This window comes from Thermobia domestica, chromosome 8 (assembly GCF_964235325.1).
Source record: "Thermobia domestica chromosome 8, izTheDome1.hap1.1, whole genome shotgun sequence".
Classification (NCBI taxonomy): domain Eukaryota; kingdom Metazoa; phylum Arthropoda; class Insecta; order Zygentoma; family Lepismatidae; genus Thermobia; species Thermobia domestica.
In genome coordinates, this window is record NC_137461.1 from 19,873,914 (window position 1) to 19,997,719 (window position 123,806).

Consider the following 123,806-nt stretch of genomic DNA (forward strand, 5'->3'; position numbering starts at 1 on the left):
TCATAGCCCCCCCTTGTGGGCACCCCTGTAATATAGATGCTATTAAACAATTACTGACGGTGAATAATGTAATCAATTATTTTTCTTATCAGTTATCACCAATAATTATTGGTGTTTCACAGTGACGTCCACCATTGAGAGAGTTAGGCCATTTAAAATTACATTGTAACTTGTAATGCCTAAACTGCTACTCAACAAGAGCTGGTATGTTTACAAAATGACGGTTTGTTTCCTTGTTTGAGACAAGTTTGTGCGGGCGAGGTAAAATATTTAGAGCACAGGGGCGCACAATATATAAATACGAATCTGAATTTATGGTACACGAATAAGTATCTTAGTGTAAATTATATTTTTAAAAAGCTCCCATTACTCCTAGTTCACGAACTGATTTATTTAGTATGCAATCAACAGATTGTCAGTTACTTGAAATGCTTTGTTTTAATATTTCCTTATTTGTATTTTTCTTAAAATACGCAGTGGCTATAGTATTAAAACAATATTCAATTATTTAATTATAGTCAAGTTTTGTAAACAGAAATTAAAGTGTTAAAAGAATGTTTTCACTATATTTTTTATTGATTCATGACCCTCATACGTAAAGAGCACGGAAATGGAGATGTTAGATAAGAAATTCTCACAATTATCTGTGTTTTTTTATTTATTTACTAGTTTTTTTTTTTAACAGGATGTGCACGTCTGCTTTCAAGTTTGCCATATGATAATTACACCAGAGTATAAGCCTAGAAATTTTAAAAGAAAAATTAAAAATGTGGGAGAAAGAAAGAGGATAAAAAGACGATAAAGTGAATAATGTATACAAAATGTTGTTTGTCTTATCAATAGAGAAAGTTAACAAATTATTACCCGAGGCTTGCCAACCATACGATAATTTATGTGATATACGATAACTTAAGTCTTAATGATCTATACCAGGGTTTCTTAACCTAGGGGTCGCGACCCGTAGGGGGGTTGCGAGAGTGTTTCATAGAGGTCGCGAAGATAAGCGGAAGAAATAAATCTAATTAGAATCTAATGCCGGAAAAATTTCTAGATATTATTTTGAATTTTGTTCTGATAGGCATATTTTTATTTTTATGCATACTATTAAGAACAGCAACAACAACAACAACAACAACAAAAAAGGTCTACTAAACATTTTCAACAGGTGCACAGTTGTTTAAACTCAATTTAAATGAAAGAGGTGCGATATGAAACTAATGACAACTGCATATTGAAAGAACAGAAAAATACAAATACAACAAAGCATTCATATTGAAAGACAATTAAGATTGAAAGCTAATGAGGTATCTGAGCATGATGTGATTTCGCTAATGCAGGAATGTCCGGTTCAATTTTCGTGACGCACATTATCAAGTCATTTAAAATACTCAATAACTTTTTAAACAATTGTCCAAGTTTTAAAAACCAAAATTAGAAATCACTTTATTGTTTTTATCATATGACCCAAAATTAAGGGAGTTATGAAGTTTTAAAATTTTCAAACGGTCTCCATCTTGAAACAGTATGACGGTTCGGATTCGATATTTGTAATATGAATGAATTATCCAAATTTGGTTTTAATCCATTCGCTTTTAGAGAAGTTACTGTATCCATTACATAGGCCTACAAAAAATAGATTCTACTATTATAAAAATAGATGGATATCGTGAGATCTCCGCAATAGGTATATTAAAAATCCCATAAGCTTGTTACAAACCAGAAATTATAAGGGGAGTCACTGATAAGAGGATGTGATAAAATGGGGTGGTGATAGGAATTATGTTGAGAACCACTGCTATATACAATAATATTCTCGCTATAATAGGTGAGTATACGATAATTTTAGAACGCACACCTTTTTGCAGTTTTTAAATGTGCAAATAAATTATAGATGTGCAGTGAATAATTATATAAAAGACATACACAGGTTTTCAACAGTCATTCCAGCTCAAATAAATCAGTAGTGATTTTGAGAATCGGCAAATGGCAACCCTGCATTCATTCATTAAATTTAAATACGTGTACAAGGGGTGGAAATGTTGTTGTTCAGAGTAGCGTTAATAAGAAGAATAAAGACAAAATGGTGAGAACGGTGACGCCGATTTGGAGTTCGAAATTAAAGATTACTAGATAAGTTTATTATATATTAGTGCTATTATTAGTAGTATTCGACTTGTTTCTATAATTATCACGTGCATAATGAATATAAGCTTTTTTTTTTTTTTTTTGTAATATACGATAATTTTAAACACGAAAATCGGTAATTTTGTTCTCTGAGGTTCGCAACTCTGGATTAAGCTTGTGTAGATTCAGTAACTAACATGTGAGATTAGATTCTTGTCAACAACGCCGATTCTAAAGCCACATTGTTGCACGTTAGAAGAACTTGTAGCTGTCATAAAAAAAATCTTGAAACCCTACCATATTTCACCATGTACACATAGTCTTGAAAGGGTCATAAAACATGTTTTCCATCTTGCAACGAGTTGAACGATGCGCAACTTTCTGGGACGTCTTGCTTGCTACCTGCTATCGCCCTCCCGCTGACATAAAGGAAAAACCAGTTTCGCCGCTTCCGAAACAATGGATTCTTTTGGACAGGGAGGGGAAGTGCGCCAAAGTACACGTTTTTAATGACGAGGTTCACTGTTTGTCCACTAGAGTGCAGTTCTGCATAGGTGGAAATACCTTTCTTGCTTTCAAGAAGTTGTAATATGTACACAGTAAGTAGAAAGATCGGGATGCAAGTTTTTTTTTTTTTTTTTTTAATGACAGCTACAAGATTCATTTAGCGTGACAATGTTGCCTAAGGTCTGAGTAGAGCCTGTCTATCTCAGGTGTGCCCTGGAAAATATGCCAACTATAGTTCTGCCCCACCCGTGCCACCCCCTTACGGAAGAAACCCTCCCTTTTGCTTAGGAAAAAGAAGTGAATGACCTCAGCTGTGTTGCCAATTTGTTAATCAGTCGTTTGGTCTTGACGAGTGAAGATCGCAGGCTACTTAGAATGATTAACAAGACAGAGTACATCCAAGTCCATAAAATAATTCATTGTGGCAACACTGCCGCATAAAACAATTGAAACATCTCGGCCGCAGCAACTTGTCCCTCCTCTTTCGAGGGAGGTACTGCAGAACACACATTGACAGTAGCGCCAGAAGGGGCACAAATCAAATAGAAAGGCTCTAGCACTATTATACTGGAATTGCAAACGCTGAAGAAAGAATGATAGAGGCGCTGCTGTGCTACCCGACCCGACCAGAACACGAAATAAGTGAGTTTTGTCTCAGTGTGAAACTACGGTAGGCCTAGACTTGCAAACTATATGAATTCAATACTCAAACTTGAACATCTATAACTACTTGAATCGAGGAGCAAGATCAAATATAGAAGCAGTCCATATATAAAAAAGCCATTACTTGCAATATCTTTTTTGATTACTTACCTTACCAATTGGCATTACAGCTCAGGGTGAGCTCTGATCTCGTCCACCACATGTCTCCAAAGCTTTTCGATCTGTAACTATTTCTTTCCAGCCTCTTATGTATCACCATCATCCAAGGGCGCCGATCCTGGGGGGCCCGGGCCCGCCCAAAGCTGATGTGGGCCCCCCTATTGTATTTATGAATATACAATATTTGGCATAATTTGAATGCAATTTGTCTTGAAATCCTCATATATATAATGCACCATTTATAATGTCCCAGCTTTATAACAGAGAAACCAAGAGAGAGAGAGGTACGAAACCTTGCACAAAGCAACTACAGGAGGGGGGACATCTATCCATATATTGGGTAACATCACCAGGTGAACAGTGTTGCCAACCCAATATAAAGTTATGATTTTTTAAATGGAATGGCCTAAATTTAATTTCATAATTCGAATCAGCAATGAAAACAAAGACGAAAGAGATGACACTCGCAGATCAGTGTTGCATACTTTTTGAGAAATAACGTTAAATTTAAATGCCTTTAACACACACAAGGATTGAAGTAGAAACTATTTGTGCGCATTAAATGAAATACTGGGAAGAACTCTTTAAAATGACTTCAAGTTTAGAAGGATCAGTTAAACAGTGTTGCCACAACAGAAGAGAGAAAAGTTGAATTTGGAAATAGTGCAATAACTTGGAAAAGGTCCCTAGCACAGTATGGTTTAAAATTCATAGAGCAAATCAGTATGTCATAAGGAGCATTTTCACGTTTATTTGAGATCGATAAGTCAAGTACTAACCGAGATATTCGGTACTTTGTAAAAGCTGAGAATTTTGTGCTACAAGATGGTAACGCTGTTCCAAAATTCCCTTTTATCCCTCTGCGTTGGAGAAATAATAAAGTACTAATCTGTTACACAAGTTATAATCTGTGACATGCCGAAGTAAAGCAAACTATTTACAATAAGGAAACAGAATATTTTTTCTGTTTCATAAATTTCGTAATGTATGTTACGAATAATAGTTTCTTGATAATCATAAATATATTTCTTTAATTTAATTTCTTTCTACTGAAAATAAGTTAGAAAAGATAATAAAACGTAGATATTAATAGTTGTCAAATTTTAATTGAAAATACATAGACTAAGTTATTATAAATGGTAGCAAGATTTTTCAAATCATCCAATGTTTATACGTACTGTCCAATTTTAGGGGAACATACACAACTTATTTTGTATTTCATTCACCACGAAATTAAGTACTAACATTTTTTTAAAGTACAGCACGTAGAAATATGCCATAAAAGCTATAGTGGAACAAACACCAAACAACCTTTGTTCGGTGGCCATTAAAAACAAGAAATGTGTCTGATCAGTTAAGAAATGGAGAACCTGATGGGTCCATGAACGTTTTGATCCGTATTGAACTGACGAGTAAACGAGTACAGTGTAAAGAGAAGAACATGATCAAATCTGTGCTGGATGGCCACAAAAAGCAAGGAAGTATTTAACCAAGTCAGGGCAGGGTGGAACTAGTGGAAATTAAAGGTGTCTATAGGGACCAGGCGCGTTAGCAAAGGTGTAAATGCTTGTAAACAAAATAGTGTAACATACTGTGTAAAGAGTATTCCATAAAACTTCTGCAAATTATATGCGACATTGTATTCCTTAGCGCAGGTAACTTTCAGTATAACGTCCCACGATTATGCCATTTAGGTTAAGGAGGACAATAATACAATAATTAAGGCAAGTAACTGATGATACAAGAATTAATGGGATCAGAATGTGAGAGAAAGCGAGAGTACCCGACAACCCAATGAACACGATGTTATCCAACAAACTTACTGGATCGGAAATCGTATCAGGGACCCCACGCACCAAAGGAAAGCGCTGTACCACCGAGCAACCGTGCCCTCGCAGTTTAACTTTAAGAAGGCATAACCACACAATTTTCCTATTATAATCCAATCAAAATATTTTGCTTTTTGTACAATGCTTTACAGTAATTGAATACACATTTATGATACACTGCAAAATGACATGTCTGAAAAGTGATTATTCTCGAAAAAATACGTACAAACTTCAAATCATTTCATCTATTTGAAGAGAACCAAGTTGGAAACTCACACGAGCTTTTGTCCGTATGGATGAGGCATGTCAGCGACAGTGTGTATGCGCGTAAAGGAAGACAAGGGAGATAAAAAAAGCACCATCCTGTGCTACGTAGTAATTATGATGTAACATGTTCTTGGAGCTTAGGATAAGCAAACGTGGGACTGTATCCGTAGAAAACAAACACGTCACCACGTGAAAGTAAAACCGAAATGTTTATTTCCGCTTTGTCTTGACGCAAACTGTTACAAAGTGAGAGGGTCCAGGTATAAGTACGAGGGTCATTTCAAAAGTCTTGCACACAGCCTATGCACGACCGTTTGAGTCACTTTTAGGTTAGTTGTGGGTCAGAGTTTGGGCTTGACGATTCTTTCTGTGTTTTGTGATTTGCGAAACTGTGTTGAGAAATTCAGTGGTGAACCTGAGGTTGTGTTACACATGATGATAAGCATTCCAATACAAAATCAAAACTCTATGTGGAAAGAATCCAACTGAAATTTACAATACTTTGCGGGAGGTTTGTCGAAATAGTGTAGTGGATCATAGCACTGTATCACGGTGCTCAGTTCGTTTCCGTGAAGGTCGTGTAAGCAATGCGGACATTCCAAGAAGTGAAAGACCATCAACTGCAAGCAAGGATGTTATAAAATAGAGGATCTGCCCATACAACAAAATCGTGAAGGCAAACGTCACAGCTTCGCCACACCTACTCTGCCCACTTTGCAACACTAAGATCACATTGTTTCGAGCCAACAATCATGGCGGAAACGAGAGTAGCCAATCAGACGTGCCGGCTCAGATGATGCTCTTTTTTGTGTGTGTGTGGCTTCATTCAGTTCATACGTTGAAGATATGTATGGGCAGATCCTCTATTTTATAACATTCTTGACTGCAACAGACTACACCCATGAGATTATTGTAAATGGCATTTTGAGAGAGGGTCGACGAAAACATGTAAGAAAATTGCACATGAGGCCAAAATGTTTGTCACTTCACTTTACATAATCATTACTGGGAAGCTGAAGATGAACATGAGATGGGTTCCGCATGATCTGAGTAAAACAGAAAGCTTGTTGCAAAAGATTCCCAGAAAAATTGCTTCAACGTTATCAAACAGAAGGAGAGAAGTTTTTCCAAAGGACTGTTGCAATTGATGAAATCTGGATACGAGAATTTGAACCAGAACTGAAGTTTCAGTCGTCACAATGAAATAGCTCAGACTCTTCACGCCCGAAAAAATTCCCACGGCAACAATCAAACGTTTAACTCACGATGATCTTCGCGTATGATACGAATAAAGAGATGGCTACAATAGAGTGACACAGCGGACGTCTATATCAGGCGTGTACTACAAGCTGTTTCTGCAAAATGTTTTGCTCGCGAAAATTATTGAAAGAAATCCTGACATGCTTGCAGCTGTTGTCCTCATTCTGAACGATAATGCAAGGCCGCATACTGCTCTACAAGTAAGGATGACACTTAACAAGTATGGATGGGAAATACTTCCCTTCCCAATATAGTCCTAATTTGAACTTGACAGACTTTGAGTTTTCCCCCAAATTAAAAGAACCACTCTGTGGAAAACGTTTAGATTCGATTGACGAAGCTTTCAGTGAGGTGACCCGAGTGATCAGACACCTCATCAATGAAGATGCCCTATCCAGAATACAGAATTTGCCAAATGTTGGGAAGCTGTCATAAACAAGTATGGATAAGGTATTGAAGGCCTGTAAAGGTATTTTGTACAATGAATTATTTACTTGCATAGCATCTTTCAGTATGCAGAACTTTTGAAATGACTGTCGTACAATATATTGCAAAAAAATATTCCGAACAGCTGCTAGGACATAATATTATACGTAACGCTACATCTAAACACTAAATGCAAACATTAGAAACTATTGGTACCATAACAAATAACAGTTTATGTGCCACGCTAAATAGCAGTATATGAGTCTAATTTTATAATAATGCTCGTAAAATTTGCGGGTCGCAAACGAACGCAAATAATGCATAAATAATTATAATTGTACCGAGTATCGCAAAAAAAAGGCACACTAACATTTCGTTAACACAATATACTGCAGAATGAAGCCGTATAAAACATTTTAAAACATTCATTAATTACGACCAAGCAGCTGTGTATGTAAGAGAAAACTTGAAGCAGTGATTTTTGTGATATTAATGAACAATTTACAAATTTTTGCGTTTGCTGCAGTATCATAGGAGTTTACCAAATGTATACTAAACTAAGCTAACCAAAGCCAACCTACGTATCCTAACTCATATTTTATGTTCAAGGACAAAAAGAAAGAAAAAGAACACCTAAGTTTTTAGTGAACCCCATCAGCACTAGACTATATTACAAAAGTTAAACATATCGAGTATTGTTGTGCGTGAGCCTGTGTATAGTGCATTACGTCAGTCTTACTACTTCCATTTTGATCAATTTATTTAGCTTTGAATTTATAGTATATATGGTGCTGGTTTACTTTTGGCGCACCAAATTTTGAAAAATTTACAGGTAAAATTCCGTACTTCGCATGAAAAGACCAATTTTCTGCAAGCGATAGAGTTAAATACAAAGTAATACAACTGTATTTTATGTTTACAAGTGTAGGTTACTACAGTTCGAGTCCCTCAAATTGGCGTGTGGCATCAGCCAACAAGCGCGCAGTGCGCTGTTACTATACATTCAGGGAGGAACCTAAACATTCATAATTGTCTACAAATACGAACAAAATTAATTATGAATGATTGCATTCCTCTCTGAAGGCTTAGTAACAGCGCACTGTAAGTTTATTGGTTGATGCCACACGCTAATTCGGTTGACGCCGAGTATAGTGTAAAATCCTTACGAGTACTTTACTACGGATAAAATGAGTGAGTGCATATAAATGATGGTTGTATTAGAAACTATTTTCCACCGGTGCTCTATTTGTGCACAGTGTACAAAAGTTGTATTTTATGTTTACAAGTGGAACGCTATAAGTATGAAATCGTGACAAGTATTATTGAAACTCATATCATTGAAAAAATCCACTCGTTTTCATTATCCTCATTTTTGCATATACCAACCTTCGCTGACGCACCCCTTCTCTAGAGCTCGCGCTCTCCAGCATCTCTATGCCGTGACTCACTTAGGTAGGATTCGTGCTTTTTAGTGGCCTACTAGCACAGGTTGTTTCTTGTTTTTTGCATTGCAGTTTTTATGCATACATCTGGACGACGTATTTACACGCAAATCCTAGAAGAATTTTAATTTTTCATCAAATGATTATGATGGTCCCCTTGAAATTTAACTATGCCAATTGACATGTTTCCATGCCGGCCAGCGCAAATAATTTAGTAAACAATAAGAGGGAATTTGTAAAAGAATTGTAATTTTTTTAACAATTATTTCGAGTGGTGCGTCAAAAGTAAAGGTGCACGAGAAATATTCCTACATATGTGCTAAAAACATTATATCGAGCTTCACATGAAAGGCAGTAGCTCGTTTCAAACTTATTAGTTGAATTGTAACTACACATTCAATAAATGAACTGACAAATACAGAAGATAACGTGCAGTTTGACAAGTTGGTGGCAGTTGACAAGTAGAAATTTAAAAAATACACGAATTTTATAGTACATATAATTATGTATTTCCAGAAAAATGCCTATTTCATTGGGGCATATAGGCTACAATTCATACAGCTAAACTTGCAGAGATTTATAATATGGTAGCAAAATAATAGTAAATAAAAAAAATTCTCAGTTAGGGCCAATGACTTTAAAATTTTAAGTTCCTAAGTGAGAGTTCATACGTACAATGTATACCACACAGAGAAATTTGTTTCGTGACCTAATGGGTAATGTAAGAAACTTTGGGGAATAATTCCTATATGGATTGCGTCAACGCAAAGCAATATTTAATATTTTGTTAGTGATCATCGGCATAGCAGTTATAATGATTCTTACATTTCTTGTATGTACAATTTCTTGAACACTGCATCCGAATGATCCACTTAGACGTGCAAACGAAGGAAGTGAGTAATTATCTTGGTTACATCCACCAGCTACAACACAGCCAAAGAAATTGTGCTGGCAAAACATCCTTTGTATTGCTTCAATTGCAACAAACTGTTACTTATTTCATTCGTTCATGTTTTAAAAAGAAATGATAACAAGTCGGTAATATTTGCAGATAATATTGAATTGTTTCGATATTACTCCCCTAAAGATGCACGAAAATAAATATATTCACTGCACGAAATTGCTATTAGGTGACTCGTAAACGTATTTCTACCACCTTGTTCGAACGTGAATTCGTATTACTAACTCAAGAACAATTTATATCCAAATTACGTTTAATTAGTCCCTTCAAAAACTCAAATGGGTTTAATTTTATTGTATGTCCATTCATTAATGTTTTATCTCGTTTTAATCATTTCTTAACGATTTCTCCAACGCAGAGGGATAAAAGGGAATTTTGGAACAGCGATACCATCTTGTACAGCACAAAATTCTCAGCTTTTACAAAGTACCGAATATCTCGGTTAGTACTTGACTTATCGATCTCAAATAAACGTGAAAATGCTCCTTATGACATACTGATTTGCTCTATGAATTTTAAACCATACTGTGCTAGGGACCTTTTCCAAGTTATTGCACTATTTCCAAATTCAACTTTTCTCTCTTCTGTTGTGGCAACACTGTTTAACTGATCCTTCTAAACTTGAAGTCATTTTAAAGAGTTCTTCCCAGTATTTCATTTAATGCGCACAAATAGTTTCTACTTCAATCCTTGTGTGTGTTAAAGGCATTTAAATTTGACACATGTTTAACGTTATTTCTCAAAAAGTATGCAACACTGATCTGCGAGTGTCATCTCTTTCGTCTTTGTTTTCATTGCTGATTCGAATTATGAAATTAAATTTAGGTCATTCCATTTAAAAAATCATAACTTTATATTGGGTTGGCAACACTGTTCGCCTGGTGATGTTACCCAATATATGGATAGATGTCCCCCTCCTGTAGTTGCTTTGTGCAAAGTTTCGTACCTCTCTCTCTCTTGGTTTCTCTGTTATAAAGCTGGGACATTATAAATGGTGAAAGATAAAGCAAACACACTTGCAGAGGAAAGATGGTAATTTTTTTTATAGAATTCAATATCGAGCTTCAATCTCAATATATCAGTTTGCAATTCCATTGCAACTAGCTCTTTTATTTCTTTATTTTCCTTATACATTGTTAAAAAAAATCAAAACAAAAAATCTTTTCTCCACCTTCAATGTAAGGGAACTTGTTTGTGACAAAGACAAGACTAGCTTTCATATCAAAACTCTGATAACTAACTAAATGGAACAGGTGTTCGCTACTATTCGAGAATTGAGTTCTTGTATTTTGACAACAATCAAGCAATTCGTGCTGGAATTTGTTTAACTATTTGCTTTAGCATTGTCCATGTGAACTTAAACTAATGCGACCTGAACATGATTTATGATTATAGTATTCAAATATGTCAGCTTAATATATTTAACTGCCATTCTTATGATGTCTGTTTCCAAGAAGGAATATTTATTTTAAATTATATAGTTGTGACAAATTTTGCCGCCCCGCTTAAATGCACGTATTGCACTATGGTAGAGCCGGTCCTGGAAGGTGACATATCTTAACAAAAGTAACAAGGTAGAAATAACATAAGTGTTACTACCGCGTAATCCTTCATACAGGAATTATGGCTCACAATATATAACACTCCAATACTATATAGACATTTTTCCAATGTATTTCAAATGACACTGATAGATAACAGATTCTGCCCCTGCAACTTCGACATTCTAATCCAGCGTTTCCCAACCTTTTACAACTTGCGGCACACTACGGGTATAACTTGAATTCTCGCGGCACATCCATACATATAGATATTATTATTATTATTAATTATTATTATTATTTATAAATATGAGATACCGTGATATTTTTTTTTTGTGATTAGGCCCACTGATCTCACAGAGAAGAAAGCTCGATGACTGGTTTTCCTTTGTGGTAAATCATTATGCTCATTTTTCATTCTAATTTAAAAATAGTAAACAATTGCATTGAAATATAGGACTCGGATTTTTGAAAGTCCACTTTCTCTTTCGAAAACTGTATCCAACCTTTCACTAAAAAGGAAGATCACTAAATAACGAACGAATAAACAAATCTCTTGTACTTTTAAAACACAAATGTAGGTAATTTTTACGCATGTTTGCTTTGTTAAAAGGATTGAATGAATAAATATTTTAAAATTTCAAGTTACGAAATAAACTGCAACAACAATGAAGCAATAATGGTCATGACAATGATAACAAATACTTTTCTCAACATTAAAAATGTACAAGAAAGTAACACAGTATGAAACTTTTGTAGATTCATAGTAGAGGTTCATAGTAATGTGAAATACAAATATACATTTTTCACTGTGTCTTGCAATTTGATTTCTATAGAATTAACAATTTTGTTTCGATTTCCTAGCGGCACACCGGTTGGGAAACGCTGTTCTAATCCTTAGTACTGTTCCCGTTCCTCCGCTCGTTATTGCTCACTTCCCGGTAGGTCATAAATCAAATCTTCTCATGCAAGAATATCTAGTTTTTTTTTCTTTTTTCAAAGGGCATTAGGACACGATTTGTATAAACTATGGGTATAATACATAGTGGTATCCACATTCTTTAACTGAGGTGGGAGCAAAAAGGAAAATCGCTATTAAAAATATGCCTTAATAATGCATTAGGGGATATATATATATATATATATATATATATATATATATATATATATATATATATGTATATATATATATATATATATATATATATATATATATATATATGTATATATATATATATATATATATATATATATATATATATATATATATATATATATATATATATATATATATATATATATATATATATATGACTCTTAGAGTGCGAAACTGAGGAATATTAATGCTATATTTGTAGTACATAGTTGCAAATATCAATTAGGTGTAACATGTACCTAAGACTGTAGGTAGCTGAAGTACATACTTAACACATGAATAGCATATGTGCCAAGTGTCTGGTACATAAAAAGTAGCTGGGATACCTAAATGACACAAGCCTAGCACATCTTGTGCTGTTAGGGAATCGCCATATTAAATTTGGTGGAGAATGGTTTAGACATCTCAGAGGAGTATCCGGATAAACGAACTCTAAAGTCGAGTATAAAGAAGCTTCTCTTTGTAAAATTGTGTTCGCAGAACAAAACGAAAAGGCTTCTCCCTATTTCTAATGCTGAAAATTATATTTTCCGTTGTTTATAATGAGAATTTGCGCGCCAAATTCTTTTCCAATGTGAAGTCTATGGGCATCCCGTTTTACGGTAATTATTCCTCAATGGTATGTCTGAACTGGTCATGCGACTCCTTACGACACTTAGCGCGCGATCTCGAATCACCATATCAAATTTCGTTAAGAACGGAAGTCGAGTATAGAGAAGCTTCGCTCCAATAAATCAATTAAGAGGAAAGAAAACCGTGTACCTTCCTATCAACTAGAATTCCATTTGTATTGCTCAAAGCCTTTATGTAAGAAATCAGTATTGAAAATTCATTAAATAGTTCCTATCTCTTTAATTTATTATTGAAAAGTGCATTCTTTAATACACGTGCCTCTTGTAATCTTCGTTTCAAGTCATTGTGCTTATTTTAAGAAAAGGAGAAAGAAAGAAAGAGAGACTCCGCTCTTAAAAGAAGTAAAACAGAAACCGTAGTGTAAAAGTCAATGTCTTGCTTATTAAAACGCAAGACAACATCAACAAATCCACTGAGTCCAATTGTAATAGATTGATAATAATCAGTGAGTTAGTTCGTTACGAGTTATCGAGGTTTTCCGCCAGCACAGCCTGTTTTATAAAACCAGTAGCTGTGGTGATCTCTGCTAGTGTGGGGCGTGGGGTCGAAGAGGACATCTCGGACGGAACACGTAAGAGATTTTACAGTTGTATTTTCCCTTTAAAAAAATAATAGTCATAACAAGGCAGTAGTTTTTAATTGTAAATAGTTTTGTTGTAAGTGCTTATAGTATGGTGATTAGTGTTGTGTATACATACGAAATAGTCAGTTATTTGTAAAATAAATGAAGAACACAGTTTTGTTTGTGATTTTGTTTAGAGAAATGGAATTCTTCGAACTTGCCAAATTTACCAACCGTCTTGAGGTGGATTGAGCATTCTATTACTGTGGTAAAGAAAAGAAGAGCAACTCCATATTAGAAGGAAATATATATATTAGAGAGAGGGGGCTCTTAAAGGACGTCTCATGGGCAACTACTAACATTTTATCGCTACACGTTGAGGGAAGAAAACAAAAAAAAAAAAGAAAAGAAAAAAGAATGATAAAATATGTACTGATTAGCTTAGCTTGTAGTACCAATATGACTTCCCTCAAGACAGCTGTTCATGATGTATACATTTCATTTTTCATTTCATTTCATTTTATTTATCCTCCATTCTGTACAAACTTGGAAATAATTTTCCGATAGTACATGGGATTCGTCATGGTTAGTTGATGCAGTACATATATTACACACATTTGTTAAACATAATTCATACTTTTATACATTACAGTAATTTGAAATATCATTATACCAATACTACAGCATACCTTATACATAAATGAACCTATCTTGTTACTTTGCTACTACTATTTACATTGTGACTATTTAATTGATTATATTCATCTATTGTATAGAAACAATGTGACAATAGGTATTCTTTTAATTTTCTTTTGAATGCAACATTAGACTTGATTACCTTTAATTTGTTTGGTAACTTATTGTATAGCATAATACCAGCATATTTTACTTCCTTTTCGTACATTGCTGTTCTATGGTTTGGTGGATGAAAATTAGTCTTTTTTCTTGTGTTGTATCCATGCACGTCACCGTTTGTTGTGTACTCATTTATATTCGATTTTACAAATTCTATTAAGCAATATATATACAAACATGGTAAAGGTAGTATAGCTAGTTCTTTAAAATATTTCCTACAGGACTCTCGGGGTCCTACACCAGCTAAGATTCGTACAACTCTTTTTTGAAGAACAAAAATATCTCTACTTTTTACAGTGTTTCCCCAAAATATTAATCCATATCTTAATATAGATTCAAATGAGCAGTAATATAATATTTTTGCTGTATTTCGGTTTATAGTATTTTCGATGGTTTGTACGGCAAAACACATTTTTCTTAACCTATTCGCAATTTTTTCTATATGATAATCCCATTTTAAATTTGCTGATATATGTACACCTAAAAATTTTACAGAACTAACTTGTTTTATTTCGGTTTCTCCTATTTTTATACTTCCTTTATCTAGATTGTTGTTTGTTAATTTAAAGCTTATTGACAAGGTTTTTTCTGAATTTACTATTAACTTATTATGATCAAACCAGTTCGTTAGCTGTTTTACGGTGTTTTCTATGTTAGTATTTAATCGTTGATGGTTTTCGCCTGTTATCGCTACACTTGTGTCATCCGCGAATAATGTGGCTTTTGCAAAGTTTAAATTATCCGGGAGATCGTTTATATATATCAAAAACAGTAATGGCCCAAGAATTGATCCTTGTGGTACGCCGCATTTTATTTTATTCATTGTAGATGTGAAAGTAGTTAATTTTGAATTTATCCCATCTACTCTAGTTATTTCCACCACCTGCATTCTATCTGTCAAATATGAATGAAACCAGTTTCTTATTACTCCTCTTATTCCACATTTCTCTATTTTATGTAAAAGTTCTCTATGAGGCACTAAGTAAAACGCTTTTGTAAGGTCTAAAAACTATCCTATGCACTTATTTCTTTTATCTAGTAGTTCGCTTACGTAATTCAGATATTGATAAATAGCGGTTTCCGTTGATTTTCCTTGAATAAATCCATGTTGATCTTTCGAAATTGTTCCAGTACTTTGTAAATACAGTGTAACCTGTTTGTTCATTGCTAATTCTAATATTTTCGCAAATGTTGTGATAAGAGAAATCGGTCTATAGTTACTGATATCCATTTTATCCCCCTTTTTATAAATTGGTTTGACTTTGGTAACTTTTAATTTATCAGGAAATACTCCTGTTTGGAAAGAAAGGTTTATTAAATAGCATAAAACTTCAGCTAGAGAACTGTTTGCAACTTTTTTGATAAGCGCAGGAGGTACTTCATCAATGCCTGCTGACCATTTATTTTTCATTTGATTGATAATTTTTATTACGTCGGTCACATTTACAGGATATATATACATTGAATTTAGATTATTTCTTATGTTAACTTTCCCAAATTGGTTGCTATTTTTGTGTTTGTCATATATTCTACTTAAATTTGTGTAATAAGAATTGAATGTGTCTGAAATCATTTGTGGGTTATGAATTACTTCATCATTGTGTTTTATTTCAGTAATATTTTCTCTTGTTTGATTTATTTTTAGTTCATTATTTACTAATGACCACAACGCTTTGGTCTTATTAGACGAATGCTGTACTATAGTTTCGTTGTGCATTTGTTTTGCTGCTATAATTACACGTTTATATATATTTTTATATTTCTTGTAATATTTTTCGAATGCTTCAGTAGTACTTCCTTCCTTCCTTAACAAGTTTAGTGTTTTCATTTTTTGACTGGAAATTTTAATACCCTGAGTACACCATTGTTTGGAAGCTTTTGTTCGTAAAGTAACACCTACATATGAGTTTGTATATTTTAAATCTATTGATATTTGTAAAGAAACACCTACAAGGTATCCTTACGCGAGTAGAACAGCAACATGATCATGACACAAGAAACAAAGAAAACTTTTCTATTGTAGAACACAGAACAGTATTATATGAAAAAGGATGTAAATACGCGGGTATCATGCTTTACAATAAACTTCCGAAAGAAATAAAAACTCAGGACTCTGTTGCTAAATTTAAAAAAGAACTCCAGAAATATTTATTACAACATTGCTTTTACTCGGTAGAGGAATACATGAACTGCTAAGTAAATAGAAACGTTACAGGATATACAGCAAATCAATGTCATTACTTGCTTTTAGCATTACATATTTGTTGGAGGGTTTCTAAATACACTGCAAGTAATAATTGCTAAGTTTATCTTTAACAATGATGTCATGTAAAATGTATAGTGTAATAAGATGTAAGAAGTAAGGCTTAATTACTAACCTAGTGTATGTAATTTTCACTATTATTGTTTCTTTTACTTCTGTATTCATATATAAATGACGTGTCCGCTTCATATGCATTGTATTACAGTGCTAAATGTATGAAAAAAGGACGAAATAAATACAATACAATACAATACAACAGTCTTATTGGGAAAAGCTATATTGAAATAGTAACTAAAGTTATCAAGAAAAACGTTCCAGGCTTCATTTACGTCATTGTGCAAAAATACTTCTTCCCAATTTTCATCTTTAATTAGCATTTTAAAGTGCATAATATTATTTGTATTGAAATTCCGCCTATATGCGTGTATTTTTTCTTGTTCCCGTTTTAAAGACGTACTTTTATTTATTGGTACATTAATAGTGAAGAGTTGACCGAGATGGTCAGAAAATCCAGTGTTTACTACCCTAGCGTGACTATTTAATATTAAGTCATTAATCAGAAGTTGATCTATTGCTGTTTTGCTATTTTCGGTTATTCTAGTAGGTGTTCGTACGATTGCTTTCAAGCCATACGTTTCTAACATAGCATTAAATTTAAAATCAATCTTTTCAGTTTTCAAAAAATCAACGTTTATATCCCCTATTACTGCTACGTTTTTTCTTCTTTCTTGGTAATATCTAACAATTGTTTCCAGTTTGTTTGTGAATAAGTCTAAGTTACCGTCAGGTGTTCTATATACACATATTATAGCTAAATTTAATTTCAATAATTCTACTATGCTACTTTCAAAATGTTTATCTACATTAAAATTTTCAAATTTAGTATTTTTGTTTGTATCCAAGCCTGCTTTAACCAATATGCACGACCCCCCTCTGTTCATGTAACATCTACATGAATTTGCTAGTAATTTGAAACCTTCTACATGTAGGTACTCTATTTCATTTACCTTGCGCCAGTGTTCAGTTAAGCATATAATATCTACATCACGTAAATCATCTAGCATCGCTATTTCTAACATAAGCCTTTTTTCAGTGTTCCACCCCTGCACATTTTGGTGATAGACTTTTATTGGAATTATGTTTGGTTTGTTTTGTTTGTGCTTATCATCACTAAAAAATCATCTGATAAGTGTCTTGGAAGCTTTTTGTTTCTCATAAGTTTCTGTTGTTTTTCTCCCTTCCCAAAGTTTGCATTTGGGTCGCTTACAACCTTTGCACTTGAATCTTTACTTTTTACATTTGCACTTGAATCGTTACTTATTGCTGATACCTGGATATTTGTATCGGTCATTACTGGCATATTGGTCTGACCATCAGAGATGATTGGGGAATTAATTTCATGCCATGGCAGAGGAATTGGTTGCAGTTTGGTTTTATTTTGTATCATGTCTGCTAGTGTTTTTGCCATTTTTTCTTTACCTATTTTATTTAGGTGAAGCCCATATCTTGTGAAGCAAGATCTCTTTACATCAACGTCAACAAATGTACAGTTTGGGTATAGCTTCACCCACTTCCTGAGTTTGTTATTTACTCTACATATTTCATCATTTACGCAAGAGAAATTGGCTAGATCATGTCTATAAGGTATACCTACTACAATAACGTTCACCCCTTTCACAGATTCTAAAAAATTACACATTTCTTTAAATATCTCACCCGATTCATTTTTTGCTACATCATTAGCTCCAGCCCAAACCACAAGATAATCACATTGTACTAAAGAATGACTTATCCTCAAGATATCTTTTGCCCTTGCACCCGGCTTTATTATACCACATACTTCATAGCCATTACCCAAAATATGTTTGATTTCTGGAGCACAATCACGACTATGGCTATCACCAATTACATTTACCTTGGGACGGTCTGCTGTTTCACTTATAATCGTTCTTTTTACAGTAACACTGCTTGCAGTCTTTCTCAAGAATTGATTACCCTTCTCAGCACTAGACAAATTTGAAAATGTTTCACTTCTGTACTCTTTTACTGGTTCATTTATATGGGCAGGATGTTTTTTCCGCGATGATTGAGAGCTAACTTCAGTCACTTGTTGATTACATTTTACTGACATTTTGTTTTTCTGTCCCAAATCTTCAATGAGTGTTTTCCCAGCTTGTAGATTTTCATTTTCAAGACAGTTCATATATTTATTCATCTCAGATTTCGGTTTGGAAGGGACCTCGGTAAGTAAGTCATATCTATTTCTGGTGCTAACACTGTATGTTATTTTCTTTTCTCCTTTTGCGTTACAGCCAGTTGAATTTTCTACCCTAATTGTTTTCTCATTTGAGAATGAACGATTTGACGTTCCAGTACCGAACTTACTGCGGGAAGTATTTGCCTTGCACTGTACAATCTCGCTCCAACTATGGGGAGAATTTTTTCCACTTGCACTAAGGGAGTTTTCACTTTTGCACCTACATTTATTGTGTGAGTCATTTATGTCATTTTGTATTAGACTTAAGATTGAACGCAATGAGTCTAGTTCTTCTCGTAGTTTTTGCATTTCAGAGAAAATGTCACTCTGTAATAAGTTAACATGCCGATCTTCATTTGTTTTCATATGCACTACGTTGACACCACTATATCTATTTTTGCAATTTTCTTTACTTACGCAGTCACAGTGTTCTGATTGACAGGAGTTCTTGCAGCTACTATAATTAATAAAGCTTTCACAGGCTTCTTTACTATTATTCTTGATGAGTTCCTCATGAAATTCATTTTGTTTCTTAGTGCGATCTCTACAGCCCTTAACACTTGACGCCATTACATTTTTAGTGTATGCTCGAAACAAAGAAAAACAGAACTGACCTACAAAATCTTATTTGACCAAAGTTATGTTAGAGCTCTTGGTTCACAAGCAGGAGAAAAAATGAAATCTTTGGTTTTACGTCCCACGTGTATGCCGATTAGGCTAAAGGAGACGGTGATTATGAGAAATGAATGAATTAGGGGAATGAAGAAAGTGGGAGAACCGCGAGAAAACCCACGAGCACGGTGTTTGTCCACGGCGCGAGCTGGGATCGAAGCAGGAATCCCAAGCAGAGAAGGTGAACACTCTACCACTGAGCCACCGCGCTCCCAACACAAGCAAGAGAGTTGAGGTTCGACGAATCCGGTCGTACTGACTGAGCTTTCTGTGCCAATTTTTCCTCAGTTCTGCCAAACCAATGACGGGCTGGCACCTTTTAACATATCTAGGCCCCGGTTGACTTCTTCTCTATCTGTTGTAATTATGGGGACATGATGGTTCATTGGTAGAGCGCTCACCTCTGCTCGGCCAAGTAAGTTTGTGGTGGACAACATCGTGTTTATGGGTTTTCTTCGGGTACTCCAATTTCCCCCCGCATTCTCATTCCACTAATTCTTCGATCATCATTCACTTGCCCTAATCACCTGTCTCCCTTAATCACGTAAATTTTACAACACACACTCCAGTTGCGCATCGATCACTCAATTTCGTTTTTCAAATACATCAGTATTTTGTGACACTGTTGGCATTTTGCTATGTTATACTATTGGTGTTATTCTACATTTGAATTAAATTCATATATGAGACCCAGATTCCTTTATTACCCTCTGCTGCCACATATCAGACTTCTCGACTGTACGTGCTAGAACGTTCATCTCTGGTGCGTGGGGCCCCGGGTTCGATCCCAGCTCCCGCTATGAACTTTGTGGTGGACAAACACCGTGTGCGTGGATTTCTTCGAGGTTCTCCCGTTTCCTCCCACTTTGTTTATTGTACCATTTCATTCATTTCTCATCACCACCACCTCCTTTAGCCTGCTCGGCATAATCGTGGGACATAAAACTCAAATTTTATTTCTTTTTTCTTTTTTTTTCTTTCTTTCTTTTTTTTTTTTTTTGTCTCCACTGTACATTTTTGGCTCCACCAGTGCTCCACTTCATTTTACTGTCATGTTTAATGATAATAGTGCATTTTAAATCTGTGTACATTTGTATATGATGCTATTTCAAACAAAATACTTCTGTGCTAAGTAGGCAAAACTGCTTGATTTATGGTAACACTGTGGATTTCGATATTGCATTTTATTCTCATTATATTGTGCAACTTTTGTTTTGATTGCTTTAACGGTTTACAAGATTTTTACTTTAAACGTACATAATTTCATGATATATATTTCTTTGGATATTCAAATGTTGAAACCCCATAGGTTCTATCCTTCTGCTCCATAGCACCCTAAATTTTGCTCATTTTTATTTCTCATTATGCCCTATCAGATGTGCTATGTGGCAATCAGATTTTAGCGACAACTTGTGGAACCTTCCCTTGTCAGATGAATAATATTAAATGGTAGAGATGCAAGGGCTCGGAAAAAAACCGGCTTTTTTGAAAAAAAACTCGGTTTTTTCTGCTTCGCTTTTTTGCTTAGGAAATTTTGGGCTTTTTTGAAAATTCTGCTTTAAATTGATAAACCAGATTTTGTTTCGCTTCTCTACAACACAAAAAGTCATTTAATTAGTGGTTGATGCCGATAATAATATAAAACCTCGAAAATAAACCATGAATTTCGAAAAGATATTTCAAACAGTTTTACTTCTCAACATATTTACATTATGAATTCCAAAGGATTAACCAATGTATATAATAAGATTTTTTTTAACCTCCTACATACAAAAGTAAGCAGGGTTGGCAAGAGCCATGGTTGTTTTTGAAAATGCCAAAAACCCGTTTTTTGGGGGGAGTTTAAACTAGGCTTTTTTAGTTTAAACCAGTTTTTTTTGGGTTTAGATATTTTGCTTTATGTATTTATATTACATATTGACAGAAATAAGTTTGTTTCGCCTTGGTGTTATTATGCAACAATGGGGTTATGCTGGAAGAGGTCACATAAGCTTAAAGAAGTCCGGTCAGTAAATTTCTTAAATTGAGAAACTCCCGCCCTAGCCATCGGGAAAATCCCGTCATTACTCTAAATGTAAAACAATTACGGAAAAAATCCTGTTATTGCTTTGCATGTTAAATTTAAAGGTCAACGTATCATAATCAGTACGCTAAAACTGAGGTATTAAATTACAAATTTAGTGCGTACATATCATTGAAAGTACAATCCAAGCTAATGTTGGAAGCTACGTAGGCAATCGATAAATCTTGTCAATTTATATCAGTATATTTAAGCAACCTTGGCTTCTTTATAAAACAACAGGCATTCAGGCATGCAGAAATATACAATTTAGTTTCGTTTCGTATGTTCAGGCTTAACATCCTTACGTAATACCGAGGTTATCAAGGAGAAGACTTTCGCTTAAAGTGACATCCGAACCGCTACTCTGTTTACGCATGAAAGAAGGGTTGTGGTTCGACCGAGAATTGAACATGGGACACCTTGATTAAAAGGTGAAAAGGAAATAAAACTAATGCAGATGGTTTGATGTATAGAAACGTCACCATGAAGTTCACACGATTCGCATTTTTCGTATCTTTTATTTTTTTCGGTTTAAACCAGTTGTTTATTTAAAAAAAGAAGAAAAACAGCTGGTGTAAACCAGCCAACCCTAAAAGTAAATACTTCTTTTAAAAAAATACTCAAATAAGTAGCAAAATTCTATGTAGTATTTTTACTTCAAAATATTCCATACCCTCTTTTTGGAACAAAATAAAATTAAAATAAAACATAAGAAAAATACTTAGATTTATATGATACACTTAAAGGCTGCACACCTAGAGCTTTTGGTTTTGTATATTCTTGAAATTCTACAGTTTTATATAAGCACCATCACGGTTTACTCAGTCCTCAAGTTTTCTGTATTTTTAACAAGAGGGATTGATCAGAAGGGTGTGAGATAAGAACATGGTAACCCATAATTTTACTATTTTAAGAAATTAGAAATTTTCTGCTGCACAATCCATTTTGAAATTCGGAAAGCTAATTTTTCACATAAGTCTATACATGAGGGATTAAACGAAGCAGTATGCGTTGCTGCCTATCTGATGCTGCGTAACTCAGCAATTGAAAATTTGTTAGTTACCATGTTCTTGGCTCACACCCTTCATATCATTATGGAACTCTCCCCACCCCACCAACACACACACACAAAAAGGACTACGGAATATATTTAAGATAAATACAACTGCACAACAAACATGATTGACTGGAGCTTTTGCGCTTCTATCGAGAAGTCCGGAATTCAACTCAGCATTCGACCATTCTGACAAAACTTTTCTTCATTCCATCTATGAAGTAGAAATAGTGCGTGTACTGTGAGTTGGCTGACTTCATTTCTTATTATTTTTAAATCGTTATTATTACTAATTACCAGCAGTGACAGTTTTGCGAGGGTTAGGGAGGGCGGTCTTTCGGACTGAAGCCTGTTCCCCAAAATTACGGAATGTCTAAAACAAATGAAATATCTATTAGTTATGCCTTTACTCATAAACTTTAAGCTGCCGTCAAATAAAAATTACGAATGTTTAGAAAAACTAAACATTAGTAAGAAAAAAACCCTCCCAAAATACTTTTCTAAATCCGCCACTGATTCTCAGAATAAAATGATCTTCAAGGTTGTATCCGGAAGATTATCGCTAAATATATAAACGAAACGAAATACAGTATTAGTTATGCCTGTACTCATAAACTTCAAGCTCCTCCCAAATAAAATTATGAGATTTTAGAAAATGAAACAATCAGAGAAACCCGTCCCAAAGTACGTTTCTAAATCCGCTACTGATTATTTGTATAAATTAGTATTCAAGGTTGTATCCGGAAAATTATTGCTAAATCGTTGCACAGCTACAGTATAACAGAAATGTGGAAGTACGGTTAGACGAATATATTGAAAAACGTACGCTTTGACGGATATATAGAAAAACGTAAGTTTAACTTCTGCGTTAGAAGCTAGAGTACTAAGCTCTTAGAAATGAAACAGACGACAAACTGAAATGATATCGAGAAGAAAAAATATCAATAACTCAAAAGTTAAAATAAAGTTAAATAGCCTCTAAAATTGCCCTCAAATACTACATTCTTCATGTTAGCTTTAATTCGTAAAACATGTGCTCCATCCATCTTGATGGTGAATTTTAGAGCGAAATATGGCATTTAGGTCATGGAATTCTTATCTAAGTATAGAATATACTATAAGAAAGCTATTTAGATAGAAAAATCATGAAAATGAAAAAAGCCAAAATTTCCAAAATTCTCGTTTTTTTTCCAAAAAAGCCGGCTTTTTATGTGAAAAAAAACAATCGGTTCAAAAAAGCCGGCTTTTTTGCATCTCTATTAAATGGTACTGCAAATGATTTCAAATTATGAATGCATTTCCGATATACGTGCGAAGATATTGTGTCACAAAAGAAAATGCATGTTTTTCAGGGGCTAATATTTCTTGCCCTTTACTATGAGAATGAAATCGGTAGATGTATCTTTCTATCACCTCGCGATTTAATTAAATGGTTTAAATCTTTTACATTGCCAATCAATAATAAAATCGATAAACGTATTCTCTTTGAGGTTCACACTACACACTATAGAAATAAAATAAAACTTAATAAAAAGAAGAAAACTACATTCTTTCGCAGCGTGAATCTTACAGCAATTAGCAGTATAGTACTTTCAGAGTTCATGACTTATGCTCAGTGGTGTATTTAGGATTTTGTTTCGAGGGGTTATGCACAACACGGGAAAACAGGAGGGCAATTGTCCACCTGAGTTTGAGAATTAAATATAGGCCTATTTTAATCGATTGTCCACTAATATACTAAGAAAAAACGTGAAAATCTTATGTCGGTGGAGGATCTTAGCCTTCCCCCCCCCCCCTCAGGCAAATCTGAAATGACGCTCCTGCAAACACACTTTGAATATTTGTAATCACATTTCAACTTAACTGATTTAATTTTAGAAAAAATGGAAATATTCACTTTTATCTGTGTGCGTTTTTATCTGAAAGAAAATGTTGAGACAGGTTGAAGCTGAATTATGCTGATCGCAGCATTAGTTGGTGTGGAACAGCAGTTTCACTTATCAAGCTCCTCTTAGTTTTGGTGTTACTGATGACGGCCGACTTGAATCACAACGAATAACCATCGAAAAGTATGATAGGAGAAACGAAATTAAGTAATAACTAAGAAAAAGAAACAGAAGATTGGAATGGACGAAAGAAATTTAAAAACTCAGTTCTTACATGGAATGAAATTTGGCAAATAGGCTACAGTATTAGTTCTGAACAAAGAGCATAAGAAAGTGGAAAGTCAATGAAACTCTTAGAAATGGTAAGAAGGATTATTGTTGTACGTGGAATACGAAAAGCTAACAAATTTATTTCCGGGGGGGAGGGAGATTGAGCCCGATAGCCTTCCTCAAATACCCCACTGCTTATGCTATACTATTCCGCAGCTCATTGGATCCGTACAGGACTCCTACCCACACAGCCTATGTTCGAATCTTGGTCGCGCTTTGCTTTTGTTTTTTTCATTGATCAGATAGGACTAGAGCAAAAAGAAAAATATTACAATTTTAAGTGTGATTCGACATTCTGGAAGGATTTTTATTTTTTTTTTTTCGTTGTTGTTGAGGGAAGAAGAAGTAGAATTTTACATGCGTAAAGACCATTCTAGATTTTACCAGTAATATTAATAAAAACTATGACCAGTTTTACAACTGAAAACTAAATTGAATTCTCTTCAGTTGTAGTCCATAAATAGCTATGGTTAACGAGATGGATTTCAGCCGCCTTATGCAGACTCGTTTTGACGTATGATTTAGCGTCATACTAAAGGCCTGACTACTGCAGGAAACATATGTTAGTCGAACTCTCTAGTATGGCACTAATCACGCGCCAGAATGACTCTGCATAAGGCCCCAGTTATTTTGTGTGTGGTCAGCACATCGCTTTACATCATCTTTATTTCTAGAACTATACCTAAAAATATTTTTTTCTGTACATATAAAATACTCATCTTCAATTCTAAACAAAACAGAGAACGAAGTTCAAAATGTCACTATACCATTACATTACGTTACATTGTATAAATGGAAAAAATACATTTAATCTTGAAAATGTCGAAGATAATGTGACAAACATTATGAATAATTCTGTAAAAAAAAAAATTAAGCAATGGTTTATAATACGAGTAAAATAAACTGCAATGAAGTACAAGGTACTGGAAGTTAGCAAAAATATTTGCCCTTATAGTATGCTGAAACACATGTTTTTTTTTTTTTTTTTTTTGAATACATAGGGACACTTTACCTTGAAATAAAAATCTTAAATTCTATTCTCAATAGAATCTGAAATATGTTAAGAACTTTAAATCTTCAAGAATTCAACACAAGTTTGAATTCCCATCTTTACAAAATTGTCATTACAAACTGATTAAAAGAGTGATAAATCAGGAAGTGGCTCACTGAACTACATCCTGTTTCCCGACTTGTTTATAAATCAACATAACTAATTACCCGGATTTTAGGTCAATATGTTTTTTTTTTTTTTCCTTTGCGTAACTTTCAAGAAGAACAAGCAACATCAACATTTCCTTAGGAAATGTAGCAACTGATCAAATTTAATAATGCCTAAAATACTCTACTTTACTTACTAGAACTTATTTTTGGTGGAAGTCCCTACATCAAATCTTTTTTTTTTCCTTAAAAAATTGATTTAAACTATTCGCTGAGCAAAAGAATGTTTATTGTAAAAAATTGTTAACGTGTAACAGTTTCGCGAACTATTCACTTGGCTTCATGAGACACTATGAATTAGGGTGACCAACCGTCCCGTAAAAACGGGTTTGTCCCGTTTTTTCACTACCATTCCCGGTGTCCCAAAAAATTCTCCCGGGACACCAAAATGTCCCGTATTTACGTACATTCGGTACAAAAAGCCTTTCGAATCGCTAAAATTTCCTAATTTATATTATTTTTTCTAAGCTATGTGATTATATTGGAATATGTCTAGTTACTGAGCAACGTCATTATGACGTTTGCGATATTGGATGTGGTGGCTGCATTGTTTTCCCTCCTAGGCCTCCCCACTCCGCAGACGACAGTGCAAGGGGCTGAAAGTCTTATGAAGAACATTGTAACCTGATTTTATTCTCTGTTTGGGCGCTGTCATCAGTGTTTCCGTGATTTGACTAAGATGTAACATACTACGAAAGGGTAACAAAGGTATAGAACTATAAAAGTGAAAAGAAAATCAGTTGTAAGTGAAATAATGTTTGAAAGTAACAAAATGCAAATAAAAGGAGTTGGAATCCGATGCTGAGAGTAACTATAAATCCTGTGGGTGACAGATTTGTGCGCTTATATATTTTTAGTAATGTTTTCAAATATTTCATTTTTTGTTACTTGGTGATAGTTACTTGTTATTTAATTAATTCTAGAATCTTTTTAAATGGGTTTTAAAACTAAAAAGTGTAAATTTACCATTTTTTTGTGGGGGATACAGAGAGAGGGGGGGAGGCAAAAATATATATTTAGGGGAGCAATCTATCCAGAAATAAAAGGTGTCCCGTTTTTTCTAGATGACGATTTGGTCACCCTACTATGAATACACAGGTACTGACTGATTTAATATAAGAGGTAGTCACTACCTGTGTGTATTCATAGTGTCTCATGATGCCAAGTGAATAGTTGGCGAAACTGTTACACGTTAACAATTTTTACAAGAAACATATTTTGTTCTTCAGCAAATAGTTTAACTCAGATTTAGATCTGAGTATACTGGAAGCAAAGTTTGTACAATGGATTTTTTTAAAAAGAACGTTTTTGAATACTTCTAAAGCTTTTGCAGAATGTTTGTTGCTATAGATACATATTTGTCCTGTTTCGTACCAATAAAAGTTTATGATGAAGAAAATGGTCTGCAGAGCTCTTTCTAGAATATATGTTATTAGTTGTAACAGTTGATTTTGAGTTTAGCGTCCCGTTCAACTACGAGGCTATATGAGACATGGATCTACAGCTGAACGTGGGACCCGAACCACATGAGCTTCCGAAGGGAATTGATCTCCGTTTTTATAAAAAGCATCTGACCACAGTCAGTTCTTATCTGTTGGGGTTGGATTGGAATAAACGTTGAATTATACTTGGTATTGGGAAGCAGTGATGAAACTGGTTAAGAATTTCGTGATCTGGAAGCAGTCAGACCCATGACCTAGTATGACCCGAACAGATTCTCAGACAAAAAAAAAAAAAAAAAATATGAAATGAAATCTTTGAGTTTTACGTCCCACGGTTATGCCGGTTAGGCTAAAGGAGACGGTGATTATGAGAGATGAATGAAATGGTGGAATGAAGAAAATGGGAGGAAACGGGAGAACCCTGAGAAAAGCCACGAGCACGGTGTTTGTCCACCACAAAGTCCACACGGCACGAAGATCCTCAGAAGAATTTGTATAACATTGTTGATATACTTCTAACCCTTCCTGCTGGTCTAGTAGCTACTGCGTGCGATTTTGGTACGTGTAGTCTCGAGTTCGATTCTCGTTAGAAAATAACTAAAATTTGACATTAATTAGCATTTACTTTCATTAGTGAAATGAATTGACATCTTTCAGTTTAACGTCCCATGATTATGCTCGTTAGGCTAAGGGAGACAATGATTAAAGCAAGTGAATAATTATGGAAGAATTAGTGGGGCGAGAGTGTGGGAGGAAACGGAAGTACCCCGAGAAAGCCCACAGGCATGATGTTGTCCATCACAAGCTTACATGGCCGGGAATCGAACAAGGGGCCCTACGCACTAGAGTAAGCGCTCTACCACTGGGCCACCGTTCCCCCTCCTATCATAAGGAAACTAGTTTACACTCTAACTCAGTGGTTCTCAACCTTTTCTGACTGACGGCACACTTTACTAAATGTCCGGGACATCGCAACACACTTCTTTGATATTATTATTATTATTATTATTATTATTATTATTATTATTATTATTATTATTATTATTATTATTATTATTATTATTATTATTATTATTATTATAGTAAAACCTATTAGCTTTTATAATGACTCTATATAGCACTGAGCATTATTGCCACCGCTGGAGGCGTTGACTGGTACAGTCTGTCTGGATTTTAACTACTTACTAACATACGAGGGTCATTCAATAATTATTGTCCCTAATCTATAAGCAGTATTATTTTCCCTAAAAGTCTCCTTTTGCACTTCTTCCACCTATGCTGTAAAGCCACTATGCCAGCTTCAAAGAAAGTCTCTGGCTGAGCCGTGAGCCATTCTTCCACAGCTTCAATAACAGCTGCATTTGAGTGAAACTTCTTCCCCTTGAGGTGCTCCTTCAACTTTGGGAACAAATGAAAGTCACTAGGGGCGAGGTCGGGTGAGTAGGGAAGGTGTTCCAACACATCAAACCCAGCAGCATGGATTGCGGCATCAGTAAGATGGTTTTCGTGGGCCGGAGCATTATCTTGGTGGAACAGCACTGTTCGCTGCAACATCCCGCACCGTTTTTCCTTGATTGCTTCGCGTAACTTGGGGATTAGGACTGTATAATAGGCCCCCGTGATAGTGTGTCCAACCCCAGGTAGTCAATAAGGAGCACACCCTTTACATCTTAAAAAGTTGTGTCCATAACCTTGCTTGCTGATGCTTGCACCTTGAACTTGCATGGGGAAGGCGAACTGCTGTGCCACCACTCCATGCTCTGTCGTTTGAATTTGGGATCATAGTGGTGGAGCCACGTCTCATCCACTGTCACAAATCTATCACAGAACTGTTTCAGGTCTGCCCCCATAACCTCCAAACCAGTCCTTGAACATCGAACTCTGTCTTTCTGATTTTCACGAGATAACATTTTGGGAACCCATCGTGCTGACACCTTTCTGAATCCTAAGTGTCAATGGTTTTCACTGAGCCTACAGAGATGTACATGATGTCTGCTAACTGTTGCACTGTGATTCGTCTATCTGCTATAATCGTATCATGCACAGCATCAATGTTTTCTGGGGTGCATGCTGTTGTTAGAGGACCAGCACCAGGGGCCTGTTGACAGCTTTCCCTGCCGCAACGGAAGTCGCGGCACCAGTTCTTTACCACCTGGTAGGAAGGAGACCCATCACCCAACACACTGATTATGTCCTCATGAATCTCCTTTGGGTTTAACCCCTTTTTCTGGAGGTACTTGATGACAGCTCGTTGTTCGGCTTTCTCCACTTTTCAAGCTAAGTGCCACCTCTCACACCTGAAACGACAAAAAAGAATATTATTATAGCAGCTATGGTTCTGAAATTTAGCATATACGCATCTAAAACATTAGGCTACAATATCCCCCGAAAACCATCCTAGCTCAAGTATTTTAAATATGCCGGGGGCAATAATTATTGAACCACTCTCGTATATTACACGCTTAGCTGGGTTGAAATAAATAATTTAAATGCACATCTTTGCATCTCATGTATTGTATTGCCATTTTTCTTACCTTTTTATATTTATATCTTATGATACGAATCATGTAGCTTGTCACCAACTTTCAAAGATCATATAATACGATGTTGTAGATTGACAATAACTTACATTTTATACTGAAGTATGATATCCCCTTCTCCAATCCCCCAAGTGTCGGGGCTGAAAATGAATTTAAACAGCATCAGAGACTCAACACCAATATAAGTAATTTTTGGGCCATATATATATATATATAATCCCATGTTGCGGCCCATGCCATCGGAAGTGTCACCGTTTATCTCAGCACTAATATCGGTCATTTTCGATGATTTTTAAATATCCCTTCCTCCCAACTTGCGGGTTTGAATTTGGATTTAAACGAAATCGAAAGTATCACTGTTCATCTAAGGGACGCAGAAAACTATAAATTTGACACTGATAGTGGCCATTTTCGATCATATATATTTCTCCCCTCCCCCAAGTGGCGGAGCTGATTTTGGATTTAAACCGGATCGGAAATATCACTGTTGATCTGAATGATCCCGAAAACTATGGATTAGAAACTAATATTGGTCATTTTCGATCATTATTATATATAGCTCCCCCTTTCCCCTCCTCCTTGCTGCGACACACAGCATCAGAATTGTCACTGTTAATCTCATCTACTGATAAAACTATGGATTCGACACTAATATTAGTCATTTCCGATCATTTTTAAATATTTATCCCCTCCCCTACGTTATACCCTCCCCCTCCCCAACTATCAGTTCTGAACTTGGATTGAAACAGCATAGGAAGTGTCACTCTTTCTCTCATCGACCCCGAAAACTATTGATTCAACACTAATATCGGTCAGTTCTGATCATTTTTAAATTTCTCTCCTCCCTCCCTCTTCTACGTTGCATCCTCAAAGTGAAAAGCCTAAGTAATCCCTGTCTCTATACTCATGTATGTTGAAAATTTGATTGAGATCGGTCGGGTAGTTCAAGAGGATGAAGTCACAAAGGCAGTTATTTTTATTTTATTTTTCTTACATATATATATCTCCCCCCTCTCCCTCCCCTACGTTGGCTCGTCATAGTGAAACAATAAAAAAAACCTGAGGCCCGACCTTCATATATGTTGAAAATTTGATCGAGATTGGTTGGGTCGTTCATAAGTTATTAGGTTTTATTAGTTTTTATTTATACGTCCTCATCCCCTCCGCCTCTCCTAGGATTTACCGTTAAAGTAAAATTAAAAAAATGTTTCCAGATCCGAACCTCATGCATCTTGAAAATTTGATTGAGATCGGTCGGATAGTTCAAGAGTTATTAAGTTACAAACATAGTCACTGTCAGTCTTATATAAATTGAATTTTATATATCTCATCCTTCTTCTCCTCCCCTACATTACTCCGTCAAATTCAAATCATAAAGACGATCCCAGGCCTGAACCTCATCTATGTTGAAAATTCGGTCGAGTGGTTCAGGAGTTAAGTTTTTTTATACCCTCTCCCCCTCCTACCCTTCCTCAGATCTACCATCAAAGAGAATAGCCTAAAACCAGCCCAGTCTCGAACCTCATCCATGTTACGAATTTGATCAAGATCGGTCGGCCGATTCAGGAGATTTAGAATCACAAACAGTGATTTTCAATATATATATATATAGGGTATGATTAAGAAATAATGAGCCTCACTTTATACTGACGCGTGCGCACCCTGCAGCGCACTCCGCTTGACAGCGTCGGTGGTGGTGGGTGTTGGCTTCACAGCGCAACACGGATCAGTTGGCTCCCATCTTTCGGAGCGGTAGCATCGGCCTTAACAGTAGCCCCTATACGGTGGTGCGTGACACGACTATATGGAAAGTTCGTTAGAGCAACGCTACGCGATCAAATTTTGCTTCCGGTTGGTCAAGTCTCCTTCCGAAACGTTCGCCATGCATCAACAGGCATTTGGGTCTGAATGTCTCTCCTATTCTCAAGTCAAAAAGTGGCATAAGGCTTTTCGTGAGGACCGGGAAGAAGTGACTGGCGAACCCCGGTCTGGACGCGGCCGTTCTGACGTGAATGTGCAGCGAGTGCGTGAGTTTTTGAACACGGACCTGCGTTTGAGTCTCTACCAAGTAGCAGAATCCCTGAACTTATCCGAGACAACGGTGCAACGCATTGTTACCGAGGACTTGCACATGCGGAAAGTCTGCGCGAAACTTGTGCCGAGAGTTTTGGCTGAAGAACAGAAACGGAACCGAGTGCTCCGATGCGAAGAACTGTTGCAATTGTGCGAAGGCGATCCTGACTTTCTGAAAAAAGGGATAACCGGTTACGAAACTTGGACTTTTCAGTACGATCCAGAAACAAAACGACAAAGCGCTGCGTGGCACACACCAATCTCACCCCGTCTCAAGAAAGCGCAGATGAGCAAATCGAAGACGAAGATCATGCTCATCGCCTTTATCGAAGTGACGGGGATCGTCCACTACGAGTTTGTCCCGCCCGAACAGACCGTGAAAGCCGTTTACTACCAGGAAGTCCTGAAAAGGATTAAATAAATGTCGCGCGTAAGCGCAGGGACATCAACGACAGCTGGAAGCTTCACCAGGATAACTCCCCCAGCCACACCGCCTTCATCGTCACCGACTACCTGGTCTGAGTCAACGTTCTTGTGGCACCCCAGCCTCCCTACAGTCCAGACTTGTCCACTCCTGACTTCTTCTTGTTTCCGCGCTTAAAATCGGCGCTGAAAGGAAAACTTTTCGACTCCATCGAGGACATCAAGGCAAATGTCAAGGCAGCCCTTGCAGCCATCCCGGAACAGGCCTTCGGGGAAGCCTTTAAGTCATGGAAAAGCCGCCTACAGAATTGCATTGATGCAGGAGGTGCCTATTTTGAAGACTATTAGTCAGTTGTACCGATCAGCTCAGTAAATCTGTCTTTTTGAACGAAGGCTCATTACTTTTGAATCCTACCCTGTAGATTATTAAATTCGTGATTTTTAAATTCTAAAATTTTACGACACACCTTAGGAGACAGCATGACACACCAGTATGTCGCGACACATCGTTTGAGAAGCATTCATGTAACTCATATTTGTTTTATGCAATCTAGGCTTTATCTTAACATTTTCATCTCTTGTTCTGTACGTAAGAGGCAGGGGCGTAAGATCCAGGCTGAATGTTAGGAGGCGATTGTTCGAAGTCAATAGGTTTTATTTTATTTATAATACAAAAGTGAAAATTCTTAGGTTTTATTTTTAAAGTAAAAAAAAAGACACTATCCTAGGGGAGGGGGTGATCGTCCCGATCGCCCTTCCCCCCTGGATCCGCTCCTGGTAAGAAGTAGCGGTTTCGAATGGCAATAGCAAGCATCAATGTTTTCTAATGTTTTCATACAAATATCGATGGAACATTTTGCAACGACTTATGTTATGATAAAAAAAATGTTCGTACGATTTAAATAGTCGTCACATCTAAGTTATACAAGTAGCGGTAATAGATTCTTTTTAAAATGAGATACTTTATTGGCCTAAAGGTTTTAGTGTAAAGACCTACAAAGACGTCTTGGTACGTACATACGAATAAATAATGAATCTCAGTGTTTCTTTTTTCATGGAACTGATAAGAATCTGATAATAATGACCTTGTATGTTTGACACCGAGTGAATTTACAATGTCAAGAGCAGCTTAACTGAACACACACGTGGCCTTTTAATTTTTAATTTGAAGTTTTTACTGTTTGTTTTCACCATATTATTTATTTTCTTGATGTGAATATGGTACAGTACAATAAAATTACACAGGGTGTCCTAATAGGCAGAGCCAGCCCTAGCCAACTTGCCAATCCGTGCAATGACATCATTCTCCCCACCCCCACCCCTTTCTCAAGCAAAAGGCCACGATTTTAAGGATGTTAAGTATCCTATTCCATCATTAGCAACGAAGAGGAGGAAAAGTGTACTCGCACTCAGAAATGCCTAAACACATTGTCTGTTTTCTTTAAATAATAATATATTATGTTAGTGAAAGATAAACACATCTGCAGAGGAAATATTGTAATCCTTTTTTTATAGAATTCAATATCGAGCTTCAATCTCAATAGATCAGTTTGCAATTCCAGTGCAACTAGCTCTTTTATTTTTATTTCTTGATTTTCCTTCAACGTCTGTCCAAAATTAAAATAAGAAACTTGTTTCCACCTTCAATGATAAGGAGCTTGCTTGTGACAAAGTCAAGACTAGTTTTCATATCAAAACTCTGATAACTAACTAAATGGAACAGGAGTTCGCTACTGTTCGAGAATTGAGTTCTATTTGACAACAATCAAGCAATGTAAGCTGGTATTTGTTTGACCATTTGCTTTAGCATTGTCCATGTGATATTAAACTAATGTGACCTAAACATGATTTGTGAATGTAGTATTCAAATAGAAAGTCAGTAGTAAATTTAACTACCATCATTATGAAGTTTCCTTTCAACAAGAAATATTTTTTTTGAAATATACTTATGGTAGATTTTGCCGCCTCGTCCAAATGCGTGTATTGCACATATGGTAGAGCTGGGCCTACTAATAGGACAGTGGTGTCGCCTGTCTCTGAAATAAAGGTGTTGGAAAACTTGTATACAGAAAAAAAATGGAAATTGGTTAGTTAAAAAAGGAAACAAAAAACTATTTTAAAATTTTTATATTATTTTCATCTTTATCTACGCTATTCAACTAACTTGGGAACTCAAGGAAATAGACCCTAAATATCCCTTGGTTAGATTGTGGAAGGAAACACACGCAGTGAAAGCTCAACGAAGTCATAGATAAAATTTACAATTTGATCACTAAAGCTAAGGGGAGACCTAATTGTTTCTATGGGTACATTAGGTAGAGTTTCTTCCTTTAGCGTGTAGTGATAAAATTTACATTTTTACCAATGTCACTATAACCACCTTTACCAACTGACACTTCTCACACATTTACCTCTCGGTTTTCTGAAAATATTTTAAATATTCACCATCTAATTGGTGTGAAAATTTACAAATATTCTATTTAGTATTTGATGATATTTATAAATATTCTAGTTCCGGCACACCTCCATGAGAAGTCTTAAAATAATCACATTACTGTCTTAAATGCACTGCAATTGCAATCGGAACATCGCAAATTCAGACGAGAAAAATAAAAGCACAGAGTGTTCAACGTTCCCGCTTTTTAATTCCCAGTGGAGTTCAGTAAAGTAGGCCTTCAGTAAAGTTAATGCAATGTTGTAGACGTCCAGTAAAGTGCATTGCGATGTTGTAGACGTCCAGTAAAGTGCATTGCGATGTTGTAGACGTCCAGTAAAGTGCATTGCGATGTTGTAGACGTCCAGTAAAGTGCAATGCGATGTTGTAGACGTCCAGTAAAGTGCAATGCGATGCTGTAGACGTCCAGTAAAGTGTATAGCGATGTTGTAGGCGTCCAGTAAAATATTTTACAATGTTGTAGGCGTTCAGTAATGTGTATTACAATGATGTAGACGTTCAGTAAAGTGTATAGCGATGTTGTAGGCGTTCAGTAAAGTGTATGCCGATGTTGTAGCCGTTCAGTAAAGTGTATTGTGGTGCTGCAGGCGTTCAGTAAAGTGTATTGCGATGTTCTACTCATTCTGTAAAGTGGATTCCGATGTTGTAGGTGACACGTGTTCAAGTGTATAGCGATGTTGTAGGCGTTCAGTAAAATGTATTGCGATCTTGTAAGCGTTCAATAAGGTGTATTTCAATGTTACAGGCGTTCAGTAAAATATGTCGATAGTCAAAAAGTAAACTTAAAAACTACTGCTCTATGGAAAGTACAATTTTATAAAGTAATACTGAAAGTTATAAGCGTTTTACCTCATTTATTATGATGATATCAGAAATTGTTTAATTATCAAAAGGATTTCATAATGATGTATGGACTTTTTACAACTACAAAAGTCAGTAAGTGTTGTTTAATTTTCTTCCTCGTAGAAATTGCTTCATCACAATGAGTGGTAGACCAGGCCAAAGAACTTCGGGACAGTCATTATCCCAACAACTACAAGTCCTCTACTTATTCGATAGACCAAGTGAACCAGTTTTCGTTCCGAAAGGAGAGAGGAAAGTTGCTTATGATATCCCCAACTCTTACTTGGTAAGTTTAATATTCAATAATATTTGAAAGGTCTTTAGAATTTGATTTATATGTTCTGTTGTTTCAAACCACCACCAATTATTGCTGTTCTTTATTAAATAATACTGAGTTCAATTCTAAAATAACATTATCTGCAAGAAATATGTCCAATTGAATTATGGCTTTGCAAAATTGGTTTCCGACTATAAAACCATGACAATTGCTTGACTTTTAAATATGAATTAATTTTAAATGAATCCCCTCTAGTTGAGTGAAGATTCAATGCATTTAACTTAATCTGAGATTCTATTTTGGTATTTGTATTGACGTAGTTAATCTCTCTCTTCTGTAGCCAGACAAATTCCGTCCGGTGGCCGGTCAACTGAACACCCAATTCGGCGATGAAGACACCATCAAATTCCCAATCAACGAAATCACGGTTCCAGATATAAGCGTCCCTTTACGTCTGGGGAGAAGAGAGAACTTTTCTTTGTTCATTCCTTATCATAGAAAGTTATCAGCAAGACTAATTGAAGTATTGATGGGTAAGTTAAGTGCATGTAGAATAACTATAATTGCTAGTAAAAGAAATAAGCAGCAGGAGCTGCACAGTGATTTCAGTGAATGGCCCTGGAGGAATTTCTTTCCGGAATCACGATATCCCTCTCGAGACCAGATATATTATTGTGCTAAATGTAGATTTTCAGTATTTACATAATACTACTATTCATCATAGTGTATTGAAATTTCCCCTCGGAGAAAATCGTAACTCATTATTGGCTGCACATACTACTTATCTTGCGGAACAAATTTCCATTCAGCAAATAGAGCTCGTAGAAAGGACTAAGGGTCTTATTCCGTACTGGTTTGAGTCAACGCAATGCAGAATTTGTGTTTCAATTTCCGATAGTCGGCATTACAGTTATGATTACCTATAGCCTTCAAATAAACAGTTCTGACTGCTGGTAACTTAAAATCTTATAGCCCTTATCTTATAAAGAATTATGCTGTGATAAAGTAAAATATACCGACACTATAAATGTAAGTTGGGGCTGGCCTAGCTCTGTGGTAAAAAGGCTGGTTTAAAGGCAAGAGAAACGGGTTCAAACCCGGGTCCAAACTAAAAATCTTGTGGGTCCGGCGCACCCACTAGATTATTTGTGTGGGTGTCGGAGCTCCCGAGCACCCACGTAGTCGGCGCGCATGCATCGGAATGAACTGTGTCTTCACTCCCTTCTGGGTCGTTGTTCCATAAGAAGCCATCTGGTCGGATACATCAATATACAACTTTGCTTCATTCTATTCCAAAATCGCGGATGGTATTTTTGTTGTGCTTGTATGTAACTTCTGTCATTGTTGGCGCGTCTTTGGTTGAAAAAAATAAAACATCACGTGTATCCCTCCACTTCCCATCGATCACATTGGTATTGCTTTGCATAGCGATCATTTCACCTGTTTTGAGTTTCGCTGAAACAAAAGGTTTTGGATTACCTTTCCACTTTTTACTCAAGGTTCCTATCAAATGTGTTTGATTTCATTAAGTTCGTTAGCAAAAGCAAGACTGGTATAAAAATTGTATGTGAACAACTTTCTACCGGCATTCAATAATGGACTCATCATTTCCATCACTATCTTCGTTGACACAACTTGCTTTATGATTTGGCCTCCTTTCCTCCGTAGAGCTTTACATAGAGCTTTACATATCCTTGACACAAAGATTGAATAATTTCAGTCCGTATTTGTCTTTTACCTGTCATGTACTGCTTGAAATTAAGTCTTCCTCGAAACGGTCCATTGTCTCATCAATGCAGACATTTTGTTCGGGTGTGTACACAGTCTTGAATTTTTCATTCAGCGTGGCAATAAGGGGATTGATGTCATAAATTCGGTTAGATTTGTTTTCTCTTGATTCGTTATCAGAGAAATGAAACATACTAAGAAGTAATTAAAATCGGTTTCGAGGCATACACTTACTAATATTGCTTTTATATAGTGGACTTTTAGATAAGTATTTCTTGATATTTGTTTTTTCATCCAACCCCATCGATAAAATCAAACCTAGAAACTGGAGTATTTCACTCTTATCTGTATCATACCACATGGACAATCGTGCATGATCAGTTGACGTTTTGTTTTCAATGTGAGAAGTAATACATTGATCTGCGTATCTGTTCGTTTCAGTTACAATTAAGTTCAATACTGAATCATCAACAAATAGCTAATAGTACTATAGCACGTCTTTTGTACCTTGTAAAATATCAATAACCTCGCCCGCCACACCAATATCAAAATCATATTCGATCTCGTGCAAGTTTCCAAACACTGGATACCACACAATTTATTTTGTGGAACTAGTCCCAGATTCGGTCTCCTCTGGGTCTATTTCGGGATCACTCAATTGATGGTCACTAAATATAGATTCACCATTGTCTGAATTACGTCTTCTTTTCCGGGCATCTTCTTATTCATCCTTCCTAGAAGATTCATTGACAGTTTTGGGTGGTGGAAAAGGAGGATTATCAGAATTAGAATGTTACTAAATAAATCTTCGGTCAAGTCACTCATATCATTTTCCATTCCTTGTAAAATAAATCTTATTGCGTCCTCATTTGCCATATTGAGGTGAAAAAGAATTATTACACGGAGAAGGTGTTTCTCACGACAGCGTAATGTTAACTGAAATGCATTCAGCTTCTACGAACAATGAACTTTGATTGCCTGCAGTTTTACCAACTATTAAGTAATTAACGGCCTATTTCTATATGGTGTTCCCAGGGGCCAGTACTAAATATTTCTATATTTGTTTCAACGATAATTGTATAGAAAATCTCTACACAAGCCTATAATATGTACACTGAATCGTGTAGAAAATATATGCACATGGCTCACAGGTAAAAACTTTTTGTGCATATTATGCACACGGCCAAATAAGAGAAAACAGGAAATACGCAGTTGGTCCCAAGAGGAAAATTCTGATTTTGACCCTTGGCGCTCAAAGTGTTAAGTTATATAAGTGCTGTCTTAATTGAAACAGAAATCATAAGAAGATGTAAATCTCACATAATGTTATTTTTAATTCCAAAAGTTAGTGCTCAACTATTGCGGTCTATCATGCAAATCTGAAGATTTGAAATACGAAGTTAGGAGAAAGAATTTTTAATTTATTTCTGTACATACAGATAGTTATCAAAATAAAGAGAACACATGTCGAATAATACATCTTATTAACACGGCGTTGAACCACGTTAAGTGTGCAGTACAGTTTATATTGAAGAATATTACAACCATCTCCAGAGGAATGATGAATCATTCTTTAATAAGTACAGCACTGGACTGCAGTTTCGTCAGTGATGATGAAGAAGAAACTCTCCACTGGACTCACTGATTTAAAATTGACCCTACATGTTCAAAAACGTACAAGTCAGGAGATTGAGCAGACCAGCGGAGGTGTTACAGTTAATGTTCACCCTTATATTTCTCAAACGACGCCCGATCAGGTATGGCTGTGTGAATAAGCGCACTCTCATCTCGTAAGAAAAAAAAATTAAATGAAATCTTTGAGTTTAACGTCTCACGGTTATGCCGGTTAGACTAAAGGAGACGGTGATGATGAGTAATGAATGAAATGGTGGAATGAAGAAAGTGGGAGGAAACGGGAGAACCCTGAGGAAACCCACGCACACGGTGTTTGTCCACCACAAAGTTCACTTGGCGGGGGCTGGGATCGAACCCGGGACTCCAAGCACCAGAGGTGAAAGCTCTACCACTGAGCCACCGCGACCCCTCTCATCTCGTAAGACTACAGCGTTCATGCTGAACAGCTTATGGAGCATAGGAGGCATCTAGTCACCTAAAATATCCATTAATCACTAGAAGTAATTCGTTCTTTGAGAGGAATATCTTGAAATTCCTTACCGCACTAGCACTAAATACAAGCCATACTTAGCACTAGGAACCAAGCGTGCGGGGTATATGCTTCTTTAGGCGTCCGACATAAGATATAGACCCGACCTTTTATTAGAAGTGAGGAAAATTAGGATCATATGGCTGTATTACTGTTTTCTAATCATCGGTGTTTCTCGGCAGCATATTTTCCGTTCTACATCATTGGCAGTAGTGATCACAGGTGTCGAAACTATCTGACCGCGTATATTCAGGAATGCAGCTCCCGTCAGATTTTGATAGTAGAAATTGGTTTTCCAGGTGCTGGTTGAGTCCTATCATCAGTTGTGCTGCATTAGCTATACGGTTTTCGTAACAATCTTCTTCAATATTTGGCGATCCCTGTCAGCGGAGGCTGGGTTGGTGTCAACACTATATTACATTTCTCGGATTAGTCTTGCTATGAGTTCTATATCTTGTCATCACTTTGCTCACTGTTCCTATACCTAACGCACTGACAGTCTTTGAATACATCTTTTCCAACCGTCCACGCGTTCAGTTTCTCTTTTTAAAATCTGAGATGTCTCCTGTTTTGCAGTAATCAATGTGTGGTGTATTGCGTACATAAATCCGTACTACACCACCATAAGTACTGCCCATTATCACACGGAGTAACACGAACACAAGGCAATCGCAGCACACGAATGTTCAATGTTGCTAGTTCATAAGAGTTACGTGTTGCAGTTCATGAATGTTTTATTTTAATAACTATATCGACACAAGAGTGATACTTAACAGATTTGTATGGTGTTGAACCACCTTTCTCCTTCAAGAGATCTATGATAAGTGTAATGAAGCTGTACAGTCCGTGAATAGTAGTAAGTGGAATATTACAATATTCTGCTTGTAATTCATCCCTCAGTTCCTCTTTAGAAATCAAAAAGATTGCCCATTTTACGCTATCACCGTATGCTCAGTTCACTGTACACTGCTGTTCTTTTACTCTTCACGTAGTACGGAGTTTTTCTTAACACGTCACTACCAACAATACCCCGGCATTGTGGTCGCCACATGATTGTTGCCAACCCAGACATCTGACTTCCCAACTCCAGGTGTTAGCAATTAATTGATAGCTTTCTGTATGTATTTTAGTATGCATTTAGGTGGTAACTTCTGCGTCTCTAGTAGAGAATTCAAAAAATCAATTTAGGTACGATATTGATAAAAATGTATGGTTCTCTATTAGGATTTCAACACCAGAAATTGAAATGGACTTTCTTGTTTAAAAATGATGACAAACTTCTTTACGTCCATTAAATTCAATGTTTGTTCTTCTATAATATGCATTGAACATTTTTGTTTTAATATTTGAGTAGTAATATGTTCTTAATTGCCATCAGTGTAGACTGTATATACAAGTCGCGTATAAAGAAAAGGAAGATATTAAAAAAAAAAAAAAGAAAATTATATGAGAAGAAATTTATTGTGATTGATGTACAGGTATACTTTGGCTTTTTTTCGAAGTACTCACCATGAAGCTCCAGACATATTGTATAGCGTAGCACAAGCGTCCGTATACCCTCTGTGTAAAAATTTGTCGCCTGAGAGTGCAGCTAGTCCAAAACTGATGTCTTGAGCACTTCACTATCGTCGAAGCGCTTCGATGCAAGCTAGTGTTTTACGTGAAATAAACAAAGAAATCGCTTGGGGCAGGGTCGTAGCTGTAGGGGGGATTATTTAATAGTCTCATCAAAATCTCTGTATTATCAACAGTACAAGCAGCGTTATGGGCGGGCGTTCATATATATATATATATATATATATATATATATATATATATATATATATATATATATATATATATATATATATATATATAGGGGAGAGGAAGGGAATGGCGATCAGCCCACTTTGCCCTCTTGCGTGACCCGAGAAGAAGTCAAACTTGTGCTGCCATCTGCCTCTTGTAGTAAGGTTTCTTGTGTATTGTCGAGGAAGTTGTCAGAGAAGACTGAAGTCTACAGCGTGCTGAAACTTGTTTTTGTTGATTTTCTTATAAGGATCTGCATATTTCAACTCACGATACGTACAATTTTAAGTTGTAAGATCTTGAAGTTACTAAGATTTATAAAAAGTTATATTTACGTCTAATGCACGACACACAGTTATATTTCAAATAAACTACGTTTTACAGTATAACCAGCTCAATTTTCATAATGGCGCAATGTTGGGAATGCCGATCAACGTGATCGGTTTACAATCATGGTGATCGCCATTCCTACCAAACATTTGGAATATTTCTCCAGCCAAAAATTATAAAGGAGGCTAGACCTAAGATAGGTAATACGCCTACTTGAGTCAAACACTGAAACTTTGGTATCGGTGTAACCTTTGTGGATCGTGGGTGCATCCTGACTGTACTGTTGTGGACTCACCACGTGGATATATCTGTGACGTTTCTTTGAAAAAACGTCAATAAAACATTCAGTTGACGTTTCTCAGTCTTTCAAAGGCGCAGTTTAGCAAAAAAAAGAAAAAGAAAAAGAAAAAAGAAAGAAAAAGAAAAAAAGAAAGAAAAAGAACTGCCTATGAAACTGTGTGTGTTTATTAAGCTTGTACTGTTGATCGCCATTACCAACATGTGATGGGAATGGCGACCAAAGTAGCAATTTGAGTTTTTTCCATCGTGTTCCCGAACTGAAAGAATGTTCCTCTTTTTATTTTACACACTTATTGTAGAAGGATTGGAGTACGTTTTTACAAATTTGTTTCAATATACTTTGCAAATGAAACTACGTAATAATCCATTTTTCTTAGGTGATCGCCATTGCCCACCTCTACCCTACATATATATATATATATATATATATATATATATATATATATATATATATATATATATATATATATATATATATATATATATATATATATTATTAGAACACTTCATAAATTTATAACATTTCCTAAAAATACTGTAATAATTTTCCTTTTTTTATTTTAGGAATGAGAAATTATGAAGACTTTTTGTCGGCCTCTGTATTTTGTCGAGACAGGATTAATCCTTACATGTATATCTACTGCTTATCAGTAGCCATCCTGCATCGCCCTGATACTAGACACTTGGAATTCCCTTCCCTGGCCGAAGTGTTTCCTGATAAATACGTGGATAGCGCAGTATTCGCACAAGCACGAGAGGAATCCAATGTCTTGTCAGAAGGGTCAAGAGTAAGTGGAGTTTTGTGTTCTGCTAGAATTCACTATATGTGCAGTCATGTTGAAAAGGAAAATTCGAATGTCTAAGAAGTTTTGTTTTTATTGCTAAGTATAATTGCTCTACACTGAGACTTCTTGTCTAAGCATGCCACCTCTGGGAGAGAGAAATCAAACTTTCAGATGAAATAGTGTTATTTATTTTTCCACTGGACTGACAGTCATGATTAGATGTACATGTCTATCTTATACGTATTGTATAATTAACAATCAAATATTAAGAATAAAGTTTCCCAAGTGACCTAATTAGACTGACCCTATTCAACTGATTTACTTCTAATTTGGAATTAACTGTCTATTCAAAAAGATATTTAAAATGATACGAATTTCATTCCGTGATGGTAGTTTTCGATTCTCAAAGTTTGATCAAAGTTATAAGGGTTCAAAACTGACGCCAATGCTGAACACCATTTCAGTGGACGACTTTAATATGGCGTTACAAAGCCTCTACGACTGGTCCCGCGAGTTTGTTGCTAGGAAAAAGGTTTTATGTAGAAAACTAACGTGGTACTAAACATTTTTCTAACATCGTTAAGTATATTTATTACTTCGAGATAGTCCCGAAGTGTATTGAACTCACGGTGTAGTTGTAGATATTACCCACTTCTTGCTTACAAATACATTGTGTCAAGAGTCGGGAATTTCAGATTCATGTTCTCTCATTTTTATATCTGATAAAACGAGCGATGACGTATTTAGGTATTTTGAGCATTTTATAAATGAGTAAATTAATTACCAAGACTATTATGTAATAATGGTGACATGGAAATACATTGTATTAGATGTATGCATAACATATTTTACAGTATTATTATTGCTTAGAATGTTTCAACTTCCTTCCTTCCTATTGAAATTCTGTGTATGCCACTGCAGGTGATCATGCTAGCATTATCTATTGTGGTTTTACTCGTAGGTTCCTTTGGAGATTCCCAGAGACTATACAGCTACTGATCTCGAAGAAGAGCATAGAGTAGCTTACTTCCGGGAGGACGTAGGAATTAACCTTCACCATTGGCATTGGCACTTGGTATACCCTTCCGATGCCCCACGGAATATTGTGGAAAAGGACAGGCGTGGTGAGCTGTTCTATTACATGCACCAGCAAATTATAGCTAGGTAAGCTGAAATAGAAATACAAGATTTGGACTGAAAAGTATATGAAATAAGGTAATATAAATTACATTTTTTCTTATAATGTGTAAAATACTTTCTTTCCAAATGCCACTATAAAGTGACAATATCAAAAATGAAGTAGAGATTAAATTCCCGACACTGTTACTCCTGGCCTGGTCTCACCCACTTGTTTATCCACACTAACCTGGAAGCACGTAAAGTTAATACTGTGTTGTAATATAGCGAACACCCCAAAACTTTCCCAATCACTTATGACCAAGGGCGGATCTAAGGGGGGAGCTACGGGGCTGTAGCCCCCCCTTGACGCTCAGGTTTACACTGGATAAAATGGGCTTCAATTCAGCTTTACACTGGATAAAACGGCAAATTATGGTTTAGCCCCTCCCTTGATCATATCCTGGATCCGCCACTGCTTATGACTATCCGGGTTTTTGCTTATTGGCGTTTGCTTGTGTTTTCCCTAAATTTTTGTGTTTCTATTGGCGTTTTGCTTTTATTATCTAGACTCAGTTACTCGTACCAATTTTTGTTTTTCTACAAAAACTAACGTTACTTAATTTATTAGTATCCAGTTGAACAGCTGAGAAAATATTGTTACGGTTTTGGCTTTGTTTACTAGAGGTGGTAATAGCCGAGAACTTTCAAGGACATGAAATCGTCAATAGCCAATGAGAGGTGCGCTGTTTTCTGCTTTAGATGGTACTGTTACATGATTGGAAGACTGTTCATACAGCAATATAACTTTACTCTTTTTTGAGGACATTGTAAGATGTTGTTATTTGATATTGACTATGAGTTTTGATCAGTCATGATTTTTCTTTTCTGTACGAGCTTGAATACGCAGTTCTGTGTTTCTCAAAGTTTGGATTTATTGAAATAAACATGTTTCATTATAATATAACCTTTAAATATTTATATAATGTTTTAACTCAATGTCCAAGCAAAGGGACGTAAGATTTACGTGTTCGTTACTTTAGATTAATCCCAAGACTGATCTTTACATATTTCTTACGTTAAAAAAAAAAAAAAAAAAAACGCTAAAGTAGAACGAAGTGTGGAAAAAACATGCTCGTAACAAGGTAAGAGTGCAGGCGAAGGTTCGCAGCTCTGCCCCTCTTTAATATATTCCTGGCGACGTTGCTGACAGCAAGTCATGATATTGAAAACGGCCCAATAAATCGAGGATGCTTATTCCGAATCTCAAATCAATATTTGTTCATTACTTTTGTTCCCGAGTCACAGTTGAAGTCACTCATAATGCCAGTGAAAGAGAGGTTATGATATTGAAAACGGTCAAGATACGAGGTGTGTTAGAAAAGTAATGATAATGACACATTTTGTACTAACTAAAGTTTTTATGTTTTTCAAACAACAATGTTATTCCCTTCAAAGTAGTCTCCTTGGGCAGCTATACACCGGCGGAGTCATTGTTCCACTCTTGGTAGCAGCGCTGGAAGTCTTCAACTGGTATGGCTTTTAACTGGTCGGTCACAGTCTTTTGAATGTTCTTCAGAGTTCCAAAATTGCGTCCTTTTAGGACATGTTTCAATTTCGAGAAAAGGAAAAAGTCACAAGGACTCAAATCAGGTAAATAGGGGAGTTGAGGAACAACAGTAATGCGTTTTGAGGTCAAAAATTCACTGATGGAAATGGTCGTGTGACACGCGGCATTGTTATGATGAAGCATCCACTTGTCTGCAATGTCTGGTCTCACACGAATCACTCTTTCCCTGAGCCTTTCAAGGATACTTTTATTTAAAAAAAATTTGACAGTTTGTCCTGGTGGAACAAATTTTTTGTGCACGATATCCTTACTGTCAAAAAAAAAAAAATCAGCATCGTCTTGATCTTTGATTTGCTCATTCGACTTTTCTTCGGCCGAGGAGAAGACGGAGTGTGCCACTCTTTGCTTTGCTGCTTTGTTTCAGGACCGTATTCAAATACCCAGGATTCATCACCTGTGATCACACAATTGAAGAATTCTTGGTCATTGGCAATCCTCTCAAGAAGATCAACACACGTTTTTTCGATTGTCCTTCTGTTCAGTTGTGAGGTTTTTCGGCACCATTTTGGCACAAATCTTTCGCATGATGTACGGTGAAAGTGTTTAAATTTAACTGTTCACTCGTCATCCTTATTGTTAAACGACAGTCAGATCTCACAAGAACCGTCACACGTTCAACGTTTTCGTCAGTTTTTGAAGTTGGTGGCCTCCCTGAGCGAGGGTCGTCTTCAACATGTTCTCAGCCTTCCAAAAATGATTTGTGCCAGCGGAAAACTTGTGCTCTTGATAAGCAATGTTCCCCATAGGCCTCTTTCAACTTTTCAAAAGTCACACTCGCGGGTTCACCAAGTTTAACACAAAAATGTATTGCAAAACGTTGCTCTAAATTCCGATGCTGCATTTCTGTAAGACACAACAAAAACACAACTCCACTGATGGCGCTGCCAAAATAATGTGTTAGCTGTACGGACGGAGTTGTAACTCGGACTGAGGAAGTGAAAGGGATAAACAAATCTGTCTAGCACAGGCCGGTAAATACAACGTTGCCAGATCGCCCGCAGTGTTGTCAGTTTCATTACTTTTCTCTCACACCTTGTAAATTGATGTCCGAATTTCTTATTCCGAATCTCAAATCGGTCTCCCCGATAACTTTTCACGTTCACAAAACACAGTTGAAGTCATTTAAAATAGGTTTCCAGGTGGCACCAGTGGCAGACAGGTCAATTGAAACTGGCCAGATAAGTCGAGGGGGCTGACTCTAAATCTAAAATCAGCTTTTGAGGCACAGTGGCAGGTATATTTCGTCATGTTGAAGACTACTGGATAAGTAATTTAAAAAAGACAGACAAAAATAATGTGAAGCGGTTTTTAGTTTACGAAGCTGCTTTTTTTTAAAAAAAAAAACAGTTGAATATTTTGTGTTATTTTTTTCAGGTACAATTTTGAGCGAATGAGCAACAAATTGAGACGAGTTCAAAGATTCATTAACTGGCGAGAACCCATTCCAGAAGGTTATTTCCCCAAACTAGACAGTCTGGTTGCTAGTAGAACATGGCCTCCACGACCAAGTGGACTCACCCTAAGAGTAAGTCGTCATTTAAATTGAGGGAATTGAAATATCACTTTGCAGTTTACTACATATTGTATCTTGATGGCGTAAAAATATCAAATTTGCTGTATATTTATTTGTCTGAGTTAATAGTGTTCCAATAGCTACTTGTTTACATCCATGACTAAGTTAACAATAAAATTGAAAATGATGCTATGTAAAAAAAAAAAAAAAAAAAAAAAATTAAGCTGGTCACTCACATTATTCAAAATTACCTTATGCTTCGCAATGCAACGGACTTCTTCGACAAATGATAAGAATAAAGCTCTTGCATTATTATTATAGTGCATTTACACGGGGTATTTGCAATACAGCACATTGTGTAGTATCAGAGCAGTACATTACGATGGAATAATAATACTAATGATAATAACAGTAGTAATAATAAGAAAACACTAAAAAGAGGAACACTAATATAAAACACAATGCAGTTAAAAGTAAATTAAGCAGAAATAATTCCTTGTCAAAGCTGTAAAAATTGTCAAGCTCACTATCTGTCTAAAACAACGAAAAGCTGTTGGCGCAATCTTAAAATTACATTTTAGCTTAATGTTTCTAAACGTCATTGCTTCAAAACTATCAGTAAAATCTCACAAAATTTTCACTTCTGAGTAATACAGTAAGTCTAAATGATGAATCTTACGTTTTCATTAATTCCAATATATTTAGGATCAGATAACGTAGGCCTACTTAAAATCAGGTAACGTACTTTTGAGATGAGTCCTTTCAAGGAAGGGAGTGGGGCGGCAAATGATACTATTGCACGGGAGGTCAAATTGCCTGCCCCCGACCCTGATTATATTTTACTGTGTTTTCAACTGGTATTCTTGTAATGCTGTGTGTATTACTATCGTATATCTACTTTGTACTTTACTATATCTCTATTTGGGTTTTTATAATTACTGACCAGTTCTGTATCTGTTAACGTAGTATATTGATGTTTAAAAAATCCAAAGAAGGCCAACAAATCTAGAACTTTCTATATAAAAGCAGTTCTGACTGACTGGAACGGCCAGATCAAACTACTTAAGCTAAAAACTTGATATTTGTACGGGACATGATATTTGTAACAGTAAGTAAAGTATATATGTCAGTACCAGTATGGAAGGATTTCTGGAAATTCAACTGGAAAGGGGGTTACAATTATTATAAGATGATGCCTATATTTCGGAACCCGTTAAGCTTAGACACGTGAAATTTGGTACTTGGACTTTTCATTTAAAATAAGTAAACAAGTTTTTTTTTTTTTTTCGAGAATGAAAGAAAAGGAGTGGGGATTTCGAATACCTTAACGTTAGAGACAGGTACGTACGCAGGAATTCATTTCGGAAGGAATCCCAAGTTTTTTTGGGGGGTGGAGGCGGGGAGATTCAAAGTCAATATGAGGATACATTATATTAACATTTGTAAAATCCTCACTAAAATTAGACTAAGATGCCCATAAGAAGCATTCGAGTTTCTTGTCAGACAAGTATGAAAAGCTCAGAAGGAAACATGCAAAATATTCTTCACAATGACACGTGTGGGGATGTTTTACTCTAATATATATACAGGGTGATAGGAAACTCCACCGACAAACTTTGGGAGGTGATTCCTTATATGAAATGAAAAAAAAAGTTCTGATAAACATAGGTCGAAAAACGTCTCCTTTCAGAGGTATGAACCGTCGAAAATTCGAAAAATAATGTTTCGAAACGCCCTGCCTTAGAAACTATAGGACCTATTCCAAGCGGTTTAAGGAATTACACAGGAACTAGAATGCGATCTATCTAAATATCCATGTTTTAACATTCTCCGTTATCGGCGAAACGAACGCGCCATTAGTACTTAAAGGAGTATCTCTATACCTCAACTTCCTTTTTACAGTTCGTTTCGCCGATAACGGACCACGGTAGAACATGGATATTTAGATAGAGCGCATACTAGTTCCTTTGCAATTTCTTATGGGATCGGTCCTGTAGTTTCTAAGGCAGAGCGTTTCGAAACGTGAATTTTCGAATTTTCGGCGGCTCATAACTCTGAAAGGAGACGTTTTTCGTCCCATGTTTATTAGAAGTTTTTTCTTTCATTTCATATAAGGAATCACCTCCCAAAGTTTGTCGGTGGAGTTACCTACCACCCTGTATATATATATAATAAGATGAAAAGGTAAAAGCACAGAGACAACGTAGGCTCGGTGATTAAAAGATAAAATATAGTATTACTTGTCGTCCACTAAAAAAAAAAATCCACGTCAACATTACTATCTACCGTGCACGTATGTTTGTTCTTGCGCAATATTGCCAAATTCTGACTTCTTTGCGCTCACATCAAGATGAAAAACTTTGATAAAGGGGGAGAATAGAAATATTTTTGCCTTAGAATGTACAGTAGGGTGGAGTGAAATAGTGGTCAAAAATTTTTGGGGGGTATTAATTTTTCTAATAGAGTGGAAACGTTGCCTTACCATTAGAGTACTGAGCCACAGAAATATTAGTCTCATTAATTAATTCCTTTGGGTGCCACACTGGACTTGAAGTTTCACCTTGAATGACTATAAATTGTAACATACCTTGTTTGTTACAGACAAGTTAATAGGCTCAATGTGAATATCAAATTATATTACTCATATTATTATCGTAATTTTATAATAGGGCAATTTAAAGTATTTTTATGTTTATTATTCTTTCGCAAACATTGCGTTGAAATGCAGATTTTGTTGTGTTTAGACGTTGGTTCTCTTAGTAAACTGCTCTTGAGTTTGTTATCAATCTTCTTCTTCTTCTTCCATTGAGTCGCCCATAGTAGGAGAATATACAGGCTAGGAGCATTACGGAATGAGGCCGGTTTATAACGTTGATTTATAGTTCAAAGTAAGGTTGTAGTATTCTTTCTTACTATATCTTTTGTTCATGAATATCTATATTCTATGCGAATTATCTTTATTTTGTTTAATAAAGCTGTAATAAAAGTTTCACCAAAATTTCCAACAGCGGGAACGAGAGAGAGAAGCGAAACGGTGAAACGACTGTCTTTATATATACTGTGTACTTCACCAAAAGCCGAACAAGAGTGGCGTCGTAATTTTCTTTCTTCTGTTAGAAGAAATTTTATTTTGTGATGGACTGAGAGCGAGTTCGTCGTTTTACTCTGCATAATAATACGCTCCAAGGAGTGAAATTATAGTGAGAACGTTATTCTCCCTAGGTTTTGGATGGAAGGGAGATAATTCTAACAGATAAAAGGTGGAAGTTGATCACGCACATGGTGATTCTTGTGTAAGCTGAACAATGGCGTAAAAACTAATTACTTCTTCTAGTAGCAGCACTTCAGGTAACGTGACTAATTTTAAGTCTATCTACAATGACTATTCTGCATGTGAGCCTTGAAGTAAAGTGAACTTAATCTTGTTTTATGGGAAACTTCAGTAGTAAAACTCGAACTGCCAAAGGTCAACGCAGGGGTGCCCATCCCCCCCAAAGCTGATGGCGCACTGCCCTCAAAACTAATAATCTCTTCCCTCCTCAAAACTCAAGTCCTCTAAAAACAATTGCCCAGTGTAGCAGTAGTTTTTATAGTACTAGTAATTGTTATTTTTGTTGTTTTTATTTCCTGTAGTAGTATTATAGAATGCTTGTAGTAGTAGTAGGGGCAGTAGTAATTATAAAAATGGCATTACTTTTATTAGTAGTCTTGGTAGTGTACAATACTAAATAGCTATGTTCTATAAGGATATTGAAGGGTATAAAAACTTCTACACATTGTGTATGGCACAGGTATTCTTTTTTTTTTTTTTTTTTTTTTTACAATTAGTAGTATTATTTTTTCTTTACAAAATATTGATATAATTCCCTTGTACATGAAAAGTAAGACGCAAGTTACAAGTTATTGAGTTTGATACCAAAAGAAAATGTTATCCTCGAAATTAGCCTACAAAAAGAAGTGATATCCAACAAAAAACATTCCTGTAAAAGAGCCAAGTACGAGTGGCCTTAAAAAGAATTGAAATCACAAAAATATGCGCCAAGTTCTGGTGGACAACAGTTACAAACACTCACTGGCTCACTTCAAATTTAGATTTGAAACTTGGCTGTTGTATGTATGGTTACCACTAGCTCACAATTATATCAAACTACTTTATAATTTTCAACAGACAACATAGGCAAGTTTCAAATCTAAATTTGAAAGTGATTCCTTGAGTGTTTGTAACTGTTGTTCACCAGAACTTGGTGCCATCCTTTCATATAGCAACTTGCGCGGTACTTCATTCATAGAGTTTCTAAGTAGGGGGTAAGGGGGATTCATTCTCGAGATTAAAAAAAAAAAATCGCAACGTGTTCCAATGTTATTCTGACGACAGCAAAATTACTTATTCGACATTAGAGTAAAATTCTTCCACAATTTTTTTATTCTTCCCAATTTTTTTCTCAATGGCACAACTTGCGCCATTTATTTCTCCTGTGGGCGGCCCTTCTCTCTTAAAACGAACCAACCTTTCCTTTCATACGGCTACTTGCGCGGTACTTCATTCATCGAGTATCGAAGCAGGGGGTACGGGGGTTCACCCCGGAAAATTTTTGAAAATTAGCTTCTCAAAATCGTGTTTTAATGCTATTCCGACAGTAAAATTGCTAGTTCGAAAGTAGAGTAAAATCCCCCCCAAAATTTTTCTCAATGGCGCAGCTTGCGCCATACATCCCCCCTGTGGGCGGCCCTGGGTCAACGGATATATCTATATTTAGTTCAGTTGAATTATTTTGGAACACGAACCTACTGAATAAACTATTCTTTCTTCGTATTAGCTACAGTGGTTTATCAGAGTTAGAAATTAAATCTACAGTTGTTTATTAGAGTTAAGATAACGAAAGCACTGGTGTTCTTCAGAAGTATAAATTAATATTTGTGAGTACGAAAATGTATAGTTCACGAGTGTATCTTATACACGGCACAATGTCCGAGGAAAGAGTTCCTATGGGAGAAACCTTCTCCCAAAGGGGCCCAGCCCGTGCGCGGCCTCGAATAGTCTTAGCCAGCCCTCTCATTATGTAAGTCGTACGTAGCGTAAATCTCTCTCTCTCTCTCTCTCTCTCTCTCTCTCTCTCTCTCTGTTGTGAAGTTCATTAAGTATTGAGTTAACCGTATTAGAAATGTATCTGAATATTTTCTATTAAAGCTTCAGTCCACGTGAAATTTCATATAATATATATATATTGATGGTATTTATCAGTGCTTCTTGCTATATGTGTTTACAGTTCAAGTGATTTCATGGGTAAGGTTACCATTTTACGAAGATTGTCTGAATAGCATCTATAGTTCTCCAAAGTTTGTCCACCTTCGGTTATCATATGTTACAGTAATAAGTTGAACGTTGTCCCTCTGCTTAGATTGCTGGTGTTTCTAACTACGTTATGTCGAATTGCTGTTTGTTCAGTAACTGTCTGTCTATAAAAAAATATAAGCATATCTCGTCCATTCGTCCAATATTTGTCTAGTTAATATATATATATATATATATATATATATATATATATATATATACAAAGTCTCATCCAATTGTCCTTTATGAAGTGTTATATACTATCGTGTCCGTTGTCTACCTAATCCAGATTGTCTAGTATTGTCTATTATTACTGTCCACCTGACTTGTCCGCCCGAAAGGGAATATTATTATTACTAAACGTCCGAGTCATTGGTTGCTGTGTCTGCCCAGTGGATGTTCGGCTGTACACATTACTATTTGAGTGGCTACGGCATATTGAGTTATGCGAAATGTGTGAACGGAAATTCTGTCATGCTGAAGTGGTGATTAAGACGTCAAGTGTACTATATTTGACTTCGTATAAATTGCATTACATTATAATCGATAGTAGAATGCGCCCATGGTTGGAGCTGCCGAACGGGGATGTCAGTAAGTATTACCTCCGTTCCTTTATTGATTGTGTTTAGCACTTGAACTGAACCGGAAGCGGTAACACTTCTTTCAGCTGACGCTCGCTCAAGCGAGAATCACTCTGTTCTGTTATTATGTCGTACCTATGACAAGTGATGTGAAACTCTTAACTTTATTTAGTTGTCTGTGACTGCAATATGGTTGTTTCTCTTAAGTGGTGTGACGAAGTGTCAGGTAATAGTTTCTAACAGTTACAATACAATCTACTTCGACTATTGGTCTATGGACAGTTCTCTGGTGAAAAAAAAGAAGTTAACAATAAAATCTGATAATGGTTGATATTGTAAACAAATTGGATATGAGATTGACAGACAGAATTCTAGATGTGTTCTATTGAAGTTTTTTTTCCTCACAATGTTATGGTACTATAATGAATATACTGGCACCTTACGTTAATTGTAGAAGTGTGGTTAACTACCACACCAGTCTGAGTTGAAGCATTGTTAATAAATAGTATCTGAAAATGATTTTTTTTCCTTTTCAAAGTACTTAATATAACTAAGGTAAAATATTCATATATACGTACATGTTTAAGCTGAGCTTTATTAAAGGAGTTGAGTGGAACTATTACTCTCCCTTCTAATCTGCATCCACCGGAGGTAAGTTTCTGGTTCTTTATTCTTTTTGTTTCCGTTTTCGTTTATTATTATTTTTCCGTTGCGCGATAGATTCCCTTCTCGATTCCTTTCGAGGTTGCTAGGACTTCGAATTAGGGATCAAGAAGTGAGTTCAAGGGAGGTGGTCGTTACGTATTGGAAAGAATCAAAACTTCCCTTGAACTAAGCTTTTAGATTGTAGCAGTAGTTTTACAATTTTTGGCGAACCAGCCAAGGATTTTTCTGACGGTGGAATTGTGGATGGAAGGAGAGTAAAAAAAACAGAGAGAGAGAGGAGAAAGAAAATGAGAGTGAGGCAGACTGTTCGGTGATGTGCGCTGGTAGGGTTACTGGTGTTGGTTTCTCCCAAGGGAAGTATTCTATTGTATTGATATATTATATATTGTGTGATATATTTTGTGATAGTGTTGTTGTGTACTTGTTAATATGTCAACGTCTGAGCGAATTTCAGTTGGGGGCAGTGTTGCTAGCTCCGATTCTGATAGAGAATACGCGTGCTGTAATCAAAGTTTTAAGTCTGTAATATCAGAAACTGCTGAACGGGAAGATTCAGTCATGTGTGAAAAGTGTACCCGATGGTATCACTTCCGTTGTGTCGGGATAAAAGAATCCGATAGTATGTTTGAATTAATAAGTTGGGATTCGTACCAATGGATTTGTCAGGGTTGCCAACCCTCAAATGGAAATGGGAAAATCGAAAAATCTTTTGAAAATGGTGGCTTGGTTAAGTCCAACCAAAATGAAGAACAAGATGTTCTAAAATTTCCTGTAGTTACTTCGTCCCCTATTGGTGGGTCAGAGAGTTCAATGGAAATGCGTTTATTTGCGTTCTTACAAGAAAAGTTTGGTGAACAACGCGAAGAGTTACAAAAGCAAAACGAAAAGCTTGATAAAAAGCTTGATAGGCAGCATGATGAAATTTTGATGTTAGCTGAGAAAATTAACGAAGTCAAATTTGAAGTACACAAAGAAATAGTTGAGGAATCGAACAAACTACGTGAACAAATAAATGTAATAACTGGATCCCAGTTGGAACAAGAGGCTCGACTGCAAATTGTCGAGAGTGACCTCTTGAAAGTAAATCAGAAAGCGGAAGAATTGCAAGGTGAATTGCGAAATTTGCCTGAATTAGTTGATACTAATAGCAAGGAGATAACTTCGATTAAAGAAGGATATGAAACTACTGCCACTATTCTCGAATCGGTTTGTGATGAACAGAGAAACTTAACCAAAAGAGTCTGTTTTGCAACAAAAACTTGAGCTTCGTTATGAGCAGCTTCAGAAGGAAATTAAGGAAGTTAGAGCGAAGTTTCCGGTTTCGAAAGAAATAAATATTGAGACTGAAAGGGGAGACGATAGTGTTGCTCCTAAAAGAGTTTGTTTCACAGATGTCAGAAAGGATAGGACGTCTGTTGAAAAGAGTAAGTTTGATTATAATGATCAGCCGATTTGACATTCGGATGGAATGTTGTTCAATGGTGCTACTACAGCAACTAATACTTCTTGGTTTTCTAAACCTATCCCTAGTGTTCCGACGATGAAGTCCCCGTTTAATTTCGATACTTTTGGAAGTATTGGTGGAAATACCGTGCCTGTCCTTGGCAATAGTAGTTCTCCAGTCTATACTATGTCTAATTGGAATTCGAGTCACTCGACTCCGAAATATTCATCATTCAGTCAACCCAGTTGGGGTAGTTCCATTAGTAATCCAATCAACCCTTTGAGTCAGTGTTCCACACCTTTCTATAATGTGTCCAACTTAAGTCCTTTTGACAATAGTCCTATATGGTCTAGAATTCCTAGTCAGCAATATAATTATGAATCTAAACAGATCTCATTAAAAGATCTTACTTATTTTCCTACTTTTGGTGGAGAAATTCGTCCTGGTGCATCCAGAGCTTTCCTCAGAAATTTCAAACGTTGTATAGATCGATATTCAGTGTCGGATTTTGAAAAGATCAGAGCTTTTCAAAGTTGCTTGCGAGATGGAGCTGAAGTTGGATTCAGTCTGTCCTACATGAAATCCGTTCTTTTGATGACTGTATCCGGCTATTTAAAAGTCAGTATTGTGATGAGAAAACCGAGCTGATGCAGAAAAGATATCTCCAATCTTTAAAATATGATAAAAATAAATATTCCTCGTTGCTAGAATTTTCTTGGTTCTTGGTTGAAATGTACTATAACATTACCGAAAATCCTAACTTTCAGGATTAATTTTGGGAAGCTTACCTTACGATGATGTAAGATTATTATCTGTTAATCCAAGTCAGAACTTAGTCGATCTGATGATTCAGATTGGGAATTTGTCTTCGATTACCGGTCCGCGTACCGAGTTTGAACCTCCTTCTAGGAAGAGATCATTTATTAAACAGGCGAAGGTTATCAAAACTAACCAAAACTTTAATCAGAATAAAACGGTTGATAGCAGTTGTCAAACTGAAAAGAGGAACCCCGAGTATTCTCAGAACTTTAATAATTATAATAATAATAATTATAATCAGAACTCGTTTCGAGGTAATAATCGAAATCGACGATTTAGAGGAAGAGGCAATCGATATCGAAATAATGGAAATCGATACTACAATAACAATAATAGTTATAATAACGATCGAGTAGAAGAAAATGATGGATCTAGACAGATGTCTAACAGTAACAGTGAAGGGTCTCCGAATTCGAGAGAACAGGTAACCAGTTCGGAAAACATGACTCGCAGCTGCCAATGAGAAAGGGGCAGGCAAGCTGCGAAGGACAAGACCCCTTTCGAAGTATTTGCACAGTGACCTCGTCAAACTCTTCTGATTCTACAAATCCGTTTCTAGAATTCCATGTTAATTTTGTAGTTGAAGACGATTATGTCTGTTCTTCTTCTGAGTACTATTTTTCCCCTTCACCCATGATAAAAGGGAACATTGCGGGCATAGATCTTCGGTGTACGGTGGATAGCGGCGCTGAGCTGAATTTAATGGATTGGGAAGTATGGAAACGTCTAAAATTAACTTTCCCAGCCGCCAAGCTACATCCGTATACTAGACTCACTTTAGGAGCCTTTGCAGGAAAAGAAAAATTCCAAGTACAGGGATTACAAACTTTTAATTTAAATTTTCAAGGTCACCTTTTTGAAACTCCTATATTTGTAATGAAATACTTACGAACTGATATCATCTTAGGATGTCCCTTCCTGGATAAATTCAATGGTATTATTGATCGAGGTAAAAATGAAGTTAGACTCCAAACTTCATCTGGGAGTCAGATTTCCTTACAGACCATAAGGCCTGAAATCTTATTTGTTGGAATTTCTTCGAATCGTGTGGAAGTCTCTTCACCCACATGGCCAGTTCGAGCTACCGAACAGACGAATAAAAACACTTCTTTAGTGACTTCAACCATTGAGGAACCTCAACAGTCAGTGAAGCAGCCTACGAATTTTCCGATGAATCCTGTCGAACATTATTCATCAGAGGATCCAGAGCCTAATGTTTCTGAGGTTGAAATTAAGGATTACGTTAAGTCGAGAATCGACTTAGATGAAAATTCGAAACAACGTTTAGCCAGTATTCTTTTGAAGTACCGATATTTATTTTCGGAGTATCCTAGACGGGTGCGTGCACCACTCTATAAAATTCAATTAATAGATGAGAAACCGATAGTAGGACCGTACTATCCTGTTCCCCAAGCACTTCAACCTGCTTTTGAGAAAGAACTTCAAACTTGGATTAAGCTTGGGTTAGCTAGGGAACAACCTTCTCCGTATCGTAATCCGATACACTGCGTACGCAAAGCGTCAGGAGGAGTACGTCCAGTTTTAGACCTCCGAGCTCTAAATCAAAAGGTTTTGGCGCCTAAAATTTAGGTGGAACCTATAGGCGAAATTTTGAACCGCGTAACCAAAGCGAAGTATTTCAGTTCTTTCGACTGTTCTTCTGGATACTATGGAATAGGGTTAGATCCCACATCATATCCATGTACTAGTTTTGTATATGCAGGTCATCAGTATGTAATGTGTGTATTACCGATGGGTATTAAGAGTGCACCTTCAATTTTCCAGAATATCATGTACTCTTTCTTTGATCAGACTACTAAATCTTTTGCCACGGTCTACCTAGACGACATTTTAATTTCTAGTTTTTCCCTCGAAGACCACTTCGAACATTTAGAAAGGGCCTTTGAAATTTTTGCTCGTGCCAATTTCTCATTAAATTTTCGAAAGTGTCAATTTATCCAACCCGAAATACATTTTCTAGGACACATTATTAGTGGAAATAATATCAAGGTTGATCCTCGACATAATGAGCCCATTCGTTGTTTCCCGATTCCGAAAACCAAACGGCAATTAAGAGCATTTTTGGGTTTAGTAAATTGGAGAAGAAAATTCATAGCTAATTTCTCTGCTTTAACATCTCCTCTAAATGATTTGTTGAAAAAGGATCGGAAGTTTGTGTTCACTCCTGATTTATTAGAGTTATTTCACAAACTAAGAGAAATGGTAAGTCAACCACCGGTTCTTAGCCAGCCTGACTTTTCACTTCCATTCCATATTTTCTCAGATGCCAGTGGAGAAAATTTAGGAGGATTTCTTGCGCAATATCTTGAAGGTGAATCGTCCCCAGTCATTATTGCTTATGCTAGTAGAAGGGTAAAGCCACATGAGCTGTCCTTGTCCATTTTCCAACTAGAAGTATTAGCTATTCTCTTTCTTTGCGACCATTTCTCGCAATATATTTTAGGTCGTCCGACGGTTGTACATTGCGATAACGCAGCAGCTACGCATGCGTTTACCATGAAAAGTTTAGATCCTAGAACTACTCGTATTATTCTAAAACTTCAAAGATACGATCTACAATTCCAACATGTGTCATCAGAAGACAATTTCATTGCTGATATACTTAGTAGATATCCTCCGGAACTTCCTGGAGATAGTACCCATCTCTTGGTTAACTTGTTGTCTAATCTTGACTTTTCCTTTCTTAATCGTGAGGAATTCCTTCAAGGTCAATCTGACGATCCATTTTGTCAGAAAGTTCGGGAATCTCTCGTTAATCCATTGGAAGTCTCTGACTTCATAGAACATAAAGGTCTTCTATATCGTAAGAATGTTCGTACAAATCAATGGGTTCTCATTGTGCCACAATGTCTGGTTGATAACATTGTTGAAGCAGTTCATCTGCGAGGCCATTTTGGAGTGTACAAATGCTTGTCAGTATGTCGTAAACTTTTCTATTGGCGTAACCAGCGAAATTCTATAAAGAAATATGTGAAAGATTGCACTCGTTGTGCTGAGACTAAGTTCGCTAATCGGATCATTGCTAAGGAAGCATGTCAAATAGAAGCTCAAGCTCCTCATGATAAGTTAGGAGTAGATTTGGTAGGAAAGCTACCTTGTAGTAATGGGTATTACTATCTTTTGTCGATTATTGACATTTATTCTAGATTTGTTGTCTACCTACCTCTTCGCACAGCACATGTTAAAGAAATTATTTCTGTCCTCAAACAAAAATACTTCTATTCTTTTCCATACCCTCGGGTAATCATATCGGATAAAGTTTCACAATTTACCTCACGACTCTGGAATTCTTTTTGTCATCAACATAATATAAAGCATCTTCAAACGTCTAGCTATTCGCCAAATGCGAATGGAGTAACTGAAAGGTCCCATAAGGAAATTAATCGAATTCTTCGGTTGGAGTGTAATACTCAACAAACCAATTGGAGTAAGGTCATCAAAATGGCTCAAGATCTTCTGAATCATTCCATTTGCAGTAGTACTGGGAAAACTCCTGCGGAGTTATTCCTCTCGTATTCTGCTACAGAAGCATTTAAAAGATCATTCCCGTGGCCTCCTGAACTACAAAAAGAATCCGAAGCCCGGAAGCATATAGTAACTTCTATATGTAACCCTAAGATAGAATGTCAGAAAATGAAGAGGACTGGAAGAGAAGTAAAATTAAAAGAAGGAGATTTAGTGATGGTTAAAACACACTATCTTTCTTCAGCTATTAAGAAAGAAACTTCTAAGTATCTTAATTGTTTTATTGGACCCTTTTTGGTTCATAAACTTTTAAAGAATTGTGCAGTTTTGCATAACTTGTCTGGTGAGTCAGTAGGTACTCAAAATTTTCAAAACTTAAAGATATTTGATTGTTCTCCGGATAAGCGGAGGGAATTATTATCTAAACATCCTAATCAAGATTTAGTTTAAGCAAATATTGTTTGTAATTATATTTATATAGTCTTCATTTCTTAAGTGTCGAGTCATAAATTCAAAAGAAAAAAAGATTTTTTTTCTTTTCCAAGGCTCGGTGAGAACTGTAACATACCTTGTTTGTTACAGACAAGTTAATAGGCTCAATGTGAATATCAGATTATATTACTCATATTATTATCGTAATTTTATAATAGGGCAATTTAAAGTATCCTTATGTTTATTATTCTTTCGCAAACATTGCGTTGAAATGCAGATTTTGTTGTGTTTAGACGTTGGTTCTCTTAGTAAACTGCTCTTGAGTTTGTTATCAATCTTCTTCTTCTTCTTCCATTGAGTCGCCCATAGTAGGAGAATATACAGGCTAGGAGCATTACGGAATGAGGCCGGTTTATAACGTTGATTTATAGTTCAAAGTAAGGTTGTAGTATTCTTTCTTACTATATCTTTTGTTCATGAATATCTATATTCTATGCGAATTATCTTTATTTTGTTTAATAAAGCTGTAATAAAAGTTTCACCAAAATTTCCAACAGCGGGAACGAGAGAGAGAAGCGAAACGGTGAAACGACTGTCTTTATATATACTGTGTACTTCACCAAAAGCCGAACAAGAGTGGCGTCGTAATTTTCTTTCTTCTGTTAGAAGAAATTTTATTTTGTGATGGACTGAGAGCGAGTTCGTCGTTTTACTCTGCATAATAATACGCTCCAAGGAGTGAAATTATAGTGAGAACGTTATTCTCCCTAGGTTTTGGATGGAAGGGAGATAATTCTAACAGATAAAAGGTGGAAGTTGATCACGCACATGGTGATTCTTGTGTAAGCTGAACAATGGCGTAAAAACTAATTACTTCTTCTAGTAGCAGCACTTCAGGTAACGTGACTAATTTTAAGTCTATCTACAATGACTATTCTGCATGTGAGCCTTGAAGTAAAGTGAACTTAATCTTGTTTTATGGGAAACTTCAGTAGTAAAACTCGAACTGCCAAAGGTCAACGGATATATCTATATTTAGTTCAGTTGAATTATTTTGGAACACGAACCTACTGAATAAACTATTCTTTCTTCGTATTAGCTACAGTGGTTTATCAGAGTTAGAAATTAAATCTACAGTTGTTTATTAGAGTTAAGATAACGAAAGCACTGGTGTTCTTCAGAAGTATAAATTAATATTTGTGAGTACGAAAATGTATAGTTCACGAGTGTATCTTATACACGGCACAATGTCCGAGGAAAGAGTTCCTATGGGGGAAACCTTCTCCCAAGGGGCCCAGCCCGTGCGCGGCCTCGAATAGTCTTAGCCAGCCCTCTCATTATGTAAGTCGTACGTAGCGTAAATCTCTCTCTCTCTCTCTCTCTCTCTCTCTCTCTGTTGTGAAGTTCATTAAGTATTGAGTTAACCGTATTAGAAATGTATCTGAATATTTTCTATTAAAGCTTCAGTCCACGTGAAATTTCATATAATATATATATATTGATGGTATTTATCAGTGCTTCTTGCTATATGTGTTTACAGTTCAAGTGATTTCATGGGTAAGGTTACCATTTTACGAAGATTGTCTGAATAGCATCTATAGTTCTCCAAAGTTTGTCCACCTTCGGTTATCATATGTTACAGTAATAAGTTGAACGTTGTCCCTCTGCTTAGATTGCTGGTGTTTCTAACTACGTTATGTCGAATTGCTGTTTGTTCAGTAACTGTCTGTCTATAAAAAAAAATATAAGCATATCTCGTCCAGTCGTCCAATATTTGTCTAGTTAATATATATATATATATACAAAGTCTCATCCAATTGTCCTTTATGAAGTGTTATATACTATCGTGTCCGTTGTCTACCTAATCCAGATTGTCTAGTATTGTCTATTATTACTGTCCACCTGACTTGTCCGCCCGAAAGGGAATATTATTATTACTAAACGTCCGAGTCATTGGTTGCTGTGTCTGCCCAGTGGATGTTCGGCTGTACACATTACTATTTGAGTGGCTACGGCATATTGAGTTATGCGAAATGTGTGAACGGAAATTCTGTCATGCTGAAGTGGTGATTAAGACGTCAAGTGTACTATATTTGACTTCGTATAAATTGCATTACATTATAATCGATAGTAGAATGCGCCCATGGTTGGAGCTGCCGAACGGGGATGTCAGTAAGTATTACCTCCGTTCCTTTATTGATTGTGTTTAGCACTTGAACTGAACCGGAAGCGGTAACACTTCTTTCAGCTGACGCTCGCTCAAGCGAGAATCACTCTGTTCTGTTATTATGTCGTACCTATGACAAGTGATGTGAAACTCTTAACTTTATTTAGTTGTCTGTGACTGCAATATGGTTGTTTCTCTTAAGTGGTGTGACGAAGTGTCAGGTAATAGTTTCTAACAGTTACAATACAATCTACTTCGACTATTGGTCTATGGACAGTTCTCTGGTGAAAAAAAAGAAGTTAACAATAAAATCTGATAATGGTTGATATTGTAAACAAATTGGATATGAGATTGACAGACAGAATTCTAGATGTGTTCTATTGAAGTTTTTTTTCCTCACAATGTTATGGTACTATAATGAATATACTGGCACCTTACGTTAATTGTAGAAGTGTGGTTAACTACCACACCAGTCTGAGTTGAAGCATTGTTAATAAATAGTATCTGAAAATGATTTTTTTTCCTTTTCAAAGTACTTAATATAACTAAGGTAAAATATTCATATATACGTACATGTTTAAGCTGAGCTTTATTAAAGGAGTTGAATGGAACAATTACTCTCCCTTCTAATCTGCATCCACCGGAGGTAAGTTTCTGGTTCTTCATTCTTTTTGTTTCCGTTTTCGTTTATTATTATTTTTCCGTTGCGCGATAGATTCCCTTCTCGATTCCTTTCGAGGTTGCTAGGACTTCGAATTAGGGATCAAGAAGTGAGTTCAAGGGAGGTGGTCGTTACGTATTGGAAAGAATCAAAACTTCCCTTGAACTAGGCTTTTAGATTGTAGCAGTAGTTTTACAAAATATCCGCAGCAGTGAGATCCATAATAAGTGGAAGGAAAGTTATAGCCAAATCTGTCCAGTTAATCAGTACTGTGTAGTCTTCAGCTTCCAAATTGAGTAATGGAATGTCGTAATTTCTGATTCCAGGCATTTGCGAGGTTTTTGCCTTAAGGACTCGTCGTAAGTCCAGTTCTCCGATATGTTTCTTCTCATCTGTCATCATAGAGAGGCGAATGTTTTCAGGATGTGCAAAGTATCCATTTCTTTGAAGTGCAGGATCAATGACAGGCTTGTACTTTTCAGGAAGGAAGCGCGATAACTGAATCATTTTGAAGAAATATCTTGATCCATCTGTGCAAAACGCTTTGTTTTATGCTGAACCAGATTGGCGCATACACTTTTACAACATACTGAGAGAGCACTTTTAATTCTTGTGAATGGTTTGGTGTAGCTACATACAATCGAATAATTCTGTTTGCTGTAGGAGCCCACCTGACGTGCGAAATGTTTCCTGGATAGCGTTTTGCCAAAGAATCAGGAAAATGTCCATTTGAAACAGCCCTGCAAATCTCACACAAATACTTCTGATCCGCACTGAGATCATTATAATTCTCGAAATCTAAAAGATGGCTCTCAATTACATCATATTCCACAACTGGTTGGTTTTCATAATTTGATAATGTTCTTCCAATCTGTCCAGAAAATGCATGAGGACCTGTTGTCTTACCATCAATTGGTTCTAGCAAATGTCTTAAAGGGAGCTCATTTACGTGCATCAGACAAACCAATCATTGCAAAGGTCTCTGAGCAGACTCTTCTAAACGTCGTATTATTCCACCCTTTCTGCCAGTATTTGTAGCAGTCCCATCACATCCTACAGCTCGAAGCCTTTCCAGATTTAACATCTTTCTTTTGAAAATATTGTAAAATTCTCTCAGTTTATGTAAGCTAGAGCAATTATTGTACACGGGAATTTGGACTTTTCCATCACCTTTTATTATAAAAGATCTTAATACAGAAATATATTACAATAAGTAGTTCCTCTAATAATTTTAGGTAAGAAAGTGGAAGGAACCCAATGACCAGGCGTCGTAGGGCTTTGTAGGTGATGTTCCTCTCTTTGACCGGGCGTCATGAGAGGGGATAAGTTTTGTGTGATTACGTGTCTCTCTCGGTGACCGGGCGTCGTGAGAGAGAAAGGGAACCCAATGGCCGGGTGCCTTAGGGCTTTAGGTGGTTTGATCAACCTGGATAGATTGATGCTTGTGGAGGCGTGCTCCTGTCTTTTATCCTAAAATGCCGGCTACCTTCGGTGATCTCCGTCCTGCCGACTGCTGGCGATTGTGGGTGACTCCTCTTCGGTACTGTCGTCTGCGTTGTATTTGTTTACTGTCAACACGTGTAGTCCACACATATCGCATGATATGAAGACATGCGGAACCTTACAATATTCAGTCATTTCATTATGTCAGAGTAAACTGATTATATGCACTATAACTAGTTTTTGGCTTTGTTGAAATTCCAGTTTAGAAAATGTAGTGAAATTTTTCACTTTCAACGAATATTTTAAATATTTTCAGTCTACGTATTGTAAAATGCTTTGGCAGAATAAAAACACACACTCTCCATTTCAATTCTTTTTAGTTCAAGTTTATAAGACAATTATTTGGCAGGATATCAACCATTCTTCCTTGCTTACCAACCTAAAATTCGGAAAATTTTGCGGAAGGAAAGGGTTAACCATGCTGGTGGCACCCAAAGATATTAGATTTCAACAAAAATAAATATTGATTTTTAAAATACTTACTAAGGAGCAACAATCCCGCACTATTAGAACGCCGATGTGCAAACTTCAATTTTTCACTCCACCCTAATGTACAGTCTTGTTCAAAAATATTGGACACGCACCTTGCTTTAAAAGCCATATTCTCGCAACTGTACGTAGAAAATTCTGATACCTCGGCTCTAAAGAAAGAAAGAAAGAAAGTTAATTTAAAGAAAATTGAAATTTGTTTCATTTGATTGTGACCTATTTTACGAGTCCAAGACTTTTTCAGAGAGAGAGAGGTAGGTGGTCAGGTTTGTTTGAACAAGACCTGTATGTATTTTGAACGACATTGAGACTATCGTGCTCGCGGTACTCACAAGCTGGTAACATTGACGCGACTGTTGAAATGAACACTTATTTCTTTTATATATATATATATCAACGGTCCTACACTCAGTCGAAAAGGTATGACAGGTTTCTCAGGCCAGCCACCCTGAGTGATGTTTTTCCTGTCTTTTCCTCATTCACAGCAAGCAAATGCTGGGATGGTACCTAACATAATAGCCCCAGACCGCGTCCTTCCTTCCCCATTCCGTTTTTCGTCTTCAATTCCCCTTGCAGTGTGATAGCCAAGGGACGTCATCCCTCATGGGTGTGACGGCTAACATGACTATAAATGCTGAAAGCCCAGAAATCTTATTCCTAATCTTAAGTTACTGTTTATATCAGGGGGCGGATCCAGGGCAAGGGGCAATCGGGGCAATCGCCCCCCCCCAGAAGGGTAAACTTTCTTATTATATATATATATATATATATATATATATATATATATATATATATATATATATATATATATATATATATATATATACATATATATATAAACCTATCCCAGAGTTTGGAGCTCTTAAAAGCAGCTCTAAGTAGCAGTATAACAACCCACCACCCTTCCCAGAAGTCCGTCCTGGATCCGCCCCTGGTTTATATCACCGGTCCTAGGTTATATTCTTATACACTTTTATCTTGTTTCCTTCTATTTCTGTTATCAGTTCTGGAATCGATCTGAGATACTTATTTTTTAATAACGTAAATAGTAAGTGTTGAAACTTTTCATTACATTACGCACAGCCATCCACCATTCTTTTAACATGTTAAACCATATGATTATTTACTTAAAGATTTATTTCTATACATATACACATCCTATATACATTCTTGTTATTCTCTTATTTTATTGATATTTCCATAAAAGACTATTATCATTAAGTATTCTGCCTTTCGGCAGTTTCTGGGACTAATGAGGATTTATTTTGTATTTTTTTTTTCAAATTTTTGATTTTGGGCTGAAAATGTTTCTTCCACTTTTGTCGATCTTCAGCTTCCTCTTTTAACTCCCAATATTTTCTCCTATCTTTCAAATCATCGATCAGCTGTGTTCTTCCTATTCCTCGCTTCCCTTCCATCTTTCCTTCTATGGCGGTGTGAAGAAGACAATTTCTTCGCAAGATGTGTCCAATCCAATTGACCTTCCTACGAAGGATGCTGGCTAGAAGTGTCCTCTTCTCTCCTATCCGTTTTAAAACATCTTCGTTTGTTGCTTTCTCTGTCCATTTTATCTTCTCCATCTTCGTCCAATACCACATTTTGAAACTCTCTAAATATTTCTTCTCTAACTTCCGTAATGTCCAAGTCTCTGAACCATACAGATCAATGCTCCATATATAGAACTTGAACAACTTCTTCCTAACAGTCTAATATTAAGCCTGCTAGTTAAGAGTGATCTCTTCTTGTTGAATGTTTTTTTTTTCTATCTATGGCAATTCTTGACCTGATGTCTTTGGTGCAGTAAGTACCTCTCGTCAAGGTAGGCCTACTTCTCAGTAGAGACCTGCACGGGCCGAATTTTTCGGACCGAGCCCAATCCAGCCCGAATGTACCTAGGCCCGGCCTAGCCCGGCCCGATAAGTTTTTTAAAATTCTTGGCCCAAAACCTGGCCCGGGCCCGATAAATTTTAAAAGTTTCATTTTGTAACATTTTTCACGGGCACACTTCTTCAACGTTTACCTTTATTCTAATTATCGTTTAACCAAAGTCAATAATTATTAAAGAATTGTAATTAATCGGCCCTAGCCGGCCCGTGCAGGTCTCTACTTCCCAGATAGTTGAAGTAATCGACTTCTTGAAGTTCTCTTTCTTCTATTCTACTCTGACTCGTAAGGGCGCGTTTCCACGGGATATTCTCATGGCTTTCGAGTTTTCGATGTTTGTTTCCACTCCATATAGTTTCCCAGTGCCGGTTATTTTGTCAATAATCTCCTGTACTACTACTTCGGTTCAGAGGAGTGGAGAAGGAATTGAAGTCTGATGAATACACAGTTGGTGTGTTTATATATATTTTTTTATCACATAGCATTGTTCAGTATGTTGTGTTTAGTTTGACAATGGGAAAACAAGGCCTAATTGATTAGTTTCATAAAAAGAATATCAGGTTAACATTTAAGAATATTTTTTTCTTAGTTTGAATGAACATAACCAAACAGTAATATTTTCTATAATATGACTCGTTTATTATTATTTAAAAAAATACTGTTTACCATAGAACCAAATAGCTCTTTGCGATTACATGTATTTATAAGTAATTTACTAGTATCTCGAAAATTCTTAAGCTCTTAGATTTTTATTTACTTGTTTACAAACGATTTGCATCTTAATTTCTCCATTTTAACCGAAGTGTTCAATTTGATAAATGTTTTCGAGAGTTATTTGGAAATAATTGATCATACAATATAAAGCTAATTGTAGATCTTGTTTCTCGTAGGATATCAACAGAGAAGCTGATAAAATCCAGTTTGATATTCAAGATCTTGAGCGTTGGAGAGACCGGATATTTGAAGCAATTCATAGAGGCTTTATTGTCAATGTAAGTAACCTTTGTATTTTCCATGCTGCATTTTTTTTAAATGAGTAAGTTTCATAATACAACATATAAGGCTGTTATAAAGTCCTTGCTATAAAACAAATGCTTATAACATATTTTTAAAAAATAATGATCGTGCAGTGAAATGTGTACATTTTAAATTGTGCGATGATCTGTACATTTTTGGTTAAAAACACTATTACAGTGATGAGGTTGGCAACACTGAGCAACCGTGCAACTCCATCCTCTCAAAGAGGATTTGTATTAACGTCTGGCAAAATACTCCCCCCCCCCCCACTTTAGAAAATGGAAACAATGACTAGATCATTCGTTTGTACTACGTTTGTACCGTTTGTACCGAAAATATTTTCGTTTGTACCATTTTCCTTATAGGGTTACTTGAGAGGTCAACTGGGGGGGCTATCTTGGCGCCAAGATAGCCCCCTCGTATCACAGCACAAAAAATTGAAATGCGCCATTCGAAAGCAAATCGTTTGTACCGTTTGTACCGAAAAAAGTTTTGTTTGTACCCTGATAGTTTTCCAGAAAGAGGAGATGACATTTGGGGAGGCTATCTTGTACGCATGATAGGCCCCATAATGTGTACTTTTTCCATGCTCATTAATAAGTATTATGTGTTTATTCATGTGAATTTATGTGTATTTAGAACTCTGGTTGTACATATCCAAATGAAAAAAGAACTTGTTGGGAATAACTCAACGTTAAAATTGAATCGGCGAGTGGGAAAACAGTGAGAGTTCAAAATAAGCCATTTTGAGGTAAAGACAAAAATAACACTAAAGCTGTAGAACTACAAGCTGTAATGAAGGGCAGTACAATTTACAAGACCTCGCGCGTTATAGCAGAATGCTATATTGTCGACTGTACATTTGTTGCATTAACAAACGAAAGTTCTTTCTTGAAATATCTCAAATTGCATTTTGTGGACTAGTAGTGTTTTTCCACTCACCGATTCAATTAAATTTTCTCTATTTCTGCCCATTTCCGTAAATAAATACCGTAAAAAGAATAACAAAGTGTGTACAAATTCAGAAAGAAACTGGATTTACAGAAATAATATTAAACAAAGAAAAATAAAAAAATGAAATGTTTACTCACCTAAACTGCGTCCTTCCACGTTTCAGCTTTACACCAACTGAAGAAATTAACTGTTTATATCTGTCACATTAACGGATCGAGAAGCTTGCCGCTTTCATGGAAAATAGCCGAAAGCAAGTAGGCAATTGCTGAATAATACGTATTTACTTACGGAAAAGAGCAGAAATAGAGAAAATTTACTTGAATCGGTGAGTGGAAAAACACTACTAGTCCACAAAACGCATTTTGAGATATTTCAAGAAAGAAATTTCGTTTGTTAATGCAACAAATGTACAGTCGACAATATAGCATTCTGCTATAACGTGCGAGGTCTTGCAAATTGTACTGCTCTTCATTACAACTTGTAGTTCTACATCTTTAGTGTTATTTTTGCCTTTAGTTCAAAATGGCTTATCTTGGATTCTCACTGTTTTCCCACACGCCGATTCAATTCTAACGATGAGTTATTTCCGATTTTTTTTATTATCATTATTTGGATATGCACAACCAGAATTCTAAATACACATAAATTCACATGAATAAACACATAATATTTATTAATGGGCATGGAAAAAGTACACATTACGGGGCCTATCATGCGTACAAGATAGCTCCCAAATATCATCCCCTGTTTCTCGAAAACTATCAGGGTACAAACAAAACTTTCTTCGGTACAAACGGTACAAACAATTTGCTTTCGAATGGTGTATTTCAATTTTTTGTGCTATGATACGGGGGGCTATCTTGGCGCCAGGATAGTCCCCCCAAATGTCATCCTCTCTTTCTCGAAAACTATCAGGGTACAAACAAAACTTTTTTCGGTACAAACGATTTGCTTTCGAATGGTGTATTTCAAATTTTTGTGCTGTGATACGGGGCGCTATCTTGGCGCCAAGATAGCCCCCCCAGTTGACCTCTCAAGTAACCCTATAAGGAAAACGGTACAAACGAAAATATTTTCGGCACAAACGCTACAAACGTAGTACAAACGAATGACCTAGTCATTGTTTCAATTTTCTAAAGTATGTGTGTGTGTGGGGGGGAGCATACGTTTTGTATTATTATAGCCGCTTATAAACCTATATACTATAAAAACAAATTGAAATTAAATAATCATACCATACACAAGAGATTTGTTGCTTCTATTTTATATTATGCAGTTAGAATAACATTAAATATTAATTAAAATTAAATAGATTTTTCATTAAAATCATTGGAATAGATTTGTATAAAGTAGTAGGAGTAGCTAGGAGCAAATTAAGGGCATAAAGAGAGAAAGGTCCCAAAGATGATTATATATATATATATATATATATATATATATATATATATATATATATATATATATATATATATATATATATATATATATATATATGTGTGTGTGTGTGTGTGTGTGTGTGTGTGTGTGTGTGTGTGTGTATGTATATGTGTGTGTGTGTGTGCTGAAAAATGATCCCTAACTCCATCTGGAGGCAATATTTGATATGTTGGGTGCTTTCTGGAAGTACTTTTTTGCTGTAATAGAAAAAATTGTGCGGCACGGTGGCTCAGTGGTAGAGCGTTCACCTTTGATGCTTGGCGTCCCTGCTTCAATCCCAGCCCGCGCCAAGTGGACTTTGTGGTGGACAAACACCGTCTGTGTGTGGGATTTTTTGGGGTTCTCCCGTTTCTCTCCACCATTTCATTCATTTCTCATAATCACCGTCTCCTTTTATCCTAGCCGTAGGACGGTAACACTTAAAGAAAAATGTATACTCGTAAAATCGTGATCCTAACTCAATGTCGAACATATACCTGTGACATTTTGTCTTAAAGGACCTTTATTTTATTGTTAAGTAAAATCAACTCTAGTTAAAGATTGACGTGCTTATGGTCAAATTTCTGAAATATTGATGTTTCTTAGTTGATAGAAGGGTATCTAGTTGTTTATCGAAATTAATTCTACGTGTTTGCCCGTGAGCTTGTTGAGTGGTAGTAATTAACTTTAGTTTGTTTTCATTTTAGGAACAAGGTGAACGTGTGGAACTCTCTGAACAGCAAGGCATAGATATTCTTGGAAACATTGTTGAGGCCAGCATCCTTTCAATGAACCGCAACCTGTACGGTGATATCCACAACTTGGGACACGTTGCTATTGCTTTATCACATGATCCTGATCATAGACATCTTGTAAGTTATATTATGCTTTTTCAAAGGGGAAATATAACTAAACCCTGTTCGGCGTAAGCTCTAAACTGCGATAAACAAAGCCACGTGAAACTAAATCTCGCTGATTTGCTGTTGTCCTACCGACGCTTGTACTTCTCAGCAATATAGTTCATATGATTTGATTATTGCTTCTACTATGAATCTGCATATAAAACTACTATATTATTATAAATGACAAAAATATAATACGGATTATCTAATGATACTGCAATCGAGTGTGGTTAATGAAACAATAGAAATAAACACTAAGCATGCGCAGTAATTGTGGCGCCAATTCAACTGTGGAGGCGGGTTCTACTTTTAAGTCTGAAAGATGTCTTACATGAATCCCGGTTCAGCGAGTGTTGTGAAACATCAACAAGGTAAACCTATACTCACTAAGCAACAATTGTTTACGAGTGAAATTCAAATACGTTTTCATTTTTTTTAATCTTTCGAGTTTCTTTTCTTTCTTTTCTGCTGCTGCTGTAATATCTGGACAGCATGAGACAGTATTGTCAAAATGCACGTGTATAATTTGCTTCTCCCCGTGGTGAGTGGGAGTGATACATCACTAGCCAATCGTATGTGACAAGCGGATGGATACAAATATTTTGTTTATCGGAATTTAGAGCTTACGCTGAACAGGGAATAGAATATTGAAAGGTAGCAGGAGTGGATTCAGTTAGCATGGATTGAGTGCTTCGATTAACCATGGGCCATTTCGATTCTACAAACCAAAAACACACAGCGCGCTCGGGACCAATCAAGGCAGCCATTTTTGTTACAACTGTCGCTGGCGCTTGCGGTGGTGTTATTCGGTACTATGCTCTACGTGAGTCAAAACTTGATCAACCCCCCTCCAAATAAAAAATGTCACCAAGATAGTTCTGTAAATAGTCTGAATAAATTTATATGAATTTACAAAGCTGAAAAGGCCATTTAGAAGTAACTTATTTAACATTATGAAGATTCCTTTCTCTATTTCTAGTGCCCGTTACGTAACATATGCTAAGTATGCTATTATAACTAGATCATTCACTACCTGTAATCCCCCTTCAATGCGAGGTAATGTGCTGGGTAGTGCCCTATACTGTGAAGGTTGACCTTGAATGATGGTTTGTTACCTGCTAACTGCATGAGATTCAGATCCAGCTCGAAGTTCGGATGCTATGTTAATAGTAGATCTAAATAATCCTACTAAATCTAATAGTCCTTCATAACTTCGTAAGGATACAAAAAACGAAAGAACAATGAAAAAGAAAATGACGGATCGCTAGCTGCTAATTGAGAAACTTCGGTGCACTGTCTTCAGCTAATCCCTTCATTATGGTCTAGGAATTATTTGTTTTAACTAGCTGAACGTGCGCTCTCTACGCAGCTCTTCATTCACATATGAGCATGAATCTCCTTGTTATTCCTCACAACATCTGTACATATGCCTCTACAGACACAAGCGAAGGACGTCTTGATAAAAATCGACAAAGGATATCATAAAGGGGAGATTTTTTTCGATTATTTTTTCAATATCTCGCACAGTTTGCAAGATTTCATCCTACTTCCGGTTGGAATTTCTAATTCATGTATGACCAGTGTATTCTTTCTTTTTGCATGCAGTATGTAATAAGCAAATATTACACACTCAATTAATTATAATATCAGTGATATATGGTGTTCATTGGACAAAACACTCCAAACAATAAAGATTCATCATAGACTTGAGAAATTGTTATCCTTCGTATTTCCTTATCATTTGGCAATGAAACAAACGCCTGAGAGATATACTAACCCCCGTATACGAATGTACTGTGTTGGAATGTATAACTCCTAGGCTATGATGCTTTTTAAAATTTCAATACTTCCACTGCACCCGTAAAAATGTAATAAAGAAATAACTACCATTTTTTAAAAATATTCAATTAGAACTGAACAATCTCCACACAATTTGCAATTAATCAGGGAGAAGAATCTTTCTGGAGCTTGTGGTTTCCGAGATATCGTCAAAAGAATTAGCCACAAAGATATAAACGTCCACAATATAAACCTAGCATTTTAATATACAGATACCATGCAGTACTTAACATTCTTCTACCCTTACTAGTTGTCCTTCCACGATACCATATCGTTTTTCCCGTTTTTCCCTAATCGCCCCCAAGTCCTCAAGTCCTCATTTAGTACCTAGTACCTGTCCAAAAATATTCGCCCCAAATCTTGTAATTTATTTTGCTTCTGATTTAAAGTCTTAATTATTTTTTTCTTTTCTTTTTAAAGGAAACATTTGGAGTAATGGGAGATACTGCCACAGCTATGCGAGATCCAATCTTCTATCGCTGGCACGCTTTTATAGATGATCTATTCCAGGAACACAAGAATACGTTACCACGATATACTAGGCAACAGGTAGGCATGAATAAAAATGAAAATAAACTGCTTATGTCTTATATACTGAAAGAAATAAGTAACCAGACTGATTGTCTTAGACGAAGCGAAAAATTCGTTGCAGAACGAGTCACCAAAAATTCGAATGGAGTTGGCAATAGATAATAAAACAGGACAGATCTAATATGTAACATACGGATGTCCTAGAAGTCCCGTACCCTCAGGTTTGAGTATAACAGAGAACAGAGTTAATATAATTTTAGTGGTGGTATTGGTAACTGTTTTTATGGTCACACATAGCTCTGTCTGGTATCCTTGTTTTCAAGTGCTGTCCATTATCCATGCGTTCAAGATCACGCGGAGCATTTTAGTTGAGAATTTATAGCTGATGTGGGAGGTTGCAGTTACACAATTCAGGAACAATTAGCGCCATGTATGTAGATGCACGAACGACCACTCAGAAGACAAGCAATGTCAATGGCAATAATTTGGGTTTAAAGATCCCTTTGCTAAGGACTCATATCGTTCATTCATCCCCGCTTGATTGAGAGAAATGCCCATGTGCTTCAGGATGTGTTAAAGACAGGCCGTGTAGTGAACGTAAGACGCGTGAGGAAAGGTGTGCTACCATTGTGCGATATACTGAATCACTTCACAAAAGAGCAACTGAACTGAATATACTGCGGTCAACAATGCATAACGACATTTAAAAAGATTGCCCTCTGAGACGACCAAATCTAGGGGCGTGGGGACTTCTTGATACTCTGTAGAATATTTTTAGTTGATAAAATAGAAAACGAATTTTTAATAGCCTTCAGTGCCTTAATTCCATGTGTATGAGGTAGGCATATTCTTGTTTGATTCTCTTTCTACATATAATTTCTTCTTCACTCCATCCCCTGTTGCTCAAATCCGCTTCGAATCTGTTTTTCACTGGACTTTGGTCCTTCCTCTTCTCCACTTTCTCTGCATCTTCAATTCATCGAGTCTCTCTATCACATAATTATCTTTCTCTCCATCTGCCTGAGTCATTTCAGTTTTTCTCTTGTATCTTCTTACTGATGAGACACACTTTAACTTCTTCTCTGATCGAATCCTAACCATTCTCGTAACCTCTGTCATCCATCTCAGCATTTTCATCTTCGTTACATCTACCTTTCTATCCTGTGCTCTTGTGATTACTTAGGTTTCTAAACTGTACATCATTGCTGGACTCACCACATTTGCTATACCCTCCTCTTTATCTTCCAGTTTACTCTCCTGTCACACAGAGCTCCTCCGTGGCTAAGCGGTTAGCGTACGCGCCTTTGGCGTGGCAGGCCCGGGTTCGATTCCCGGCGGGAGCTCATGTGGTTCGGATTCCACGTTAATCAGTAGGTCCACGTCTCGTATAGCCTCGCTGCTGAAAAGGGACGTTAAACTCAAAATCAACTCAACTCTCCTGTCACACAACATTCCACTCTTTTTCTCCAGTTCAGACATCCACTTTGTAATTTATGATGGGTCTTAACAGACAGCTCCTCCGCCACTCTCAACATATGATTGACCCTAATGTTAACTTGTCTTCTTTGGAGTTTTACAAAACTATCATTTATTACACCAAATGCCGTGTAATCTGTTTTAGCTCTACTGATCTTTATTCCTCTTTCTTCCAATGCCTTCTTGCTCCATTCCTCCAGTTTCCTTTATAGCTTCTGTCTCGAAGTTTCAACAGTACAATGTCATCTGGAAACTGCATGTTTCATAACCCTCCTCCAGGGTCATCCATTACCAAATGAACTGATATGGGCTGAGGACTGACCCCAGATGCAATCCAACCTCATCAGGGAATCCTTAAGCTACACTTGACCTGAGTCACTCGTCCCCTATACATATCCTTCAATATCATCACATATTTTTCAGTGACTCCTATCTCTCTCTCATGCATCTCCATATTCTCTACATGGGCATTTTGTCATATCCCTTCTCAAGATCTATAAACATTACATGTAATTCCTTTTGCCACTTTCTATGTCTTTCACTCGCCTGTCTTAGGGCAAAAATTGCATCTATTCTTCTTCTCCCTTGCATGAAATCAAACTGTTCATCTCCTATGCTTGTCTCTTCTCTTATTCTGTACTTAACAATTCTTTGCCAGGCCCTCACTGTATGGGATTAACTTGATCCCTCTATAGTTGCCACATTCCTAGATATACCCCCTTTTTTTGTTTTGAAGGCATCTACACATATTACTTCAATTCATTTTGTTGTCCCTTCAAGCTGGCAACAGCTTACTGTGAATTGATGTTGCTGAATTATTCCCTGATTTGTAGAGGAATGAAATCACAGCACGTTGGCGTCGTAAGGCACCACGTTGATCATTCATGGTGACTTACCCACAAAATAGGAAATAAACATTAGATATAGGTTTGGTGGTAAATGACCGATACACTGCTAGCTATAAAATTTTCATTTCTATAATGATTACCATTACGGAGTTACCGTGAATGTGTGTTACTTTTTCCCCGATCTTTGTTGACGAAAATAGGTATAGTAACTTTTTTGTTGATTTTCTTGAGTTTTTCCATTGCAATTTCTTAATACTCCATCTGAAATAGATCTATTATACTTATTAACATGTCATTCATCTTGAAATGAAATGAAATCTTTAAGTTTTACGTCCCACAGTTATGCCGGCTAAGCTAAATGAGACTGATAAGAAATGAGGTGATGATAAGAAATGAATGAAATGATGGAATGAAGATGGTGGGAGAAAACGGGAGAACCCCCAGAAAATCCATGCACACGGTGTTTGTCCAATACAAAGTTCACTTGGAGTGAGCTGGGATCGAACCAAGGACCTCGTGCACCAAAAGTGAACGTTCTACCACGGAGCCACCGTAGCAATGCGTCATTCAGTGGAATCGCGTTGGCTCAATAGTAGAGCGCTCACCTATTCTGTGTGGGGTTCCTGGTTCAATCCCAGCCGGTACCAAGTGAGCTTTTGGTGAACAAATATTGTGTGTGTGAGCTTTGTTAGGGTTCTCGCCTTTTCTGCTACCTTCTTTATTTCATCATTTTGCTCATTATTATTATCACCGTCTTCCTTAAGCTCGGAGCATAATCGTAGGACCTTAAACCTTAAAAATGTCACTCCTCATAACATTAGCGACTTTTAACTAAGTAAATAAGTAAGCACTGGACAATTTACTATTTTCAAAATTTTGTACTAGTGTCTGATGATGTAAAATTCATGTACTAAAATATTGAACACAATACATAACCTAATATTCATTAGTAACTGTTCCATTAATATCATTAGCATGATAAATTCTGAGAAATTTAACTTTCGTAAAGATCTCTTGTTTATAGCTCAGAAATTTCTAGTTTTGTTGTCAGAATAACATCAAAAAGAAAGTAATTATGTGTAATAAATAAAATTCAACCAATATTTCAAATTGATTAATTATTGTTTTATTTTTGTATATTTAGCTCGATTTCCCTGGAATCAGAATTCTTTCCGTCGAGATTCAAACTCCCAAACTCAACAAAAACGTGCTGTCTACCTTCTGGCAGCAAAATGATGTTGATCTGTCTCGAGGTTTAGACTTTACTCCACGAGGTTCTGTGTTTGCAAGATTAACACAGTTACAACACGCTCCATTCTCCTACAAAATTCAGGTATGTATGGGTAATCACATATAGCTATATCCTGTTATAAGTTATAAGGATATTACAGACTTGGAAGATTAACCTTTAGGAGTTCAAGTAAGTTATTCTCATATAAGCCCTTCGAAGCCCAAGAATTATGTTATAGTTACCTTGGTTTAAATCTATTTTTTTACATTTCTTTTTTAATGTAAGTGCACGAGATGCAATTGGATTATTAGGGGTGATCGGTGAAAGGTTTATAGAAAAAGGGAAAGAGGCTATGTGGTATTCATTGATCTAGAAAAGGCTTTCGACCGCGTGAATTGGGGATTGTTGCTGGAAGTTCTAAAAAAAAACGTTGGATTGCAATGGAAGGATCGAAGACTCATAAGATACTTATATATATGAACCAACAAGTGAGTGTTAGAATAAGAGAGAATATGACAGAGGAGAGTGCAAATGGAAGAGGAATTCGACAGGAATGCTGTCTCTTTCCAACAATATTTAATATCTATTTAAAAGAGAGAGTGAAAAAAGCTTACAAAATAAAGACGGAATTTCGGTAGGAGGTAGATTGATTAGATGTATACGATTTGCAGGTGATATCGCGCTTGTTGCGGAATCTGAAGAGAAAATCAATAAAATGTCAGAAAACTTGAAGGACTGTGAAGAAAATGGAATGAAAATAAATGTTGTAAACACAAAAGCGATGCTGATTGGAAGGAAGCGGTCGGTGTCGAATATAGAAGTAGGAAGGGAGAAAATAGAACAGATGACTAGTTTTTGATACCTGGGTAGTATTATTATTGATAATATATTGATGATATGGAGTGTGAACGTGAAATAAAACAAAGAATAGGAATGGCGAAAGAAACCTTTAGGAGGAAGAAAAGTCTGTTTTGTGGGACCTTGAATAGAGAATTGAGAAACAATCATAAAATGCTTCATGTGGAGTATTGTACTGTGTGGGTCAGAAACAAAAATGATGAGAAACTACGCAAAATTGATGAGAAATTACGCAAAAATGATGAGAAATTACGCAAAAATGATGAAAAACGACTGGAAGCTTTCGAAATGTGAGTGAGGAGAAGAATGGAGAGAATTAGATGGGTCGAGCGGAAAACGAATGAGAGGGTGTTAGAAGTGGTGGGGGGAAGAAAGAACAATTTTATATATTTTTAAGAAGAGGAAGAGAAACTGGCTGAGATATTGTGTTAGAAGGAACTGTATCATGAGGGACGTGCTAGAGGGTATGGAGGAGGGAGGTGGCGAGGAATGCTATAATTGATGGATAATATCAAAACGTAAGAATCGTACGTGAAGATGAAGAGTTAGCTGAAGAATATGGGTCATGGAAGCTTCTTGGTTGCAGTAACTGAACGGCAATGATTGAAGAGTACTTATGATGATTATTTCTTTTTTAAAGTATGTTATTGGTCTTATTTAATAATCAATACATCCCTTTTACTATTTTTTATGATTTTCGAAAGAAACATGTGTGTCAAAATATGAGCCGGTAGAATGAATGGTATTTTCTTTATTTAAAAAAAAAATACATTCCATTCGCCAAGCAGGTTTATTTCCTGAGTGGTCTTAGAAGTTTTTCCTTCAATGTAGTATGTCTATCAGATTTACAGGTAAGGGCGGAGGAGGGGGAGAAAAGGGGGGAATCAGAAAGCACGAATGAGAGACAAAAATAGAAAACTTCAATTTCCGTTCTCCTTTCCCCAATTACGCTACGTGTGCTTCAATGGACATAAATCATACCTTTTTATAAGTTGTTGGTTTATTCTGCATATTCCGCTTCCTGTTTCATGTTTCTAGACCAATGAAGTAAAGTGCTACTGACATTTAAAAATAACTCGACGTATATTGTATTTCATTCAAGAAGTCGCTTGGGTTTCAAGGTGGACGGGCTTAGAACTCCTCGAGATTAATTGCCCAACTTCATTAAAAAAACAATACTTTTGTTGTTTAGTATAAATTTTAATCAGCTTAAATTCAACTGTGTAGTGAGGTTGCGTTTTCAAAAGTGTATCATAATAAGAACAAAAACAAAGAAAAATGGCTTAGTAACTTCATTTATTTAACAGTTGTATACTACATGGTAATATCGCTTTGATTAAAAGGCATATCCAAAGGAAGGTAAAGATTCAAAATTTATGCCAGAGTATAATATATTTTTTTTATCAGTATACTTCGTTGAAACGGGGTAGGAAAGAAGGTTCAAATATTTTCTATAATTATTATTTTTGTGCGAAGAACGTGCATTTAAGCTTAGTATATATATATATATATATATATATATATATATATATATATACAGGGTTGTATCCAAAAGTAGTAGGACTGACTTTTGGTATATCGACTTAATACTCTTCAAAATAGGCCCCTTGGGCATTCACACACTTCTGGTAGCGAGCCTTCCAGGGCGCGAAGGTCTTCTGAAAGTCGTCCTTCGGGATGCCGTTTTGCGCCCTCGTCGTCGCCGCTTGGGCCGCTTCCACCGAGTCGAAACGATGCCCCTTGAGCTGCCTCTTGATTAGAGATGCAAGGGCTCGGAAAAAAACCGGCTTTTTTGGAAAAAAACTCGGTTTTTTCTGCTTTGCTTTTTTGCTTCGGAAATTTTGGGCTTTTTTCAAAATACTGCTTTAAATTGATAAAACAGACTTTGTATCGCTTCTCTATAACACAAAAAATCATTTAATTAGTGGTTGATGCTGATAATAATATAAAACATCGAAAATAAACTATGAATTTCGAAAAAATATTTCAAACAATTTTTCTTCAACATATTTACATTATGAATTCCACAGGATTAACCAATGTATATAATAAGAATTTTTTAACCTCCTATATACAAAAGTAAGCAGAGTTGGCAAGAACCGTGGTTGTTTTTGAAAATGCCAAAAACCCGTTTTTTGGGGGATGTTTAAACCAGGCTTTTTTGGTTTAAACCAGGCTTTTTTGACTTAGATTTTTTGCTTTATGTATTTATATTACATATTCACAGAAATAGCCTAAGTTTGTTTCGTCTTGATGTTATTATGCAACAGCGGGGTTATGCCGAAAGAACTCCCATAAGCTTAAAGAAGTGCGGTCAGTAAATTTCTTAAGTTGAGAATCTCCCGCCCTAGCCATTGGGAAAATCCCGTCATTACTTGAAATGTAAGACAATAACGGGAAAATCCTGTTATTGCTTTGCATGTAAAATTTAAAGGTCAACGTACCATAATCAGTACGCTAAAACTGAGGTATTAAATTACAAATTTAGTACCGGTACGTAGATATCATTGAAAGTCCAATCCAAGCTAATGTTGGAAGCTACGTAGACAATCGATAAATTTTGCCAATTTCTATCAATATATTTAAGCAATATTGGCTTCTTTATAAAACAACACGCATTTAGGCATGTAGAAATATACAATTTGGTTTGTTTCGTATATTTAGGCTTAACATCCTTACGAAATACCGAGGTTATCAAGGAGAAGACTTTCGCTTAAACTGACATCCGAACCGCTACTTGGGTTACGCATGAAAGAAGGATTGTGGTTCGACCGAGAATTGAACATGGGACACCTTGATTAAAAGGTGAAAGGGAAATAAAACTATTGCAGGTAGTTTGATATCTGGAAACGTCACCATGAAGTTCACACGATTCGCATTTTTCATTCTTTTTATTTTTGTGGTTTAAACCAATTATTAAAAAAAAAAAAGTTGGTGTAAACCAGCCAACCCTAAATGTAAACACTTCTTTTTAAAGAATACACAAATAACTAGCAAAATAGTATGCAGTATTTTTACTTCAAAATATTCCATACCCTCTTTTTGAAACAAAATAAAATTAAAATAAAACATAAGAGAAATACTTAGATTTATATGATACACTTAAAGGCTGCACATCTAGAGCTTTTGGTTCTGTATATTCTTGAAATTCTACAGTTAAGTTTTATAGAACCACCATCACAGTTTACCCAATCCTCAAGTTCTCTGAATTTTTAACAAGAGGGATTCAACATATCATTACGGAACTCCTCCCCCACCAAAAAAAAAAAAAAAAAGACTACGGAATATATTTAAGTTAAGCTAAATACAACTGCACAACAAACATGACTGAGTGATTAGCTTTTGCGCTTCTATCGGGAAGTCCGGGATTCAACCAGCATTCGACCATTCTGACAAAGCTTTTCTTCATTCCATCTGTGAATGTAGAAATAATGCGTGTACTGTGAGTTGGGCGACTTCCTTTTTTATTGTTTTTAAATCGTTATTATTACTAATTACCAGCAGTGACGGTTTTGCGAAGGTTAGGGGGGCGGTCTTTCGGACTGAAGCCCGTTCCCCAAAGTTACGGAATGTCTGCAACAAACGAAATATCTATTATTTATGCCTTTACTCATAAACTTTAAGCTCCCGTCAAATAAAAATTACGAATGTTTTAAAAAACTAAACATTAGTAAGAAATCCTTCCCAAAATACTTTTCTAAATCCGCCACTGATTCTCAGTATAAAATGATTTTTAAAATTGTATCCGGAAGATTATTGCTAAATATATAAACGAAACGAAATATTAGTTATGCCTGTACTCATAAACTTCAAGCACTTCCCAAATAAAATTAGGACTTTTTAGGAAACGAAACAATCAGAAAAAACCCTCCTAAAGTACTTTTCTAAATCCGCTACTGATTATTTGTATAAATTGGTATTCAAGGTTGTGTCCGGAAAATTATTGCTAAATCACTTCACAGCTACAGTATAACAGAAATGTGGAAGTACGGTTTGACGGATATATTGAAAAACGTACGCTTTGACGGATAAATAGAAAAACGGGCAAGTTTAACTTTTGCGCTAGAAGCTAGAGTACTAAAAGCTCTTAGAAATGAAACACGGATGACAAACTAGAGAAGAAAAAAGATGTCGATAACTCAAAAGTTAAAATAAAGTTAAATAGCCTCTAAAATTACCCTCAAATACTACATTCTTCATGTTAGCTTTAATTCGTAAAACATGTACTCCATCCATCTTGATGGTGAATTTCAGAGCGAAATATCACATTCAGGTCATGGAATTTTTATCTAACTATAGAATATACTATAAGAAAGCTATTTAGATAGAAAAATCATGAAGTTGAAAAAAGCCAAAATTTCCAAAATTCTCGTTTTTTTCCCAAAAAAGCCGGCTTTTTATGTGAAAAAAACCATCGATTCAAAAAAGCCGGCTTTTTTGCATCTCTACTCTTGATACGGGGAAAAAGGACGAAGTCCGACGGTCCCACATCAGGGCTGTAGGGGGGTGGAGGCAACGTGGAAACGCCGAATTTGGTCAGGAGATCCCTCACAATCCACGCACCGTGGCGCGGCGCGTTGTCATGGTGGAGCTTCCATTTCCCCACCAGGTCTGGTCGCACGCGTGTGATCCGATTTCACAGCCGTGTGAGCACTTCCACGTAAAATTTTGCATTTACACTCTGTCCAGGAGGTACAAACTCCTTATGGACAATGCCACGATGGTAAAAAAATGCAATCAACATCGATTTCACTTTCGATTTCGACATTCTGGCCTTCTTTTTTAGGAGGTGATTGTGCGGCTCATGGTATCTTCCTTGTAGGCCTGCGTAAGCATGTCCTTGGTTTTGGTCGCTGATTTTCCCAGTTTGACGCAAAACTTGATGGCGTACCGCTGCTCCAAATTTTGCTCCATTGCAACTGACGACGAGGCGTCACAACAGGAGGTCACTAACACAGTGGTCCACACTCAACTATCGCACGCAGGCGACTGCCGCCGGTCGACACCTGTTCCCAAAGCTCCCCTCCATAACATCAGGCCTTGCAGCCCCCCTTACATTGCTCCGTGGGAGAAAATCAGTCCTACTTTTTCTGAATACGACCCTGTATATATATATATATATATATATATATATATATATATATATATATAATATGTATGTATATCGATTCATAATTGAATTATGACTGCCTCTCCAAATAGTGAATTCGTCCTTACTGCCACATGAGCTACATCATGCAGCGTGCAACCCCCGGTAATTCGTAACTATGAGTCTAGGTGGTCAGTCAGTAGTAAGAGTTAACGCAGTGGTAGACAAACGCAAGTGTTATAGGTGTTTTACAAAGTTCAGATCATGGAATCCCAAAGGACGATATAATAATTTATTTTTATGTTTGAGCTACAGTGTATACAGCTAGTTTGCACATTTAAATGTCGTAATGATCTGCGTACTATTATTGAACTATTACTTAATATAGACCTAGATGTAAAAAGAGCTTTTCCTAGAAATTTTGCGACAAAGTTCTTGCTCTAAAATTGTGATCACTTGAGTAACTAATTTTGAAACTTCGATATATTCACAGGTAGAAAATAATACCAACGGCCAACAAGTTGGAACAGTTCGTATTTTCTTAGCTCCGAAATTCGATGAACGAGGTCAGCCATTTTTGTTTAGAGATCAGAAGAACATGATGATAGAACTTGACAAATTCCAGGTTACATGTAAGTGTTCCTTAATTTACGGTTATAAATTTTAAATATTTTTCCTTGTCAATTTTATACAGAAACGAATACATTTTTATTAATGTAAGTCTAACGTAAGATCAGATTCCAAATGTTCAAAATACTGAGGTTGTATTTAGTTCAGGGTTGTTTTGTTTAAAACAAAATGTTTAAAACAGATGATTAAAACTTGTTTTAAACAATTGTTTTTGTTTAAAATAAATTTTGTATACGTTTTAAAAATTTTGTTTTAAACATGTGTATTTTTTAAGACTTGTTTTAAACATACGTATTTTTATTTTATTTTACTTTTGTAAAAAAAAAACTTCCAGATAAAGAAAATTGTCAAAAGTGCTCCCCATTCAGAAGACTATTTTTTGCACATGTGAATTTTTTGATTTATCGTGGCTACAGCAGGTCAATGTTGTGATCTACAATTTATTTTGTCTCTTTTTTCCTCTTATTTTTAGCGTATATGGTATTGTTTAAATGCTTCTCAGTTAACTTGCGAGAAAGTATCGTAGTCAAAGGTTGGATTACTTGTAGATTTGACATTTTAAAAATAAATAAAATAATTATCATGGAAACAAATTTTTGTGTTGTATTCAGAAAACAAACAAAAGGTTATTTGCTAAAGTGCGGTTCTGAAATTAAAACATCGCAGGCATTCGTTGATACAGTACATGTTGGTTCTCAGTCTCCCTACAACTTGGAATCGTTTACCATGAGTTCTATGGGAACAAAAATGACATCATTTGGAGCAAATTTATTAAAGTAACTCAAACTCCATCAGATAAGAAAACGACCATACGAGCTCGTAAAACTTGTAAAAGAAAGAAATGGTTGGTTTAAGAATGAAGAATCATTATGAAAAATACAATGCTGTGAAAAAAGTAGAAACCCAAACAAATGGTAAAAGTGTTGATCCGAAAATTGTTTCTGATGATTCTAACGTCAGTGATGTGGTTGAGATGCAACTGGAAGGTTCAGGTAAAAATTAATTTTGTATCAACATTATCTTTCTCATTATATTATCAAAATTTTATTGCGTCCGTCTTCCCCACCTCAGTTGTAAATTTTCTTAAAAACTTTACACCTTGGTATAGCTTGTATGAAGGGACCACGCGAGAAAGCGCAAGGTATGGCAGTCGCCCGCGTAACTAACCATTAAAGCATGATACTTGTAGTAACATCAGTGAAGAACGTCAGTGTCTGGGACAATTTGATCTCAATTTGTTCGTCTGCCTGTATGTATGCACCACGCTACAGGGTGCAATTTTCGGTCTTTTAACATTAAATTTTGAGGGTAGAGGCGCGAGACGTCGGAATTTGCTGTATAGATTTTGACTGCTATCCGACGTAAAATTTCAAAATTTGTGGTTCGAATCACATTTTAAACAAAAGTCCTGTCTCATATAGCCTTGCTACTGATGCAAGACTAATCAATCAAACTAAACAAACTAATTTTATGCGATTCGAACAAACTTGGGTTGCAGGATAAATTTGGCTGCAACTCAGTTTCCATAAAATATTTTTAGATCACAGGGGATCCAAGTGTTCAGAGCACAAGAGATCCAAGTCCATTTTCAGAAAGGTCCACTTTTGTTCAGCAAACGTAATATCTTTGTAGTCAAATGTAACGAAATAAATGTAACAAAAACCAAGGACAACCGCTAGACAAGGGGAGAGGAAATGGGGGAGGAGGGCTAATTTCCCCCTCCTTGCTCATAAATTTAAGATATTAACATTATATTGTGTATGCTCAGCATGGGAATGATTAACAAGTCAAGCTCCGAATCCCATAGTTAATGATGCATAATTACGTTAAATAAATGCAGAGTATGTCCAAAAGAATACACCGATGGAAAACGTCATATTTTCACAACCACGAATCCGAGATGAAAGAAAGAAAAACTACATGACAAGATGCAATCTAGAATTTTATATAATTGCTGCTAGAGAGAGGCGTTCGTTTAGAGGTCATCCGCCCCTTACCCTGAATTTCAGATTTTGGGGGCAGTAATGCAGATTTAGAAACCTTTTGCTGAGCAAAGTGCAACATAGAAAATTTGAAGTCCTTACTCTGAATAAATACCGTACGGATTTTGATCAGTTATAATCCTCCATTGGCCGCAAGGATCTATAGGCCTATATTGCTCTCTTGTATATTTTTTGGCCTAAGGATTCCAAAGGTGGCTCTACTTTTGAGTTTCGGGCCTGCTTAAAATTCTACAAATTGGGCCTAAGCAACTTTCCAGTTTTAATCATCTGTATGTTCTCCGTATTTATTCGTTGTAAGGACCTCAAGCTTGTTCTGTTTGACTTTGCTTACGAAAAGATTTCTAAAACTGCCTTACTGCCCCCAAAATCTGAAATCCAGAGTGTGAATTGGGGCGGTTGCCCTTCTGTCCCACTGACGCCCCTGTCTAGCGGATGTCACATAAAACTATCCCACGCCCTTTCGTATGGTTTTAGTTACATTTGTTTTGGACTCTTGACTGTGAAGATATTACGTTTTGAAATAGAATTCAATTTCTGAACAAAACTGAACTTTATTTAAAATGGATTTGGATCCATTGTGCTCTGAACACCCCGAATATTACATTTCTTCAATAAATTATTGACTCAAAAGTACAACCAATTACATAGGCTTGCAGAAAATATTCTAAAGTTAGCACAACATGAAGTGTGCTTCAAACATTACTTTCCGAAAATGTATTATTTTAAAATATTTTTATTAGCATCAGTGTTCTGAAATAGTAATCAAATTTTGCAACAAAAATCTCACCCGCCTCCACGAAACGCGAGCTTAGCCCCTAAAGGCATAACTAGAAAACTTTCAGAAGCAGTAACTCCGAAATGACTTGCTTTAGGGCTAAAATAACCGCACAACCGTATTTCTAGTAAAATTCTAGCCTTAAAACACGTAACATGACTCCCTTTGCATTTAAAATTTCGAATACCAAGCAAAGATGTCCGCCATGATGCTTGATAGCTCCATCTGATGTGTCAGACCATTTCCAAATTTCATCATTCTCCCTCAAACCGTTCTCAATACACAGGGATGGTGAGGACTTTCGTTTTGCCATGTATATTGATAGATTGTGTGTGTTTTAAAACATGTTTAAAACATTTTGAACACCTTTTTCATGTTTTAAACACGTTTTGTTCTTTTTCGAAAGAAACCGTATTTTTTCAACCCTGATTTAGTTAATTCAAATAAAACACATAATAAGTAAACTTGTGACAAAGGAATTTCGGAATTCCATAATCGCAACGCTACGTTGATTTTTTTCATGCATATTGAAATATAGTTTTATTTAAAAGCTACAAATACTGTAATCTCTATAGCGTCTATAAAAATAGCTTCGAAGCAGTAAAATCTTATATGGGTTTTCAGTAGTTGAAAAAATAATTTAATGAAAATTTATATTACGAATATTAGTAAAAATAACTATGATTATCTTATAAATAACATATGTTATTGGTTCTTTTTTTTCTTTTTTTTTTTTTAGAATTAAGAAACCAAAATCCAAAGATATTACACATGTTCTTATAAGCTGACAACGAAAAACCCGAAACACAACACCCTTAAGTACAAGGCTAGTTAAAGCAAATGTGGCTAAATTTGAAACAAAATTAATATACGTATATAGCCTTCAAATTTTTCAAAATGTACATTTTCTGATCACCTTTCGTTCAATACATTTCAGTGAAAAACAACCCGAAAGTGAGTACTATAATGCGTGGATCTGACCAATCATCGGTGACAATTCCCTTTGAGAGGACTTTTAGAGATTTGGAGGCTCGTCCTACTGACACCACTCAACAGCAGATGTTCAACTTCTGTGGCTGTGGATGGCCAGATCACATGCTCATCCCCAAAGGCAACCAAGAAGGCTTTCCTTGTGAGCTTTTCGTGATGATTTCTAATTTCGAAAATGACAGAGTAAGTAAAGAAAGAAATACAGGATGTTGTAAAATATGTATATAATGACTATGTTTGTTTTCCGATTAATGAGTGACTGTGAGAAGGAAATATCTCGCACCACAGTAACATGACCTGAATCCCATGAACTTTGGCATACAAAGAATTTTGAAATATGACAAAAATGCTGTAAAATTCTGGATCATTCCTATGAGCGAATAATTACTATAACGGCTGCTCTGAACTGTAACATGTTGAACACAATCCTAAGAAACTTGAAAATACATTTTGGAGATGATATGATCAGAGTAACGCCGACATGTGCAAGATCGAAATATTCATAACAGTTTAATTGACAGGACTGGAAAGGGAGAAATGTGAATATATAATTTTCGCATTAGAACGCTTCGACATAGAACACACATTTGAACATCCATATAAAAATTAAGCTGTATAAGATTCGGAATACTACTAGTTCACCTTTTAATTACACAACAATTACTGTAATTAATCTGTAGTACTTTATTCACTTGTAGTTTGCGAAGCAGTAGACTACTAGTTTTGAGATATAGCCTCCAGTCCTGCACACTTGGTTAGGCCCTTCGTAGGCCAAAGGTTGGCTGGCCCAATGTAGTTTAAAATGAATGACGTTTAACCAACAATTTATTGTAATTTATCCAGCAGCTTCGACCTCGAACTTCTTATTGTATTTTACTTCTTTCGGAGAAGCAATGTTAAAATGGTTGCATATGCTCTACAAATCGGCGAGTTAGAATGTACACCCAACGCTGCCATTTGGTTAACCTACCATTTCCCCACTGTTGGGCCTGCTGTATTTGCTGTTAGGGATGGCTACGTGTAGTTAGCTCCAAAGTAGTTGTTGATAAAAGAAAATATAATTTCTCTTCTCCCTTGATCAAGTTATTCTCATCATATTTAAGCAATCGTAAACAAACTGTTATGTACAAAGAGTATAAAGCAACTGATTATATTGTATATTGTGGAATTCCACACGGTTCCAACCTAGGTCCGTTGTTGTTCCTTTTATTCATACATTATTAAGTGACAAATTGCAATTTTTGCGGATGACCTCAAAACATACGGTAGAATAAAGACCATTAATGACTATCTCAATTTATAACACGACATGGAAAATCTTACTAACTGGTGTTCTCTTAACAAACTTAATGTAAATATAAACAAATGTAACATTTTATCGTTTACTGGGAAAAAATCAGAGTTTAATTACTCAATAAATCAAATCTTGCTAAATAGATTAAATTCAGTCCAAGATCTTGAAGTTACATTTGAGACGAAACTTACATTTAATAACCATATAGTGAACATAGCTAATGAATCTCACAAGATGTTAGGGTTCATAATTAGAACTGGAAAGAAGTTTAACAATATTACCACACTTAAAAAAAAAATGTATTATTTCTATATCCGATCAAAACTGGAATATGCTGCTGTGATCTGGAATCAATCGCAACAGCAATACCGACACAAACTGTAAAAAAATCCAATCTAAATTTACCAGATACTTGGCATACAAGAGAACTGGTATCTATCCATCTTATAAGAACTAACTAACATTAATAGACAACTTCTGTATCCGTACAGTTGAACAAAGGCGAAACGTTGTTAGATCTGATTTTTCTCCATAAAATAGTACAAAACGAGTTTAATTGTACGAATCTGATATCGACACTAAATTTTCATGACCCGAAACTTAAACTCGTCCTGATAACTCTGGCCTGTTCTATTCCAAAAAGCAAAGACAACGTATTATTGAAATCACCAATCTGGAGCATATGCTCTTTTTATAACAAAATATGTATAGAACACAAAGAAATTGACATCTGTAATATGAACTATATGTTTAAGAAAACTATTGTAAATTTATTTTGTAATTCATCAACACTATAATTAGTCCGGGATCCACAGTACATGCCCGTAAAAATTTGTGGGTGCACGGAGTTTTATTATTGCATCGTGTTCTTTTACCTCTCGCTTTCTATTTTTTCTTGGGTAGACATCTCTATTATAGTCGCTTATCTCCACAGACGCCATTTTCCAATATGGCCGTCAAATAAGCAATCAACATACATAACTAAGGAACTAAGTCACCTAGGAAAGTTATCTTGGTGTCAAATCGTAGGTTTTGAAGATCAGAGAATTCAAATATTATCTTAAAATTGCGATATGTTGAAATTCTGATGCATAATATAGCCAGGGGCGTACGCAGAAATTTTTTTCGGGCGGATCCAAAGCTTTTCGGGAAGTCCAAGTTCAATATGAGGATAAATTGTATTAAAATCGGTCATTAACCACTTCCCGCCGAGGTCCTAATCAGAAAGAATTCCAAGATAGCCTTCCATGGATTATCTGCGGAAATATTTAAGCTATAGTAACTGAAGTGCGTGCAGTAAAGAAGTTTTTTGTGTGTGAAGAGAATAAGGCCCACAAATTTGTGGCAGTCACAAATTTCTTTCAAGATGAAGATTAGATCGTAGCCGATGTACTCGCCCATGGAAACTGCATAAAAGCTTACCTTAGAAAATATGACTGCCTGTCAAGTGTTAAAGAGCCGAAAAGTACAAAATTGTTACAGAAATTCCAGTTATTCAAGCAAGCAAAACAGTTATTGATCCTTTGCTCAGTAAGGGTTATGGCTTCACACTTTCTAAAATTAGGAAGCTGATGAACAACTTCGATGACAATATTCCAATTTATAACAATGAGATGAAGACATTTTTGGTTAGGGAATATGAGGACAAAATCAAGTTTTGTCCATCAAAAAACCGAAAGGAACCCTTTGCTTGTATGTGAGTTCAGATGTTTTAGCCCAAATGATTAGATCTCACAATGCCGTAAAGACTGCAGGGATACTTCTACATAATGCTACTAAGGAAGTATATTTTAACTTAAGCGACAAATTCTATGATTCCACAGACCTTCTATAATGCTGGAAGATGGTGACGATGTCTGATGTATTACCATTCTTTCATCCCTATTCAATATTAGCAAAACACACTTACTCATGAAAGCAGCAGGAGACAGTGATGTCGCAAACATCGATAATGATAATGAACTGGAAGATTATGTCATTTCTGATACTAATGCACTATAACGAAAATCTTTGCCACTATTCTCTCTATACCAAATAATGTATTATCAGATATGGCAAGGTATGAAGAAAACAACACTTCATATGATGGTGGCGCACACAATTTATGATCGATGGAAAAGTAAAACGTTAGTAATTTCCTTAAATCGGGTTTGTGTTTCCATTAGCTACTAAGATTTAATAAGAGACATAAATTTACTCTCTGCGTACTCTGTAAAAACCTATGAAATTGCTGACACACCAATACCAAGTCATTTTAACTTAGGAGATTTTACAACATGAGCTCTTAACAACTTCGACTTCGAGGACAAGTCATTGCTCCTCACAGGTGCGTTTGAAAAACATCATACTGCCATGGTTCTTTTTTCAACATAAGACATCAGAAGAGATCCACAGGAAGAAAAATATTTCACAAACTGTACTGATGAAGAGAACTTGGAAACTTCAGTGTGAGCTACGGTGTCGAAACCAAATCTGGTCTTCCCAACAACTTTAAAATTGCTGAAGATGTTGGCATTTATGTATCTGATGAGGCATCCACATGTGTTCTAAAAACTGAGTTTGTTATTTCTCTTACTCGATGTGGTGCGTTTTTAGGCAACACTCAGCATGCACCACCAAAGTGGAGCAGTATACACTCTTTAATTTCATCCGAGGTTGTACCAATTAAATAAGTTGGGTTTCTGTCAGTTATTTCATCCCCAGTTACTGATTACGCTACTGTTTGTACTTTGAATCTGTGAAACTTTGAATCTGTGAAACAACAATTAAGACAACCCAATCTTCCGGTCTTCTGCGGCGAAGGAGTGTTCTGTACAGTTGTGGACATAGTTCTAAATAACCCAGAGGAATTTTATGATATACACTGTATTGCCAATGCTTGGAGTATTTCATTGAACAAAAGTGGCTCTACGGTGTGCTGGGAGGTACCTCCTTTGAAGCGGTTTTGATGATGCTCTGGTTGAAACAGAGAGCTTCGGAGTGAATTCAGTTAAGAGTGTACTAAATGAAAAACATTCCCCCCCCCCCGGGTGTTTCAAGGAATGTTAATTGTCTCTGAACCATTGAATAAAATGATTTAGGGATGCTTTCTGGGGTGATAACGAAAAGGAAGCATATAACAATTTGCATAAAGAATTAAATCAGTTTCGACTGGCCTTGCAAAATAAAGAAAAAGGAAAGTGTAAATTACTTCACACTCAACTGTTAGTGTCAAGTCAAGCACTAAGAGATTGCTATTTAAGATTTGTGAACGAATGTACCGAGAAATCGGAACTTTTGCAGTTAACAAAATGACAAAATAATATTAGAGACTGTAAATATTGTGGTTGCTCAAATGTTGTGTATTATGTTGTTTATAAGTGGGAAATATTGTAAGAATACTCATTTGTTTAGTCACATCAGCAACTTTTCTAATGGTTTTTTTTTTTTTTTTAGATTAATAGTATTTTGAACCATTAACAAATAATAATTCATAATGATACTAATAGCACAATATTTGATGTACTGCTTTTACATACAATGTAAACCATAAGCCATTTTGTATATCAACTTTGTTTTCGCATCCTTTTAAGTTAACATAGACAGGGCTCCAATGTCTGTAATGAATACAATACACCATATATACAGGGTGGACCATTTTGATTCATCCACGGGAATATTTCGGAAACTATATACCGGATCAAAAGAACTTTACAAAGAAATTTGTTTGTAACAAAGGGAGACTTTTTCGTGTACTCTTTATACCACCAGATTGACAAGGTTGCATTTCAACATAAAGTTGTATTTTTTCAAATGTCACTACGTCAAGTTATTTCAAATTTCAAATCTACATTTAAAAAGAAAACAAGCAATACCACACTTATTATTCAGGGTTGTAAACTAGCAACACTACAGAATTACAAACATTAAAAACAACCAAACTTTGAAGATTTCTAAAATAATGATAACGCAAGTGAGACGAACGGGACAAGGCATATCGAATGCACCTTAGTGTCAAATACTATCAATATGATCTGACGAATTTCGAATAATTGGAAGAAAATTACAAGAAATTGAAAATTGCTTACAATGTCGTACTTTTAACAGTTTTTGGCAGTTGTATTTGCAACAAGTTCTCATACTTACATGATTTTAAGCAGTCTTGCCAACTTTAACATTAATTGCCATATCTCTCCAATGGTTTCAGATATCAAGTGCTGTAAACGGAATTATTATCTTCATGCTTTTTGAAAAGAACTTACATAATTAGATGTGATGGTTATCTATGCAATTTTTCGAAATGAAGCCTTTTGAAAAAGTCAAATTTTTAATTTCTTATAATTTTGTTTACATTTATTCGAAATATGTCACATCGTTACTGTAGTACTTGACACTAAGGTACATTCGATGTGTCTTCCCTCGCACCTCACTTGCGTTATTATTGTTTTAGAAACCTTCAGAGTTTGGTTGTTTTAAATGTTTGTGATACTGTAGCGTCGTTAATTTACAAAACTGTACAATAAATGTGGTATTGCTTGTTTTCTTTTTAAATGCAGATTTGAAATTTGTAATAACCTTAAGTAATGACATTTGAAAAATACAACTTTCTGTTGAATTGGCAACACTGTTCATCTGGCGGTGTTAAAGAGTAGGCCAAAATATGTCCCTCTTTGTGGCAAACAAATATAATTGAAAATTTTCCTTGCTTCGATTTGTTTTTCAAGATATTCCTGTGGATGAATTAAAATGGTCCACCCTTTATATATAAAATGTATTGTTTCTCGGTAATATATAAAATACTTCGATATATAGCAATTTTATAGTAATATTTGAATTCCCTGACCTCAAAAACCTATGATTCGACACCAAAATGACTTTCCTAGGTGACTTAGTTCCTTAGTTATGTATGCTGATTGCTTATTTGGCGGCCATATTGGAAAATGGCGTCTGTGGAGATAAGCGACCATAATTGAGATGTCTACCCAAGAAAAAGCAGATAACGATAGTTTGAAGAAGACGATACAACAATAAAACTCCGTGCACCCACAAATTTTTACGGACGTGTATTGTGGATCCAGGACTAAATTGGGCTATGTCTGTTGTGTTGACGACAAATAAATAAATAAGAGAATGTACACTCATGTCCAAAATGATTGTCGCATATCTATCATTGTCTTCCTGTAAGATAATTTGATAATGATTTTGCATGGTACTTTTAATACTGTTACTATATGTATAATCGGCAAATGTATATTTGTGGTAAATTTCATAGGAAAAGAATTATAAATACGAAAATTAGAATGAGTAAAACAAAATGTTGCTAAATGGACAAGAAAGTTTTATTTTCGTTACATTGTTCTTATTTACTGATCTTTTAACATCAAATTTGCCACATACATGTCTTTGCCAATTATACACATACTAAAATTATAAGTTAATACCGGGCGAATTCGTTATCAAATTATGTTTCTACAACAACATATTTATAGACATGCGACAATAAATTTTGGACATGAGTGTACGTGCCTATTTCAGTAAAATTCTTCATGAACCGGTTGTCAAATTCAAGTAGTAATAACCCCAAAACGGAGTACAAATTTTTATTTATTTATTTTTTTTAAAGGAGTTCTGTTTGTCAAAAATTCCGTTATATATTTACTCTGTCCGTGTGTCAGTCCATCCGGAAGGCAAAAAAAAAAAAAAAAAAAAAAATCCTCAAGAACCCTTGATGGGTTACCATAATTTTGGTGAGGGTGTAGAGCGGCAAAAGCTGGGAATCGAGCTCGTTTACGGAGGTAATATTGGGGTCTATCAACTGCATGCGAAACAAATAAAGCACTTCTAGCGTTTACATTCATCTTCATAGAACAAACACGGTAATTGATAGTCAGATGAGAGCTACTGCAATCGAATAAGTGTCCCAAAAGCACATTTCATCTCCATCCTTAGCTCTCTTCTAAAACCGGAAGTGATAGAAATCTACTACAACTTCCGGTTTTTTAAATATTGATCTATATATAGAGCTAAAACAATAAAGAGACTGCTAGAAGCGGTGTCTTGCAATCAATGTAGCGTTCTAAGAATAGGTGCAATATTCTCTCTTTATTCTCTATTCAAACGGAAAATGGCAAAAATAAACAATTTCCGGTTTTAACGTTAGTTGCTATAGAGTTTAAACCGTAATAGATAGCAAGAAGTTGTTTTCTGCGTCAATTACGCTAAGCGCCCCAAGAATATATTTTATTTTCACTCTAATCTCTCTACTAAAACCAGAAGTAATATAAATCTACTATTACTTCCGGTATCACGTAATACAAATCAAATTCCTTTCCGTAATGTACACACGACACTTCTACTTGTTTCTTGTGTATCAAAAAGATGAAACAATCCTTACCTATACAGTACACTTCATTTAAATTTTAGGTTCAACAAGCTGCTCGCGGTGGTGCGTGTAGCGATGCAGTGAGCTATTGTGGCCTGCGAGACTCGTTGTTCCCTGACAGACGATCCATGGGCTTCCCCTTCGACCGCATGCCAAGAGACGGAGTGGATACGTTGAGCCAGTTCCTTACCCCCAACATGAGGGTACAGGACGTAAGTATCCAATTCACGGAGAAGACAGAACCCCCACGTATGGGCAATGTGGTGCCCAACAATTAGGATAACTTAAACTCAACAAAGAAGTGATTTCTTTGTTATAAGCCTACATTTACTGTGTGTAGCAATTTTAAATTCTGTTGCTATTATATACAAATTTGTGTTGTTAATTATAAAAGAAAATTGTTGCATTGTTAAAAGTTTCTTGTAGTAGTCTATTATATTTCTCTTGTAACTTTGGTTCATTACGTTAAATTTAATAAACTCCACAAAATACTGTATTTTGTATTGTTACTAAACCTTATATTCAGTGGCGTATTTACGATTTTGTTTCGGGGGGGCTTTGCCTGAAAATGTGGAAATTCTGCAAGATATTTCATATACTTTACTATAGTAAGTAAGATTTCGGGGGGGGGCTTAAGCCCGGAAGACTCCCCTAAATACGCCAGTGCTTATATTCTATATTTTTTATTTCTTTATTTTGGATTTTTCGTCACTATTCAACACCAAAACTATACAGAGTGGATCGTTAAGGTATGTAGGCAAACTTCAGTAGGCGATTCCTTATGCGAAATTTATTCAAAGAGTACCCGGCCTTTTTAATTTTTTTGCGTGAACCACGTGAACAAATATAGTTAGAGAGGGATGGTTTTATACAAGATCCTAATGCAGATTCTTGTTTGTTTGTTTGTTTTTTCTGCAGAAGAAGCCAATTGCCTTCAGACTGCCGATGACTGAAGAGATGTAAGGGGTTGTTCACAACGCGGTAGGGGGAAGTAAAGATTCATTCTTGCGTTACGAAATGTGACAAGGGGGCAGGTGGGGGTTTACACCTTCGTAACATAATGCCTTTTTTGCTGCAATATTTATTCCTATGTTTATATAAAATATTTTAACACTTTCAGCCCCAACCCTGTTTGAGTAAATTTCATCCCGGGACCAGACTACAGTTTGCTATGAACACTGTCAGCTCATGTGTATCTATTTGATACACGTGGTCCGTCAGTAAACCCTCACTGTGTATCAAAAAGATACACATGGGGCTGAAAGTGTTAAACAAATAACTTGATTCACTTCTTTTCTTTTTAATAAATAAATAAAGAAGATTTCTATTATTTTCGAAAATTGCGAACATATAACCTATATAAAATAAATCATGCAGAAGGGATTCGAAGACGCTACTAGACACCAGCATGGCTAGTGATGAACCCTGCGTGCAGTGGCGTATTTACGATTTTGTTTCGGGAGGGGCTTTGCAAACTTTCGGGGGGGGCTTTGCCTGGAAATGTGAAAATTCTGCAAGATATTTTATTTACTTTACTATACTAAGTAAGATTTCGGGGGGGGCTTGAGCCCGGAAGCCACCCCCCTAAATGCGCCACTGCCTGCGTGTATTACAATACAATAAAACCTTTTTGTGGCTACCGCAGCATTGCATTTACGGCACACGAAGCTTTTCTGAAGTTAGATGTTAGCGATAGTAACAAAGGCTTAAAAGTGCCCTCGCGTTCCCACTAGTATCGCTGTTTCTGAGAATATGATTCAATAGTTTTAATTTGAATCATTATTCACTGTATTCTAAAGAGTTTCGCATGTGAAATAGAAGAAACTCTTTCTCGTGAAATATTTCCGCGACAGAATGATCCACAATTTGCAGAGCAAAATGAGATATTAGAAACCAAATTCGTCAGATATTAATCTCGTACTAATTTTTTTCTTTGGATTTGAATTTCCCTGGAGAAATCGAGTTTATTTGTATTCTGACACTGATTTAGGATAAGAATAATTTGAAAAGGGGTAAACTGAAGTCCAAAGTCTCCAGAGGATGCTCGAAAGCTTGTTCACAAATTAGATGCCCCTGCTCCTCCACGTGTGCAGCAGCCACAACGAAGCAGTGGTCGATGAGATCTTTGCATCGTTGGCACTGGCGAACTTCATCCCGGAAGAAGAGATCGATGTCAGTTCTTTGAATCCTGTTTCACCTGCTTCTTCCGGCCGTACTTCCTCTTTGCCAATCATGGATGTTCTATAAGAATAGGTTTGATATCCTTGGGAAAGCAATATATAATATCGAAGAATTAATTTGGTTAATTAAACAACCTATTGCGATACTACCAATTTTTAATACTTTGATTTGTTGACAAAAAAAAAAAAATAGACTACAAATTTAATCAGAATACAAACATTTTTATTGTAATAACGCCCAAAATAATCAAAATTGGTTAAAAAAAAATGAAAAAGTGTTACGTGACAAAGGGAGGAAGGGGTTCGGCTTTGCGTTACAAAGTGTGACAAGAGTGATAGGGGGGGGGGTTAAAAATTCGTCAAAAATAGCGTTAGTCCTTACATAATAAGTGAACGGTACCACTGAGCTAGGACTGTACTTGCTTCGCTTGAGGAACATTCCACAGACCTGCAGCATATGAATTCAGTAGTGGATTAAGGGCTGAGCCTATAGAGCCCAAGTTCATTCCCCCCTTCAAAATCCCACTCTTTAATACTAAAATATAGCAATTAACTTATTGTAGGCTTCAGACCCGTGCTAATTTTCGTATCACTAGAGTTGTCTTCTTCTACTAGTGTCTACACGATACGTATTTTGCGAAAGAGTGAGCTACTTTGGGCCTCTATTAGAAACCAAATTATTAGCTTGTGGTGGCAATTCCTTGGAAATATCTCTGTCATTACTTATAGCAAATCTAGGAGGTTTTCCAAATCTCCTTAACAATAAAACGTTCCTCTTCTAATCAATTTGGGCTCTCTGAGATACTAAAAAGTCATTTCCTAACAACATTAGGGAATGACAAATTTCGTGTGGAAACGTTCTTCCCGATCATAGATGAACTCACTTCAGAGTTACAGCGAAGGGCAGCTCAGTACAAAAATCTGCACGAGACTTTCGGGTTTCTTACCAAATTTAACTCTATGAACAAAGAGGATATAAGCCGAGCCATCAGTGATTTTATTCTAAAGTACAATGGTAACGTGTACTCGAATTTTTACAAAGAGTTTCATCATTTCTTATTGTAAATACAAACTCTTATTGCTAATGAGAACGGCCAAAATATAAGTGCGAGTTCTCTTACAGCAAGTAAAATACTTTTGATGTTATATGAAACTAACTTAGATACAGTTTTCCCAAATATCTGCATTGCGTACAGAATGTATCTGTCTCTTTTTGTTACAAATTGCACTGGCGAAAGATCCTTTTCTAAACTTAAATTGTTAAGATGTCCAGTGAGGTCTAACATGACGCAGCAGAAACTCAATGCTCTTGCCCTGTTATCTATTGAATCATGTCTGGTCAGAGAGTTATCGTTTAATGACATAATAGAATCCTTTGCAGAGCAAAAATGTAGGGAGAAAACTTTTCTAACAACGTAGATTTGTACAGCTTTATATATGATTTTTCTCTTACTCTATTAGCGTTTTTACAGGGACTGTTGACCATTTGACTTGTATTTGGCATGTGTGTGTTGTTACATTGCAGTATATGAGCATTTAACTGTTAATAATGAATGTAATTAAAGTAGTTATTGCAAACTTGGAGCACATTAATGTTACAGCATAGTTCTCGGCGTTTCGATAAGCCTATGAGGCTGTAGAAGACAGTAAAGAAAATTTATGCGCTGGAATTACTCGTAACATAGGGCCCTCCTTGAAATAGTCGGCTCCAGGGTCCTAAAAGCCTTAATCCTCCCCTGTATGAATTACCCCCCTAACTTAAAGGATCTTGATCCTATATAACATTATGGGATGTTGTAGAACGAGCTCTTCGCACCATGACTTCTGCATCGACATCTGTGGTCTCATTGTGAGATACCATTAGGAATATATTGCATCAGATCCCCGTGGAAACATACCAGTAACTTGCAGAATCCGTGACACGACGTGTCCAGGCCGTCTTTCGAACAAAAGATGGACCAACAAGATATTAAGAGGTGGTCGGAATTCAGTGAGCACTCAGTGCATAATAGCATATGCCTACATGTTTCTGTAAAATAGTGCCTCTACATGGTACTAAGCATTGTTGATGCTGCTGCCTGGTCATTGACTGGTACCGTCTATCTTAAAATTTATTTTAACTGATTATTAAATTCTTTATGATTTTTAAATTATACTTCGTAATACAATCTATGGTACTACTTGGCACACCAATGTTGCGACATATCCTTTGGGAACCACTGACTTAAACTATAAATTAAATTCGTTTACAAGAAAGGTTTCTTTTCATTTGAAGTAATTATAGTTTTAATTTTATTATTTGTAATTTATGCAGGCCCGTATTTAGGTAAGTGCTATTCTGTGCTCGAGCACAGGGCGGCAAAATTTTGGAACTTTTTTTTTTTTTTTTTTTAAGATTCACAATAAAGAAATATTTAAAACTAACAACCCGCAGAGTCCCGCGCAAGCGCGAAAATGTGTTTAATTCGCTCTAATTACAGTAGTTACTAATTAGCTAGCTTATCTGGTTTTTAAAAAGTCATTTTCTCACACCCCCACGCCAAGGAGTGAAGATGAACTTGAATATCATGAAAAATGATACCACTAAACTCAGCAACCTCGAAAACTATGAATTCAACACTAATATCTGTCGTTTTCGATTACTTTTAAAATCTCGCTTACCTTGAAGTTGAATTGGATTAAAACTGTCACTATTCATCTCAGCGACCCCAAAAACTATGAATTCAACGTTGATCGTTTTCGATTATTTTCAAAATGCCTCCATGTTATTCTTATGGGGACTTTGCACCCCCATATCTCAGCTCAGGTGTGACCTAGGGGCCTGGAACACAGTAGCGTAGCTAGAATTTTTATCAGGAGGGGCCAATGAAAGGCCCAAGAAAATTTTGAGGGGGGCCATCTCCAATGAATGAAAAATTGTATTCACCTTTATATATATATATATATATATATATATATATATATATATATATATATATATATATATTGTTATGTATGATGTCTTGGTTCTGGGATTGGCGTAGCAATTGTGTACACTTTCTTTTGTGAAATCGTAATTGAGATCACTTCTTCACTCTCCACCCAGTATTACAAGGTTGGTTCGGAGTCCAACTCTCTTTTAGCCTCGGTCTCGAAACGTCGTTGGCCCACTGGTTCGAAGATGATGAGAAAGCGTACTAAAGTGGTAGAGCTTGGTACTAGGAATCGAAACCCAGGTAACACTTGAAGACTGTGAGTTGAATCTAACTAGGTGGGATAGCTTGACCGAATCAAAGAGACCATTTCACTTTACTTTTTATTAAAAAAAAATAAAAATAAGAATACAAATCAATTTAACAAAATCGGTTACTTGGAGTTACAACTTGGAAGTTTTTCTACATTATTCGAGTGGGAGCACAACCCAATAATACTCAATGGGTGCTAGAAGGTTTTTATGCTAAACCGCGAGTTATTGAAAATAGTAAAGTGTGAACTTTGTACATCGCAACTTGCATTGGCCCGAAAGGAAAACATGTTAAGTCTCGAAGAGGGAATGTGGTCTCAGATTGATGGGACTTGAAAATAAAACTCATATTGATCACTAAACAATCTCAAAGTGCTCATCCCGTGTGGAGGGGGAACTTAGAAAAAATTAGCACATACCTGATTTTTATGAAGAGTGTCCCGAACCAAAGCGAAGTTCACTGTTAGTCGTCCGTCCGTAGAATCAACCGGTGCGGCAGACAAGCCTCGCTTATAAAGGCGCTTCGTCCCACGCATTTCTGCCTTTTCTGACGTAGCTCGAAGGCGACGTCACGAGCCTCATCGAGCATGGGAGAGACTTCTTCACGCGCATGCTCAATAGTGGTTAAGACTTCTAGTATTTCTATGATTTCTTCTCTATCACGCCGGGATTGAAATTCCTATTGTACATCTCTTTTTACAGTTTTTTTTTTATACCTGGTTCTAACTACATAATAGATTTCATATCTTTATTGCTCTCGTGGTGTTCCCTAACTATTGCCTCTAGGACCCAGCTCTGTGATCTGAGTAAAATCAAAGCTAGGGTCATACCACTATTACATGCGTGTGGTTTGGTGTCAATGAGGCATCAGGTTGATAATTCAATCTGGACCTCACCTGACTCCGTTCTCCCTATTTCTCTTTTCCCTTACTGCACACACAATTTGAAACGCGCGGGCGTCTCGCCCTATAATTTGGAGTCCGGCCTAGGACTTCGAGGCACAACTGTGTAACAGTTATCCGCCGACCTCGGTAAAAAAAAAAAAAAACAAACAAGAAAAAAAAATGTCGAAAGTTATCTTTCTGGCATTTTTATTCGGTTACAGAAACGGTTGTCCAAGGCAAGTTGCTGGGAGTTAAAGGGTTAATATAGAACTGGCCTTACGTCAGGCGTTAGGAACTAACAACAAACTTTCTTGAGGGATTGGAGATTATGCACGACTAAACTGCAAAAGAGCGTGATTGTAAGATTTCATGTGTCATAACTAACTATAGTACGTATAAATGTTACTCAATTCCATTAACAACTCTTAGATTAAAACTCTGTAGGATGAAACCTTACAACCATGGATTCCTTCTAGCTTATAGTTATCAAAAGGTTTCGTATGAACTCACCATAGTATTTTTTTTTTTAAACCAATTCCTAACCATATTATTAAGTATGACTTCGAACCGATTATGAGTACGACTTCTACTATTATAAAGAAAATTCAACATTACATACACTCAAACAAAACAAATAGCGTGAAGCGCTTTAAAGTTGGACTGTGATGAACGATAAAATTACAAGAATAGTTCTCATTGTTTATAGTATAAGCCAAATGGGAAAACATGCAATGATCTAGAAATTTTTTTTTTTTTTTTTTTTTTTTTTTAAACTTACTGCGGGGTTGTGCTTTACAGTTTGTGAACAACATTTCTTATGTTGTTTCAATATACCAGTTATACTTCATAAATCATAGGCTATATTCTACTTTCCAGAATCAAATGAATATTTTATAACCTGTAATGTGTTGAAAGTATTTGAGTACTCCCTTGAGTAAACCTTTGAAAATAATTGAGTACTCCATTACATATCTGGCAATATATTTATTTGTAACATAGAAGCGATTGCATACTAAATGTTTAAACCGCATATGTAAAATAACTTGAGTAATTAACAACTAAAGTTTAAAACAGTTGCTGAATGCTTAATAAATGTTATAAGTGCGTCTGTACGCATTTTATATTAAACTCATCCTATTGTTATCAAAAATGCATCTCACATTATTAGTTATTGCTCTTTATATTAATAATGCAATAAAAATGTAATATATGACAAACTTACTGTATAGCTCTGTTCTATACAGGGTAATCATAGTATGTACATGTGTTTTTCTAAACTTCTACTCAGCTTGATTGCTATTTCGACCTCGATTTGGTTTCTCTCATCCTGTGTGGTATGCTTTACGCTACACACATTGATATTTTTCGTATACTGACAATATTCAGACATTACCAACCAAGTAGTGCATTTTAGCGCACTTAAGGATTACATATAACAACTCTAGACTTCTTTTCATGAATCCATGAGAGGTTGTGTTAGAAAAAAAAAAAGGGGGAGTCTGAATGGTTAAAATACTGACCCTATGGTTAGTGTGTTAGCTTATGCCCTAATGGCCTATGGTAATATCAGATACAAAATCTAATAACCAGGGATGTAGATACATTTGCTATACCAGGGGACATGTTTTCTTGCAGGGGATTACATAACGTTTCTTTATAATTAGGGGGATTATTAGGGGGGGGTTTATAGGTTAGTATTGTTAGTATTCCTATTCCTATAATTATTAACATCAGTATTGGTATCAACATCCGTATTTCATGTCTCTTTTTTTTTTTTTTTTTTTTTTTTACACTATAACAGGCAATCGAGAGGGATTTCTTTGTGGTTACAAAGGAAATCTACGAAGTCAAGTTACATCATGTTTCATAATGTTAGTGGAGTATGTTGATTTATAGAATAGATTTTACACGCAAAAGGTAACCACAACATAAGCAATGGTTGATATGTTTTTAAAGCACACCGGAAGTATGTTCCGTTCGTCTTTAAATCTACTAGCCTTGACTGATAACCAGCCTCGGTTTCCGTTGTGGTGAACTTTTCTGTTTTTAAATCTTAAATACCTAGTGTAAGTAATTTTAGTTATGCGGAGAATAATTCTATATGGAGACAACAAGGTGACCTGTTGTTGAGCAACAGTTAACTACAATGTGCAATGGATAATTTAATAAATTACTTTCCTTGTCTTTTTTCACTTCGGTGTTTGCCAAAAGATAGCTATACAGAGGGTTCCAAAACTTACGGTCGGTAACATGGTGGAATGAAAATGTGTAAACTCGATTACCATACTCACGTATAGACTTCGTTAAATGTCTGAAAAACAAACTTGTGCTTTTACTTGACCAATCAATAGAAATTTAATTTTTACATTTAGACAATAACTGTCCATGGTTTTTTTTTTTTTTTTTGTTTTGTTATTGGTCCGTTAGATCGTGGATATTACAATGAAATTGAGTTGTTTCATATATTGAGAAATATTGAAAGTCTCTTGACATTGTTTACAATCTTCTTATGATTTTTCACAACGCTGATATGAAAGGAGTTTTTATTCCTTTTATTTTGAGTCTTTTCACTTGTCCAGTTTTTTGTTTGTACTGATACGAGAAGAGTTTTTCACCTGTAAGCAATGAACTGAGGTAAGTCAATGGAAGTCTGTCCATAGATAAACGAGATTTCCTTGTCACTGCAGGATTTTATAAAATTTTGTAGCACAAAGAGAGTTCTGGATCCGGATGGAAATTCAGATTTTAGATCACTGTTGCCCATTACTAAACAGTGATGGATCGATCAATAACAGTAATCGATTACCATATCATCCCTCTGGATCAGCCCTGGAGGGGGCTGACAGGCTGCAATCTGGATCCTTGGGTACCTCCAGATACCAGGGGGGGGGCCTTACTCTAGACATCACACTGGGTAGGCAATGGATATGGCTCTGCAATCAGAGAGACTATTAGACTACATAATCATTAAGGCGTTACATAATATCCTTGTCTTATGCGAAGTACTTGTTTACATAGGAAGTCCACCGAATTTCTTTTTTTTTAATTGTTTATTATATATATTTATTCAACGGGGCTGACCACACATCAAATCTAAGAAAGATATAGTAATCAATGGAGCTTGCAAGGGTTACCCAAAAACGAGGCTATTCGAAGATGAGATTCGAATACAGAATGTTTTTCCTCCAGATGTCCTGAATGTGCTGACCACACATCGTCAGCATCTAGGTATAGAAACCTGTTTAAATATTGTATGTGATTGTAATAATATTACAAGAACCAATTTTGTATCATTGAACAAATAAACCAGAAGTCTAGAATTGAGTGTATGTGCGCTGACCACACATTATTGTTAGGATGCCTCTTGTGTTCAAGCTGTGACTGTGGATGAAGATCGAACAATGTCACGGTAAGACAAGTTCTTCTCAAATTGATTGATGTACCTAACTCGGCTTGTTTCGTTGTGAGTGGAATGATAATGATGGAGGAAACTGCATTGTTAAATATTCTTCCACTTACTGTTATAATTAATGGGTGATGAATCATATGGTGAGTAAAACCAAGGTACTTTACAAGGTGGGTCGATACCTAGTGTGTTATGACACGTCAGGACGTAATGGCCATATTGACATACATTTGCCGTATCTGTTGTTTCAGCTGTAGTCAGGTTGAGAACTAGAGTATTAAAAGGAAGTTTGAATTTAGCCAGCGTGGCGGAAGTGAACTAATTATACAGCTTGGTATACTGACAAGTGGCTTGGTAAATTATCAGCTCAGCTGACGAATGTTTGGAGGGAGAGAGGGGAAAAAGGGGGTTTTGCATCGCAACTGAGAGAATTCATCTAGTATACTATTACAGAAGCCAGCTTCAGACCAGTGACATCTCAGCATTGTCAGATAAGTATATTTGCATTGTTTTTCTGATTTAGAAGACAAGAAGTGGTCAGTCGTTCAGATTTTCATGCATGAGTACAAGAAGTCTATTGTATACAATCTTTTATACCTTGGAATGTTACTATTATCTACCTTTTCTTTATGGTGAGATTTTATTCTAGGTTACTGCGTAAACCACAGAACTAATGATCAGAGTTTAGATTCAACAAGATTTAAATCAATTTAGTTATACCATTGCAAATATGCTAGTTAAGAAAATTAGTTCCAGAGTATCATCAAAATTTTGTTAATGAATTTAACTAAAAACAATACTTGTAACTTATCTAAAGCAGACTAATAAAAGGTTCTGGCAACTAATTGAACTAAAACACAATCAAGGAGAACTGATATAACTTTAACCATGCAAAATTTCATAATGGAACTGCATTTCTAGCTTTACACTTTATTACACCTTAAGTACTCATAGTGTTCAAGACAAGACGTATCTCACAATAGGGCAATCCAGCACTTGAGAAATGCTCAGTTACCGTGCATATTATTTTTTTCACAATTGTAGTGTCTCGCTAAATCTCTAATAATTTGTTGTCTCAATCGTTATAGGTTTCTTAAAATAATACTGTAGGGTTTTAATTCTATAAGGTTAATTAAGATAAATGAGTCCCTCAGAGGAGGCCGTCTTATCTTGGGCACATGGTGATGTATTCATTATATTGCATCCTTTTTTTTGTAAGTAACTTAGGAAGAATAATAAAGGAAAATGTCAAATTCCCCTTTTACACTCAAGTGATTAAAAACTTATAACTTTTAACAGAAGTATAAACAGAAAACGAATACTCAGTTATTTCCAAGGTGTAGGTCCTTCCACTGCTTTTTTACCTGGGCCGGTTCTGCTACTTCGGCTTCTGTAAGGAAAAACCTGAAACGAAAACAAAAAAAAATTCTCCCACACACACATAGCATTATAGGCTGGACGTGGGAACCTGAAGTTGAGTGCCCAAGTTGAGTGTAGTGTCCCAGCTACTTATTAGTCGAATTTGACGAACTTGGTAGTTAAGGCGTGACTGGGTTTTGAAGGAGAGCTATCTTATTTAATTTTTGAAATATTAAGTATGAGGCTAATTATTGTTTTTATTGAGTATGATAATCAACGAGTTTAAATAAGATCTTAACTTTGTGGTTCATATTTTTCAGCTTGTTGGAGTATACATACCATCTGTTGCTCGGAAAACACAAAGGAAGGAGAAGAGAAGACGTACGTCTCCAAAGACACTAAGGGGAGGTTTTCTTGTTACAGGGTAAGTACTATCACCTTGACTTGTTAGTGTGTTATTTTTGAAACATGCATTTCAAGTTCTTCACGTCAATGAAATCTCAGTTCATACCCTGGGTGTATCCCATACTGATTGTTATTATTACTGAATTAAGTGAAAAATTACAATGAAAGGGAGTGACCTAAGCTACAATGTAACAGTGATTATACAAAATGCGATTTGCATAATCTGTGATGTTAGTAAGTGGATCCCTAAGGGAGAACAAACGTGGTTACGTGGTTGTCATTCATGCAAAAAGTGCTTGAGTCGGGACTCGATCTCCGACTTATCTGTTTCCTTTCAACGTGATCTACAATTTCGTAACTGCCAATCACCTCCGGTAATTGAGACCATTTTTACAACGATATTAATGTTGACTGGAATATGTCGGGGCTCGAACTCAGGACCTCTAGTGTAGGTAGTGAGGGTATGTGATCCACTAAATGTCTATTGAAAGTATTTGATTCTAACCTACTTTTACATAACCAATTCAAATACAAGCTTGCGCTCATGCGGAGCGATAATTTAGATATAGGATAGAAGAATTGATCCAGCGGGGGGGGATCGAACCAGGAATCGTCAAGAAGCAAGTGCTTAACAAGACTACGGTGTATCCTGATCGTGATGATTTAATGGGCAACATTATTATTATTAGTCATTTCATTGTAATGTCATTTCCCTATTTTCTCTTTATTTATCTATTTTCCTGTTGTAAATGCTGGCGGGTTCTTTGCTGTTGACTTTTCGCGCAACCGTCATCCTGAGTCGGATGCACTTCCGTCATCTGATAAGAGTTGATTTCCTTTTAGTTTTTTAATGCAAAATGAAAGGCGGGTGTTGAGGAAGTATCCACGTCATTATAAGAAATGATAGTCTATTAACTTTGAAGTATGAAAGAGTACTACGTTTGTTGGTGTATTTTGATTTTATTTCCCTTACAAGTATAATTACTGTCACGTTCATATAATTATGTCCTAAAGTGTATTACTCTCATGGAATGTTTGACTTTGATTTAACATGTGTCAACGGTGCTTGTGCGCTGTTGTTATGTGGTGTTTCCATTTATCAAACAGGGCCGCTTATGGAGGGGGCTACCAAGTGTGAAAGTCTCATGACTTCTAGGTATTAAGTCTAGGTTTTATTCTGAGTAGAGTTCAGTTATGTTATACTAGAACTCGAGAGTCCTTAATCTATATGAACATACAAATGAACTATATCTATATGACACAAATGAACTTACTAATAACAATTAGCTATAAATAAAGAAAATTAATCCAAAGTTAAAATCCTAAGTAAGCAGAAACCTAACTAACTGACGATGTGAATAAAATAAAAGGATAACTAAAGTAATATCTAAGAGTTGTTATACCACTTAATCAGTTACTACTGGATTATATCTGATATCATTGTACAATATTTGTTTTATTTTATTTTCTTTTATTTTATTTTATTTTATTTTTTTTTATTATTATTATTATTTTTTTTTTATATATTTTAGTTATGCATATCTATATGTATATAATCCTTCCCGCCCAGACTCCTCAGAAAAAAAAAAAAAGATAAAATAAAATAAACCTAGAACTTCAGCGCAATAAACCTTAAAGGCTGAAAAGTGTAATGAATAAAAAGAAACAATACTGAATAATAAAACTAAGACTACACAATATATATGAGGAGCCTGGTAGGTGAGGTGAACAAATGTCAGGCAACATATATAAGGTCATAAAAAGGAAGCAAATTCAGGTAGCAAATATATTGACAGCACTTAATGGCCGGGAAGAGTATATACAAAAGAAATTTGAGGAAAAATAATATGTAGCAATGAAGCACAAAGCAATCACAAGCGGGTCAACTACCCGTTAGGGGATGTAAATACGAATCACTGACGTAATTGGTGCCCGACAGGCAATGCATTGTGTAACCGCCAGTCCACAAGCAACACAGGTGGCGGCATGATTGCATGGTCGGAATACCAGTTGTACTTCTTCAAGGAGACAAATTTTACACAGGGAATTTTGAGGGGAGGGGGTGTGATTGTCTGTGGGGTGGTCGGAATTTTCAACAACCTCATTAGCGGCGACCGGGATCTCAGTATCTGGCAATACTACTGGTTGTGGGGTAGGTTGGGGTTGATCTTGGGATGCCGGCTGTAACACGCGAGTGACGAAATCTTGGCCCTTATGAAGTAAGAGAAAAGCGCAGCGGGGCGCATAACGCGCGTGTTCTACCCAGGGGTCATCGGTGGGCTCCCATCGATGAAGGCCCTGACCACAGAAAAAACAGATAGTTTGGTCTCCTTTTTTCGCATAAAAGAAACCAGCTCGACTTAATGCCTGTGGAGTTTGAGCTAGCGCAGGGGGCCACAAGGAAAAAGACTCCAATCGTTGTTCTTCGAGAGTGTAGTGTGGATATTTGGGTCCAGTTATTGTGATTTCTGAAGTGCCTGCGATGGCAGGGGATTGCCCCTGTGAGAATGAGAGACGCTCTGGGCGGGAATTGGGCATATACGTCCAATGATAGGGGCCACATTCGTCTCTACCTTTTGGAAAATTCTTTAAGAGCGGGCAAGAAGGTGAACACTGACGATGCAATGCGGTCGGATCATCCCCTGGTTCAAAAAGACCAATCTGCAAATTACAAAATATACAAGCTACTCTATCTGGTTTGCAGAGGAAATAAAATCCAGCGCGTGCTAACGAAGCGGGCGAAATAAAAGATACCGACCAGTCAGTAAAAGTTGATAATCGAACATGTTCATCACGTAGAGCGTCCATGGATGGGCCAGGTGCAGATGGTGTGGGTGTAGGCTCCATGGTGGCTAGAGGAGGAGGAGACAATAAAAAAAAAATAAGATATAATAGTGTTCCTAAAAGAAAGAGATCTGGAGAGAGAGAGTGATATGTTGAGATGGGGGGATAGGCGCCCCCTTTTCTTTTTTGAGCTTGTTGTAATTATCGTCCTAGCATAATATAAATATAAGGTATGCCAATGGGCAGTGTTTAATTGCGTTATTTATTTTATAGGTTTGGGTTTATCCAGTAACACTTAAGTATCGTGGCGGCGATTGTTGCTGACAGTATGGGCGACGGCGAGCTCGTACAAGAGCACGTCTACGCAGTGTAATGCCAGTAAAAATAACAGACAACAGTCCGATGACCAAGGTAATTACCATAAATACTACATTAATGAGAAACATTGTCGAATAGTCTGTTAATATAGGTTCTGAAGATGGGAACCCTGAACGAAGGGTACATGGGTGACAAATGAAAGGTACGGTCTCACTGGGTATGTCTTGAAGCCATTGCACAGGAATTAGTTTTACAACACGTGCTTTTTCCACGTGATGAGTAATGCAAGGATAAATAGATTGTTGTACAACCCCTTGTAGTCGCACAGAGCATCGACAACCAAGATTTATCAAAAAACTGCCATAATCATCTGGGGACATCATATTTGGAATGTCCGTTTCTGGGCATGAAATATGAATCGACAATCCACGTCGGGCAAGAATCGTGACAGTAGTGAAATTTAACCGATGAAATAGGTCAACCGACGGTAAATATTTGCATTTCAGAGGACAATTGTCTCGGATGGCCGAAGAATTTGAGTGCAAAAGCGATAGGAGACAGGGTATTATGGAGAATTCGTGCGGTTGAAATTCACGAGCTAAACAAATGGTCTCCTTTGAAAAATCACAGTCTACGGTCATAAGTTTATTGGACGGCCATCGGGTTACTATATGTTGGATAGGTAGATCTACATGACAAACTCCCTTACTCCTTTGGAAAGGAATAATACGCAAATGTTGGAGTTGTAAGGTAGTTCCGCGTTGTCGTAAAGGAATTTTAATAGCCATGATGACTTGTGTAGGCGCAATGATACACTCACTAAGTTTATACGAGTAGAGAATCGAAATATCTGAGGGGGGTATGACTAACTCATACTCTGTTGTCTTAAGCCGGTGTTCTAATTCATAAGTCAAGTTAAGTAATAAATCAGGGGGGAGTAAGGTAGGGGTGATAGAGTTCGTTAAGCATGTTGCAACCAATTGATCCCACGTTTGAATGTTATGAACAGTTCGTAAGGTTTTCCATGGAATCATTGACGCATGTTGAGCTAACCTTAAGTTACCAAGAAAGGTTTGGAGCTGTGAAGTAGTAATCCAAGCTTGCTTAACGTGGACTTTCGTGACAAAGACAAAGGCATAGCCTTGCTGATTATGATCTTGCATGAGTACTTCTAGATTATTTGGAGGTAGTTTGTTCCAAATGTTTTGTCCATCGGGCGGTACGAACGACTCGTATAGAAATTCAAGTACTAGTGGTAACGATGAATCATAAAGGATAACGTGCGGATCACTGTCTGTAATCACGCCAGAATGGGCAAGGGTCGAAAGTTCTAGAGCATGCGCCTCACCAGTAGCGAGCAATAGTAACGTGATCGTTGCTAGTCATAAATTAGTATTACGAGGAGGGGCTGGGGGACGTCGGTCCTGACTCGAGGAGGGTTCCTCTAGGGGTTGGGGGGTAGGTGGAGGGGGGTTTCGAAGAACAGAAAAAACTCGAAGACACAGTGTCTTATAACAACAAAATAGAAGAATTCCCGAAATTGTTATTCCAATAACGGCATAAAGTAGTGGTTCTGTTATCTCATGAATAATGCCTTGAGCTTTCACCGGCTGGGGGTAAGTAAGCAGAAGAGGCCACAGAGTGCTCTTTAAACGAAGGGTCATATAAATCATGCATAAGGTAAGAACAGTGTTCCATACGAACAAAATCGTAAGATACGGTCTGCCACTGATATCTGATACTTTAATTGTTTGGGGAAGTGCGATGGGGGTTAGCCTATGAGATTGTAATGGCGGCTCATAGTAGGTTACCTTTACTGACCAATTTTGGTTTAATGTCGCATTAAGGTCGGTGAATTCCAATTCACCTAAGAGATTTTTAGGTAATTTAAGAGTCTCTAAGGGTAACCAAGTTAAGGGTAGTAAACGCTTGACGGCAGGATCCATGATGGAGTCCTTGGGGCATGGGAAACGGGGAGGAATTCGTAAATGAGAATTAATTTCCAATGCACACTTACAGTGCAGGCTAACTTTGAGAGACCCAGGAGTAAAAGGATCCTGTTTAAGACTTTCACTCTTGTCTGGGCATATCATGGTCATTTGACGGGGAGGGTTAGTAATAAGATAGGTGTCTTCACTCAAGGGAGTGATAATGGGTTGTACGTGTGGATAACAAGTAAATGCACAAAATTGATTGATTTCCGCGACCGAAGATGTTTGCCACAAATGATAGATACAATTCGGAGCTTGGAAAGATGTACGTGTTATTTCCGGTATTTTACAAAGTCCATCAGGTCTGTTCAAACACGTGATAATATCGTAGTCGGTTAAAATAGATTCATATTCAGAATTAGTAGCCAGTAGGGCCGGTTCATGTATTACCTTGCACGTTTGATTTTGGTAGTGAAATGGTAATGGAATCAAACGGAATAATTTTATGGGGTGAGCCCCACGAGTGATTGGAATTTTGGCAATCAACGTCACACTATTTCCTACAAAATGGCAGGTGGTTGTACGTAAATTATAGTAGCGAAATATTTCCGATTGTGGTATAGCCAATGAATATCCTTGTTTCTGAAGTCGAAGCGCTAAAACCTGTAAATCACGCGCTAATTGTTTGGGGTTAACTGCTGTTAACGACATACTTCCCTCAATGCAAGCAGTGTGGATGTCCTTATGTTGGCGCTCGTATTGGAGCGTAGCAAGGAGCTTGCTTAGGGTGAGAACTTGCACTGACAATGCGGTATCATGATTACGAGCTACTTGCTCGATTACCCTATTTACTGCCTTCTGAAGCGATTTCACTTTATCCTGTATTGAATGTACAGCATTGTTCACTTGGGTAGAGAAATTTCTTGTAGAGTCTCGAGTCAATAGTATGTTATGATGATCTGAATGTATTTGATCCACTATTTGATTCAACAATTCACCCATCTTTCTTTGGTTGGTAACGTAATTTTGGAAGGTACTTTTCGACACAGTGTTACAACACCAAGAGAGAAAGCTACCAATGAAATCTAAACCGCGTTTTGTTTTATCTGTTCGAAATGCTGTGAGGTCAAGAAATTCTTGCTGCAATTGTAAGTCAGTGATCTTTTGGATTTCTACAATTGATTGCAACAATGTACATGAATGTTCAGACGCCTCTCTAGTCTGATCGCAATAACCGGAAGTGAACGCTTGCTGAAGAGTTTTGAATTCATCATGCAACTGAGGTAGATTGTATATGGGTATGGTATAAGCCAATATAGCTAACTTATGATAGGGTACCTGAGAAGTTAGTAGTTCCCAAAACACTCCTGCATTCGCAAGTACAGGAAGAACGCTTTCCTGGTTGGATAATGGAAGACAAGAACTTCCAATTCCCAATATAACAAAAAGATAATGACGAATTAACATTTTTCTGAAAGAAACAATAAACAGAAACAATTATATAGGATAACATATCGCCGAGAAACCCGGCTTACGACGGTATGATAATAATACCTTATTTATTTATTTGCATTGGACCATCAACTATTGTGTCAAATCAACAGGGATATGTTTAATATTAATAAGGTAGAGTAATCACGTATAGTCTGACCGTGGGTTTTATATATTTAGGGGTTCTTTGCCTTAAGGTACCGGTTAAAAAGAAATGTATTCCTCTTCCAAAACCTCATTCCATGTGACGGGTCGGGAGGCAACTCGCAGTTGGAGGGTTGCATCACTTGTTCCCATTACCAGGAATATGCGAAATGCGAACCCGTACGTAGCGTACACACTTCTCATCCAACGCGTGGTTTTTAAACCAAAAAGTTTCAACCATCCCTTGAAAAGGATAAGGTTTCCTATCTGACAATATCGAAATGCAAGATAGCGTCGCAGATAGTATCGAAAAAAGGGTGGAAGTATCTTGGAAGCTTGTCGGGAGGGAATGAATGCAAATAGCTTATCCCAGAGTTTTCTTTCCCACAATGTTATGTACGTCCACACTCGTAGGGGAATGACACTACCTCTATTAGTGGTGATATGGCAGCGTCGATCTCCAGAATTGGAATCCGTAAGAATATCCGTTTCCGGAGAGAGACAACAAGAACAGTGTTCCTGTATCCATCGAGCGATGCTGGACATACCTAAGATAGGCTATTGTTTGATCCGTTAAATTATTAACCGTATCCGCAAGGGCTTTGGGGGACAATTGTCGGTATATTAGGCTAAGGCAGATAACTTCTAGGGCTTCCAGGAAATCTACAGATAAATGGACATATACCAAGTCCGGGGGCAGTTGTCGATTTATGCAAGATAGAATTTGAGCCACAAAGGATTTTGCAAAATATTTCCGCTGAGAGATGCGAGTGAAGAGCGGCATGGGGCGTACAGCTAAGTGATAAAAGTTTTAACTTACAACCTTGTCCTGAGACTGACCTTCTACCGTCTGACCTCTCTACGAAAGATAAAACGATAATTATATGGTCATCGTAAATGAATTGTGACTTATAGGGGATAGTTGTCTGTTTCTATTAGACTTAGCTACTAATGATCTTATTACTATTATGTCATGCCTTAATTTGTTTAGTTATTTATTTATTTATTTATTTATTTATTTATTTTTTTTAATGAGTAATTCTCTCTCCTATCTCTTTCCAGATCGGGGATCTAGGAGCCGTTATCATCCACAATTTATCGAAGAGGAAGGCGGTACATATGAAGTGTAAGGTGGGAGGATCTTATGGTTCATCACAAGTATTAATCTTTGTTATGGCTTTACCGCTCTCCTTCTCCTTCGGAAATTAGGTCCTCTAACATACAAAATGGATCCGCCCAAGAGGGTGATTCTATTTTTTTCGAGTACCAGCTGTGTAATTTTAGTACTTGCTGGATTCCACATTCAAGATGATTTTGTAAGTGCTCTGAAAGGGGCCAGGGTACTATGGGGTCAGGCAACTGGTCTAAGGAAACATTAATCAAAGGTTTAAGGTCCAGGATAAACCATTCCTGGCATGCTTCTCTTAAGGCGGCTGCCGTCGGCTCGCCATAAACGAACACCGTGGATCCCATTGGGATCTTGTTTTTAATTTCGCCTAACGCTTCATGTAAATAACATTCTCCTTGGTCATACTCTAGCGACTGGACTTGTTCATAAAGCCATGCGGTAATTTGTTGATCTGGGGTAAGTTGATCATGGGTGATATAGGGTTTTAAAATATAATTTATGGGATCCAACTCTAGTAGCTGTTGGCTAGTCCGTGGGGGCACTATCAAAGCTGATAGTTCCTTGTATATTTGAAGTCCGGGCGCTAGTTGAAGGCCTTCCAGCGCGAAGAAATAAGCGGGAGCAATGTGAAAGTTGTTCGTTTGGCTTACACTTTCATTTATTTCCGCGTCCTCGCTATCCAGTTGTAGGAATTCCTTTTCTTCCCAGAAATGTGCCATGTCAGAATATAAATTCTATAATTAAAGGGAAAACACAACATTGGACCTTGGTGCTGCCATGGTCGGGTTGCACTTAATCTACCTTATTCTATTTTTAACCTTAACTTATTTATTACCCAAATTTGTCCTTACCTCTATATACTAGCGATTAACTAGTATTGGTCAAACCTGACAAAATGTTCACCAGAAAAAGAAAAATCGGTTATTATTTCTGCTTGTTTGGTGGAACCGAAGGATTATTTTCTTTAGTCTGATTCCTTGTAGTCACTGTCGATTTTTGTGGACCCTGTGAAGTCCGGCCGAAGGTGCTTGGCCTTCCTCCATTTACTTTAGGGTTCCATTTATTCTGCATATCACGGGTGTTTGTTTGTGGGCGGACTGCAGGGGCTTTGTCAGTAAGGGGTGTCCCTGAAATATGAGTTTTAGCCCAACATTGAGCACGCAAGTGTTTCGGTCGTCCACATCTATAGCACTTCAAGGGGCCTCGAGTTGGAGCCTTTTCGACCGAGACAGATTGCAATTTTGAGAATTTGGGTTTTGGGGGTTGAATCTTCCTGGCTATCTGGGTCTTTACTTCTTTTTGTTGTGGCTTAGTGGTGGATGGCAAAGAGATTTGTTCTCGACGCAACTGCGAGCGTACTCGAGCTTTTTCATACCGTTCAAGAGCCAGTTTTACCTCTTCCGGGGTGTCACACCCTTTTTCAATGACATAACTAAGGGCATCAGCCGGTAAACCTCGCAATAAATGCTGGAATTTATCCTCGTCACTCATATGCGGAGAAACACGTTGGCATAGCTTCATCATGGCATAGTAATATTGCGAGTATGTTTCGGTCGGTTTCTTCATTCTATTATGAAGGCTAGCATAACTGTCGGACAATTGATCAGTGTTTCCAAAAGCAGCGCGCAACTTCTGTTCTGCGTCTTCAAATTTAGTTAGGGCTTGTAGTTCATCACAATTTATTTCATAAAAATCGCGTGCAGGACCGTCCAAGTAAGCAACAAGGTACTTTATGCAATCAGTGTCATTCCATTTATATAACTTCGCGGCCAATTTGAAGGTTTGAAGGAAGTCCTCCAAGGACTCTCCCGGGGTCCCGCCATAGTTATCAATTTTGATGCTAGGAACCTTAGGTGATACAGCCGTAGTATTTGCCGTAGCCATCCTGAAATTATTTACCCTATATATATATTTTTTAAAGCGTCAAGCAGATAAGCAGTATTTATGAGGGTTTCAGTATGACTTACTTGACCTTATACACTTTACCAGATCGTTTTGGTGTTCAACCAGAAGTTTTGTCTGTTGAAAGAGTAATAACATTTGTAAATTATCATCTTCCAATTACCTTGTTCTTGGGTTTAATGTTGAACCCTTTAGTACTACTGATTAGTACTATCATTACTACCAATAGTATTTATAATTTTACGAGATCCCAATACCACTAGTTAGCGAATTCTTTACACTGTGCTTGACCTATGTTTAACCACCGTACGGTTTTACTTATATGATTTCGTTCTGGGTGTAACTTCTTCATGTTTCTGAAGTAAGGAGCTCCTTTTTTTTTTTTATATTAACTCGGTTAAACCTAGGTTCAAGCTCCGCGAGTACTCTCTTTTTCTTTTTTTTTCTTTTTCTTTTTTTTTTTTTAAATATAGTGGCTTGAGCAGGTTGAAATTTGGAGAAAGGGGGGAGCAAGAGTTACAAAAGAAGGGGGATATTTCCTTCCTTTTCTTGTATATATTTTTACAACAAAATTTAGGGCGCAGTATTCTCCCGCCCATCGCGAAGGCTCGGACTCATTCATACTTTGTAGCTGCCGAAGTTTTCCTTCCGGCCTCCAAGGATAGAAGGGAAAATATTATTTCCAACCCCAACATTATTGTTTTCTGCACAGCGTAGCGGCATTGAATATGGTGAGAATTTTGGCGCCAGTTCATCACACTCAAGGCGGCTACACATTAGTGTAATGGTTCCCCCTCTGTTATAACATTTTTTTTTTTAATCCTCCTCACTATCGCCAGATACCTCCTCCGAAGTCAACCTATCTCGCGGATAGTACTTCTTTAATCTTTCGATTGTTACAATCTGGGTGCGGCTGGGATCCGATACTAATTCAATTTTGCAGGCATTAGTAGGGGAAATACTTCTAAGGTAATACGGTCCTATAAATTTTGGTGTCAGCTTAGGAGAAATATCCTTCTTAGGCAAATAATCTCGACATAATACTAAGTCACCAACCTTTAATTTAATAGGTTGTCTAGTGCGATCAACTCGTAACTTAGTCTGTTGCTGTACTTGTGTCATGGCCTGCTGGGCTAACTTACGGATTATCTTCAATTGTTTCTGGTGTTCCTGTATTTTCGTAAATTGATACTGGGTGTCCAATTGAGTGGGAAATCTTGCCTTTTGACCAAAGACAATCTCGTATGGGGAGTATTTTCTAATGGGTGAGGGTGACACATTATAAGCATATGCACACAGGCGGACATATTCCGCCCACTTAGTAGGCTGCTTAGCCGTGTACTTAGTTAGGAAATTTGCAATGACAGAATTGAATTGCTCACACAGCCCGTTTGTTGATGGTTTAAATGCTGCAGTTCGAACATGTTTAATGTCAAATAAGTCATTCAGTTCGGCCATTACCGTTGATAAAAAATTACTTCCTCTATCCGTCAGTACCTCTTTAGGGGGGCCAAAACGCGTGATTAACTCGTCCAACATGGCCCTAGCCACTGTCGGGGCTTTAATATTTCGTAGCGGTACTAATATTGCGAAATGGCTGAGATATTCTATCATAACCAGGATATAGCTGTAGCCTGCGCTACTATGTAGCGGGCCAAAAATATCTAAACTCCAGCGGGAAAACAATTCCTCTTTTACCGGCAAAGGGTGAAGAAAACCTTGTTTCTTTTCTCTAGGGATGTTCACCCTCTGACATTCGTCACAAGAGCGGACGTATTCCTTAACTATTTTCCCCATGTTCGGAAAATAGTAACGTTCGTTTACTTTAGAGTAAGTGCGAGAAAACCCCGTATGGCCTCCACACAGCGGAGACGAATGGGCCTCTTGTAAAATGTCGGGGATCGCCTTTTCTGGTATCACTAGTTTCTTATCTTTGTTCATGACTCGATATAACACATCGTCAACCACAACATAGGGTTTTAGAGCACGATCAGTAGGGTTGTCTTTTTTCTTTTGTATTAATTCCCTAATTTTATCGTCCTCTTTTTGCATTGTTTTGATATCTATTTTGGGACATAATACTAGGTTGCACACTTCTGCACAATCTTCTTCTTGACCAAATTTGGAGGGTAACTCATCCTTTAGCGGACATCTTGACAAAAAGTCGGCGGTCACGTTATTGCGGCCCTTGATGTGTTCGATTGTGAATAGATAGGGTTGTAAACGAATTGCCCAACGCATAAAGCGAGAATTTAGCATCTTATTGTTTCTTAGGTAACATATACCATGAGCATCTGTTCGCACAATAAAGGGACGGTCTGCCAATAGGAAGTGGAAATGCAAAATTGTCTTAGTAACTCCTAGCGCTTCAAGCTCAACCGTGGAGTAGTTGAGCTCCGCTGGGGACAAAGATTTTGAAAAATAGGCTATTGGGTGTTCTTTGTTATCTTCTTTAATTTGTGCAACGTATCCGCCTATTCCGTCTCGACAGGCATCCGAATAGACTATGGCGTCCTGATTCGGGTCAAAGTGGGCAAGGACCGGAGCAGATATAAGACAAGATTTCAAAGTATCCCATGCTTGTTTCTCAGTTTCTCCAAACTCGAATTTGGCATTCTTTTTAGTCAATGAAATGAGTGGTTTGGCAATAGTAGAAAACCCTTGGACAAAAGCTCTGTAGAATGAACAAAGTCCAATAAAACTACGTATTTCTTTGACTGTAGTAGGGTATGGTACCTTTGCTATAGCTTCCGTTTTTGCGGGATCTACACAAATTCCTCGTCTACCGACGATGTGACCAAGCACAGAGGCTTCTTCGTAACCAAAGTAACATTTCTTAGGGTTGAGTTTTAGGTTGGCCTCCCGGAGTCGAGATAAAATAATTCTCGTTCTTTCTATTAAATCTGAGAAAGAAGGACTAGGACAAACCAAATCGTCTAAATAACAAATTACATACTTCCACATAATGTCACCAAAGATAACGTTCATCATATTTTGAAAAAGAGCCGGGGCCGTGCTTAGTCCGAATGGTAGTCTCAAAAATTCGAATTTTCCACGGCTGCAGATGAATGCAGTCTTCTCTATATCACACGGACGGATTAATAATTGGTTATAACCATTTTGCATATCGAGCGTATTTATGTATTTGGTACCATTCAGAAATGCTAATATATCATCTATACGCGGCACTGGCGTATAATTGGGCCTTAATATTAAGTTCAGTTTTCTGAAGTCGACACATATACGCGGGGAGCCATCTTTTTTAGTTACTATCACAATTGGTGCAGAATATGGGCTTTGACTTTCTCGGATAATATTGCTATCTAACATTCTCTGAATCTCTGCCGCGACTATCTCTCTCTGTTTTGGTGTTTCTCTATAGGGTGGATGAGAAACAGGTATATCTGTAATGACCTCTAAGGGACACATAAATTTATCGGTAGCCGCAGTCAGACGAGACTTGTCCCAGGCTACAACGTCCCTAAATTCCATCAATAAGTCCAGTAATTGGTTTCTTTCTTCGGGGTTTAAGTTTGGGCCAATATTTAGTACTTGAGCTAATTCTTCCTTGGTTTGGGGGACTTTCTGGGGTTGTTCAGGGACTTCCACGTCATCTGTTTCATCTTTGTTAGTAAGGTGTATGATCTGATTAACGGCCTGTACGTTAGTCTCCGTTTCATCATTTAAGGACTCGGCCTGGGGTACAAGTTTCCCTAAATAAAGATTTTTAGACAAAGATCTGGTTCGATCTGAACTATTAAAAATAGTCAGAGTAATATTTTCATTCTCAGTAAAAACTGGACCTCTCGGGATCAAACAGGAGTGCCAATATCGAATCCCTTTGGACGGTAAAAATTCCCAAATCTGCACGTTTCCGGTTGGGGCGGTAATTTCTATGTCATATGAAGCCTTGGACGGCACTCGGAGATTTGCTGGAAGGTATACTTTATAGGTATTGTCCGGATAGATATCAAAAAGTTCGTCGCTCAGCCTCAAGGGGTCTGGCACGACCTCTTTCTGACTATGATCCTGAGCAGAACTCTCTAGGTCAGGGAGAGTTGTGGGATCATTTACACTTCCTTGCGTTAGCAATTGTTTTTCTAATGTTTCTAACTGTCCACTGTTTGATTTTTCCTCTACAGGCTCATGAGGCGCCTGGGAGGCCAGGGGTGGCTTTACAGAGTGTTGGTTCTTTTTGTTATGTTTTGTCACATAAGGCGCATTCTTTTTCCTTCTAGAAATAATCTCTATATCCGAACTTTCTGTAGGACTAACTGCCAAAGTTCCACTAGGGCCTGGCTGAGGGTCAAAGCTGGATAGGTTCTTTTCCTCTTTCTCTAAGTCAGGCGAATTGGTAAGTTCCAGCTCAGGAGCACTGGAAGACACCTTGCTTTTCTTAGTTCGTTTACGTTTTGCATTTCTACGTCTATTGACTTTCCCATTCGTTTTATTCGTAGGCTCCGAGGGAAATTTTGTAGTTTCCCTGGAACACACGAATACGCGGGACGTAATTTCTTCAGTATGAAGTTTTTGTCTCTTATCGGGTACGCTAACAACAGGATTTATGTGATTTCCGGTGACCAACTCTGGAGACGGATCCTTTCTTTTATATGAGAGGTTCCGTTTCCTATAAATTGGTTTGTTTCCATGAGGGGGGACAGAGTAAGCCGTTTGTCCAGCATTACCGTTCTGTCTTGATTGGGAATCATTAAACGATCTTTTTCCTACTGATGGTGGGTATCGTTTAACATGCTTTAAATCTAGGGTATGAATCACACCGTGACGATTCCCATATGTACCTTTTGGGAACGTAAACCATAGATCTTCGACATGATTCCCGTCTTTATCTGCTAATTCCATGTATTTGGAATGAATGGTGGTGACATACTTGTGCAGAAAATCTATCCCCAAAATAACGTCATAGGCGCAAAACTGTGGGTCAACTATAGCTACGTCTAGGAATCTTCGTTTGGTTGTTTTCAAGTGATCCTTGAAACAACACGCTATTCTCACCACAGGAATGTAATCTGTGGGCTGAGCACCGACGCCGCGAAGCTTCACATAACCCTTCAGTCTTTCCGCTAGTGGAAATTTTGGAGGTAAGAGGGTTTTTGAAGCTATCGAAATTTCAGAGCCAGAATCGATAAGAGCTTGCGCCCAGCGGTCTCCTATTTTTATCTTGACTGTACAAAGCTGCGCCTGCCCATGGCCAAGGCCATAGGTATTTTGGTGATTGTTCCTATACGCTTTGTAACCCGGTTCTGCTACTACTTCGTCTGTGTAACAAGAACTAATCTGTACAAATTCTGGTTGGTGTTGTTCTTTAATGCTAGACCAGTCCAAGCGGTCATTTTCCCATATTATGTCATAACCATTCCTTTGACTAACTAATCTTTGCGCTGTGTGAAATTTTCTAAGATATTGTAGGCACTGTTCGAGATCATCGCAATCATCCACTTCAAGCATCAGCTTATTTAGGATGTCTGGCAACAAACTCATTCTAAGTTTACTCATCAATTCACTTTCATTAACCCAACCTCGCAAAAATTTCAAATCCTTTATTAACTTATAAATGAACGCTAAAGTACTCTCATTGGGTTGTTGTTTTCTTGTATCAACGTCATATTCTAATCTTGCAGTATACTCAATACTAGGGAAAGCCGTTTTAAGTTTTTCCTTCATCTCGCTATAGTTTAAAGGTAAAATGTTTGCTAGGTCTACTAAATAGAAGGAGAAAGCTTCCCCTTTCAGACAGTAAGGAAGGTAATTTACTATCTCTAGAGTTGACCATTCGTATATGCTAGCGACTAATTCATATTCTTGCAGGAAAAGTTCCACACACTCATGTCTATTACCAGAAAAGGAGGGAATTTCAACATTTGGATAAATCTTGAATGCTTGTGGTTTAGCACCAATAGTAGAATTTTGATTGTCACCCTCGGGAGGAGGGTTGCTAACTTTACCTGTTATACGAGTATCTGTAAATTTAGGTTTCTCGAAGTTATATGGTATAGATGGCTCGGTAACCGGACTAGTTTTAATTTCTTGCTCAGATTTTAAATTTATATGAGGCTTATTCTCAGGATCTACTTGTAAAAAGGACGAAAAATTTGATTTTTGCTTATCTTCACTGGATGAATGTGAGACGGGCTCATCTTTCAGATTTAATGACCTGTCTAAAGAAACCGAGGTGTTGAAATTTTCAGAAACGGACCTATAGTCGGTATCAGTTACGCTTCTATTTTCAAACTCAGAGGTTTGTTCTGGGCTAAATTCTGAGGTATAAGATCTATCTTGTTCGCTGAATGCTGATTTTTCTGTCTTTTCCCCTTCGCCAAACTCAAATTTCTCCATGGGGGCCATGGGTGTAACTACGCTACTAGGTGGCGAAACAAACACTATCTGCAAGGGATCTAAATTTTCCTCTTGTTGGTACTTTTTCATCTCTTTAGTCGCAGGTGATTCACCAGTTTCATTATAGGAACTAATTTTAGAACTAGTACTAGCTGAAGGTTGTAAACCACTAGTCTGAACACTATCAGTTTGTTTGTTAGATTCACTTTGGGTTGGAGAGGTTGAAGGGTCGTTTCTATTTTCTACTTCATCTAAACAAATTACTGACGCACCAAATTCCGCGTAATCAAAAATTTTACCAATGTTTTCGTTTATTCTACTTTCAGACCAGGAATCGTTATTTTCTTTTTCTTCCTCCTCAATTTGCTTCTGGTGGTCAGAGCAAACTGAGGGAAAAGCATCATAACTTTTCTTCTCTTCGCCTAACCTACTCTCAATTGGAGCAGGGGCGACGAGGTCATTTCTCTGGTCAGCGTGCTCTGTGGGAGGTTCTTGGTTCGCTGCTCGGGGGGTAGAAACCGTGGGAGGATCCCAATGGTCATATAGGAGTTCTTCTTCGGAGTTCCACGAAGGTTTTGACTCATCCTCCAGGGATGACGCAGGAGAAGACTCCGGGTTGTCGTCTTGTAATTTCGCTATTTCTTCGTTTTGTAATTTCTCTAGTTCGTAACCTAACCAATCGTCTTTCAACGATTCACCTCCATCTGAATCTGCACTACTAATATCTCCGTTTGACCACCTAACTTTACTAACTACACTGAGTACGTTATCTATACTGTCCAAATATTGCAGTTTCTCTTGGAGAGTAAGGTTATCTTCAAACATGACAGGATTGGTTTGGGTAGCTGTTGTCCGAAGAACCTTAAGTTCACGGTCTGTATCAATCCGGATCATTTTAGGAAACTTATATTCGGTCTGAACACTAACATCTTTCTTTTGAAAAACGTCGGTCTGTATGTCCATATCAAAATTTCCAACTACATTTTCCTCAGGTAATAAATCTTCAAAGGGGGCTGAGGGGTCCGCTTGGAATAAAATACCTAATTTCTCTTCTTCGTCACTTTGGCGACGAACAACTGTGACC

At 36.7% G+C, this 123,806-nt stretch overlaps 2 protein-coding genes and 1 long non-coding RNA gene across 3 annotated transcripts; all 3 read left to right on the forward strand.

Annotated features, from left to right (window-relative positions):
• Positions 1-13,500: 13,500 nt before the first annotated feature.
• Positions 13,501-95,690, forward strand: LOC145692755 (phenoloxidase 1-like). Its single transcript, XM_081768197.1, has 13 exons — positions 13,501-13,539; positions 36,027-36,189; positions 36,521-36,713; positions 43,055-43,278; positions 44,237-44,439; positions 47,396-47,546; positions 67,889-67,990; positions 71,093-71,257; positions 73,547-73,675; positions 77,126-77,314; positions 83,653-83,791; positions 87,505-87,740; positions 95,254-95,690. Exons 2-13 carry the CDS (start codon positions 36,043-36,045, stop codon positions 95,488-95,490), a joined length of 2,115 nt encoding a protein of 704 aa, XP_081624323.1. The 5' UTR covers positions 13,501-13,539; positions 36,027-36,042; the 3' UTR covers positions 95,491-95,690.
• Positions 31,992-32,603, forward strand: LOC145691898 (protein GVQW3-like). The gene has a single exon (XM_081767207.1). The coding sequence runs from the start codon at positions 31,992-31,994 to the stop codon at positions 32,601-32,603; it is 612 nt and encodes a 203-aa protein (XP_081623333.1).
• Positions 95,691-105,305: 9,615 nt separating the features above from the next.
• LOC145691579 (uncharacterized) lies at positions 105,306-109,840 on the forward strand. The gene is made up of 3 exons (XR_014132415.1): positions 105,306-105,537; positions 106,585-106,688; positions 109,727-109,840. It is a non-coding gene; the product is annotated as an uncharacterized LOC145691579 (long non-coding RNA).
• The last annotated feature ends 13,966 nt before the right edge of the window (positions 109,841-123,806 follow it).

Coding starts and splice junctions, on each gene's coding strand:
- LOC145692755 (XM_081768197.1), top strand. CDS start 36,043: ATGAGTGGTAGACCAGGCCAAAGAACTTCGGGACAGTCATTATCCCAA. Junction 47,547..67,888: donor CAAGTGGACTCACCCTAAGA/GTAAGTCGTCAT, acceptor TGTTTCTCGTAG/GATATCAACAGAGAAGCTGA. Junction 71,258..73,546: donor ATCCTGATCATAGACATCTT/GTAAGTTATATT, acceptor TTCTTTTTAAAG/GAAACATTTGGAGTAATGGG.
- LOC145691898 (XM_081767207.1), top strand. CDS start 31,992: ATGCATCAACAGGCATTTGGGTCTGAATGTCTCTCCTATTCTCAAGTC.